The 137676-nt window shown below is 51.6% G+C and overlaps 1 protein-coding gene across 8 annotated transcripts; it reads right to left on the reverse strand.

The window, feature by feature from the left end:
* Window positions 1-11341: 11341 nt before the first annotated feature.
* On the reverse strand, window positions 11342-113873 carry LOC106985630 (kelch-like protein 36). Of its 8 annotated transcripts, XM_027076319.2 has the most exons (15): window positions 113716-113873; window positions 111344-111422; window positions 50268-50336; window positions 43008-43068; window positions 37643-38683; window positions 27792-27883; window positions 27154-27263; window positions 26685-26740; window positions 26324-26427; window positions 23608-23707; window positions 22647-22824; window positions 19707-19872; window positions 16593-16737; window positions 15404-15469; window positions 11342-12375 (listed from the first exon to the last, which is right to left on the reverse strand). In XM_027076319.2, exons 2-15 carry the CDS (start codon window positions 111404-111406, stop codon window positions 12188-12190), a joined length of 2439 nt encoding a protein of 812 aa, XP_026932120.1. In that variant the 5' UTR covers window positions 111407-111422; window positions 113716-113873; the 3' UTR covers window positions 11342-12187. The 8 variants fall into 8 exon arrangements, with proteins under 8 accessions (XP_026932120.1, XP_026932121.2, XP_026932123.2 ...); XM_027076320.2 differs by lacking the exons at window positions 111344-111422; window positions 113716-113873 and adding an exon at window positions 79384-79956; XM_027076322.2 differs by lacking the exons at window positions 50268-50336; window positions 111344-111422; window positions 113716-113873 and adding an exon at window positions 79384-79956.
* Between the last annotated feature and the right edge of the window lie 23803 nt (window positions 113874-137676).

Genomic DNA, 137676 nt, shown 5'->3' on the forward strand with positions numbered 1-137676 from the left:
AGAAAATAAAAGAGAAAGAAATCCTCGTCAATTGATGTTGTGAGACCAGTATTATTCTGACGCCCAAACCATACGAAAACAGGACAATGTACAGACCAGTGTGTATCATGAACACAGACACAAAACTCTTCAACACATATTAGCAAACTGAATCCAGCATTACATAAAAAATAGTATCTACCGTGACCAAATGGTGTTTATCCCAGGAGTGCAAGGCTGGCAACGTATTAGAAAAGGAAAAATAAATCGACATACTCCATCGTATTAACAGACTAAAGAAGAAAACACACGATCATATCAAAATTGGGGCAGAACAAAAAAAAAGAAAAAAAAATTGGTGCAGAACAGCATTTGACAAAACTCAACACCCGTTCATGATAAAAACGCGCAGAAAGCAGAGAGAAGGGAACTTCCTTAATGTGACTAAGGACGTCTACAAAAATTCCTTAGTTAGCATATACCTGATTATACCTGATGGAGAGAGACCAAGTGACCTCCCGTAGATTCGGAAACAAAATACACACACACACACACACACACACACACACTCTTACCATTCCTAAGCTACATTTTACTGGAAGGCCCAGCCAGCGAGATATTGCAAGAAAAAGAAACAGACTAGAACAGAAGAAACAGAACTGTCCCCGTTTGCATACATCACTGTCCACGTAGAGAATTTTAAGGAACGTGTAAAAGCAGCTGATTGAAATGAGTTGAGCCAAGTCTCAGGATACAAGGCCAACAAAGTTCAATCCTATTTCTATACACTCGCAATAAGCAAGTGATAACAGACATCTCAAAAATAACGCCATTTACGATTGCTCCTCCAAAATGAAACACTTAGGTATAAATCTAAATTTAAACATGATTGGTAGGTTTCCTGAAAGCACCCATGGAAGAAATCAAAGGCCTAAATAAAGGGAGAGGTACGGTGCTTACGGACCGGAAGATTCTACGTCACTAAGTTGCAAATTCTCCCCAGATTGATCTCTAGGTCTTGACACATTACCAAAGAAAATTCCAGCACAGTTTTTGTAGACAGAGGCAAGCTGAAAGTAAAGCCAATGGGGAAAGCAAAGGACCCAGAAGAGAGAAAATACTTGTGAGAAAGAGGAAGGTCGAACTTGCTCTGCACCTGTGCAGTCTGCCCTCCCTCTGGGCTCTCCCCCCCCCCCCCCCCCCCGGCTCTTATGCACAGTCTGCCCTCCCTCTGGGCTCTCCCACCCCTCCTCTTGTGCTGGGACCAGAGCGCACGCCGCTGCTTCCCTCCCAGTCCCGGGCCCCGGGCCCAGCGTCCTCCCACAGACTGTGACTTCATCAAAATGGGCGAAATTCTCACCTCCTTTCACTTCTGATCTCCCCGCAACTACAAGCCAATCATGGCCCTGAGCTGGTGCTCAGTAACGGTTTGAAGAATGAATAAATCCAACTGAAGCTGCCCCAAGACCTGATTCTGGTGATGGTTAACAGTGGACTCAGGGCGAGTATTTCTGGGCAGGGGGCGGGAGGCGGGTGGGGAAGGCTGTTTTGTGATGGCGGAGGTTTGCTAGATCAGCGACCCCCAGACCCCATCTGCACCAGCACAAATCCCCAGGAGAGGTCTCCTTAGCCGTTTACAACCGTTTACAGCCCTCCGAGCGGACTGGCAAAGCCCCTATAGACCTAGTTATTAAGTATCAACTGGGATTCAGGCTGGAACCATCCCGGGTTTGGAAAATGTTTTTCAGATCTATTTTCCAAGTGTTTCATGAAACCCCAAAGAGATTTTTCCCAGGCCTATTTTCCCCAGACGCTGGAAACCCATAAGTATTTGAAGGAGAACTTAATCCTTAGGTTTACCCTTTTGTTTGTGCTGAGCTCACCCCAACGGAAGGGCACACGACGCCCGGGGGCTCGCACACCCCGCGTCTGAAACGTGCAATTAGACACTTGCCCTCCGGGCGCCCGCCGGGAGCCTCACGGCCCTTCTCAGACCAGCACTGAAGTCCAAGCAGGCACACGCTTGGCAGACGTGTCCCCGAATACCGGACGCAAAAGAAGTCCCCCGGGTCGCAACGAAACCAAACTGCACGTCCTGGGGAACCGGGACCCTCGGTCTTCGGGAAGGGGACAGGAGGGGCTCCGGCTGGCCTGGCCTGCCAACTCCGGCTGGAAGACACAGAGAGAGCGTCAAAGCATTTTTAAGCTTCCAAAAGTAAAAAAACACCCATCGTAGAAACCTCGGGATACACGTACAGATAGGTTCTAGCCAGCAACCTACAAAGACAAGCACTGGGGATGCTTTTAGACGAGACTATTTGCTCTCGGGGCTCCGCCCTGGCCTTCGGGGACGGGCTCCGAAGGTGGCAAACGTGTCACGGGAAGGTGCGGTGGGGCTGCATGGACGTCGGCCCTTGGCCCCCTGGGAAAGCTTCAGGCCGGACACGGGCGGGGCTGTCCTCCCGGTGGCCAGCCTCGTCCCTCCCACCGACTCCATCCAGAAAAACGGGAAACCGCTCTCTGCCCGTCCCACAGAGGCCGTGACATCGGGGTGGGAGCAAGCCGGAGGAGACGGGGTGTGCCACGACGGGCCGAACGGGGCGGCTCTGCCTAGCCCCGCGGGCTCACCTTCATTTTCCTTGTTTTCACCTGGGACTCGCGCGTTCCCCCTCTGCTCCAAGAGTCTGGGAGCATCAGGAGGACCCCGGGGGAGGACTCAACGGGACCTGTTTCGCCTGGCGTTTGACTACGCGGCGCGCCTTCGATCGATGCTTTCAGGGCATTTTCAACCATGAGAGTTGATCACTTCGAGGGTAACGTGGCAGTCGATGCGGCATTACTAAAATACTGGCAGGCTCCGGCCCTATTTCCGTGACCTTAAACCTCCCTACTGTGAATTCTAACACGAGGGGACTCTGAGCCCGCCGACAGGACTGCGCTAACCCCGCAGCGCGTTTACGGCCGTGACGGGAGCGCCTCGACCGGCGTCCTCTCTCCCGGAAGACTGGGTGACAGTGTCCGCTGACCTGCACTGTAGGGTCACCCCAGAACCTTGCACTTGCCCTCCTGAGCCCCCCACCCCCCCGCCCCAGAGAAACAGACACGCACGTGCACCAGAAGAGGACTGTCTTATTAGCTTCATGCGGCCCCTCCATCAGCAACAGAGTCACCAACACACTGTGGTCCTCCCAGTGGCTCATTTCGGAGAACTAAGCCTGAGTAAAAGAAAACATTCAGAGTGCGTGGTATAGAATAGCATTTACGTGAAGGCCCAAACGGTCAAAGCTGTCCACCGCGGCAGTCCCCAACCGGGGGTGACTTGGGCCATGCAGGGAGGTATGCTGGGCTGTCACGACCCGAAGGGCTGGAAGCCAGAACGCTAAGCCCCCTAGGACGCAAGGGAGGCCACCCCTCGCCACACACAGAGAATGACCGGCTCCAGATGCCCACGGCGCCGAGCGGAGTAACGCGGGGACCCCAGGGAGCTGCGAGGGCTCCCTACGTGTCCGTGGGTGTGTCGGTACCCAGCCACCCGTGGAGCGGCACACCCCCCCATCCCTGCGCTCTGTCCGCTGGGTGCAAGCTGCCCCCCCACCCAACCCCGCCAGCCCAGCACGGCGCAGCCTGGCCATCGCCCCCACTTAAGTAGGACAGGGCGTCTCGGTCGATGAATTACTTTTACTCAAGTGAAATTAAAGGGTTGGGTTGCCGGGTCTCCCAAGTCAAACACAAACCATATGAACACGCAGACTCGCGGCAGCCGCTCCGTGCTCTTTCTCAATATTTTCCAAACCACCACCGTCGCAACATGTAAAAGCACAGAAGCCTCTAGAGTTTACGCTCCGCCTCCCCCCCCCCTACTCCGCGCCCAGCCCCGCCCCAAGGTTTTATTGCTTTGGCACCATCACTTCGGAGAGCTCATCATTTCCGTGAAAGGGGGGCAGGGTCGGGCCCACCCCTTCCTGCTCCACACCAGCCACAAACCTACACGGGGCCGTCAGCGCTGGTGGCTGTGCAAAGACGCAGTGTGGGTCATCTGCCCGGCGGCCTCCAGGGGTGGGGGTGGGGGGGTCACTTCAGAAGAGCCGGCTTGCAGCTCAAGTCCTGAGCCATGACTTACTCCTGTCCCGTCCGGGGCAAGAGCGGGCCGGCGACCCCACGAGGAGGTCCCGCTGTGGCCACGGCTCCAGGAAGAGCGCACCGAGACCCAGACCCAGGACGCAGAGAAGCCATCGGCCCCGCTCACTCTGATTTTCTTCGGGGGATTTTATTTTCCCTGTGATTCATTATTACCCCCGTCACCAGGACCGACCCCAACACACTGACAGAGATTCAGTTCGGAGAGAAAAACGCTCCGAAGGCACAGTAAAAAACGTGGGTTCTTCGGGCGCTGGTGACATAAACAGCCCAATGCCCCAAGAGAAAGGAGGCCACCGCGCGCTTGTAAACGACGGATGGGCTCTGGGGCCAACTGGACGGACACCTCCAGTCTCTAAAACGAGTCTCTAAGATGCAAACCATGCTCGGGTACTGAGACCTGCAGAATTCGAGCGAGCTCCGTCTCCAGGAGAAATGAGGCTCCTTCCTGCAGAGATGAGGGGGTTAGCGTTAACGAGGCTGGATTCGGCAGCTGGTGGCGAACACGGCAGCCTGGCACGGAGACCCGCAGACTCGTCAGCACCCCAAGGTGCCCCCGGGCCCACGCCCCCCCCGGCCTCCTCACTCGCACCCTCTCTCCTCCCCCTGCGCCTCCGCTCCCCTCCCGCAGCCTCACCCCTTCTGTGCCCTTAACTGGTCCCAGGACAGAATTAAAGCACATTTTTTTTTTTTTTTTAAAGCACATTTTAAAGTGTGTGCTGTGGTTACTGAATGAGAGGTGTGCCTTCTTGTTGTGAGCGTTGAGTTGAGGATCTTTATTTATTTGAAAACACATCTTCGGTTGTTCCCAATCTTAGGTCGGACTCATCTTTGGTTTATTTTTCCTGTGTTCTGGTGACTTTGATTTTTTTTTTTCTTTTTTTTAAGCCCCATTAGAGCTGTAAAGAACAGTAGACATTAAAAAGACACAAGGCGAGGGGCGCCTGGGTGGCTCAGTCAGTTAAGCAGCCGATTTCAGCTCAGGTCATGATCTCGCGGTCCGTGAGTTCGAGCCCCGTGTCGGGCTCTGTGCTGACAGCTCGGAGCCTGGAGCCTGCTTCCGATCCTGTGTCTCCCTCTCTCTCTCTCTGCCCCTCTCCCACTTGTGCTCTGCCTCCCTCTCAAAAGTAAATGAACATTTAAGAAAAAACAACACAAAACAACACAAGGTGTGTGTGCAGCCAGGCCCTGACTGTGCATCTGAACCAAAGCGAGGCAGGGGTGCAGTAAACTTTCTACGGAGCTGTTCAGGAGGACTCCCCTGGGGCAGTCTGTGTGGGGTTGCCCACTCCCCACTCACGCTATATTGTAGTGGAAATGTGGCCGCAGCAAATGTGTCTCTGCCGCGGTGGGCCCAGACCAGGCAGGAGACCCCATCCAGCTGTCAGGGTAGAACAGACGCATCCGGAATTGACAAGACGGCAGAATTCGAATGAGGGAACGGGAAGCAGAGTCAAAGCTAGAGGCGGGCCAAAGACGGAAGTCCAAAGGTGAGGCGTGAGCAGTGAGGCCCTGGCCTCGAGCCCTGCGATGATACCAGAAGGGCCACCAGCGCCCAGGGCTCACTGACCCCAGGGCCGTGCCGGGAGGTCACATCTACTAACTTGCCTGGTCCTGCTCCTGACGCGATATGGCAGCTACCCTGGCCATTTGATGGACCAGACACGGGGCCACCTCCCCAAGGTCACACGGGGCGAGTTTGCACTGCAGGCTGCCTCGTGTCCATAAGCCCGTTTTTTAAATCCTTTTGTTACTTTGTTGCTTTTATTTCACTGCTACAAGCATCCGGGAGCTCATGCGCATGTTCTCTTCCATTTGGCTGCAACACCTACCGGCCTCTGCCATTCCAATTTACTCCCGAGGGCTGAGCTCAGTAAAGCAGGGCAGGGACGAGGCTGGCGGGGGCACACCTGCACACAGGACAGGCTCCTGAGCTGACCCAGCTGGTGTAGATACGAAAGTACTGGGGCGCCTGGGTGGCTCAGTCGGTTGGGCGTCCGATTTTGGCTCAGGTCATGATCTCGTGGTCCGTGAGTTCGAGCCCCGCGTCGGGCTCTGGGCTGACAGCCCGGAGCCTGGAGCCTGTTTCGGATTCTGTGTCTCCCTCTCTCTCTCTGACCCTCCCCTGCTCATGCTCTGTCTCTCTCTGTCTCAAAAACAAATAAATGTTAAAAAAAAAAAAGACTTTTTTAAAATGAGTAAATATTAAAAAAAAAAAAAGTACTCAAGGGGTCACCAGAGGACCAAACGTCTTTACAGAAGTAGGCCTGGTCCCCACGAAGCCCTGTCTTAGCCACCAGCAACATCTTCAAAAGGAAAGGATCCAAGCCATAAGCCAAAGGAGAGTCAATGTCCCAAAGAGGGCAGAGGCAGGCAGGGCAGCTGGAGAAGGGAGCCTAGGGGCAGCAAGCGGGAGCACCCAAGGGTGACCGCAAAGGATGCCACGGTGCCCTGCTGGTCCCGGCCCCCAGGGGTCACCGTCAGCAGTGCAGGTGGCAGCTCCGTCTGAATCCGCTGCCCGCACTGGGAAGTGTGACCCCAGGTGGCGGTGTGCGTCTGAAGCCATGGGAAATGGGGAGTCATCCTAGAAAGCACGTGTCACTCACTGCCAAGTTAATTCGCACTTTTCTGAAAGCGCAACAGACACTCTGTCACTGCGTCACCCGCCAGGGGGACCCACTCGCTGGCCTCGGACGTGAGGGCGGGTGTGTGCTGTTCCCAGCTGAGGCACCAACTTACTCGTCCCGGGCCTGAAGCTGCATGTGACAAGAACAAGCAGCACAGCGAATCCAGTCCTGCGGCTGTCAGAAGCCATCGGTACGTGGTCACCCGGGCAAAGAATGACCTGCAGATCGGCAGTGTGGAGGCGCAGCGCGGGGCCCCACCGACGTCAACAAGCACTGAGGGAGAACAGGGTCAATTCGCATATCAGCAAGTAAATCCACATCGTACACAAGAGGTTTTCAATCTTTTTTTTTTTTCTTTTGAGGCAGTGTGCGTGTGCAAGTGTGAGCAGGGGAGGGGCAGAGGGAGAGGGAGAGAGTCCCAAGCAGGCTCCATGCCGAGCATGGAACCCGACACAGGGATCGATCTCACGGTTGTGAGATCACGCCCGGAGCTAAAATCGAGAGTCGGACGCTTAACCAACTGAGCCACGCAGGCGCCCATCACTCTTTTTTTAAAAGCAGAAGAGTAACTTTTTCTTACATCACATAAAGAATCCCCAAATTCTCTAAAAATACATGAAGAGGTTTGCTTTCTTTGAAGGACAGGTGGGAAACCCAAGGGCAGTTCACCAGACCCAACCTCGGAATCCCTGGGTGATGCCGAACCCAGAAAACCACACAGACGGCTGCACAACACAGACCAAAACTCACTCTGGAGGCGCTGAAATACTTAAAGAGGAAGAAAAAAAAAAAAAAGCCTGTATTAAAAAAAAAAAAAACCAAAAGGCAAAACAAAAACACAGCGTTGAGGTTTATCCGGTTCCCAAGGATATCTCGGTTGTGCCGAGAACAACGTGAACGCTCCCCAAGGTCCGTCCGGGAACTCTGCAAATGCACACACACAGGCTTGCGTTTCGTTGGTTTCATGCGGAATAAACAAAGCCACCCTAATATTTTACTTGTTAGAAAACACACAAGAAACTTTGCCAACAAATAAACGGCAAGCGCTTCAAGAGTCAACCATGAGAAAGCGGGGCTCGTAGACAGAACATCAACACAATCACTCGGCGTGGAGTCCTAAGGTCAAAAGCGTCAGGACCTTGAATGAGGTTCTCTCCCCCCACCCTGCCCCTCCGCCCGCTTGTGCAGGTGCGCGTGCACTCTCCCTCTCTCTCAAAATAAAGATACAAACTCAAAAAAAAATAAAATAAAAAATACATAAAAAGCTTCAGCTCATTACTTGCTGGTTGTCTCCAAGGCAAGGTCACCTGATAAAACCCTCTTGTGTTCAGCAAATCAGGGCTTGTTAGCAAGTGATCTCAGCCACAATCAGGGTGCAGGAGACACAACCTGGTCTGAGGAACAAGACGTGTGTAACGGGGAGACATGGGCAGTACGCGCTGTCTGGGGGAAGCCCCTGCTCAACGCACAGCGACGCGCCCTTCCCGTGGGAGCGGGGGCGCCAGACCAGAGACCGAGCGACTGCCTGACGGGGCCCAATGCGTGTTGGCTGGTTCATCGTTTGCTCCTTAAAAGAACAAACGTCACCGTGTGGGTGACGGGCTGTGAAGCGAATGTCCTTTTTCCAGGGAAATACATTTTTCTCCAAAAGATATAAATAAGACGGGAATGGTTAGTTCAGAAGAGGAATACCAACACTTACGCAAACAATAAACGAATCCTTGGAAGCCTGCTGAAGAAAAGGCAAGCCTGCTTTGGCGATGTACTTGACTGGATTTCAATGAAAATCACCTCGGGGCGCCTGGGGGGCTGAGTCGGTTGAGCGTCCGACTTTGGCTCAGCTCACGATCTCGCGGTCTGTGAGTTCGAGCCCCGCGTCAGGCTTTGTGCTGACGGCTCGGAGCCTGGAGCTGCTTCGGATTCTGTGTCTCCCTCTCTCTCTGCCCCTCCCTCACTCGTGTTCTGTCTCTGTCAAAAATAAATTAAAAAAAAAAAAAACATTAAAAAAATACATTAATAAGTAATAAATGAAAATCACCTCACATGTACAGCTGGCTGTGAACAGGTGGTTCTCCTGGACAGTTTTAGGGGCATGGTCTCCCTGGGGACAGTCACCGAGCCAGCGCAGTGACAGAAAAGGTCCATCTCTTCCATCTGTCCTGATGGACCAAACAGACCATTAGACGGACGTGTCCGCAGCGGCACAACTTACTAACGGTGCAAGCTGGTCTGGAGGCTGTGCGGTGCAAAACCCGCGGGCTGACTGCGTTCATCCAAAGCGTCTGACTTTGACTGCAATCTCGGCCTCGTAACCAGGCATCCTGGCCAAGTGCAAACAGCCCGAGAGAGCGATAAACAGGAATTTCCGCTCAGAGAAAGGCGTAAGAGGGCGCGTGTGTTGATCACAAAGTTTCTGCTCATGGTGCCCACGAGTGAGACCATGAGGATGCGACTGGTGATGCTGAGAAATGAGCGGGACGTTGCCATGAGCCACTCAGGCCGCTGGCCCGTGTACCACGCGGGACAACGACAGGACCACCACCTCCGTTCTGAACGGGACCCGCTTTCTTGGCTGCTGGGCACACATTCCAAGCAGGTGAGTTTCGTGACATCGTTCCCTGTAGGAGAATGTCCGTGTCTTGTTAGTGACCATTCACACATCAAAGACACACCTCCCTGTGATACGCTTCCCGCGAGCCCCCCCCCCCCCCGCCAGTACGCACAGAGGCTTAAGAGCCCCCTAGAAAGACGTGTCACATGCTGACAAAGGAAAATCACAGAATCGACGCCCCTCACACCAAGGTTAACGGGCCAAGTTCGAAGTGTAAATGACCTAAAACCAGGGAAACGGTCTACAAAACTTACGAGAACACTAACGTGGCAGCACTAAATACTGAAACCAGAGTTCAAAATCTGAAGAACACAGACCCCACGGCTAACAATCCACTTGGGACCCTGGAAAACGTTGGATTTGCTAGAACGACCTTGTTCTCTAACCAGGGACAACATGAGAACTCTTGATTCCGGGCTGACTTCTTACTCTGCATACTCTCCCTTGGTGAGTTTACCCCTCTTTCGCTGGGTGTGCGGGTCCGTTTTTAAGCAAAGGAAACTGGGAAGCTCCATCTGTCTCTCTCTCTCTCTCTCTCTCACACACACACACACACACACACACAATCAGGGAAGGCAGGTGTTCTCTCTTTCCTACAGAGCTGGAGTCCATCTTCCAAACAAATGACATACGGACCCAAAGGCCAGGAGGAGCCCTTTGCTGGCCGTCAAACGGCTGTACCGGGAAGTCCAGTGTCCCCCGGGGAACAGCAACGTCAAGAACCCATCCTACACTGACTAAGACACCCAAGGCCCCGCGGGACCAACTCACTTCCACCGCGCTTGAGAGAGAGACTGGAGACCTTCCAAACAAAGTTCCGTGATACCTCGCAGCCACCTCCCAAAGATGTTGGGCTTGACGAAATCCGTACCTTAGCAGCGTAAAGATCATACAGGAACCCCCGAACGCTATTTGGGGGGGCGTGGTCTCATCTAAACACACAGGAAAACAGGTCCCAGCAAGGCACTGTTTCACCTCCAGAGGCCTATGAAAAGGCATTCTCAGACCAGAGGGCCTCGTCCTTGAGAGGGCACTCAGTCTGACTCACAGGGGTCAGGGACAGTCCGGCGACAGAGACCCTCACCCAGCTGGGGGGAACGGGCAGCACTGGTCGGAAGTTGGTGTGCGTCAGGACGGAGAAGCCATTCGCGAGCGAGGACATGACCCGGGTCACGGTATCACAGCACAGAGCTCGATGACAAGCTCTACGACACAGCTCCAGTTGGTCCCCGGCTGGGGCAGTGTTGGGGGGGGAGGGGGGTGGGTCGCCTCCCCAGAGGGAATGTGGACTCCAAACACCATATGCTCCTGAGAAAGGTCTGTTTCAATGAAAACCGAACCATAACTTGTAGGTCGGCCAAGCAAATCCGGATAGGGTGATGACAGGTGAGTGGGCTCCGTGAAAACTAAGCTCGGAGCCCGAGCGGCACACGGCTAGGCTCAGGACCACCGGCTGCCACAAGGAAGAGCTCGGGGGCGAGGCCGTGACCATGTAAGCTGGCTGGCTTGTCCGGGGATCCCAGTTCATTACCATGAATGGTCTGCACGGGCTGAGAGTGGGACACCACAGGCACGAGAGCCACTGCGGGTGGCCTGACCCCCACGTGAACCCTCCTCCGTCTCTTCTGCCCGGGAAGGGCTTCCTGTCCCCAACCCAAGGGCGGTGTCCGAAGTGCTGCTAAGATGCCCCAGCAGCACGGTGTTCAGCCGTGCGTGACGTAAGCCCACTGCTCTGGGGATGCTGACTGCGCTGGGGACAGGAACAAGGAACAGAGGAGAGTCACCTCCCTTTTCTGCTATCGGAAGATTCAAAAACTCCATCCCCCCAAATCGCTAGTTAGTGGCGTTGGCGACACTAAGCGGGCACGACCCGAGCCTTGGTTCGGCTGGCTGGAGGGCCCGCCGTGATTCTGGGGGAGCCCGCGGGCCCACGGGAGCGCCGGCGACCGGAAGTGGCGAGAGCAGTCAAAGAAACACCGTGCACAGCTTTAAACCAACTTTGTGATTTTTATTGGTGGGGGACAACTTCTGTAGTCCTAGAGATCACTAAACTGTGTACAATTAGAGACGCAGCATCACAGAAGAGCAGACGGCAGAATTAAACAGAGCGACTGAAGGAAAGATCCGTCGTCATGATTTTGCCCATTTTTCATTATGTGTACACAGAAGCATGAATGCAACGTGAAATCTTTTAATGGCAATAAAGTTTACAACCACCCACCTACGTGGGCTAACGTCTTAACTCCGGGTATCTGATCTGCAATGCATACGTAAGCAGCTTTTCATCGCACGATTACTAACACGTATCTTTCCGGTGAGGAACCAGCAACTTATTTTTCGTATTTATGTTTCTTTTCGTATTTATGTTTCTTATGTCTCCTCTGATAACTGGCTCGTTTTTATCGTTTATCAAAAACTAGAGGGTGGGGAAGGAAAGTGTGACGGATTAAAAAATTTACTCCTTAAGGAAAGATAAAATTCATTTTCACAAATTTACAAGTGTCGCTGGTGCAGGATTTATTCTACTAAGCAATTAGACTGCGAATCGAATGCAAGTTCCCCCTTCTCACTCAGGAATCGGCATTATTTCAGAAACACGGGTTCTGTGTATTTTCTCAAATCGAGTGACGGTCTGTTTCAACCAAATGATTCGGATCTGGAAGGCAGGCGGCAACGTGAACTGTTGCGCACAAGCCCCGAGGCGTCTGCTCTCCGTTCTAGCCCGTTCTGCCAAGGACGAAGAGGCTCCCCCTAGAGAGCCACTAAAGACGGGAAGGAAGTCAGAGGGAGTCGGCGTCTGCAAGCGGGCGGCGGGCACACGGCGCGCAGGCGGCTACAGCAGGTCCACGCGGCGGTAATACAGGAGGTAGGCTGTGCGTTCGGCAGTGGGCTTCACCACCTGGTACTGGTTCACCACCTTGACCGTCTGGTCATCGATGCGCAGCCAGCCGTTCAGACCGATCTGGAAGACGTCCGTGGTGTAGTGGCCGCCCGTTGCGCTGCTGCCGTGATGGTAGACCACTGCAAGAGAGGCCGGGCGCCCGGTGAGACGGGCGGGGCGGGGCGGGGCACGGCAGCGCGCCACGCCCCCCACGCCCGCCACGCCCCCCACGCGCGCCTGACCCCCCCCCCACGGAGCCGCCTCGCGGGACACACCTTTCCGAGGCGCGTGGGGCAGAGATGCCACCACACAAAGCAACGTCATGTAATCCAAAACCCTCAGCGACGCGCGAGAAAGTCACACACGGACACCTTAACGACACACTCCGGACGTTCAAGGCCTCGCGGAGGAGTCGCCGGCCCGGTGGGGCTGTCCCACAAGCCAGCCCTCCGGGCGAGGACGGCCCACCGCTGAAGCGAGCACGCGGGGACGTAGCGCCAAAGACCCCGCCCCCTCCCCGCCCCCACGGAACCGCTAGCACTGACGGACCTCCAGAAATGCCACCCAGACCCCCAAACGCTCATGCTCTCGATCCAGCCCATCCCCTTCTAGACCGTTCTAAAGAGATCATGTGAACCTCCGACAAAGATTTGGTAACAGGGAAAAAGCAAGGAAACGTCAAGAGGCGTGCACAGTAAGAGGAAAAGGCTGAGCGCACGGCGATGTAGGAATATGGCGGCGTTACGTGGAAAGTGGACAGTTCTCGGTTTTCTGTGACTGTCATCACAACGAGTGACCGCGCCGGCCCCAAGAGGGACCGACAGCAGGACTGTCATGTGGGCGGAGCGGGTGGCGTCCCCACCGAAATGGCACCTAGTCGTTACGCTTTCTTCTTTTATGCTTAAACGAAGCTTTTCACTTAAAAAAATTCTGTAATCCAATCAAGAAGCCTTTGGTCAAAGGCCTAAAACAAAGACAACCAACCACTGGAAGACGCAGTGAAGTTCCCTGAAGACACCAAGGGCCCCCGTCTTCCCCCCATGGGGGGGAGGAGGGCCAGGCCGCAGGCAGGAGCCCGGGGGACGGAGACGCCTCCCGAGGACAGGGGGCTGGCAAGGCGGCCGGGCGAGCTCGTGCCACCACCAGTGCAGAGGAACAAGAACTCGGCTGGTGGCAAGGTGGCTGGGCCCTGGCGGCAGCGGTCACTCCAGCGGAGGGACGACCCTGTCCGGACCCCGTGGCCGAGGTCGTGGCTGGTGGGATGACAGTCCCCCGGCAAAGGAGCCTCCGTGCTGGAGGCGCAGGGGACGCCCTTGCCAGCCACGTGACAAACACGGCTGGTGCCCTGGAGACAGAAGACTGCAGGAGGCCCCGGCAGGACACCAGCGGTGGGATCGGCACACACGGCAGGTCGCACCCATCAAAAGGCCATCGAGGACGTGGAAGAGGCTTGACATGGCCCGTCCCCCAGACCCCAAACCCACTTTGGGCTTTCGTCCTGGATTTTCACCTCCAAGCCACGTCTCGGGCAAGAGTTTTGATCGAGTGACCAAGTCAGTGGGATTTAAGGAGCTGTGGGTTTGTGTTTCCTGCAGGCCCCTCCCGTTCTAACACTTCAAGAGAAAGCACTCCACACGCGTTGTGGTTCCCTCAGCAGCACCCGGGGGCTGACACGGCACATCAGGGCTCCAGGCGAGTCCCCCTGACTGAATGGGACCGGCCAGCACTTCTCGAACGTGCTCTCCGGGTCCCGCAGTCAGAACCATTTGTGCGAAGTGCTTCCTAACATTCCTGGCAGACCGGGAAAAGTCCAACTGATCCAATCCGTGCCCTTATTTCTGAAGTGAGAAGCCATGAGAGGATTTGGGAACGCAGGGGAGCCCCGGGCAGACACTGGGCCACAGCCGGCAGGCAGAGCGGGACCACACCGGGGCTCCCCGAGCAGGAGAGACAGGGACTCCCGTCCTTGCCCCAGGTCGGCGGCCTCCCCCTGCAGCGGCCCCAGGCAGGGAGGGCAGCAGGGAGATGGCAGGGCTGACCTTCATCTCCCCCTGGGGCCTCGGGGCCCAGCTCCGGACTTGGGCCGGCCCCTAGGGCCTCTCTGGTCCCAGAGGCAGGTGGCAGAGTTTCCATGACAAGGCAGGGCTGGAAAGGGCTGGGGACACCGCACGAGCGCAGGGCCCCCCTGCCTGGGGAGGGGCTGTGATCGGCTGACGTGGGGGAGAAGAGAAAGTCAAAGGCACAGCCTGGCAGGAAGAGCAAGGTGACCGGGCCCAAGCCCTCCTGGTGTCGCAGGGGGACCTGACCCGCTCATCGGGGGCCAACCAACTTTCTAAACAGGCAGGGCGGAGGGTAGGAGGGTGAAGACCGGCCACGCCACTGCGGGCCAGAGCGGGGCGTGTGTCCCAAACAAGAATTTGGGTTTCTTGTTTTATAAAATGGGGACACCACCACCTGCCTCGCAGGACAGCTGTGAGGAATAAATGAGATACCACGAAAAAGGCACCGAGTAGAAAGGTTCACTAAACACGTGTCAGTAAACGGGAACTTAGTTTAAATTACACGCAGACTGAGCGAGGCCAACACAAAAGGAAGGATAACGAAGAAGCTAGGAAATTCTGGTAAAAACGGCCAGAAAGCACACGCAGCTGTTGCAAACAGCAACCAGCACAAGTACAGGGCCTCAAAGGCCCAGAAGACTCTGGCTACAAGAGGAAGGAGGAGCGGAAGGACGGACAGACAGTATTAGACAAACTGGGGCCGCAGAAAGCTCTGGGCCGAGAGAACAGGGGTCTCGGGGACCCGGCCCCCAGGGCGCCACTGTCCCCGCGCAGGGGCCACAACCGCAGCAGGAAAGGTCCCGTCTGCAAACCGCTAGCCCAGCAGGCGGCCTCCAACCCGATCCTCTGACTCACAGACAGAACTCATGTTAAACAAGGTCTTAAGACGAATTCAGCTTAGAGCCAAAAGGATATTCTGTCAAATCCAAGCACCAACGTCAGGTCAAACGCACATTTTCAAAAGAAAACAGAGTCCCCTTGTAAGGTCCAGGGGTTACCAGCAGAGGCACTCTTCTCTATGCGAAGTGGTATTGTGGCAAAATTGGGCCTGGGTATTAAACGTCTTTATCAGTGCTTTAATAAGTAAATAACGTACAGATTTACTTACCTGCAAATAGCCTATAGGTTCTGTGGCATTTAAAATTCTTATTTTTAACCCCTGGAGAAAGCAGTTCTGAAAAACAAAATATCGACAGCTGCAATCTGTAAAAAAGCACTTATAGAGAGGCTCAGGGTGACAGACGAAGAGGTGCCGACAGCCCCGCTCACATGCGCCCCCTGGCAGACCAGGAAAACAAAACAAACTCCAGGCCTCCCTGGGCCCAAGCGCTGCCCAGGAGGGAAACCGGCTGTGCGACGCGGGAGCGCCCGGACCCGGCAGCCAGTCCGTTAAGAAACAGGGGAAATACACTGAGCCTGTTAAGCTCATGCCAGAAACCCCTTAAAAGCAGACATGCTAAAAAACGGAAAAGAAAGCCGCCCACTTAGAAACAAAATGGCCCGGGGAAACTAAGAGTTGAAACGTTTTACAGGCGAGGGAGGCCGCAAAAGTTCCATTATGTAAGAGTAAGACGGTCCCCCCAAAGAGGCACTGTCCCCCTGCGGGAACGGCTCCCCGCAGATGGACCCTTCCGGGAGCCGCTCGCCACCGGCTTCTCCCCTACCCCCACCCTCGACCCAAGCCAGGGCCTCTGGTCCTGGCTTATCTCGTTTCTCTTTCTGGAAAGCACTTCAGGTGGCAGCTGACACGAAGACACGCGTGACAAGCAAGACAACACGAGCTTGCTTTCATCAAAACGCGTCGAAGCTGAGGGGGGCCCGGTTACCTGACGGAGACTCAGGGCGGACAGGGTGCCACAAACCTGACACGTGTCATTGCAACCGGAGGTCGGAGGAACGCCCAGGGGCCTATGGGAAACGTCCCTTCACTTCACTAAAAAAGTCCATTTAACAGGCCGGTACGTGCGATTCTTAACGTTTATGAAGAAAACCGTTTTGGACCACTGATCCACAAGGTATTTCCAGAAAGACGATGCTCATCTTAATGGACAAAATCTCCTCCGGTTTTACAATCTAGTAAGATCATACGGTTTATTCACTTTTTGCCTTTATCTTTCAAGAGCTACCCTGGTGCCAATTTGAGCATCAAAATCCGTTACTAATCGAGAAATCTAAAACCAAACCGTCACGAGAGAGAACCTCCTGACTCCGGCATCTCGCAGAAACGCCGGGCGCCAAGCGCCCGGCCTCCCGGGAGAGCAGGCACCACGCACGCGGTCTCCGTCCGCGGCCGTTACCTTTGCTGATCTCCAGGTCCACAGGGTACTCGACGCTCTTGACGAGCTTCTGACACCCGCCGGTCTTCTCGTAAACAAACCGCTTCAGGTGCAGCACGAGCACGGGAGGGAGCTTCTCCAGAGTCACTCTTCGACTGATCTCCACCTAGGGCACAGAGCAGAGCAGGACGCGCGTCCCTCACTCCACGCGGCAGACGCCACGTCCGTCCCCCAAGAACCCCCTCCGGGAGCCGACGGCCTGCGGCTCCGCGGCCCCGTTCCCCTCTCGGCCGGGTCAGGGGAGCGTCTGAGGATCTAACATCCCGCCAAGAGGTCTCGCGAGAGCCACCCACACTCCCCGCGGGAAAGCGCACACGTGCCTGCAGACACGGCAGCACGGGACGCCCCGGCTCCGCGGGCCTAAGCGTGAACTCTCCGGCAGGAAGCCCTGCTCTGGGGTCGGTTAAGCATCAGACTTCCGGTCGGGTCACGCTCTCACGGTTTGTGAGATCGAGCCCGCATCGGGTGAGCCCCGCTTCTCTCTCTCTCCACCTCTGTCCCCCATGAGATTCTCTCTGCCCCTTGCTCGCTCGTCCTCGCGCTCTCAAAAAAAACAAAACAAAAACCTGTTCTGTGACATTAATGGCAAATTGGCACAAAAATTAACAGCTAACTCGGCAGTGGCACCTCGCATTATGTACGTATTAACGTGCTTTTTAGTAACTCAAACCGAAGCCAAAGTGTTTCTCAAATTAGGTGTTCTACGTAACCCAAAAGCTATCTCTTGCAACCATTAGCTTCGCAGGTTTGTTTTATCAATTTACACGTCTCTCATCTGCTTCCACACGTCCAATGAATGCTGCGCTTCATTAAAAATGCATCCTTGCCAACAATGCCTATTACCTTTATTTGCCGTTCTTTAGAATTATAAACTCTTGGGTGCTCCCTGTATTTAGATGAAGAATCCTTTTGGTAGAAATGCCCGTTCGGGTGACCGTCGGAAAGAGAACAGCGGAAGCGAAGTGTATGGCAACGTTCAGAAGACCGTATGTGCATCTGGGTAGAGGTGTCCTAATGGGCGCCCGGCTTCCCACTCAGGCTCAGATCCTAGGCGGGGAACCACCCGACCCGCCTCTGGATGCTCATCACGGGTCTGGAGCCCGGTGTCTCCGTACCCGAGGAGGATGTGCAAGCGATCGGAATGCGTGGCTACGGCCCAACGGCAAGAGACCGAGATTGTGGCAAGGGGACTCCAGCGTCCCCGCGCGTGAATCGAGGGCTGGGCAAATGCATCTCTGGGATGCTCTCCGAGCCAGGGACCTAGGACTCTGACCTCAGACTTTCGGGCAGTTCACTAAGTGGCTAATCGGAAATTCTTCCGTGTGTTTTGGGTTTCCACACAAACTTGACACACTTTTCTTCACGCAACAAAACCAGACCAGTTCCGTACAGCAAGTATTTTCTATAGTCCTATTTTCCCACGGGCCTTCGTCAAGTGGTCCCACAGCAAAATAAATCTCGTGACCTTAAAACACAGTAACGTCAAACTCGGTATTTTAAAAAGTCCGTTCAAAGAAAACACATTCCAGAAAATGTGATACTTGCTCTTTCCGGATATCCCCGCCCCATACGAACCGTCCAAGATCTCCCTTTCTCAAACGTCTGCTTTTCGGAGAGTTTTCGCTCTTCTCGGTAACATGCCACCACCATCACCGAGCCGGGACACGCAGCGTGTTGCTTCTTCCTCTTCGAGGCTCTGCCAAAGGGCCTCTTTTTTCCTGCGTCCTTCTCCCCGCTCCCCCCAGCCATCTGCAATAAACCACCTTCTTTCTCCTCACACCCTCTACCTCGATCTCATCTGCACCCTCCCGACGTGCACGCGTCGCCGCAGCAGGAACAAGAGAGGAAAAGACGCGTGAGGGGGCGGGGGCGAGGTCTGCAGGATGAGTGGCCACCAACCCCTGCAGGTGGCCGCGGGAGAGCGAGCGAGCGAGAGAGGCGTTGGGGGGCGGGGGCGGGCAGGACGGCGACTCCACCTCTGGAGCCGCGGCTGCCACACAACGAGCCAAGTACACGGCTCAGCCACACCAACCGACCTCCTGAAAACAAATACCCACTTTCTCTCTCATTAAGTTCCACCGCCAGACTCGGCTGATTCACGTAAGCCAAGCGCCGAGATTCTGTCTCTTGCTCCTACCGCCTTTCTTTTTTCAACAAAATCGCCCGTGGGAAGCAAGTCAGAAAACACGGTGGAGGATCAGGCCAAACTACGTGCCCATCTCCCAAGAGGAGGCTTGACCGGCCCAGGCGGGAGGCCCCAGGGGAACCGCAGGCGCCCAGGTGCTCCTCTGCTCTGCTCCCCGTGCGCCTTCAGCCACCACAGCCTTGTTGGGTCACGCTCCCCAGGGATACTACGAGCCGTCCAGACAGGTGCCGCCCGTAACTAGCCTGCGTCCATCTGTCACGTTTCTCTGAATTCACCAACCCCGAGATCACCAGCACGATCTCGGCAGCGGAGACGACACCCTCCTCAACCCCGGAGAGGAAACAGCTGCCGCTGGCACATCTGGATCCCAGGCACCAGGAAGCGCTCCGGGACCAAACACTCCAGCTCTCTCCTGACTCGGCTGACAGGTACCCCACACGAAGCCATCTGCCTCTCTGACTCCCGAACACTGAAGACTCAAAGACTTTCCTCCTGTCCACATCCGATTAAAGACTAACACGCAGGAAAACAGCTACTTTCTAATTGTTTTTGATCTCCTGGAAGACCTACAACCAAATGCTATTGGAACCTCTTTTCTGGCCTACCTAAGCTCATGAAATTATGCTTTGTGACGTCAGAAGCTGCTCGGCCTCTGTTCGACGTGGTGCTGACTTTATCGTACCGCGATCGCACTAGCAAAGTTACACAGCTCAGGACAGACGCTCCCGACGACCGTCACCCTGGGCTACGTGAAGTGGTGTCAGGACCAGCCGTTTCAGCCGTCCCATTGTAAACACGTGGAAACTTTCAGTGCGAAACAGTGAAGCAAGGGGCCCGAGAGGCAGAGCGCGGACCCGCTTGCGCCGCGCGCTCTTTCCACCAGACCGGGGCGCCTCGGCACACACGTTCAAGACCAACTATGGCTGTACCTCTTGTTTGGTCTTTGTGGTATAACCCTGGACAGATTCTCTCGCCACCAGGCTCTCCAATGCGTCCTGGACCGTACGTATCTTGTCAGACTGGATGTCCAGCTGCAGCGTGAAGAAGGGCTGCAAAGTGGCGGATTCTCTGGAACTCTGCTGGTAGACCACAGACCTGCGGGTTGGAAGACACGACCAGACAACTGTGAGACAACGCCCCTTCCCGCCTTCCCTCAAGATCACCCAGCAGCAGAAGAGGGATTAACGCGGGGAACGAGGTTTCTCAGGACCACTCTCAGAAGGCCAGAGAGGGAAAAGAGCCACCAATGTACCGAAGTTGAAAATAATCAGGCGGGAAAAATAAATACATAAAATAAAATAATGACACCAACTATTGATGGGAAAAAAAAAATTAGGCTGGAAAAAAAAATAATGACACCAACTATTGGTGGGAAAAAATAATCAGGCGGGAAAAATAAATACACAAAATAAAATAAAATAATGACACCAACTATTGGCGGAAAAAGAAAAATCATCATCAGGCTGAATACCACCTCCTGAGTATTTCTAAGCAAAAGCCCACCAGTCCAGCGGATCGCGTTCCCGGCGCAAGCACACTGGAAGAAAACCTACTTCATCTTCCAAATTCCTTCCCTTCCGCTCCACACTTCATTTAATGCACCAGTTAGTAACTGCCCTTATCCTGCCGTGGCCTCAAAGCGCTGACACTTCTCATCTTCGTCAAGTGTCAGAGCCGTTCTGATAAAAGAGAGGAAACCCCAAGGGAAACAATATTTTTAACGGCATTTTTCCCCTATAAAAATGACTTACAAAAGAGAAGCAGGGTGTGTCTAACAAAAACTAAGCTAACATTCCAGGAAACAAGGCTACCTACCCCCCTCAAGAAGAAGGGTGCCAGTTCGACCTTGTTTTCTTAGCTGGTTTTTCATTTCATTTTTCTCTGAGTTTCTCTGAGTAAAACTTGTGTGCTCAGCCCATCTCCCATTTAGCCCCGGCAGGGAAACATTCCAGGCGCGCAACGAGAATTCTGCTTCTGCAGCCTGAGTGACCCAGTTTACGAAAGGAATCAGATGGGTGCCTGGGGATTCAGACTTTGCAGAGCAGGTACCCCCAAGAGCGAACTAAACGCTCCTCTGCCTCGGGCTTCACGTCCACACGCGCTCCCCTGCCACATGGACCAGGAAGCATCTTTGTGCTCCCTCCGAGGGCACAGACTCGAGAGCCACGGCCGTTCCCCTGGTTCCAAGAGCAACGGGGGAGGGCGGTCATTAAAACTGGTGGCGGAATCAAGAAGCGGTCCTCCGGACTCCAACGGCCTCGATTTTATTCAAGGCTCCGAACGGGCGGGGGGAAAAGGGTGAAGAAAGGTGATGGTTTCTCCAGGGGGAGTGAAAACCCACCCAAGGAAGGTGGATTTGCAAAGAAAACCACACTTCATGATGGCTACCACACACACAGAAGTTCCTAAGTTTTAAGAAATCATTCCAACCTTTGCTTTGTTAGTTCTCCAAAGTATCAACAAGCCGTTTCAACATTTAAAAAGCCCGCCAAGGCCAGGGCCAGAGGTCCTGCACGGCAGGGCCGTGCACGCCGAGCTAGAATTTCCTCCAAATCGGATGCTGGTTATTCTCAAACAAACGTTGAGATCTCGGGGTACGCCGGCCTCAGGAGCCTTGCACGTTCCACCTATGCGCGCACACGCGGTGCTGTCACACCCACTGGGCTGGCCCAAGAGCACGGACATCAGGCTGCCGGTCTCACGCAGAGCCAAAGGCACAAGACGGCCTTCTCTCAGTGCCGTGCCTGACCTGGATCCCGGCTTCCCTTCCCGAAACAGCCCAGCCCAAGGAATCGTATCCGCAACAGCAAGTCACAGGGGCGGCAGTCCCCAGGGCACACCTGACCACAAGGCTGACGTGGAGACGTCACAACGGAAGGGGGCCCGGCGGCTCTAGTGCACAGTGGGGAGCCCAGAAAGGACTCGTTCAAGGGGACAAGGCGGCACGACTGGCTTCTGGATCCGGCGCGGCACAGCAGCACCGCCCGGGGCCGTGAAGGAGCCAGTGGACGTGCGGGGGTTGTATCAGCCTCGCTGAAAGGCACTCGGCCTAAGCTGTAGGGCAGGGCGAGCCCGAACTGACTCTGCCTGCCTCTGCCTCGGAAAGGGTGTCACTTCTTCTGGATACACGGCATTCGGGACAAGCAAAGGCTGCGTCTCACTACGAAACCCCCCTCGTAGGTTCCAACGCCAGGCCGTCCGCGAGGACACCTAGCTCCGGGGGCGCTTCGGGACTCTGGACGCTTGGGCCTCCCTGGAGCCGGCCCCAGCGCTCCTGAGTTCCACATCGAAGCGGCAACGAATGTCTGTCTCTAATGCACTCAGACAGAACTCTTCTAGAAGGAGGTCATTAAAGAGCAACGAGCATCTGGTTTATGGGAACTGGGCCAGAGGAGGGAACCCAGCCCTCCAGGTAGCCCCGCGTCCCCCTCTGTGTGAAAGTATCTCCCTCCACACTCCCTCACCTTTCTAGCTCACTCGGTTCCAGAGCCTAAAATTCCTCCAGCCAGACACAGAATTTCTTCTCTTAACAGAACCTGCCTGCCAACTTAACAAGTCTTTCTCTTTCTACCTAGCTGCGAGCGGCTGGAGTGCTGACGGAGGGAGGAGTCAGGAGGGCAGGAGGGCAGCAGGGCCTGGGGGACGGCGGCAGGGCCCGGGGCCGAAGGGCCTTGGTGCCGGGCGAGAGCAGTGGAAAGCACCAGGCAGCAGAGGCGCAGGGACGGCGGGGGACGGAGCAGGCACAGGGGCGTCGAGGCAAAGCGTCGAGCCCAGAATTCCTCAGACACGTCTTACACCCTCCCCCTTCGGCCAGATGGCAAAACCCTGAGAGAGGCCAACACTACGGTATATTCCAGAAGAGCACAAACCTGATGTGTCCGCCAAAAATGCCAGTGATCGGGGTCTGAACAAACTCAGCCTGGCGCGTGACTGAAGTCTTGCTCCTGGGGCCCACTTGCTCCCACTCGTCCTCACTGCCTTCGCCCGGCTCGTCCTGCTCGTCTTCGTGCACCGACGGGCTCCTGGGTCCGTTGGAAACGGTGAGTTCTGAAAAGGAGACAGTCCGCTTAGGCCACTCACAGCAACAATGACAGCGAAACAGCTTCCTTAAAAAAAGGTTCTCCGTAAGCCGCCTGCACGGAGTGAGCCTTAAAGGCGAAACCAAGGCGCGCTCTGCACAAAGAACAAAGGCGACAGGGACGGACGCCCACCTGAATGCTGCTGGCATAAACCACCAAGGACGGCGCTCCTGGGACAGCCGGAGAGCCGTGAAGACAGACCGGAAGCCAGGCAGCACGGCGGGAGCGCGGCCCGTCTTCCTCACGTGCTAAGGGGCTTTGGTCACACGGGAGAGCACTCTCAGTCTCCGGACACGTGTGCTTTGGCCATTTTAGGGGCGAACTAAACTGCTACTTCCCACTTAATGTGTGTCACTCAGGAAATGCGTGCACACACCGTGCGTGGGGACAGGGACACAGAGAGAGAAAGCACGGCAGGACGTCAACGGGTGCAGAATCCAGCGGCTGCACAGGTATTCACCAAACCATTCCCCCAGCTTTTCCGTATGTTTGATCGTTTTCCTCATTAAAAGCTGAACGAACAAAAGCAGAGGTGCTGGATGTACTCTGATTTACCCAGAGGGAGCATTCTCGGAGGTATAAAAAATAAGCAGTGTAGAGATAACCAGAGTCGCCCTGGTGAGAAAGTGACTCAAAGGGCCAACGATCTGGGGAGGAAGCGGCTCCGTGTACGAACACGCGACATCTGTTCAGAATTAATTCTTGGGGAAATGTTCTCGTGCAATTTTGGGGCCAACAGACCACGACCTACTTTGGTTATTGGGTGACAGAAGTTTCTTCAGGTTCAGCATTTCCTCATGAAGTCCGTTTAGAATGAAGCCTAAATATTCCTCCGCGTCTTCTTGTCGACCCTGAAAAGGCCAGATAGGAACACGTTAATTTTAACTGATCACCACGCAAGGCCTGCAGGGAATACTGAGCCTGCATATTCAGACCAGGTCTCCTCTTCAATTTTTAACAAGACTTAATGTAAAGTGTTTCCAGAAATCATGTGACTTTTCTTTTTTTTTTTTTTTAATTTCTTTTTATGTTTTTATTTTGAGACAGAGCACAAGTGGGGGAGGGGCAGAGAGAGAGAGAGAGAGAGACAGACAGACAGACAGACAGACAGACACAGAATCGGAAGCAGGCCCCAGGCTCCAAGCTGTCGGCACAGAGCCCGACGCGGGGCTCGAACCCACGGACCGTGAGATCATGACCTGAGCCGAAGCCGGACGCTTAACGGACGGATCCCCCCCAGGCGCCCTTCGCGTGACTTCTTTGTAGGCTGAAACAGGTGGAGTGAGGGGGGCACGGGTGGGGGTGGGGGTGCAAAGTAAACCTTTATGTCTAAGTGTAGGATGAGGAGGAACTTCCATCTGTTATGTTTTTTCCGGCTTTTTGAAATTTTCTACAATAAAGACATGTTACCCTTAGAACAAAACACTTAATGAAACGTTGCTCTTCTGTGGACACGAAAGGGACGAACAAGCACCAGACACGAGGGCCCCCTCGTCTCACAACCCCAGGGGCCAAAGGTCACACTGTGGCTGTGAAGGGGAGCCCGGGTGGTCCTCCCGTTCGCAACGATGGGCAACTACAGGGGAAAGGACCCAAATCACACGTGAAAATCTCTCCTGATTCAAAGGCTCCGCTGACGGTTTTTTTTACGCACACACTTCAGCAAATTCATCTCCAGACGAGTCACGCGACAGCCAGGTATCTGTTCTATGATCTCAGGATGAGTTCGTATTTCCTTCTTTGGAGAAGGAGCGCAGGGACCGAGGATTTCCGAACCCTTCTTTCAGCCTCTGGTGTACCCGCTCCAAACAGGACTCCAAACGGACGGCAGCCGTTGGGCGTGGAGCACGCTGTGTGTGTGCGGCAAAGGGCGGAAACCGGCACGGCTCAGAGGCACAAGGGTCAACGCGGCAGGCCTGACGTTCTCGGGAAGGGCCGCTTGCCGGGTCGGGTCGCTCCCTGGTTGGCATCTGGGAAGTGGGATTTGGGGAGGGTCCCCCCCGCTCCAAGAACTGACAAGGGAATGTGCCTGAATCGTACAACATGGTTTACGCTGAACACCCGCTTTCCTTGTGCAGGTGTGGAATTCTGGTCTGCGCTGGGCAGAGGACGCCTGGGGACCCCGGGCACGGAGTCTCCAATGTGCTTCCCTAGCAGACGGCATCTTTCCACGCGCTGTCGCACTCTGACGCCGAGGAACGAAGCGCGTTCTCTGTGACGCACCAGGACACGAGTCTCCAGGTTTCCCGCACACCGGACGTCTCGTCTTGCCTTGTGTCCTCGTGCTGTCCTAACCCGATTGTGAGGATAACGGCTGTGACTCACAGCCCTTCCGTCGGACCACCAAGCCTGAGGGTGGCATGGGGGACCCGACACAGCCAGGATGCACCTAACTTCAAAAGACACTTCCGTCCACGAACATAACCTCGGAGCCGGATGTCAGTGGGGCTTGGCCACGGGACGCCCCCGGAACTTCACTGCTTTTCCTGGGCCGCCACCTGAACCGGGTGGCCCGCCTTGGCTTCTCAAGCATCTGCATTTGCATCTATCTTAGGACTTCTTTGCTCTTTCCTTAAATATCTAATTTAATTTAAATATCTAATTTAATATGCCAGAGCTGTCGGCAGGCAGAGGGTGCAGCGTAATCCGCTTCTGCATTCCCAACATTCCGTACATTCCCGCCACCCCGGAAACGTCAATCTCCAACTGAACGTGGAGAGGCACGGTTCGCGCCTACGCCACCCTGGCCACTCACCCTCCGCAAAACAATGGCGCTTCAACACACTTTACTTAGCTTTAATGGAATTTGGGGGGGGATGGTTTTTCTCTCTAAATAATTCCCATAAGTATCATTTCAATTGCTCGTATGGACTCATCACAGACTGTCAGGGAGGAAAGAAAGGCTCCAGTTAACTTTGCAGAAAGGGTATGTAATTCACTCTCGACAGCTGTCGGCGCCCTACGCGAGACGCCCCTGGCCCCTGGTCCCACGCCTTTAGTAGCAAAGTGTGTGACAAAAGATGCAGCTAAGAGAGTCAAGGGGCCGTGTGAGTGTGACGGAGACACAGCTCTCCCGAATGCCGCCACGGTTCCGGGCCCAAGGACCACGCTCCACGTGAAAGGCCGTGCGGCGGTCAAGGAGCTGGCCGTGATGCCCGGCGCTGCATTTACGAGCTACGTGGCCTTGGAAAAGGATCGCCCTTTTCTCAAATGTAACAACGAGAGGACCGCAGGGGGCGGGGTCGGCTAAGGTACGGAAAAAACGTACAAGGGTGCTCAGTGCCCAGTAAGTGATGCACGCCCTGCCTCTGGTTACCAGGACAATCGTCGTATTTTTAAATTTCATTCAAGCAACTGACTCCACAACAAGCCTAAATCTACCGAACACCCACCAAATGGCAGCAATGCAAGCGCAGGGCGAGCACTGAACAAGCAGGGACCAGAGCTACGCGCGAGCAGGGCCAAACCTTTTCAGACAGGCTCGACTTGATCACCGTCAGGAGTCTGTAAATGTACGTAGGTTCAAAAGCAGCTCCAGGGCGGATATCCCTCACGATTTTATCCCCAAGAGCTGCAACGGAACAGGACACAGATTCTCGTCACTGAAACAGAGTCTTAACACGATGAAAGGCAACTTCACCGGGGCGCCCCGCCCCCCGCACAGCCCCGCCCCCGCCCCGCCCCCCGCGACGCTGAGAACAGCACAGGTGTAGCGCCGGTTATTTCAAAAACCGTTTCTTTGCGACAAGACCGAATGTATGAAATTTGGCCACCTGCCTCCCCAGCCGTCCGTACACAATGGCATCAGGAGGCCTCACCGCTACTCACCTTGTCTGGGTTTTGGAGGTACTGGCATATTAGTAAACTCATTCATTAGCCGAACACTAAACACGGGGGAGAAAAAGTTTAGTACATTTTTGTAAAAGACATCCTTTCACTAGAGACTCTCGATGGCTACTCAGAATATCAGTCAGCATGAAGGTTGGCAAGTTTTTGGCAACCGATGCCAGAGCGGTGAGTGGTTCTTCCACCTTTTCTACGTAACTTCCGGAAGATCTTCAGGGACACACACTGGCAAGCACTAAACTGACATGAACAAATCTGAGGAACACAGGCAGTGCTCCAATTCCATTTCTGGTTAGCTTCCACATAAAAACACAAACAGTGAATTTTAAAAAATTAAAAAATTAAAGGACTCATCTGCAAGAAAGTAAGAACGTTGCTAAACTATTTGAATTTGAATTAGCAGAGGCGAAACGACCCAGCCCCTGGACACATCTGGAGGCACCTTACTTACAAGCTATCTATCATGGGTGTCGATGTACAAGGCCTTTGCACTTTCGAATACAGAGGGATGAACTTCATCAGGTGATACATTGGAGGGCAGGCGACCAGTGCCTGCAGCGTCTAAGGAGTGGCGGTAAGGAAGCGTAAAGGAAATGAAACAGACACTCCAAACTTCTGAAAGCACATTAAACGCAAAGCATGTAAAACTAAGCCAAGGACACTGAAAGACTTACGTATGTAAACCTTCAAGGAATCAACCAAATAACCGTAAGGACAACTGCCTTGCGATTTCCATGTAAGGCCTTACCGGGCAGTCAGCAGTTTACATACAAAACCTTGATTCGACCAAGATGTAGCAATTACAACAACGTTTCCAGCTGTCAGTGGACACGCTACCCTATTACTCGAGGCCATGCTAATGAAAATAAAATTGGCCTCATTCTGTCACTCACCGGTCAACAAATCACCTTTTAGGGGGGCAGGAAGAACTCTATCTTTTAAGCAAGGTAGGCACACTAAGTAAGGAACCAAGTTTTCGGACTCAAAGTTTAAGGCAGAAGCCCCATGGCAGCTGAACTAAGTCAAATGCACCGGAGGAAGACAACGCCGTGGTCCGCTGGCCTTGGAGACAGCATGTGAGAAGGATACAGCATTAATGTAGCACCAGTTTCCTTTATTGATCAGCCCCCGGGGTTGCAATGACACTGGTTTATGTATTAGGGTCACATTCTCCAGTAACTCTGAAAGAGTGAAGAAGCATATTTAAGAAGTTAACGACATCCAGTAAATAACAGTGAGCGAAATTCCTACACTCTGGAGGAGCGTTAAAATCCCCCTCGAGAAAGCACATATCCAAGGAAAAGGCACACTGTGTTGAAGCTTCATGGGGCCCAATATCGTGTGCAGTAACCAACGACTTAAAATTTTTAAAAAATACTCTCCCCCCAAACACTAGGTTTGTTTCTCTTTCCGTGGGGATCCAACCAGGGAGCAGAGAACTATTTTAACAAGAAACAGAAACGGCTGAACTACATGGGTTAGAGCGAACAGACCTGAGACACACAGGCTCCTCCCCGCACGCTGACAGCGAGGCAGGCCCCGCCAACAGCACAGTCCCTCGAACGCCAGCTACGGAGGAGTTCGAGTGCAGACGGGAGCCTCGTCCGGGGGAAGCCCCAGCAACTGCCACGGCACCCCACGCACCCCAACAGCGGGCGACCCATCACCGTCCAGGGAGGGGCGACACTCCTTTCTGAGACAGCGGTCTCACGTAGCGCACTCCTACTCCTCACACAAGGCGTGTGCTCAAACGCCCTCGCTCCAGGCAGAAACACACCTCTCGGCAGATTCACCCTGACGTCACTCTTCTCTACGGTCGGTCGGCAGACAGACGGGATTGCCATCTTCGCAGAACGCTCGAGTGGTGCAATTAAACGCCTTAAGTAATTTTTTTCAGTAAAGTTTTAAAACAAGACAAAGCCTCCCCATGTCCCGTTACGAATCTTGTAGTGAAGCCACACAAGTCAAGGACACCTTTTACCCGGGCAAGCGCTCGATGACGTACAAGCGCTAAGGGGCTGCACTGAATCCTCAGCAATCCAGAGGAGCGGCACCATCCCCCTTTCACCAGGAAGGAGACGGAGTCTCTAAACCCCCGCCGGCCGGCCTGTGTCACTCGGGAGCTACGGGGCACAGCCGGTGCCTAAAAGCCACGATCTGCAGCCACGCCGCTTCCTTTTAAATCGTGTCCCAGAAAAGAAAAAGGGAGTGAGCGTACGTGTGATGTCAGCACCCATCCAAGGCATCCAACAAAAGCAAGCTTCTTAATTCTACACCGCAGCTGGACTGGCAGGTCTCAGACTCGAGCTTTAAATGAGGAAATTAATTTGCACAGCTCTAACATCCGCACACACCTATCCCCTCCGTCCTGGGACAGTAAGTGTCCTCTTGCCTCTAACTGACGAAGCACAGTGAATGATTTTCCCATTTACAAAAAGTAAAGCATCACAGGCTCCAGAAGACCCGCTGGGACCTGTTCAACTAGTCTGGGCTGGCACAGCTCTCCACTCTCTCCCCTACGGCGGGCACAGCGCTGGGCGTCCGTGAGGACCGCGCCAGGTACAGAGCTGGGCCTCGCGCGACATGTGACGCCTCCCGGCAGAGACGGGACAGGGCGTGTGACAAGACAGTGTGCCGCGGGGCTCAGCTGTACCGTTTGTTACTGTGCTCACACCCCTGTCAGGGGGCCACCGCTATCCTGCTCACGTCACAGGCGAGAGAACAGAGGCCCAGAGGGTTAGGGAGCCGGCACGTCTGTGGCCTGAGCTGACGCGTCACCCGCATCCACACTGCCCCTCAGCGAGTACCGGGCTCCACGCCACGACCCTTTCTCACAAAGGTTTCAGGGCTCACTTTCCCCGCAGGCTTAAGATCTCCTCCTTAAAACAGAGCTGTGTGTTGTGTTTGTGGCGTATTATCACGACGGTCCATACTTGTCAACGTGTGCCCCAGAACGGCAATTATTTAACATAATTATTCCATTAAAAAATCTGTGCACTTCCAAATGGGCATCCGTCCCAGATGAACACTCCAGCAGAGGCACGACCCCTGTGAATCTCTGCCACAGCAGCTTTACATCTACGAACAATAATGCTGTTTCTGCCAAACCAGAAGACTCGGAATCCACCGCCTTCTCACCACCAGGACCTCTGCTAACTGACACGCTGCCGCTCGCTGAGCCCCGCCCGGGCACCGGGTCCTGGAAGCACAGAGGTGGCTGAGAGGTGGCCCTGCTGCAGGAGAGCTTGTAGACCAGCGAAAAGGGGACAACGGGGCAGGCTGAACCGAAGGTGGGTCGGCGGACGGGATGCTCAGCCAGATCCACAGACTGGACAACCCGTCAGGCGGCAGGGGGCCGAGGACGGCAAATGGCAGCTGGCATGGCAAGGTCTCCGGCCGGGGCGATGGGGCCTCCCACCCAGAGCAGGCTTCTTGTTGTTGCATACAGTGATGAGGTCACAAGCTCAGTTTCAGAGGTGTGGAAACGAGGTACCCAGATTACACCAGTCGGCAGTGCACTCACACCCACAGAGCGGCAAGTACCACATCTACACACACACACACACACACACACACACACACACAGGCCCACAGCTTGCAGCTGGCACCAGACATCCTCAGCAGGAGTGATGTGTCAGGAGCGGAGCCCTAAGCACCACCCACATGTAAGAGGCAGCCCAAGAAGAACCTAGAAGGACGCGGGGGATTGAATTAACAGTGGAGGCGGAAGCAGGCTCTAGGCCCCCAGGAAGGAGAGCCAGAGCGGAGCAGCCTGAAGCCTGCCTGAGGAGTGAGACAGGACTGGGGTGCCGAGGGGCTCACAGGACTGTGGAGGGAGGGAGCCAGGGAAGGACCGACTCACCGCTGGGGAAAGAAAGGAAACAGCAACCTCAATTTCTTTTGAGGACTGCAAGGAAGGAGCGGCTTCTAGGGTGGGGGAGGGGCAAAGACAGAAGAGGGAGGTGGCTTGGTGACAGTAATTCTTGTTCAGCAAGACACGGAAGGAAAATGCAAAGAAAAGGACCAGAAGATCTGAAATCTCCCTCCCGTGTTAACTGCCTTAACAGACTCAAAAACATGTTTGCAGACGGTCAAAAGTACTTTGAGTTAATATCTTCTTAAATACAAAAAAAAAAAAAAATCAACTCCACGCTCAACAGGAAACAGGTGTGGGGCGCCTGGGTGGCTCAGTCCGTGAACCGTCAGGTCACTTCGGCTCAGGTCATGATCTCAAGGTTCATGAGTTCGAGCCCCACGTCGGGCTCTGTGCTGACAGCTCGGATTCTGTGCCTCCCTCACTCTCTGCTCCTCCCCTGCTTATGTTTGCAACCGAGCCACGTGCCCAGAATAATCTGCATACCTGCAGGCTGAAACACTCCAGCCCTGTGGAGTCAGAGAATATACCCAATTTAAAGTTGACTATCAGCTGACTTCTTTCCAACACTGATCTGGGAAGCAGCAGGTACTGGCTGGACAGAAACCTTTAGTTTCTACATCGACCCTTCCCGTTGGAACCAACGCCAGCTTCGGGCCACTGCTCTCAGTTCACTTATTTTTTAAGGGAGGGGAAAAAAAAAAAAAAAAAGCAGTTTCACTGTTCGGCATCTACAATCTCAAATTCAAGTCTCTCAGCATCACCTAGTGGTTTGCTCAATGACTGCAAGTAACAGAACATTCCAAACAGCCATGTAGCCACAAAATGAACAGGGCAAAAACTCAAAGCACGTAATCTGGAACAAAAAGACACTCAGTACATTTACTAGAGGATGTACTGAACTAGCTTCAAGTCTTCAACATTCTTTACAAGAGCCTCTGGTACAATATTCAAACATTTGTAGATTAAGGTCTTTATGGTAGAACATACAGAGAAGAAACCATTCCAAACATTCCAGATTTTCCTGAATCATGACACTGCTATTCTAGAACGTTCTCTACAGTGGCAAGTCTTACCCAAGCTAAAATAAAGTTACCATTCTGTCGTTAGCATCTTCCAGTGAGCCTAAACACTACTCTCGAAGGCGGGCTGACTGGAAGCAGTCTTCCCTGAAGGCGCACTGCGTATCTCCATGGCAGGAGGCGCCATCACCCCCACCTAGTATCAGACAACCCCGTCACGCCGCTAACTGCTCTGCTGAGTCCTTCCCGTGTGCGTACCAGAGCTTCCTGGCCTCCTCGGTCCCGGCCTGATCTTGCCATCCCCACTGATTCCAGCACATCTCCTACTGGCCTCAGGCCCCACACCTCTCTGCAGATGATTGCTGTCTTTCTGCTAATAAGAGCGGACATCTGTTCCTTTCGTATCTTATTCTTCAGACAATGCTCAAGACAAGGCCAATCATCACTCACTGACCTAGAGAGTAGGTGGCATACAGAAAGTAACTATTAAGGGTAATGTGGGGGTGAATTAAACATCTGGAGACTAAAGTTGTTGGTTCCACTCAAGTTTGTTAGAAACGACCTGGTGGAGTTTGAGGGTCATCCTATCACACTGTTCAGAAAGCCTCCAGGCGCCCCTGCAAAGGAGACTCAAGGCACGAGTCCAGGAAGACAACCAGCAGACAACCAGAGTTCAAACCCTGACTCTGCCACTCCATTCACTTCGCAGCCTGGAACAGAAGACTCCAGCCTCCCTTGTGGCAGAGTCGACAGGCTGCACCGTGCAAGGCCATGAGAGGTGCAGACACGAGAGCACAACGGGTCTACAGAGGCACCTAGCAGGATGGCAGGCACTGATAATCCTTATTAGAATAGAAAGAACGGAGGGGCTCCTGGGTGGCTAGTGGGTTAAGCGTCCGACTTCGGCTCGGGTCATGTTCTCACTGTTCGTGGGTTCGAGCCCCACGTCGGGCTCTGTGCTGACAGCTTGGAGCTTGGAGCCTGGAGCCTGCTCCCGATTCTGGGTCTCCCTCTCTCTCTGCCCCTCCCCTGCTCGTGCTCGGTCTCTCTCTCTCTCTCAAAAATTAACAAACATTAAAAAACATATTTTTTTTAAAAAAGAAAAGAAACAACTGATGTAGGCAGGAAGACACGGAAAAAGGAAATTAATTTATGGAAAACTTTGAGCAAACCAACAAGTTTCAGTACTCCAAGAAGTTAAATTACTTAAAATTAAGTTTTGGACATTCTGTGAATATACATCAAGGTCCATTTAAAAAGAAATGAAAGTTTGTAAAAAAAATTAAATTAAATATCTCCTCGGGGCGCCTGGGCGGCTAGGTGGGCTAAATGTCCAACTCTTGGTCTCGGCTCAGGTTGTGGTTTCACGTTTTGTGGGTTCGAGCCCCGCATCAGGCTGTGAGCCGACAGCACGGGGCCTGCTTGGGATTCTTTCTCTCCTCCTCTCTCTGCCCCTCCCCCACTCACTCTCTTTCTCTCTCAAAATGAATACACTTAAAAAAAAAAAAAAAAAGATGAAATTTCTTCTCATCTGGAACTTCTCTTAAGAAACACACATCCAAACGATGTAAAGGTTTGGTTCTGCAGCACCTGACACTGGGCCCGCCCCCCTCAACAGCTGCGAAGACCACAACCGGGCGGAACACAGACAGACACCTGTGATGCGCTCCTCCTCTCCCTCCCGGCGACACACACGTGCAAAGATCCTAATTCCTATCAAGGGTCATCTGTCACTATTGCTGAATCCTGCCACTTGTAACTCAAGTCAATTCTTCTTGACTTGCAGACAAGCCAGTAGGAATCTGGCTTTGGCCTAACTCTCGGCTGCATTTAGTTCAGTTTCTTTTATAACATCACCAATTGCATTCGCTATTGTATTCCTATCCTGAAGTCCAATAAGCACTCTAACAATTTCTGAGGTCAAAAGAATTAAAACGAGGAAGGGCGGAGCCAAAGGACAAAAGGCAGGGTACTTCCTGAGGCTGAAACTTGAAGTGGGACCTGTGAACCCAAAGTCATCACTGTTGGTTCTCTATTTCACCTTTTAAGGCAAATAATCACAAGTTAACTGGAACAACAAACCTCCCCCAGAGGCCTTCCTTCCAGTTCATTACTGTCAGTGTAATTTACCCAGACAGCGGCTGTAGGAAGCTGGCCTCCTCAACCCACCCTTCGCACCGGGCTGGGGGGGGACTGCCCCACGCAACGTTGACCAGAATGGCACAGAATGCCAGAATGATCCATACCACATACAAGGTCCGAAGTGCCTTCGCTTCTGTACCAGCTTAAACATTAAATGGCTGAATTAAAATTAACTTTCTTATGAAATCTGCTGACACGCGGAAAAACTGAGTGGTTAACAGCCTTTCTTGTATTTCTTGTATTTGAAGACATACACAGTGGCTGAGTGGTTAACTGAGTGGTTAACAGCCTTTCTTGTATTTCAAGACATACACAGTGGCTCACTTAAACTGCCACAAATCATTCCAATGAAATGATTTACAAACCCGGAGGCAACACTTGCACTGTAAACTTTTAAGTCAATATAAAGCAGAATTATTTTTGTATGTATTTTAGGCATCAAATTTTGTTTTCCTACAATTAGGATTTAGAGGTCACGGTACCTTTTAAAATCCGTGAAAATGCAGGGCAGAGAACTTTCCTGGATTCTTAAGGCCCAGTAACTGGCCTGTAATCAACATTCTGATGCTGACCTGCTTTTTCTGTCACCTTCCTAAACTGTCCAGAGCATCCTATAAGTGTTTCCCTTTCCCTCATCGCATCACTTTGGAAGGACACAAGCTCTCTTGGGTTACCAAATCAGGAGCAGGACAGCAAAGTGACCAAAACGTACCACTATCCGTTGGCTGCACAGACCAACACACGCTCTGTAAGTAAGTGGAGGGGGGTCTCGATTTAGTTCTGTGAGAGAGAGAGACGCGGCCCAAATACCAGCAGGACCATAAACACAGTGAATCAGACAGGGACCGAACGCTCCATCCACAAGCATGACTCCTACAAACCGGTGCTGGTACCTTTTCAGCTACATTATGCTACATTATCACTACCTCCGCTGCTCTGGAAAAGCTGAAGAGGAAATACAAACTATTTAAGAAATCATTCCCCTAGGAAAAGGGAAGTATAAATAAATATGGCTTATAAGCCACCAAAATGATCGATCACAAGGTATGTACTTGTTTACGTATTTGAAATAAATACGGACACAGGAATTCATTTTTCTAAGCAGATCCAACTTGTAATGATTCTGCTGCTGTCTCCAGGAACAAATTTTAGGTATAAAACCACTGTGCGATTCCATACATTAATAGGTTTTGACTAAAACTCATAATAAACGGTAGCGTTAGGGACTTCAATTTCTTCACCAGACAGGTGTATTTTTAGAGCTGTCAAGGACCTCAGTTTACTTTGCTCTTTCCCCCTGGAATTTTAATTCATTTTATTTGGGTTTCAGCCTAGTCCCTCTCCTTGCCCACCATTATTTACACTCCTCTGACACAAGATACACCGATGCACGATTTTAAAAGCCGAACATAAAATACAAAACAGCTCTATTTGTGACTCGAAAGCATCGGATATGATAAATGTTTCTTAGCAAAAGCCCAGAGAAGTTAAACATTCGTCACAACACACAGGGAACCCCTGTACTACCTGTGTGTCCCCCACACTTACTCTTAAACGTGGACAGGTCTACGGCTTGGTAACCACTTTCAGATACAAGCTACGATTTTCAAGTTTCTTTTCCTCACCTCCTGGTTCAGCTGTTACTACTGAAAAGTGGCAAATGTCCCCTCTCAGACTGCAACGAGCAGGCACTGCCACAGAACCCACCCCCACCCCCAAGCCCATGCAGGCCCCTGCTCCCTGCAGGCTGCAGGAAAGCACTCTGGGGGTCAGCCCAAGGGCTCCTCCCTTCCAACTCCTGGAGTAAGAGTTTCTACTTGAGTTCCCACCAATGCACCAAAACGTGGACAACCTACACCAAGAAGGTGAGAGCAGAAGCCACTAACGTAACGGATCAACACGTACAGGTAGTCGAGAGCTGGCTGTATTTTGGGTCAAAATGCCTTAGGTGGTGTTCTTATTGTTTACAGTTGGTTTATCTTCCTAATTTGTATCTCACTGGCGGTTACACAAAAATTAGTTGGCATTTATTAACCACAGACTTAATGACAGGGCAGAGGATCCAGAAATGTGGGCATCCAAACGAAATGAACTTGGGATTTAAAAAAAAAAAAAAAAAAAAAAAAAAAAAAATCAAGTGTGGATACTGATATTATTCTAAGAATTCAAAGCAGAAAAAACTTCATATCTGAACTATTTCCCTCTCCCTGTTGACCAAAAGTTAATAAATACAATAATCAACATAAAAATTACTCTCTTAGTAGAACCAGTTAGATGCTAATGCTAATTCTGGGATAACCATCATCAACAGATCTTTTAATGGAACTACAGTCTCTCTCAGTTAAATGCTGCTTAAAATAAGTGGGCCTACGCTTAAAAACCTGCCCATTCGAGCGAAGTCTGTGGCAGTGATCTTACCCGTAACAAACTGAATTTATTTCACCGTCTTACAAAGTAAACGTCTACACAGGAGCCTGTAACAAAGAGGAAGAAATTGCAAACAATACCACTTTGCCTAAGCTGTGTGTGGTCCCAGGAGTTTAGTGTCGCTGCCACCGCTGCTCTGTTTTACAGGAAGCAGTACTCAAAACTACTTTCTCTATTTCTAAGCAGCAATTTCTAAGTCTCTATTTCTAAGACTCAATAAAAAGTCTCAAAATAATAAAGTATCTTTATTTTTTTAAGTTTATTCATTTTTGAGAGACAGAGAGAGACAGAGCGCAAGTGGGAGAGAAGCAGAGACAGAGGGAGACACAGAATCCGAAGCAGGCTCCAGGCTCCAAGCTGTCACCAGAGCCCGACGCGGGACTCGAACTCACAAACCGCGAGATCATGACCTGAGCCGAAGTCCGATGCTCAACTGACTGGGCCACCCAGGCGCCCCGAGACAGCCTTTTTTAACTCCGCTAGCGGGACGAGAACCTGAAGAGCTGGCGACTGAACTTCTCAGGACAGAGAAACCTGAAGGAATACGTTGGCTTCTTAGCTATGTATAAACATAGACAGCCCCTGCATTTCCGATTCTTAGTAAATTCGCCCTTTGAGCCTGAACCCTCAAAAAAAAAAATCATCAACTTTGTCCCAAATTACTGCAGTCTTTCTTTTCCTGTCAAGAGCTCACCCTCATGTGCTACAACGAACTAAAATCCATGTCCTCAATCCAAAACAGACGACAAAAGAAAACCACCCCCGCCAGGGTGCCTGGGCGGCTCAGGCAGTTGAGCAGCCGACTTTGGCTCAGGTCGTGATCTCACAGTTCGTTCGTGGGTTCAACCCCCATGTCAGGCTCTGTGCTGACAGCTCAGAGCCTGGAGCCTGCTTTGGATTCTATGTCTGTCTGTCTCTCTCTGCCCCCCCACCCCCCTCGCGCTCTGTCTCTCTCCCTCTCTCAAAAATAATAAACATTAAAAAAATTTAAAGAAAGAAAAAACCCCAAATGCTTTCTAACATCCTAAGAAAGAACGGAACAGAAACAGTGCAAAGTTCAGTCCACATCAAGGATTCCACAGCACAGGTGTGCAAGAGCTGTGACACACGTACACGTCCATTCACTCACACGATGGAGAAGTACTGGATCAAAAGGCAAGAAAGTGGAAATGTAACCCCTCAGCAGAAAAGGACTGGTAACAGACACGGACTGTTCACTTAACACAAAGGTATGAGCACACCCCCGCCCCGCCCCCCCCCCCCTCCCCCGCCCCTGGCACTGTGCTCAGCTATCCTTTTACGTCTAGACAGGTAACAATTAAGGCATGGCCATTCTCGAGAAATTCCTAGTAACACACAGGTCAGGGCCTGCTGCCGCGGGTAACCGTCAGCCCAGACAGCCTCAAAGTTCCTCACCCGGAGCGAAGGAGCCCTGCTCCCATCTCCACTCTCCACCTGTGTCTTTTGAACTATACCTGCAATCTTTATGGCTACGGGATCCTCTGAAACTGGAACAAGCCCTTCTTTGACTTCGACCTGCTTTTCAGAGACCAGGGGGGACGTGGCGGGAGGGGAATACTTAGTTTCCACAGAAGCCACGGGCGAGGAGGAAGAGGGCTTAGAATCATGAAAAAGACTGGCCCACGACTTAGGCTGGCTGGCGGGAGCGGTGCCCGCCACAGAGGCCGGGGCATCGGCAGCAGGGGCAGCGCTCTCGGCTTTAGCAGCGTCCGAGTCCGGGCTTTCCACAGTGTGCAACTCGACCCCATTGGCAGCTGAGCCCTCGCCCGAGGATTCAAGTATTTGTCCATTAGCAACGGCAAGGTTTTCAGTAGTGTGAGTCCCCGTGTAAGGCTGAGCCACCGCTGTCCTCAACAGGCTGTCCCTGCCGGCCTCTGCGGGGAGGCAGGACTGTTCCAAGTCAGCCCCGTGGCAGCTCCCGGGCTGCCCTGCAGTCCTCGCATCGCCGTCGAGGGCTCCAGGGAAAGGCCCGCCGGACACAGCATCGCTGACGAAGTCCGTGGAACCCTGAGGGCTGCCGCAAGTCCTGGGTGTCCCCGATGGGGGCGCCGCGCCCGCTAACTCCACATCCTCTGAGCCTACGCTGTTCGGGACCGCTGGGTTGGCGTGGCCATTGACCAGGGCGTCTGTGGGAATACTCCCCTCACCGCCATCTTTCAAGTAACTGTAATATCCTGGTGGACGTTTTTTCTTCTTTTTACGCTCCCTCTGTCCGAGACCACCCGCGACACCGTCGTTTTCTAGAACTTCCACCTCCACGCTAGAGCTGCCGTCCAGAGCAAGGGCAGAGCCTGGGTACTGGCAGTCCACGGAGCCGTAGGCCGCTTCTTTATCTACGTCATCAGGGATCTTTTTGGAAGTTGTGCAACTGAGGATAAATTCAGGGGCCTGAGGATTCAATGTGCTTGAAATACTGTAGTTGGGAGTTCTCGGCAAAGTGTCGTTAGGTTCAATTACTTCATTAACACCAAACTCAATTCTCTGATATTCTTGTCCTGTTTAGAAAGACAAGGATCAGCGAATATCCCATTAGTTGAGAACACGGCTTATAGACGTCTCAAAAATTATTTTCTTTTTGAAACTGAACCCTTAAAGTCTTCTTCTAATTAACAAAGCTGTGACATTTTATTTCTGTGCAAAAAATCTGCTGAAAATAGATAACTATGAAATTTTATTTAATTTAGAGATATGAAAAACAGAAGCCTGTATTTATTTTCCACTTTCAGGGTAGCCACGGGAGACTTCCAGAAGGCAGAAATTTAAATGAGATTATAATAGAAAGCAAGTAATATTTTGCCTGTCTAAAAACACCCCTCAGTGAAATATGACTTTACTGGCTTGCTTTCTGGGGTATATGTATTTTGGACAACTTAATTAAAAAAAAAAAAAAAAACCATGACAACTAACTTACGGACTTGAAGTCATTGCTGTATTTATGACTTCTCTAACTGGTGTAATTTAATAATTCAGGAAATATAAACTACACCAGAATTAATCCTCTACATAAAAGCGCACTTCAGAGGTGCTCCTTACAATTACCCATCTCCTCGGGGCGCCTGGGTGGCTCAGTCGGTTAAGCATGTTGACTTCGGCTCAGGTCATGATCTCGCAGTTTGTGAGTTCAAGCCCCACACTGGGCTCCGTGCTGACAGCTCAGAGCCTGGAGCCTGCTTCGGATTCTGTGTCTCCCTCTCTCTCTGCCCCTTCCCTGCTCATGCTCTGTCTCTCTCTCTCTCAAAAAATGAATAAACATTAAAAAAATAACAAAACAATCACCCATCTCCTGATCTCCTCCACTGACAACCTTAACTGAAGTCTGAAAATGGCTTTGCGTGAATGCATGTAAATGTGCACTAAATGAATTCATAATGGATGAACTCCACGGGTGAAGAAGATACTTCCAAAAATACCCAAAGACAGTTAGGACTGCACACTTTTAGAAACCTCTTTGGGACCTTTCACTACTTCCTGCCAACGGACAACAATCTACACGTGCCACCATTCCGAAAGGTACATTTTTTTCATAGTTTACATTTCTGAAATTACGTTAAGTTTTAGAATCAACTGCAGCTTTCAACAGACATCAAGCATCAGTGTCATCTTCTATCTGACGCAACAGTTCTAAATTTTGAAGTTAAGGAAAGGCCACATGCCTTCTAACTCATCTTTAACGCCTAACTGAGGATTTCTCCGAGTCTAGCCTAAGAAGCCAACTTCTCAAAACATGTATTTCAAAAAAAACCCACCCTATAGGCCAGAAGAACTGGGCTCTATTAGAAATATCCTATGTTTCACCTCGGAAGTCTTTTAAAAAGCAGCCCCCAGGAGGCGGCAATTACGTGCAAGTTACTGGAGGGCAGGGGTGTCAACAGTCTAATTCTTCATCCGTTTAGTGATCACACCTGGGGGGCGGGAGGGGGCGAACACCTGCCCAACACCAGAAAGTTCCTGAAAAAGGAATACTAGTGATGGTTACAGCTAACAGCACATTTCCACATAAAGCCACCACCATGACCACTTGAATCCTTTGGTCCTTGAACACTGATTTTTTGTTGCCTTATTTTGAAAAGAATCACTAAAGACAAGTGAACTTCTCCACCATCATACCTAGAAGTAGACCGTCCACTCTGCTTCCAGGCATCCCCTACTCCGCGGTGCTGCGAGGGTGCAATGCCACTGCATGGACTGACACGGATGTATTTGAGGAAATGAAGAGCACGCCACACAGGGAGGCTACCCTGGGGACACTGGTGCGTATTGTGACATCTGATTATAAATTAGTATGCGCTGTGTCAGGCAGTCTGTGCAAGATTTTAACTCCAACAGACACAGTGCCTTCCACATCTCAATCCTTGATCTTATCGTGTCCCAGAATATTCTAGAACACGATATATTTCCTTAATCTTATATCACAGGATGTTCTAGAACATGATATGGCATTTCCTTAATCTTATCGTATCACAGAATATTCTAGAACATGATGTGACATTAATGGAATCATCTCACTACGCTACGGCCATTGTGAAAACATGATCCTGTCTAGGGTCTGACTGCATCACTGGAAGGCAGAGTCCTACCCAGAACAGCTCCTCCTCTTCGCCAGAACACACACCACGGACATGCGTGCGCACTGCCCCACACGGCAGAGGAGTCAGGGGAAGCCAGTCGGTGCGGGCTGACGGACCGGTGGAAGCCCGCGAAGCCAGGCTTTACACAACACAGTCGAAGCAGTGGGTGACTGGGGACCGCTCAGCGCTCAGGCTGTAGAGGCAGTGGGTGGTTGGGGGAGGGAAGCAGCTCAAGTAAAACAATGACATCCTAGCAGCGTTTTGCCAAGCGTGCTCCCTGCAGCTCCCTGGGTTCCTGAACGTGCCCCGCGGTCTGCAATGCTCAGGGGCCCCTACAGGCTGTCGTGCCCGCCACTGTCCAAGAACTGCTGCTTAAGTGGCTTGCTCAGCTCATTTGTCCAATTAATAGAGCAGCCAGCCACGTGCAAAGTGCTTACTATTATCACAGAGGGTTGAGTGAGGAGTAAGGCAGAGTCCCTGCCCCAGGGAGTGACATTTACCTGCAGACAAACACCTCGGACTGAAGCTGACAGTACGGAGGGAGGGCAAGACAAGGCCTCAACGGTCTACAGAGAGAATGCTTCCAGATGCAGGAAAGAGCGCCAATTTCCACGAGAAGCTACAGAGGCAGGACAGCTGGCTGGGAGCGGGGGGAGAGGGGGGAGCACACTATTTCCAGCTGTGGGAAGTGACTGAAGGAAAGGAGAGACAGGAAAGGCACGCCGTGATGAGCCCCTGCAAAGAGCCCGCTGCAGCTGCCTACGGTGAGAGGCAGAGGACGTCATCCTACATCATTCATCCAAAACCACACTGGGGGTTGACAACATTCCAGATACGACACCGTGCAGCTGCTGAGCACACAGACGTGGACGACCACGATCCCTGCCGCCACGGCTGCACTCAGCCCGGAAAGGGGGGCGGACTCATCACTGGACGGTGGGACAAGCACTGTAAGAAAACAGACGTCATGGAAACGCGAGAGAACAGAAAAGGCCTCGGAGAAAAAGGGGCCTTTAAGCTGGCCGGTCTCTACCAGCATGAGCAGGTGGCAAGGTCCCAGCTGTGTTTTCAGCAGATTAAAAGGTGGACTTGAGACAATGGAGAACAGGGGACAAGAAGCAGTAACTGAACAGAGAACAGCCTGGAAGGCGGGTACGGCGCGAGAAAGGGAAGGAGAGAGCTGGACGCTGGGAAGAGCTGGCGGGGCCTCCCGTCTCCAGCCTGCGCCCCTTGGGCGGGTGGTGAGGCCGTTAACTGGACAAGAATAAAAGGAGTAACATGAAAGGGAAAAGAACGAGACATTTTAAAGCACTGAGGAGACACCTGCAGCATGCTTACGACGTGCAGAATACAGGGAGACAGACTGCAATCCAGCGGACTCGGGCAACAGCCGCCCTGGAGGCTGGGCAGCAGGCAGGGGGGCCGGCTCCCTCCAGCTCACTTCACTCCGTCCCATCCTGAGCCGCCACCAGAACTGCCCTTCCCCTTGCCATCTCCGAGACGCCGGCTTCTCAGCTGCTAACGTGAGACACAGGCTCTCTCTGATTTTACCGTGCACAAAGTCCAGACAGTCTCTTCAAAGCGCACGTCTAGACTATAATTAAGAGCCCATGCTAACGAAGCACGGAACCGGATCCCTGGCTCTCCAAGGAAAGGGTCAGCGTTCGCTTCTCCGAGGCCAGCGAGGGACCTTAATGATCCAGACTGAACACGGTCCACACGGACCCGACCCGCGCGGTGACGGCAGCCCGCGGTAACCGAACCACCCGCCACTCCTTAAACCCCGCGGCCTTCGACAACACAAGATCACTGCATCTCAGCGGGCACCGTCTCCGGGAATCGGCTCTGCGCCCGCTCTCGGGGAGGCGGCAGCTGCGGCCCGGCAGCCTCCCCAACCAGGAGGAAGCCCGCGGAGAAGTTTCTCAGAAAGCTCTGGCCGTGAAAAACCTACCTGTGCAGCTGAGAACGGTGAAGAGAAAAACAGACTCGAACAAGCAACTCCTTCGCTAAACCTGGAACATCTGATACTCTGAAGCCCAGGAGACACTTAACTCCTCAGTCAAAACGGTGCAGTGATCAAATATGCTATAGCTTACAGCGAAAACACTGAGCAGTAAGGCAATGTTTACTGGAAAAGTAGGAACGAGCAGGAAATGTGGCTTCCAGGCCTCCTGCCCGTCCCCCCCCCCACCCCCCCCCAGCACACAGGGCCAGCACGCACGTCCGGGGGGTAGAGGAGAGACCAGCTTACCATCGGGTAGTTCATCGGGAGCTTGTGTGCCACACAGAACCGTTCCATTGTAGGGAGGAAGCTGCACAGGGAAGTGGAAAACAAATTTTAATTCAACAACATGTTAACACCCAACACATGTTTCTTCGTTAAGGCAACACTTCGTTAGAACTCTTTATCCGTTCAACTTCTCGTGACATTTGTTTACCACAATAACATACCCTGACGGTAAAATTAAATCACCTTCATTTAAGAAACAAATACCACAGGAATGCTTTTAAATATTGCCATTAAGATCCAAAAATGAGGCAAAATAATAAAAACAGACTCCAACGGACACGTGAATCAACTACGATACAATGCTACGACCAACACCCCCGTCTCACAGGACGTCAGGCGGCCCACAGGTACCGCGGCCGCTTGTCCCGGGCCCCCGACAAAGATGACCCGTACTGCCCGTCGGCGTTTCAGGTTCACCTCACACGCGCCAGCACGGCCAGTGGAGGCCAGGACCAGGCCCACGGGCAGAGTGCCGAGAGCCCACAGAGAAGCCTGAGAATCACGGCTCCTTTTTGACGCAGTGCCTTAAATCGCTGAATGAAAGGCTGGAAAAAGCATTCCTTGTTTAGGAGAGAGAAAGCAAAACAGCAAGTGTCTGACCTCTTTGTAAAAAGCAGGAAGGTAGTGTTATGAATATCCCAAATGTTTCTTCTTCCTAGCTACGCCGTCGCATTTAAGACTTGGAAATGTTTCAAACGGACACATTCGGGGTAAGGATGCTTAGGACGGAAGGGCTAAGGCAAGTGGACCTGAAGAACGAACAGAAGAGCAAAGCAACGACACCCTAACACAGCCCTTCTCCAAGCGTGTCCCCCGCAGCGCCCGGGCTTCCTGGACGGGCCCCGGGGACGGTCACGCCCGCCACTGTCCGAGAACTGCTGCGTCAGTGGCTTCCTCGGCTGATTTCTCCAATTAACTCTCAGCACGTCGACTCAATAATCACGGAGACAAACTCTTACCACTCCAAGTCACCAAGTTCTCTCCCCCAAGAGAACCTAAGGAAACAAAGAGCAGTTCAAAAGGAACTGAACAGGGGCGCCTGGGTGGCTCCGTCGGTGGAGCGTCCAACTTCGGCTCAGGTCATGATCTCACGGTCGTGAGTTCGAGCCCCGTGTCGGGCTCTGTGCTGACAGCTCAGAGCCTGGAGCCTGTTTTGGATTCTGTGTCTCCCTGTCTCTCTGAACCTCCCCCGTTCATGCTCTCTCTCTCTCTCTCTCTCTCAAAAATCAATAAAGGTTAAAAAAAATTTTTTAAAAACAAAGCAAAAAAAACAAAAGGAAGCGAACACTTTCAGGACCGGAGAGCTATGCGTGTTTCCACCACGTATTCCCACTAGGGGGCGCACGGTTCCCATCCGCTGACACACCAGGAGAACCCATTCCGGGTGCGGCCAGGGGCTACCCTGCGACTCGCACCTCGCACGGGGTGCTGCAGCGTTGACCTCTGGCACAGACACACGGAGCAAAAAGGGCGCACGTGAGGACCAGTCACTTCCCGTTCCTCTGCAGCCACAAGGGAAGTTTATCAAGCTCCCGGATGCAGAGGGCCTTCTCTTTCTCTACCAGTGACAGCAGGGTGCCCCCTGGTGACAGAAATCTATACAACCGTAAGGCACCGAAAGTGCTTAGTTTTTTAATCACGCTGTATTTACACACACTGTGGTAAGGGGTAGAGGCAGGTCCCGAAAACAGACCTCCCACCCCAGCAGACTCCAGGGCAACAATGACAACCTGTTGGTGTTTAAAACACTCTGAGTTACTAATCTGGTAAGAGTGCAAATGTGGGAATTAGTGATGCTGGAATGAGTTCTGGCACAGAAGTATGTGTGTGTGTGTGTGTGTGTGTGTATTTTTTTCCTCTGTAAGCACGTGGCACCTTTAATTCAACAAACCTCCACCATTCATAAGATGCCCCTTAGTCTGTGGTAAATGTGGATTTATTATAGACAGCGGAATGAAATTGTAAGAGTTGTTCAAAGTTCCCTCTTTAACCGTGCAGCTATTTACGAGCATACAGACTTTCAAACTGAAGCAAAACCATAAAGCTCTCACACACGAATGCACGGTGAGCAACGCAAGACGCTGACATCTCGTGACATCAGGTACAAAGTGAGATCAACTTAGGCTGAGAATAGCGCCACCGTCTGGAGAAGTCACTGCTTGGGCCCTTTGATGAAGAAGGTCATGTTTTCAACAAATACTGTATGACATCCCTTACCTCTGGAATCTCAAAAACGAAAACACCTCAAATCCAAAACCCAAAGAGCGGAATGGTGGGTAGTTCCCAAGGCTGCGGACTGGCGGAACGGGAGAGACGCTGCTGAGGGGTAAGTACCTGCAACTCGCAGGTTAAGCCCTGGACAGGTGACACACTACACGGATTACAGGCAGCAAACCTGGCTGTGAACCTGAAGCCTGAGAGACCAGAGTTTAACCGTTGTCACAACTAAAGGAAACGGCAACTCTGTGACGAGACACAGCTAACTCTACGACAGCAATCTTGCAATATAAATGTATCAGATGTGGCGCCCACCTTATTAAGCTTACACAATTTTGTGTCGATCACATTTCATGAACTAACGTTTCAAAACCTTTTGGCACGGCCCCCATTTGTTCCGCCGTCTAAAAGCCCCTCGTGAACCTCAAGTCTCTCCTTTGAAGCCCCACAAGGACACCAGACCCCTGAGAGGAACAGTCTTAACTCTCCATAGCCAGACCCACACCCACGCACCCACGCACGCACAGACACACACAACCCTCAGCGTCTGCAGCGTGGCCCATCCCGCTCTGGTCTTGTTTTTCCCGTAACTGCACTAAGCATGTGTGCGTGTTGCCCCCAATACTGAAGTTCCAGAAGTCCCAAGAACAAGGAGCATTCATTCACCCCTTATTTGTGAACACTACTGACATGATGATGACTGGGGTTCGAAGCATGCTTATTCAGTAAATTGACTGTATTTCTTCCAGCTGGAGAAATTCATTTTTAAATCACGCTGCCTTACAAACTAGAGCACAGCTTTATAAAAAAAGGTACGCGGTATGTTACCTTTAAATTTCTACTAATATTTAAGATCACATACAGAAACCAGCTGAGAGGGTTTCTTCGGACTCTGTTCAACTACTGACCATCCTGTCTGGCCAGGGGCAAGCTTTCAAACAGGGAAAGTAAAACGGAGTCCAACACTCAGCTGAGAGAACAGGAGAAAAGCAGAATGTTCCTACAGTTTAACACTTTATGTTACTCAAACTTTGTTTTTTCAGTTCTTGGCCCCAGGGAGAGGAAAAAAATGCTTCTCAAATTCCTAACAGCCAAAGAAGTACATGATGAACAGGGCTGGTGCGAGTTCCCACGACGGCCACACGGAAGGCACAGCGCGGGCAGGAGCCACCGCCGTTCTCAGCGCGAGGCAAAAGGCCCGAGCCACGAGGCCACAGCACCAGGAGACAACAGCACCCACACACCCACCCAAGCAACCACACGGCACGCCACAAAACAGTCTGTGCCCCACGTGATGATGCTACTAGTATGCTCCAGACTCCTGAATTACAACAATTACGACAGAGAGAGAGCTTGGCCCAATCGCATTAATTAGCCTGTGTTTCCCCTCTGCGGGTCACTGGACCATATGTGATTCTGGCAGACGACATCTGTCATACCTGCCCCCAAACGCAACGCATATTCAAAAGCGAAAACACAGAAGACCCAGAAATGAGCCAGGCTTACGAAGATCTCTGGCTATAAACTCATTCTGTTAAGACACAGCCATTATTGCTACAGTAAAAAGCCTGACACGACTTTACCATCAAATCCTTATGTGCGAAGGTCTTCCACAGTAACTAATGACTGCCCAACATTCTGAGAGGTAAACAAACACCCCCGTTTCCCTGTAAGGAAGCACGATGAGTGGGAGGAAACTGCCAGAGCCACCAGGCCTACTTGAGTAGCAGAGTGACCAAGGAGCGCAGCTCTCCAGACTCTGAAATATGGTACATTCTCTACCTTCACATCACAGGAAAACCCACGTTTTTACTCTGACACTTACCTGCAAACTGGCTCTCACAAACCCACACAAATGCACACACTTGCGAAAAGCTTTTGTAAAATACACGAGTGGGGCTTTCTCATCTTTTGAAACCTTAATTGCCAAGCGCACAGGCTGTCCTGTCCCTGGCAGGTGCCTCTGTACTCTACTGTGATTCAAAGACAGAAATGACTTAAAACTCGAACCATTAGTACACAGAGTAGAACCTCAATTACACTAACACTTGGGGAATACGGGACGATCATGTTTTTCCTAATTGTTATTTTTTCTGTCAGGACACACTCAACTCCAAGCCTCATTCTACAAAATCTAACATGCACAGATGCATTTTATTACCTTAGGAAATACACTCTATAACGCAGCATTCACGGATTCCTGGCTCCTATCCTTAGATTCCTTAAAACGCCCTTACCATCAATGAACACAAAACAGATGGAGATGGGCACTGAAGGGATTTATTCACCTTGTCAACTGTAACCTGACCAAGCTTTGCTTTCGGTGATTTCTTCCTTTTTCCTGAAGTCAAAGAGGAGAAACCAATAAATCGCTCTCCAGTCTGTGCAGCTGAAGTAACGCTTTCAACACGCTGTCATTTAATCCTTCCTCTCCAGCTCCAGAGTCTAGAGTTCAAGAAGCCAAGGTGAAATGGGCAGGACTGGCCAAGGCCACATGCAACGCGGGCCGTGTGGCTCCAATCCTAAGGAGTCAGTATCTTCTGCTCCATCTTGCCAAGTAAAAAGAACTCCACACAAAAACACTCAAGTGGCTGGTTAGGTCTCATCAACGTCCTTATCCTTATCCTTACTCGTACCTCCCTTTGTTCTTTTCGATACAATTTCAACAGTTTTCATATTTAAAATACGAATATGAAAAAATATTCCAGATCAGTTTTATTAAACTAAAACAGAAATCATTAATTACATGTAAAAGACCTGAATGGTGAAATGTACCAAAATCGTGTTTAGGAAAACTCTCATAAAATTGTGAATTCTCCTACAAATGAGCCCATAATTTACACAATTCTAACTGAAATCTCAATGGGATTTTTCATGGAACGTGGCATGCTGATCACAGATTCTTAAGGAACAGTTAAGGAAGAAGGAGAACCAAAACACTTGGGGTGAGCACAAGAGGGTGAGGGCCCTCCCAGAAGACAGCCTACAATTAAAATGAGTGGCACCGTTGCAGAGATCAAGCACAAGGGCCAGAGCAAAGGGGCACTGCAACTGAGGGCCCAGTGCTGGGACAGCTCCCTGCAGCCAGGGCAGAGGACGAGGTCAAGCCCCACCGCACATGCACAGCGAAGTCCATTCGGCTGCACTGCATACTACAGTGAACACAAAAACCTTAAAACTTTCAGAAAAAAAAAATGGTGTCTTTGCTACGTCAGGGCAGGGAAGAATTTCTTAAAGACATTTATAAACCGGAAGTAAAAAAAAACAAGACGTTTGGCATGAAAGTTAAAAGTTAAAAAGTTACTTCCCATACCCAGCAAGCAAGCAAGCAAGCAAGCAAGCAAGAAAGCAAGAAAGAAAAGAAATGTGCATCTCACATGAAGTTTTTAAAAAGCCCCCGTGCTAGGGGCACCTGGATGGCTCACTCAGTTACATGTGCGGCTTCAGCTCAGGTCATGATTTCAGTCTGTGAGTCCGAGCCCCGCGTCTGGCTCTGTGCTGACAGCTCAGAGCCTGCTTCAGATTCTGGGTTGCCCCCTCTCTCTGCCCTTCCCCCCACTCACACTCTGTCTCTCAAAATAAAATAAAGACACACACACACACAAATTTTTTAAAGCCCTCGTGCCAGAAAAGATACTTGTAATATGCAAAACCAAAGACTATGAGTCCTGTAAGCAGTAAGAAAAAGACAAGCCACTTAATAAAAAATGCGGACAAGGGAGACAGGTAATTCACAGGAGGGCTGGGCATACGAAAGTAACCAAGCGGTTCTCAACTTTGCACCCTGGGAATATTGTAAATTAAAACAGTGAGAACCCATTCATAACCAGCCCGGCAGACTCACAAAAATTTTGAGCACCCCTGTAGTGAGAATAAGCGAGAAGCTTTTCTTTAACCGAGATGGTGACGGCGCTCACACACAGCTGGTGGCCATGCAGACGGTGAAACCCTTAGAAAGCGGATGAGCAGAGTAGCCAGTGAAACTAAACACTTACTCCTGGTGGCCCCAGCAATCCCACCCCTAGGAACAGATCTTGGAGAAACCCACAGAGCATGAGGACACACAGTAAAATATGTTTACCGCAACGTTTCTGTAGCACAGGAACCAAAGATCTAAACGGTCCTCAACAGGAAACAAGGCAAACGAGCTGTGGTACGTTCTACTGACGGTATCGAGAAATTGAAATCAAAGAACACGAATGTAGAACATGAATGTACGTTCATCAAAGCATGAATGTAAAGAATGTTACCTTAAAAGAAACAAACCTCAAAAGGATGAATCTACAGCTGACCCTTGGACAACACGGGTGTGAACGGTGCAGGCCCACGTCAGGCGGATTTTTTTCCAAAAACACAGAACAGTACTGTAAATGTATTTTCTCTTATTATTTTAACCTTTCCTTTTCTCTAGCTTACTTGGTTCTGAGAACACAGTATATAATACTTACAAAACCCAAAATATGGTAATCAACTGTTACCATTGTCATCGGTAAGGCTTCCGGTCAACAACGGGCTACGGGTAGTTAAGTTGCGAGGAATCAAAAGTTATTGCGGATTTGCAACTGTGCTGGGGTCGGCACTCCCAATCCCCGTGCCGTTCAAGAGCCAACCGCAGTATGACTCGGTTTACCATTTAAACCACAGGAAACAATATGGTGCTACAGTCTGTTGACAACCACGTATGTAGTGAAAGGCGAAGACGACAGTCCGAAAACAATACCAATCCGGCAGAGTTGTTACTTCTGGGGAGGGAAGGCAGGAGGTGGGAACGGGTACAAGGGAGGCCACGACGCTATCTGTGACGTTTTGCTGTTTAATAAATACAGCAAAATATTAACAGTAGTCAAATCCGCTCGGTGGGTTTGGGCATTTCTTGTATTAGTCTCTGCGCTTTTCTGTACGTTGGATTTCCTTATCAACAAGCAAAATTAAAAACTCACAACTAAAACGTAACCATTAGTTATATCTATACACATATTCAAACAAAACACTGTTTTGTCTTACCTCAACTGAAGAGCGAGGAGTCACAAAGAACTGATTGAATTCATCAGGGCTAAAGTCTCCAAAAATATACTGGAAAAAAAAAAAGCCACCGATCACATAAAATATACAATTTATATTTTCAGGCAAGATGCTACAGACTATACCAATCCTATGAAATACGTAGGCCAGAACACCCAAGACCCTTTCTCAATTAAACGGATCAAGGGTCGGCAGAAAAGATTCCGAGGTGTGATTTTCCGATCACAAACAAGAAAATGCTCAGCCGTTTCCGCAAACTGTCAAAGAACACTCTGAAATTGATAAAGCCTATTCTGAAACAGGTCAACTGTGTGCACCACACTTATCCTGAAGGAAAACCTTCGGGATCACAAACCCTTCCAGGTGTTCTGTTTACCTGTCTGTCGACTCATGTCACTATCTCCATTTCAGCCCTCTCCGCCGCACATACTAACGAAAAGCAGAAAACGTGGTTCAAAAGGCAAGACAGGGAAATCCAAAACAAGAAAAATGCTAATGATCCTGATGAATGATATTTAAGATATATATGTGATTTTTTTATCCTGAAGTTTCATTTAAATATGATGCACAGACAAACGTATTTTTTAAAGTTTATTCATTTATTGTTTCTGTGAGAGAGAGAGAGCGAGCGAGCGAGCAAGAATGTGTGCTCACAAGTGGGGGAGGGGCAAAGACAGAGGGAGACACAGAGTCCAAAGCAGGCTCCAGGCTCTGGGCTGTCAGCATAGAGCCCAACACGGGCCTCGAACTCCTTACAAACTGTGAGATCATGACCTTAGCCGAAGTTGGATGCTTAACTGAATGAGCCACCCAGGTGCCCCAAAGTATTTTTTAATTTTTTATATTATTTTTATTATTGTAAACTTATTCATTTATCCTGAGAAACAGAGACGGTGAGAGTGGGGGAGGGGCAGAGACAGAGGGGGAGAGAATCCCAAGCAGGCTCCAAGCTACCAGCGCAGAGCACGACCAGGGTCCAAACTCACAAAACCACGAGATCGTGACCTGAGCCGAAAGCAAGAGGGAGACACTTCACCAACTAAGCCACCCAGGTGCCCCCAGATAAACATATTATTGAACAGGTACAAGCCTATTTGTGAACTCCTGCTTCACAGAGTTCGGAATGTGACTTTCTGAAATAACAACTGGTTTACCTGCATGGAGGCAAGTTGGGCAAGTACCTAGCAGTTCATATTCTCCCCGAAGCTTCTAAAAATAAGTCACTGAAAAGAATCAGTATGACCAGATTTCTACAACAGAGAACACTCACTGCATTATTCATTCATATAATCAACAATTATTTAGAGCCTACTAACTGCCAAGCACGATGATCGGTTGCTGGGGATAAAAATGGTAAGCAGAGGGGCACCCGGGTGGCTCAGTCACCTGAGCGTGCAACTCTTGACTTCGCCTTGGATCACGATCCCAGGGTGGGGGGATTGAGCCCTACCTGGGCTCCACACTGAGTATGGAGCCCTGCCTGAGGTTCTCCCTCCCTCCCTCCCTCTCTCTCTCTCTTTCCCCCCACCCCCCCGCCCCTCCCCACTGCTTGTGCTCTCACACTCTCTAAAATAAAGGAAAAAAAAAAAAGAAAATGGTAAGCAGAGTTAGGGCTCCTCTGCTCTAATGGAGCTCAATAACCTACAGGGAAATTTACAAGCATGTAATCAAAAGTAACCAGTAACTACATATTACAGATGTGGATAATGCCCAGTCTTATTGTAAATGTAGATAAATGCCAATTAACTCTCACAGCCTGTTAGTAAGAATGCACCAATACTTTTCAGGAAAATATTTCTGGAGGGCTCTCTGGCAATAGCTACCAAAACTGTAAATATATATAAAAAAAACAAGAACAGCTTCACACAATACTTCCATATACTTGCAAAAATCCACAAAGAAATTGTGTGTTGACGCTAATGGTGAAAATAAGCAGTCTCGAAACAATTTAAAAATAATCACCTGCGATACTTTCATTCTGAACTTAGACCTTCTTATCATTTCCCACACTGAGGAAAAGCCTGTATTAACTTCAGTCTGGTGTAATACCACGCAATGGAAGGAAAAGGTATCTTTCAGTGAAAAGGAAGCGGGAGAAACGGTGGGGAGGGGAAGCAGGGTGTAATGAAATGACAGCGCTGGCTGGTATTCCCACTACAGACAGAGATCGTAAAGTCTAGATATAAATAAACCTCAAAATGTGCTCAGGAGGGAATGAAAAGACAAGCCAAACTAAGAGAAAACATTTCCAACAATACCAAATGCTGACAAGGATTTGGAACGACTGGGACTTTCTACATGGCCGACACAAATGAAGAATGGCACAGCCACTCTGGAAAAGAGCCAGGCAGTTTCTTATAAAATTACTTACCATCAGACCCAGCAATCCCATGCCTCCTCACTCACCCAAGAGAAATGGAAACCTATGTCCACAAAAACAAAAAACAAACAAACAAACAAACAAAACCCTGTAGGCTGACGTTTATAGCAGCCCTATTCAAAACTGGAAACAACCCAGGGGCGCCTGGGTGGCTCAGTTGGTTGAGTGACTGACTCAGGTCATGATCTCGCAGTTTGGGAGTTCGAGCCCCGCATCTGGTTCTGTACTGACAGCTCGGAGCCTGGAGCCTGCTTCAGATTCTGTGTCTCCCCCTCTCTCTACCCCTCCCCTGCTCACGCTCTGTGTCTCTCTGTCTCTCAATAATAAATAAACATTAAAAAAAAATTTTTTTTTTAAAAACTGGAAACAACCCAAACGTCCATCAAGAGGCGAACGTGGTACGTCTATAAAATGAAACGCTACTCAATGGCCCTCAAAAGCATCATGCTAAGCAAAAGAAGTCTGACTTAAAAAGCTACATGTGGTATGATTACACTTGTGTAACATTCTAGGGCAAAACTGTAAGGAGAGAAAAAAGCTCAGTGGCCGTGTCAAGGGCTGGGGAAGGACTGATTACAAAGAAGCACAAGGGAACTTTTGGGAGTGATGAAATATTCGCGGCGGAAGCCTGTTGGAAAAACAGTAACCCTCCTAATTGCCAAGGAAACACACAACCCACTAAAACACTAATGACTTCAGGGGCACCTGGGTGGCTCAGTGGGTCGAGCGTCTGACTTCAGCTCGGGTCATGATCCTGCGATTCATGTGTTCAAGCCCCGCTTCGGATTCTGTGTCACCCTCTCTCTCTGCCCCTCCTCAGCTTGTGCTCGCGCGCGCTCTCTCGCTCTCTCTCTCTCTCAAAAACATGTAAAAAGATTTAAAAAAACAACACTAATGACTTCAGTCCCCATACAAGGAATGGACAACAAATATTCACAGGACATGTGAGGACAAAAATGAAGAGAATTACTTTTAAAAATGAGTCAGTCGGTACAGGGGCACCTGCCTGGCTCAGTCACGATCTCATGGTGTGTGGGATCAAGCCCCGCATCGGGCCTTGCACTGACAGTGCAGAGCTTGCTTGGGATTCCTCTCTCTGCCCACCCTGCCTCTCGGGCGCTCTCTCTCACCATAAATAAACTTAGAAAAGAAAAACCTCTGAGTCACACTTTCTAAGCACCCATTCTTATTGTCGTTCACATACAATGTGAAGTGTTCACAAGAGAGATACGGGTAGTGCAGGAGGAGAATTAAATCTCCAGATGATTTCATAATATCGTGTCAATAAAGGGGGTGGGGGGGGGCGGGCACGTAATTCCTGGTGGCACCTGCAGGTACCACATCCCCACAGCCGGTGGCTGGAAGTAGCCTCACCATCAACCTAGGCAATGCTCAGAAAGATGCCAAGGAAAACTTTTCTCTTGTGTCATTTTCAATTTTACCATTTTTACTGCTTTCTTCATTTTTAAAGTATGATCTGAAAAACTTTCCAACAGATTTTAAATGCGTTTTTATTACCATTTCATGCCCATAGTTTCTCCAAAGATATGTGCCTTCAATCTCATCACAAGACTAATGGGAAAAATGAGGAAAAGCTTGATGTGCAGGTGGGGAGGAGTCTCCAGGATACTGTTAAATGAACAAAACGCTCTTTGGGCACAAAAAGGAAGAAAAGCTGGAGCTACGTAGTACAGTGGCACCAGATTCCTAGCTTGTCTCTTGCAAGAATTCTTAGTTCTGAACCATAGAAATACCTAATTTACTTAAAAAATTACTTGCAAAAAGTCAATGTAAACAACCGAAATCACTGCCCAACTATTCAAAGACACCCACTCTGCACAACAGTTACAAGCCCTGTGCTCCTCTCAAGGTCTCAATGACAACAGATTAGGACTTGAAACGCTTAATCCAAAAAAGCCATCCTAAGCAACTGCTAACTATCAACTACACAAGGCCAAAGTATCACTTACCGCTCAACAGACGGCTAGCGGGAGCTGTGGTCAACTCCAACGTGATTCCCTCAACACTGGCACACGTGTATCCGAAAACAACTCGGTCCACTCGCTCCTCTTGCCACAATCAGGCCAGACCGATCTTCAATCTTTCAAACGCATGAGTTTCCAAACACGAGCAGTTACACCCCACTAATACAAGAAATAGTCGTTTCAATTCTGCGACTGAGATGACGGAGGGATTGCTAAGAGGCTGGCACCAAGAAGAGTGAGCGTTTCTGCAAGGTGCTCACCACCCCGAGGAGTCTGGTTAGGATTTCTATTTCCTACAGAATGAGTATTCCCCATATGTTCATGGCAGATAAACCGCCTGAGTCTTCTTCCTATGTGTCTGTACACACACGGCTTATATTTAACCAGAAATCCAAATATAAGGAAGTAACCGCAGATGTAGGAAGGCCTGAGAGTTGGGGGATTCATTCTCACAGGGCGGCCAAGGTCAAGCCCCTGAGGTGTCAGGCAAGGGAAGGCTTAATAAAGGCAATTTCCCACCTTCACGGTGCATGCAAGAAAAAGGACAACTCCTTTCTAGGCAAAATAACTAACTACCGCCTCTTTGGGAACCCTCTTTGGGAACCACGCAAACAATCATTTGGAATGATGTAAGAAAATACCCCCCATAAACTCTGAGGCTGTGACATCATTTCAGGGTTTAACAAAATCAACTGTATCACCCAAAACTGACTACAGGAAGCATTACCACGAATAAGCATTTTATTATCCACATTGTTCCAAAAAGGCAAATAAGAGTGTTGCTTATAAAATAAAATTTAGCTTAAATAAATTTATTAGGAGCAAAAAAAGGAATTTTTTAATGTCCTGATAAAAAACTACAAAAGCAAAGGCCAAGTATCTATTCAAACCCCGGTGAGTGGACATAAATCACACGGCCCTGCATTTTACTGACAACATTATTGAACTAAAATTATACCTAAGGGCTCAGGCAACAGTGTTGGGACACTGAGGAGGGGAACCAAACTGCCATTAAGTGTTCAGGTTCTACCATCTGCTTCTCCAAAAGCCTTCTTAATTTTCCATCACAAAATATTTCAGGTGTTTGGCAAAATGAAGAACGTGACCAAAAAGAGAGGGGCGGGACTGTGTTCTTCAAAAATTCAATGTTACGAAGGCTGTAGAAAAAAGCTCCAGATTACAGAAGCTACAGACACCCGCCAACTACAGGCAACACCCGGCCCCAGACAGGATCCTGTCCCGGACGGGAGACGCTCTAAAGGAGATTCTTAGGTCAACTGACAAAATTAGAATACGGACGGCAGGTTACAAAAAGTATTGTCTCAATGTAAATTTATGAACGCGGGAACTGTCCAGCTGTGGTTATGTAAGGGAATATTCCCATTCTTAGGAAATACCTTCAAGCATATGCAAGGTAAAAGATCGTGGCGTGTGTAATCTCTCAAATCTCAGAGGGTGGATGACAAAATGTCTATCTGCACATGCACATGTTAAGTGAGTGAGTTTGGGAATATGTCTGTGGAGAGAGAACTCGGGCACACACATAAATGACTATGCAAAGGGGGTTAAAGCTTTTATTTTTTTTTAAGTGAGAGAGAGAGAAAGACAGAGACGGCAGCGGGGGGTGGGGAAGGGAAGGGCAGAGGGAGACAGAATCTTAAGCAGGCTCCACATAGGGCTCAATCCCATGACCCTGGGATCATGACCTGAGTCGAAATCAAGGGTTAATGCTCAAGTGATGAGCCACGCAGGCGCCCCCAAAGGGTCGATCTGGGTAAAGGAGTAAATGGGGGTTCTTTGTACCGTTCTTATTTTTGCAACTTCTGTAAATATGAAATTATTCCCAAATAAAGAGATTTAATTTAAAAGTCAAAGCTGAAAACACTCATTTGTGAGACTAACCTTTAACCCCTCTCTTTATGTGAGTATGAAACATTCTCCTTCCTCTGGAGAAGTATTAATAAATACATTCTAAAGTCTTTTTAGGGAAAAAATATTGTAGGAGTCTGGGTTAAAAAAAAAAAAAGGGAAATATGGAGCTCCTGGGTGGTTCAGGCAGTTGAGCACCCGACTTCAGCTGAGGTCATGAACTTGCGGTTCATGAGTTCGAGCCCCACGTCGGGCTCTGTGCTGACAGCTCAGAGCCTGGAGCCTGCTTCGGATTCTGTGTCTCCCTCTCCCTCTATTCCTCCCCGGCTCACACTCTGTCTCTCTCTGTCTCTTTCTCTCTCTCAAAAATAAAGATTAAAAAAAATTATAAAAAAGAAATAGGACTCTGCCTGATTTCATAGGATTTATAAGTTAGTGGGGAAGAAAAAGCCACTGACCGCATGAATTAGTTCTGTCCTGTAAGAAAGAGCAGAAAAAAATACAACAGGACAATTGAGTCTGCATGAAGAAGAAACAGTAGGAGTAAGTGCATTCTTTCTTGCATTTCCAAAGCCGGGCACAGGGCCCAGCACAGACAGATGCTCAGTCAATGGATTCAGTGAGGACAGAACAAAAGAAGGTGCCTGAAGGCCCTCTGTTGGCCCACCTGCACTACAGAAATGTTTACATTGCCATTAATAATTTTACTCTCTCAGCAGCTGTAGCAGACTCTATAAAGCAAAGTTGGAAACTCCCTCTAGGTTTTCAGCAACCCCCACCCAAGGTGGATGAATAATGGGAGTCGCGAGAAGGAACAGGAAAGCAACCATCGAAGGCTCCCTTCCCAGCTGCCATGATGCCCACGGGAAAGGCCCGCGGTCAGGGGCATGCCCCAGGGGCTTCTGGGCTCCCCAAGCCCCTTCTCCAGGAAGTAAGCCTGTCAGGTGCAGAGGCTCTCGCCCACGACCAGGGACGCAGCTGACTTCTCCTCATTTCCAACTAATTCCAGCTCAGGCTTTCAGAACTCCCACTGTTCACATGTTTGATTATTTTCTGATCCTTTCTAGAAAGGACATGATAACAACAACAAGAACAACAACAACAACAACAAAGACGTAGGAAGTGCTTCCGGAAAACAGGGCAAACCCACAACACAGGACGGAGACCCGGCCCCTGGCTGAAGCACAGCCCCTGGGCTCGGCTGCTCTGGGTTTCACCTTCTGGAGACCCGATCTGGCCCCTGCAGGGAGGGCCTGGCTCTGTGAACGCTGAAGAAGGGGCCAGGCAAACCTGGAAACACCACGTTCACACTAAAGGAAAAAACAAAGACGCGATGTCACCCCAGGAAGGTGAGAAGGAAAGATGCTGGTCGTCTCCTGCACCGCGTCCGCGACCTGCACAGACCGCGGGAAGCCACACACCGGAGGCACGGGGACTCCCACCCCAGCGCGGCACTAGGGGGCGCTGGAGCACCGCGTGCTGCGCCTTCAGTCCCGTTTTCAAAATCTCATCTCTAAAAGCACGAATACAGAGGGTGTCACCAAAGCAACGTTCCGCCTTCAGAAGGAAATAGAAGATCAGCCTCTGAGAGAAAAAATAAAGCTACGAGGCAGCGATCGATGAGCACCCTGCCGCGTGTGCACGGTACTCGGTTTCCCAAGGCAGTGAGACACCGGCGAGCGAGCTCCCAGAACCACCGCCAGCCGACGGGCATCAAGCCAAGCCTCGCCGGGTGAGAGGACAGAACCAGGCACAGCTACCAAGAGGCCGAGAGACACAACGTCTTCTCCTCCCTCAGCATCCAACCCAGCAAGGCTGAATTTGGGAGAGAGGAGGAAAGACGAAGGACTAACAAACTCGTTCGTTTCGAGAGTGACGAAGTCTGAATGTCCTCTCTAGTGGACGTGAGGGGGTGCTGGACTGGGCAAGTGGGAGCGTTCTGCCAGCTCCGAAGGCATCTCCTGGATGTAACAAGGACAAAGCGGCAGGGGTGTGGAAATGTCCCCAGGCTAACCCATGCGACCACATGGATGAACCCTGAAAACCATGCTGAGTAGAAGTCAGGCACGAAGGGCCAACGTGCTGTATGATTCCACTCCTGTGAAACGTCTCGAAGAGGCAAATCTCTAGAGACAGAAAGCAGACTGTGATCGCCAAGGGTTCAGGGGAACGGGAAATGAGAAGTCGCTGCTAATGGATCCGGGCTTTCCTTCTGGAGTGGTGAAATGCTCTGACATGGCCTGTGCTGATGGTTGCACAACTCCAGGAACACACCAAAAACCGCTGAAATGTACTCGTATTGAAATGGGTGAATTCTATGGGATGTGAATTAGATCTGAACAAAGTAAAAAAGAACGTCAGTGCCTGCCTAAAAAAGTCTAATTTCTTCACTAAACTCTACTGATCAGGCCTGCTAGGTGACGGATGCTCAGTGACAGCTACCGAACAGTCACAGCGCACTTTCAACTCTACAGAGTGGTGTGCAGAGAGGACACTGTTCAGGCAGTCGAGGCACAACGGGAATTTCGCTGACTTAACTATAAGCGCTGAGCACCAACTATCTACACAGAGCTGTGTCAGATCAGAATACACTGAGTAAGACAGACACAGGGTTCAGGACAGCACCACATTTACAGTTCTGTCACAGCACAAGTGAACTGCAAGCTGCACTGAGAGCTACAGAGGGCAAAAGCAGACAAAGAGGGAGGCAGAGAAGGGCTTGCTGCCCAAAGCACTGGGCTGGAGCAGAACCCTGCTTTACCTTCTTGGGGCCGAGGGATCCCGAGAAGGGGACAAAAGGACAAACTGTTACAAAGCCACTCCCATGGGCGGTGCCCTCTTCTTAGGATTCTAGCATCCAAATGCTGCAATATCGTGTCAGTTTCCCAGGGTTTGTGTGTTTCACGTGACTACTGAAGTCCATGAGAAGATCACCGCGCACCTTCCAAAGCAGGATCTGTGACGGGCTGGCTGCGTGTTCCTTCAGAGCTTTCCTGGAGATTCTGAGCTAAAACTTGTTCCCACCAAATCTGTTTCCAAAATTAGAAAATATGATTCATCTAACAGAAATCCATTTCGTACCAACTTCCCAGTCCTACATCTGCATTAGGTACTTTACACAATGGCAGTTAAATTTTAACTTACTTTGCTCTAAACTAATACTAAACAGCAAGATAAAAGAGCCCTCATTACACAATAACTTCTATCTAGAATTTTTATCGCATGGAAGAAAGCTGATAAATTATTAGGGAGTGAATTTAGCTCCAGTAGAAAAATTCAAGATTCCACCATTTTCATTTTCATTGCCATCACCTAGCTGCTAATCTAGGGAGGAAGGAACAGGGTTGGTGGGGAGACACAACACAGGGAGGAAGACAGAACAGAGAAGAAAAGGGAAACCAAGCAAAACACCAACAAACACGACACCATAACAGCGGTGCTCCCTCTGCTGGGGCCAAGGGTGAGTGCGGACAGGCTGCAGGGAGGGGAGGTCCGGGGAGCCACTGCAACGGTAGAGAGTGCCTTAACTGTTGACGTGATCACATAAGTGGGCACATTTGTTGAGACTCAGCATGTATACTTTAAATGGGTGACATTCCCTGCACATAAATTATGCCCCCATAAAGGTTTTTTTTTTTTTTAATGAACAGGAGCCAAGTTAAATTCATCTGCGTATTGCCGGCAGTCAATGCAGTACTTGGCATACAGTAGGTGCTCAAAAAAGCTTTGCTGAACAAATCATTTCAAGAAGAGGAAGAAGAGATCCCCACTCTCCCACCCCAATTATAAGTTCTTGGGATAAGGAATGACACCCTCTCCAACCTCCACAACAACAGGAAACTTCCCACATGTCAGTGCCACCAAATCACCCCATTTGCGCTGACTGGTTTTTATTCTTCGGTTTTTAAGATCACAAGAGATGTTCCAGCCAGAAGCACAATTTTCACGTTTAAATATAATCTTTAGGGGGGCGGCGTCTGGGTGACTCAGGCGGTTGAGCATCCAACTTTTGATTTCAGCTCAGGTCATGATCTCACGGTTTCTGGGTTCAAGCCCCATGTCAGGCTCTGCACTGACAGCACAGAGCCTGCTTGGGATCCCCCCACACACATACAAAAGAAATACACACACACACACACTTTAAATGTAATCTTTAGGGATACCTAGATGGTTTAGTCAGTTGAGCAGACTCTTGGTTTCAGCTCAGGACATGATCTCACAGTTCACGGGATCAAGTCCCACGGTGGGCCCTGCACTGTCAGCAAGGAGCCTGCTTGGGATTCCCTCTCCCCCTCTATCTCTGCCCCTCGCCAGCTCACTCGCCCTCTCTCTTTCAAAATAAATAAACCTTAAAAACTAAATAAACACAATCTTTAAATATAACCAAGATATAACCTTTCATTTTTAAATATATATTTAAACATAATCAAGACAATCTGAATTAAGCTTTACAGAAAACTTATTAAGAGCATACTTGTTTTGGCCTAGAGGAAAATCATTCACAATCACCACATGGTCGCCCAGACTAAAGAAAAATCGACTTTCACATTTTAAATCTAGAAGGGAAAAAGGGGGTAGAAAAAACCATGCGTGTGATTACAAAGTATCGGGGCAGGTCAACCTTTCAAAAATCCGTTTTCATTCCCTACCACCCCCCTACTATCCTCGCCTACCAAGAAAGTCACTTGTGTCCAGTGTGGAGAGGGCACTCTCCTAGTCTTTACTGTCCCCCTCTATTTTTGGCTTAAACTTTTTTTTTTTTTTTAAACATATTTTACTAAGAACCACCTATTTGCAGTCAGATCCACTTCTCGGTCATAAATATGACTCATGTTCTTGTGGATAAAAAATTCTTTCCTTTTAAACTGATGCACAAGAAAGTTAACGTAACTGAGAATACCAAGTGCTGGTGAGGCTGCGGAAGAAGGGGGATCCTCACGGTTGCTGGTGGAGATAGAAAATGACACAGCTACTTTGGAGAAGCTGGCAGTTTTCTACAAAACAAAACACACCGCTGACCACATGACCCAACAATCCCACTTCTAGGTATTTTACTCACAAAAGTGAAAATCTACGTCCACCAAAGACTTGCAGGTAAACGCAAATCTTCGTTTAGCTTCGTTCCTAACAAACACTGGAACAAAACCGTGCACCAAAAGGTGAAGAGACAGGGGCGCCTGGGGGGCTCAGTCGGTTAAGCGTCCGACTCTTGATCTCAGCTCAGGTCATGATGCCAGGGTCGTGGGATGGAGCCCCACATCGGGCTCCACCCTGAGCTGAGCGACGAGCCTGCTGTGGGTTCTTTCTCTCTCCCTCTCTCTGCCCTTCCCCTGCTCGCTCACTCTCTCTCTCAAAATAAACAAATAATTACATTAAAAAAAAAAAAAGAGGTAAAGAGAGGAACTGTGTTACTTCCATAATGAAATACTACTCAGCACTGAAAAGGAGAGGACTCTTACCCACAGTAAGGATGAATCTGAAAGTGCTGTGTAGAACGAAAGAAGCCAGAGAGAGGAGTACACTCCGTATAATTCCACAGAAACAAAATCCTACAAAAGGGGATATGCCCAGAGTGACAGAAAGCAGATCAGCAGTCACCCACTGTGGGGCAGAGACTCATGGCAAAGGGGCATGAGGGAACTTTTTGGACAACAGATTGATTGTGGTAACAGTTACCCTGGCATAGACGTGTCAAACCTCAATCTGAAAATTTAAAATCGGTACATTTATTCTATTAAATTATACCTCAAAATGGTTAATGTTTTAAAATTGGTGCAGAATTAACCAATGCACGTCTACAAATAAGGTGGATGAGGCAGCTGCACTACAGAAGCAACGCTGGGAGTGCCCGGGGGGGGGGGGGCGAGGGGGGGCTCGGTCGCTTGAGCGTCTGAGTCCTGATTTCGGCTCAGGTCATGGTCTCACAGTTCGTGAGTTCAAGCCCTGCACTAGGCTCTACCCTGCTTGGGATTCTCTCTCTCTGCCCCCACCTCTTGCTCGTGCGTGCTCTCTCCTTCCCTCTCTCTCTCAAAATAAACTTTTAAAACATTAAACCAGAATCAAATAAGTAAAAGCAGCTCTTGAAGACCAAGGACCACAGTATTAATCCTTCACTTACATTAAGCAGATTCTTAAATACTCTGCTAACACCACACGCTGAGACGTGTTTTAAGATTTCGTGTTCCCGGGTCCCAAGACTCTTACTAGTAGTACCCAGCACCACCTACGATCCTGGGCATGACACCTGTAACCTGCTGCCTGGTATCACCATCAGGGTGCCCACTCCCGTAGTTGCCCAAGCACTAGACCAGAGACTGTTCCAGCCCGGCACGGCCTCTCTAACTGCCTAGATCCCCCAACCGCCTACTCAAACCCCACACCACACACAGACAGTTGCTGCCAGTAACACTGAATCAGACCTCGGGTGTTTCATTAAACAGAGTGCTACGCGGGCAGAAACTTGCACATGCATCTGTTCTACAGGGTTTTTCACTTAATGGAACATGCTGGAACCAAACCAACAGAAGCTCAGCTACCAAAGGCCACCTGCCAAAAAGGAGCGTGCATCACTAAACCAGAACTTTAAGTTAAAACACATTTGGAAAAAAGCAGTGTGACTACATAAACAATTTCCTTCTAATCTGCTGCCCACTGCCAACGGTTTCCTAAATACCTTGCAAGATCCAGAGCTGCCTGACTTACGCCCCGCAGCCCACACACCCAGAGGGAGCCAGTTTAGAACGTTCCCCTTCAGGAGTCGCTCTGCTTGTTAATGAAAACCAAAGTTACTTAGAAGAGTCGGTCCAAGCAGTAAAAGCTGCAAAATTACGATCTGCTGAAAACAAGAGAAAGCGAAACCGGGTGCTGACAGCTAAGGCCGGGCCGAGCCCACGGAGGAAGCAGCCCGCGCTGCTCGCTTTTTCGGCTTTGCTTTCACCTAATGATCTGCCGAAAACAAAGACCGCAGCTATGCAGAAACAGCTTCCTTTACCGGCCAAGATAGCAAGATTGCGCTCCATTCCTGAATTACGTTTGTAAGTTGGCTGTTAGGGTTAAAAATCTTTTATTAGAAAAAAACGAAACCTGAGACTTCGGGAAGTCTGCCCTATAGTAAAGATGTGGAGCTCGAAACTTGAATCTCCTGGAAAAGTATTTCACCCACCTGGCTCACAATGCTGTTTTCCGTATAGAACACCAACCACTGGTGGGGCTCACCTGGCAGGGGAGCGGGGTCAGCTGTGCAGGACGAAGGCCTTGTGGCAGTGGTTCTCAGCCCCAAGCTACCCCTGGCATCGTCGGAGGATCCTCGGGCCTTCCCTGCAGAACTCCAGGGTTCAGCGGGGGCAAGCAGGGAGCCCAGGCTTCACTCAACACGCTAAACACTTTGTGTCCTCGTGACGTGCAGTTAGGGTTCCGGCCCACCGCGGAGGGCGCTCCCACGGCCACTCCAGGCAGCTGAGGAGTTGGGGAAACTAAGACAGCACGAGGGAAGGCCAGGCGAGCACAGCTACCTCGCCACTCAGTTATGGCCCCAAACCAGACAGAAGCAACCGGGAAACCAGGTGAAGCGATCACTTTGTGAAAGGACCCTCTGCTTGATGAACAACACGCAGAGCATGTTTTTAAAACGGGAACTCTTTTAGTGCTTTCAAGGGTTTACTGATCACTAACAACTTACCGGCAAACCACAAACCTAAATGTCAACCAGAAGAGAAACTATCGTGCAAGCAAACTGGAAACAATTTGATAAAAAAATTCCATTCCCAGGTAACGTTTCGACCCGTCTTTTCCACAAAGACCATTCTTTTATAACTGAGCTCATTTCCCACTTGCTCTTAACTGAAATCTAACACTCACCTCCAACACTCTGCTTTTTCAGAAACAACCTCCCATCCTAGCATCCTTTCACACCCTCCAGCTAGTGTGTCTCTCCATCACGCACCCGATCTGTCCACACTGGGAGCTCTCTCTCACGCACACACTCTTCCCGTGGGTGGCTCCCGCCCCCTGCAGGTCCGGCCTCTGCTCCAGCCACCCCTCCTCCCCACCCCCGGCCTGTCCACGCCTGTCTCCGTCCCGCAGGCAGCTCTGTTCCCCGCCTCAAACCGTGCTGGTGAAGCCCAGACTCCCATCCTCTCTCCCGGCCGCTCGGTCAAGTTCCAGGCCCACTTCTCAGGCTGCCAGCCCCACGGCACTCCTACTTCCAAGCTCTGGTTTCGCCTTCAATTCCAAAGGCCCGTTATTTTCTCAAAACCAGCTCCTACACGAACGCCAACGGCAGACTTCATGGTTCTGCCAACCTCCCAGACGAGAAACCTTGAAGATTATCTTAAATCATGTACCTTTCCATCCCAAATTTCTGGGACAATCTCAACAAAGTACCAAAATGTTCAGAAAGCTTTATCTGGCAAGAACAAGGGCAACTACATGAAGAGAAAGAAGTATTCTGATTAACTGACCCCTATCGACGTCCCACGACTGAGACCCAGAGAACAGTATCTCCATGAATCAAAGGCAGGAGGAGCACCTTTCTGAACATACACCGCACCTCAATAATAAGATTATGGGGCACCTGGGGGGCTCAGTCGGTTGAGCATCCGACCTCGGCTCGGGTCATGATCTCGCGGTCCCTGAGTTCGAGCCCCGCATCGGGCTCTGTGCTTCCAGCTTGCAGCCTGGAACCGGCTTCGGATTCTGTGTCTCTCTGTCTGCCCCTCCCCCGCTTGTACTCTGTCTCTCTCTCGAAAGTGAACGTTAAAAATGATTGATACACAGATGTCATTTTATCATTACATTCTTTCTTAAAGACAGGGATTTCTAACTGTTATTTGGGGGGAGGAGACCCCCCCCCCCCGAGAGCACCGTCCACTGCCTGAAGAATGCACACACGAAGGAAGTGACAGACCTGGAAAAGGAGCGGGGGAAGGAGTGGTGCTCCCGGATGGGACTGTAACGGACTTTGCAGCCATCCTCCAAATGTCCATTTTCCTCCTCCCCTGCTGCTTAGTGGTCGCCCAGTCCAGAAGGCTGATACACACCCACTCCCAGCTCTAGATGGGAGCAGCTCTAGACGGGAGCCCGACCTGGCTTGCCACCCACCCTCCCTGCCCACAGCACCCGGTTCAAGGGTGACCCAGAAGGCACAAACCCCAAGACACAGCCAAGAATTCTGGATCACACGTCCACTCTCTTGTTCTGGTTGATGTGGAACAGGCTGGACATACACAGGAAGCCTACAACCGCTGTGACTATTTTCTCATTCGGAGGAAAACTAGTCTTGGGAAAATGCTGACACAACAGAAGTGAAAAGAAACCAGGTCCTCAAAGATATCACCGAATTGATTAATCACACCAACCTTGAAGCGTGACCTACCTCTGGGATTTCTGGTTCCATGAGCCAATAAATCTCTAGTTTATGCTGTAAGCCAATAAGAGCTGGCCTTTCTTTCACTTGTTCTCAAAAGCATCCTACCTAAGACAGGAACGAAGCGCACAATAAAGGACATAAAAAGGCTTGTTCCAGGTTCAGTGGCAGCAACCAAGGGACTCAGAGAAAGTAAGGTCACTCCAAAAGCCAAAATCAGGTTGATCAGAAACGCAGGCCCTACTGTCTGCCCACAGGATGCCCTCCGCCTGCCTCCCCACTTGCCAAAATCCTATTTCACTGTCAAGGCTGTTCATCCCTCCCTTCCTTCACCCTCTGAATTACTGCTGCAGAGCCTCGCACGTGCACCTCCCAAGCACTGAGCACGTAACTACACGGCTCAGGACGTGCCCGGCAGCTTCCTACACCTCAGTTACAGGCTTAGTCACCCACTACCTACACAGGGTAAGAGCACCAGTTATCTTCCTGAACATCTGTAGCAACAGCTAAAATAGTTGGCCTTCACCAAACATTAATCAGCTTATTGACAAACACTTTATGAAAAGATCTTTCTCAATCTTTTCCAAGTAGTTCACACACAGAACTGGCTTCTGATCCAACTGGTACAAAGTTTTAAAATCCACACATGAAAAAACGTCATGTTTGGGGCGCCTAGGTGGTTCAGTCAACTGAGTGTCCAACTCCGGATTTCATGATCATGGAATAGAGCCCCACACTGGGCTCCACGCAGAGTGTGAAGGCTGCTTGGGATTTTCTCTCTCTCTCTCCCTCTGCCCCTCTCCCCCTGCTCGCACACACGTGTGCTCTCTCTCTCTCTCTCTCGAATAAAAATAAAAATATAATAAAAAACTTATTTTGGGGGCACCTGGCTGGCGCAGTCAGTAGAGCATGAGATTCTTGATCTCAGGGTTGTGAGTTTGAGCCCCAATGTTGGGTGTAGAGATCACTTAAAAATAAAATTTTGAAAAAAAAGCCCTTCATGTTTTAAATTACCACTAATTACTTAATATTACTTAGCAAAATATATCTTCTCCTCTACCCCCCAAATAACAATGAATTAAATGTATCTTTCAGTTTACTTTAATGCTTTAATTAGTTCTGGGAAATAAGGTAATTCACAACCAGAAACAGCTAAAAAATGTATCCAAAAAATGTCCATCACTGTTTTTAGTATGTGTAAAATATAATTTGTGAACACACCACAGTCCTTAAAAATCACATTGAGGAAAAAGTTTAATAATGGAGAATACTCACAAGTGGGGGAGAGAAAAAAAAAACCTTCACTCAACAACATATAGTATAACCCTATTTCATTAAAGAAGAAAGTGCAGTATTATTATTACATCTGTTACAACAAAGCTGCCTGGTTCCCTCTGCATCCCATTTCAACTGGTCACCCAAAGCCTTATTCGGCCCCCACGGCCTTTTGTGCTGCTCAGCTGGTCATGGGAGCACCCAACTGCCCCTTCCTGCCTCCAGGCGCAGCCTCCACCCTCCAGACCACATGTGGCCACCACGGCACTTTCTCCAAAATGGAAATCGATTTTGGTCCCTAGGAGCAGCCTACCACAACCGTTCAGGACAAAAAGCCCCAGCGGAGCACATGAGAGCTCAGCGCCTGGCACTCATCTGCCTCCCCAGACTCACGGGCCGAGGCTCCCCACAGCCCAGCATGGCAGTTCTCTCCGTGCACGCGGCTGGGCATGCTGGGCCTCTCGCATCCGGGGCCTTCTCTGGCCTGGATGACCTCTGACATCATAGAACACAGTTCCAGAGTCTCAGCTTTACCAACTATTTTCCCAAAAAACCTGCGGAGTTACACACTCTTGATTGTAACGGCTGATTAGCCTCTATCTTACATGCAACTGTGAACTTCCTCAGTATATGGACTGGGCTACATCTCTCATTAATTTGTACATCAATATATACTCACTGAGCACAAATCATGTTCTAAGCCCTGGAGATGTATCAATGAACAAAACAAACAAATCTCTGCCCTCATGAAACTTATGCTCAGCTCTGACATACAATTAGGCTCTCCACCTGGGAAGCTGTTGGCTCTGTGGCTCTCGAATTGGGAGAGTTAACAGCACTGGCCCTGACGGGATCAGAGGATCACTGCCACGGCCTACTAACAGGGCATGGGAAAGCTGTGCTAAAAGCACTGTATTTGCATCAGTAAGTAACTGCCTTTTGATCTATCTCAGGACTACATTTACTGAGAAACAACCCAGAGAATTAAACAAAATACTTTATGATCTGATATACAGATCAGTCGCCTGGATTCAAGGAACTACACAAGAGAGATAAAGAAAGCCATGAAGACCCTTAAAAGAAGCTCAGGTCGCCTGTGCGTTTTTTTTTTTTTTTTTTTTTTTAAGCAAAGTCTACACCCAACGAGGGGCTTGAACTCACACCCGAAGACCAAGAGTCACGTGTTCACTGATGGAGCCAGCCAGGCACCCCGCCCACTCGTTCTTAATGCAAAAATTACAACCAATCAGAACACTTCATGAGCAGCTCATCCTTCTTATTCAGGACTGGCACTAAAAGGTATTTCCACCAAGGACGAATTTGTCCCTCGCCGTTCTGCACGCTGCGGTGCTAATCTTCATGCCCAGAACGAGAAACCCCACAACAAACCCATATGCAGTCCTGAATGTACTGGTCATTTCCTCCAAGTGGCCCCTCTGTCAAGTAACTTACCCACTGCACACACCACAAAGGCGAGACCCTGTACTGGCAGCGGAGGTGCTGGAGGACAACCAGACCTCAAGAAAGCCTTCCCGTGCCACCAGGTCACTCCCGGGACCCTTACTCTTACTTCAGAGCACCTGAGAGAGCGCGAGTTAGACAACCGACCCGTGCTGTTCTCTGCCAGGCAGGGCCCCGTCTGGGCACAGGGCCCACACAGGGCCCAGAAGGCTACAGGCCTCCACGAACAGCTGACTGACCCTCGGAGGAAAGACAGGGCATCTACAGAACCAAAGTCCACGGGGGCCTCAAAGCTCACCACGCACACTGCATGCAAGGCACTCCTTTCCTTTTTCATAGGAAGGTGAAGGACTGACAAAGCTAACTCAAACCTATGTTCCCACCCGAAAAGAAATCAACATCCAAGAAACAAAATGATAATGTACTTTACTTTCTGTCCACCTTAAAAAGAAAAGAAGTCCATCTGTTCAACTTGTGCCACAGGATAAGAGGCAAACTCCAAACTCAGCTGTGATAATTGTTTCCAAAACTAGTCAATGCTAGGATATTGCTACAGTGTCACCGTGTGTAGTCAGCTAAGTTTCCAGCCAAAACTACTGCAGAGACTACTGCGAATTATATATATATACATACGTATATACATACATACATATATGTATACATATACACGTATACGTATATATATACACACATATATATGTACATATATGTGTGTGTGTGTATATATAGAAATATAAAAGCTATCTCCTACCTCTTATCTCCTTCTCATTTACCTCTAGTCCCAGAAAAGTAAATGTACGTTCCTGACCCTCAACTCATACCATAGAGCCGCGGCACGTAAAAGGCAGGAGTTCGATAAGGAGAGGGAAGGAGCAGTAATTATGCTCGCACGTCTGTGGAAAAGTGGAGGCAAGAATTTCCTCAACGGACAAATCCATGACCAGCAGCAAAATAAGATGGCAAGAATTTCTGATGGCAGACTGGCTTAATGCCGTACACACAACCTCCGACAAATTTTGACTACGACCAGACCTGAGAACAAATTAGAAAGTTCATCCCAATTCACTGGGACATCAGATGGTCACGGCTGAAATGAGCCGTGGTGGAGTCTGGGCCGCTTCCACCCCGTCCCCTACATCCCATCCACGACGCAGAGCACAGGGGTCAGCAGCGGTGTGCCTCTCTGGCTTTGGAGAGTGTATTTGTACTCAGATTACTTCTCTGTAACTGTGTTTTGCAACTAACACACCCCATCCAGGTCCTGGCACACAGCAAGAGCGGGATAAATGCTGAAAAGGAATGAATCAGGAATCTCCTTCTGAAGACCCAATGGGACAGATCTTCAAAGTGGCAAAATTTTCAGGCGTCTCGTGCTGGTTCTGTCCCCACAATCCATTCTACTCGGTGCTAAAATTAGATCTTATCACCACCTCTCACAGTGGTACATACATGTATTTTGGTTGTTGTTCACACTCAACCTAGACTGGATAAATTATTTTATCCAAAATATGATTTAGCTAATCCTATTCATGGCAACGTGTTCAATGGGTTACGTGAAACAAACTGGAAACAAAGCCATGTGGAGGCTCTGACACCTGAGCCGAGCTGCGATACCCTGGGGGGAGCTGTCCTAAACCCAGATTTAGAGGCCTGCCCACAAGGAGCCCCAGCAAGAAGGTCTGGATGGCCATCAGGTGATTCTGACGGAAGACTAGGACCAAGGGTCCCAACCTAAGAAATACTATCATATAGGGGCGCCTGGGTGGCTCAGTTAGGCATCTGACTTCTGCTCGGGTCATGATCTTGGGGTTCTTGAGTTTGAGCCCCACGTCGTGCTCTGTGCTGACAGCTCGGAGCCTGGAGCCTGCTTCGGATTCTGTGACTCCCTCTCTCTGCCCCTCCTTTGCCTACACTCTGTCTCTCTCTCTCTCTCAAATATAAGTAAATGTTAACACGAAAGAAAAAAATACTATCATATAAAATGATTCCAAATTTCTAAAATCTCCTATAAAAAAGACTGAAGAGGGGCACCTGGGCAGCTCAGTCGGTTGGGTGTCCAACTTCAGCTGCGGTCATGACCTCACAGTCGGTGAGTGTCAGACTCGCTGCTGTCAGCACGGAGCCACCTTGGGATCCTCTGTCCTTTCTCTGCCCCTCCCCACTCGCACGCGCACGCTCCTTCTCAAGAATAAAAGCATTAAAAAAAAAAAAAAAAGGACTGAAGAAAAGCATTTCAAAGTATTAACCTCAGAAGTCACCTCTGGGTCATGGGATATTATGAGGGACATGTTCTTCTTATGTTTTATTTCCTAAGACCATAATGAAGAAACAAATGTTTGTTTTTAAAGGTGCCCCCCCAAAACTAAAGGGCATAATGTCCCCACATGGCCTTCCTAACACTCTATCCAATCAGCACTGAGGACACCCAAAAGCTATTCGCCTTGCATTAATCCGCCTCAGATGTCCCCAAAAGAATGCCCTGCTTTTCCCCCTCCAAGTTCTGGGGTTCAAGATGCTCGGGGTGCTGACGTGAGCACAGAGTACGCTCCCAGATCTGGGCGACGGCCGGAAGAGGGACACCTCTGACAGCCGGGAAGGACCACACCTGGCCCCCCGAGGCCGTCGCCACGGGCAAGGCTGGCACAGAGCGGTGCCACCACTTACTAAAACCCGTGGTTTTGTTCCGAAATCCTGTGGGTTCTCACAGACCCGCATCTGCTCACAAGACCCACGGTGTCTGTGGCTTGGCCTCTCTCAGGGTCCCTCACCTCGCCTCTGACTCCGGCCCCACCCGTTCCCCCCACACAGCACTTCAGCCACAAACCTCTTCCGGGTCCCCACACGTGCCTCAGGTTTTGGGACTCTGCTCCTCTGCCCGCCGTCTCCCAGATGCCCTTGTCCTCGTGCTCCTCTGCCCGAATGTCACCTTTTCAGAAGAGACATCCTCCCAGCCTCCCCTGACGCTCAGTCTCGCTCTCTCTCCTCCTGTTCAATCCGTCTTACACCTAAATACCTTCTAAATCATGCCCCTGCTCTACCCTGCACTCTCCCTGAACAAGAATCCAAAAGCCCTCCGGCCTCATCTTGTGGCCCCCGTGATCTCGTTACCACGCGTCTACTCCGCACAGGGCGGTCACAGCGTGAGCCCACGAGGCAACTCGATCACGTGCTTCCACGGTCAAACGCCAAACGGCCCCCTCCTTCCACATTTTTCTCAGCGTAAAGACGGTAACATTCAGGAAACCCTACAAGGTTGGGCAGACCCCTGGAGGCCTCTCCTCTCCGGCACGGAGCTCTACACCTACGTGGGCTTTCTCCGAGTCCTCTTAACTGCCCTCAACTCGCTCCAGCCACGGGGCCGGTACACCCGCAGCTTGCACGGTCCCCAGCTGTGCATCTCGGCTAAGGCACCCCTTCCAGGGAAAACTCTTCCCCAACCCTCCCGGGCCACACCGACACGCTGCGTTCCCTTCCTCTGGGACACACTTCTCAGTCTGGAAAGACACAGCCATTGCTGTGATTATCTGACCAGCGACCGTCTCCCTCACCAGACAGTAAGCTCCCTGGTAGGAGGGACAATGCCCGCTTTTGCCCATCACCCCATCCTCAGTGCCTGGTACACGGTAGCCACTCAATAACTACTTGCTGAGTGAACGAACGAAAGTTCTTGGCAATGTTCTCCACACTTCTGTTGCAGGAATTACCACCGCAAATCAGGGTTCGCCAACGAGCCTGTTTCTCTCCCCCCTCCCACTCCGTGAACTTCTAAAGCACAGCAACTCGCTCTTCAGCTCTGCGTTCCTAATGCCCAGGCGCCAAAAATTTTGCTTTGAACAATCACAAAAGATACAAAGTCCTTTATACGTGGTTCTGAATAAAAGTGTCTGATAGCCTACAAATTAATTCCAGCTGAAGCAGAACGCTACCCGTGGAAGACCTGATCTTGCGTTTTATTAGAGTCAGAAGTGGTGGAATGCCGTCGTCTCCAGGGAGAGGGACCCGAGGTGGGCAAGGGGAGAGTGCTTCATCTTCTGCCATTGCAGCATGTTGATTGTAAGACAAGGGGGGGGGGGGGAGGAGAAAACCCGATTTCTGGAGAAGGCAGGAAAATCCAAGTTAATTACCGGCGCCCCCACTATTCACTCAGGCTGATGACCACTGTCTCCAAATAAGGAAAGCTTCATCCTCTCAATAACCTTCTCTAGTGAAGAGGGGACCAAGAGACAAGAATCCGAGTTTGAGTCAGACCTCTTTTCACCGTATAAAAACTGGATGGCACGGCTGCTATAACTAAGGGGTTGAATTCTTCAAAAAGCCATGTCTTTAAAAAAAAAAAAAAAAAAGTCTTTGGACATTTTATTACTCAGAAATCTCTAGAGCATTTCCACAGTTCTCAGTATACTTTAACCTCTAGAGTATCTGCTCCGTTCCCTGGCTAAAACAGGTAAAACGAAGAAAACTTACTATGCTTGAATAGATGCCTTCATAAATTTTAGAAACGAGGTTTGCTCCAAAAAGTTCAGCTCAGTGGCCGTGTGGTTCGAGCAGACTGTATTACGTACAGTGAACAACAGGATCGCAGAAACGCCCCGCGGGAAAAGGGGCGGAAGACGTATATCAAACTGAGCATTAAAGGCCAGAGAGAAAGAGCATGACTTCAACTTTTCACGTTAAATACTTCTGGGTCGTTGGCATGTTTTAGAAAGAGCACATCTGTACCATGTGTTTCAAAATAAAATCAATAAGGACACACCCCACACAAAATTTAGCAACTGGTAACATACTAGCAACTCTTAGTGAGATCACAGTCCTGAATCATTTCCATTTTTATTTTACTCATTCATCCATTCTATCAACTTTCACTTAGGAGCTGCTCCGGCGGGGTCACTATGTGAAGCATTACACCTTGATCAGTCTCTTGCAGGAAAGCAGTTTGGCAAAGCAGAAAAAACAAAGGATTCAGAAGTCCAACGACCTGCTGGCAAGCCCCCAGTGATGCACGTAGCAGCCACGTGACTACAAGTCCCACGCTGCGTGGGTCTCACTTTTTCATCTGTGAAACGGTGATGACAAGACACCGCAGAATGGCTGTAAGGCTCAAACAAGCCATGCACTTTACAAACCATGGCACTTACACACTGCACAACACTCAAGTGCTGATCACTGCAATTTCAATGTGTTGTAATTAATAAGTTCCTCCGCGTCCAATTATCAGATCTACCCAGAAGGTCTACTTCCGGCCTCAAATAAATATACACATACTGACAGCCATCTAAGTGGAATTACTACTTAAAATTTCAAGGGACATATTTGACAACACTGGGCAAGAATCTCAAAAAACTCTGGAATTAAATTTCACTGTCAAATTCTCTTCCATTTCCCCGAAAGCTTCAACAGGTCCTGTCGAAAGGAAAAAGATTATGACGTTCAGAAAGAACAGGGAGGGCACACATTTTAACGACGCAAGACGAAAGTCTCTCGACAGAGGCACTGCTTCACTCCGCTAGTTATAAAACGTCTACAGTGGAAGAAAGCCCCCCCAAAAACCACTAGAAATCCTCTTGACAATTATTAGAATACCAAATACATTCACAAGTTAATTGGTCCTAACTAAATTTAAATGAATGCAATAAAATTTAAAAGGCACCCCTTGTAACCAGAGCAAAGGAAGGGCATCACCATGTTTACATGCAGACTGCAAGCCATCCGGCCAAATGGCAACTCAAAATGTTCTATGGAGTCATCTGCAATGTTCCTGAACAGTTCCTATGTCACAAGGGCCATGGCTTGCAAATATAACGTATACAGACGTCTAACTTTACTTAATGCATTTTACAACATGAGTACTTATGACATGTACTCGCAGTAATGGTAAACGACTGTTTTTGTGGACAGTGAGCAGAACTCAATTGAGACACTGGTCTGAAAAGCCACCCCCACCACTTCCAGCACAACCAGCAGGTCCCCTCTTAGAATGACAGCTCCAGGGGGTGCACTGCTCATGGCACTCTGCACTCCCCACCCTGCCAGCAATTTGCATACAGTACACAGAGATGAAAAAAATTTCTTCCTCATAAAATAAGGACAAGGAAAACAAAATCTGCCACTGTCATATATGATAAGTAAGGGTGAAAGAAAGAGGCAACTAGATGCAAAAATCAAATGCCCAAGGTGCAAGAGTGGGGAGCCCAGACTTTCCACCAGGAGGCGCCTCCACTTGTAAGGCACCAGTGGTGAGAAGGAGGGTTAGATGTCCCACCAGCCGACACCAAAAACATAAACTGAGAGTTGATCTGAAGACTGGCAACCACTAAAGCCGCAGACAAAGCCCACAACAGAGGGGCCTGAGGATCACCAGAGCAGACGGCATCGGCGCGTGGACACTTGGCAGCAGGCGCTGGGCGAAGGCTACGCGCATGCTGTCGTCTAACAAACCTCCAGGAGGCCAGAAAAGGAAACTGCAGGAACATGTAATGGGCACTAATCCCCTTTGCATCACCTGTGTCAAGACAGAGGGCAGAATGGAGTTACTGGCCCAGAGCTTCTGGCTTCTCAGGTCTTCTGCTGGAACGGGGTCACGGCTGAGGAGCTTTCAGACAGACAGAAACAGCCAGCTCGCAAAAAGCATACATTCCGAAGACGCCACATCTAGGGTTATGACAGATTCTACAATGTCTAATCCTTGACACAAATACTATGAGCATAACCCACGGGCCACCTTTATGTTGCCCACACTAGTCCTTAATCCAGCCTGCAGTGACAGAGACGGTCACAAAAAGACCTTTGGGGAGATCACTTCAACAAACGGGCAAACTGCAATCCAAGCACATGTAAGTCTTTGGAAACGAACATCAACACTGCTGAAGTGGCACTAAAGTGACAAACGACAGTAATCCAATGGCCCCAGGCCAATTAATTCCACTGCAAACAGATTTATCTGTTTTGTGCCCGGTGGTTCTCGCACGGGAAGCAGTAAATAGAAATGCAGCCGCCTAATTACAAATCCAAAAGCGAGCTCTTCCTACAATTTCTCGAGTTCTTCCTACAATTTCTCATACTTCAGTGTGCGAGCAGCAAAGTAACAAGTGTCCTTGACAACCACCTTTAATGATTCTCTTGAAAAACCAGATCTATTAACAGCAAAAACTCACATGACAAATCAGTACAAACACAAAAATGAACAAAAAATTAGCCTGGATGTGGCTGACAATTCAAACACAGACGACACAACTTTTCCCAAGTTCCTGAATATCCTACACGGGCAGAGAAAACGTGCAACAGGCTTGGCATGAGACAATCGCTACACTTTGTAACCCTTTCCTCCTGTAAGTTTTCCCATGTCGAGCACTATTCGATCACGCCAGCTCCACATAAAAGTGCACTGGAATGCAGGTCCTAACTTTTGCTCTAGAGAGGAATTGAAAACGAGGCAGGTTGGCTTAGCGCTCACTGCAATTTCGGTAAACTGTGGTCCCACCAAGACGGACCCAAGTGCACGACGCACCTCGTCTGCACTGCCGCTCGGTACGTCACTGAGGCGACCGTCATTTCACCAACTTGAAACCCATCTAGTCGCAGAACAGGTTTGAGTTTCTGCTGTCGCTGTGCAAAGGAAAATCAGCATCTCCAAATATCCTGTATTTCAAATAATTGTATTTGCTTCAGCTGCCTCACTACGAGGTTCCAGTAAAAATGTATCTTTTGAGAAATACTAATACAGCGGTCAGTTACAAACAGATAGATATTCCACCACACGGGGACACTCCGCCATATGCTGTAAACTGGATCCAAGAGATTCCATAACGTAAAATGTGGGGCCCCATCACTGCCAGGTAATGCAAAGACTGCAGTGAGCCTGCTTCAGGGCACCAGGACAGGAAGCCACGTGATATCCAAATAAAGTGTAGAAGGCATTACCAGGGGAGATTTCACTACAACGACCACAAACCCACAAACGATTCCTGGTTTAAGGAAGGACTGGTCAGTTCACACTAATTACCCCAAATCATTTCATCAGACAACAAATAATCACAAATTAAGAGATGTACTCACACTTCCATTGTCAAAGTTCATCCTTTATATCTGTTAAAATGTTGAAAACTACTGGCATTAGAAATGTTTCCAAGTTTTCCACTGGTTCACTTCAATCCAGGGAACAGGGTTCAACAATCACATGGAAATAGAATATAATCTATAGAAATTTTCAAAATTGTACGCATAACAATCCAATTTTGTTTTATTTTTTAAAGTTTATTTATTTATTTTGAGAGAGACAGAATGAGGAGAGAGGCAGAGAGGGGGGACAGAGGACAGCAGAGAGGACAATGTGGGACCCGAGCCCACAAACTGCGAGATCATGACCTGAGCCGAAGTCCGACACTTAACCGACTGAGCCACCCAGGCGCCCCAACAACCCAATTTTAATACAAAACCCTTACTGTTAATTTGTGGTTGTCATTCCCAATTGTACACAAGTAACATGCATCTCATGATGCTTAACACATGGTAAGTGATCGGTAACTGTTGAATTAATGAGTGAATGACCAGTGTCTCTGCAGGGCTCTTAGGACAGAAGGTCTAATAAAACAAATTTATTAAGATGCTCAGCCTGGGGTGCCTGGGAGGCTCAGTGGGTTAAACGTCCGACTCTTGATTTTGGCTCAGGTCATGATCTCACGGTTTCGTGGGACTGAGCTCCAAGGCGGGCTCTGTGCAGACAGCACCAGCCTGACTGGGATTCTCTCTCCCTCTCTTGTCTGGCCCTCCCCTGCTTGTGCACGTGCTCTCACTCCTGCTTTCGCTCTGTCTCTTCCAAAATAAATAAAATTAAAAAAAAAAAAAAATGTTCAGCCTGATACAAGCAGGATACAATTACCAAATCTTGTCACATTATTTCATTACTTGTGTTCATTACTATTCTTTGAAAAAGACTATGAGAAATCAAACTCTTCTTTTGCTACGTTCTCCATGCTAGAACTTAAAAGCACTCAAATTATACTTAAAAATAAACGTATTAAAAGAAAAACCTCAAAGAGTTGCTAACATTTATGTTCAACTGACTTTCGCCACTGCGGTTTTCTAAAAATATCAAAATATCAAATATCGTCTGAAACGTGAATACTAGGACGATGAATGTAGATGAAATTACAGTTAAGTTTATATATTGTCACGGCTAGTTATCACTTAAATCAGGTTTGCACTGTCACTGGTGCTTATGATAATGGACTGAATCAGGGGTGCCTGTAGCGCACGCAACTCTTGACCTCAAGGTTGTGAGTTTGAGCCCCACAGTTAAGCATAGAAATTACTTAAAAAAATAAAGTCTTGAAAAAAAAATAATAGAATGAATTATGGCTAAACATGCCTTCACTTCAAAATCTCTATGAATACATTACACGTTCGTTCACAACGAATCTCGTACCTGTTCATACCAATTTTAACAATGAGCTATACACGTTTATATTTGAGAAAAAGGCAAATATCAAACCTCTTAAGAAAACAAAAATCTTTCAATTACACATTTGTAAAAAATTACTCAAATGCTAAGTCCCCTTTTTTGTGCAAAGAACCATACGAAATGCTCACAAAGTAGATGAACAAGTGAACAAGAAGTTAAAGGGAGAAACTTCTGCAAACTAAAGTATCAAAAATTTGACAACATTCCAGCCTCCTGTAAGATCTCATTTAAGAAAAAAAAAAAAGTTTTCGCGTTTTAAATTTCAGGATAGGCATTAATCTCAACAGCTATTAAAATCGACCTCATTTCCAAAAGGCGAGAAACACCCAACAGTTCGCAGAGGCGATCTACCGGCCACCAGTTTTCCCAGTAGCTACTTTGTTTCACTTTCCCACATTTCTATACCAAAGCACACTGGGACGGTATAAAGTGCAGAAATTTCTAGGGATTAGATGTCAAAAAACCAGCGGTCGAAAGCAAGCCTGAAAGATAATACCATAGGAGCAACTGTAATACCCAGAGTCATTGAAAATTGGGGGGGGGGGGTCAACTCTACACGTACACCTCCCCAGAAGAGAAAAAGGTGCGTCTCACTCTTTCCCTCCACTATGGGATCATTGTAAATGGTCCCTAAACTTCGGCTGGTGCTGTGACACGGCGCGTTAGCGTCAGCCAGGCTGCGATGGGTTCATGCAAAAGATGTCACTCAGATGCAACTCAAAGTACGGTCCTGGGGACTTGATTTCCACTTTCCTTTGCAACAGTAACCGAAGGCTGTTCCCCAGTGACTCGCGTCCACAAACCAGAGAACCAGCAAGCCCCCCGCGGTCAATCAAGCTGAGGAAGCGACCTTTGGGGGCACGGGGGCAGCGGGGCACCCCCACGCCTTGGGGTCCCGCTCCGCGCCCAGAGGTGACCCGAGTGCCTGGAGAGCCCCGCCGCGGCGGGGCCTCTCGAAGCCCCCCGGCTGCCTCTCCCGGGGCGCCCAGGGCGCCCCCCCCCCCACCTCCGCACCCCCGGCTCCCCCGCGGTCCGCCCGGAGGTTAACCCCTTCGCGACCCCCGCAGGCGGCCCGGCGCCCCTCCCCGCTGCTCCCCGAAGGCGGGCCCCTGCTGGCTCCGCGCGGGGCGGCGGCGGGCGGCCGGGGCGCGGCGGCGGCGGGAGGCCGGGGCCTAGTCCGGGGCAGCGTGTCCCGGCGCCCTCCCCCACTCCCACACGCTCGCTCCGGGCAGGGCGCGCCCGCCCGCCCCGGGGCCGCCCGCCGCGGCTCGGGGCCGCTCCCGCCCAGGGCGCGGGCCGGCAGCTACCTGCGGGTTGCGGAGGGCCATGGCGGCCCGTTTCAATGAGCCTCGGCGCTCGTCCGACTCCTCACGCTGCTTCCCCCGCCGCCGCCATCTTCTCGCCCGCACATACACACTCGCATCGGCCGCCGCGCCTGCGCACTGGCCGCGCGCCGCGGGGCGCGGGGCGGCCGGGCGCGCCGGGCGCCTGGTGCGCATGCGCGGCCGACAGGTGGGCGTGCGCGGCGGGAGTGGGCCTGGTGGACTCCGAGCCCGCGCCCCTTCGCGGTGCGGGCCGCGGGGCCGCGCGCTGGGGGCCCCGGCCGCGGTCCCGGAAGGAGAAAGGGCGGGGGGCGGAGGTAATGATGCCCAAGCGCCCGGCCGGCCCGGGCCTCTCACCTGCTGGCGGGCCTCCGGGGTGCTGGGCGTGACTCGGGACGTCCGGAGCCCGGAGCCGCGACCGGAGGCCGGCCCCGGGCGCCGAACCCCAAGGTCTCCCTGGGCCGGGGTCTCCCAAATGAGCGCCGAGGGCCCGGGAGGAGCCTCCCCTGCTCGTGGTGATAACAGTTCCGTGCATTCATTCATTTACTCACTGTTCATCCCACAAACGTTGCCTGAGCGCCCACTCTGGGCCACGCCTATTGCCAGGCAGTGGCGAAGACTCAAACGCACACACGTAAAGCGCTTAGCATCGGGGCCTGGCGCCTGGTGAGCGCTCAGTCCGTGTTGCCCGTTACACACGTGCAGGCACGTACGCAGACAAATCGACTTTGGGGGCACGGATTCCAGACACAGTGAGCCCCCTACCAGGCCACGCACTTAACCATCTGGTTGGGCCTCCCTTTCTAGGTGAGTGATTTCAGACCTGTTACTTCCCTTTCTAAACCCTTCTGTTTTCCTCACCTGTAAAGGAGACCCATACAATTTCTGAACTCACAGGATTTCTGGGAAGTTCCTATTAGATGAGTGTGAACAACTTGGCCAACTCTCAAAAGCAAAAAAAAAAAAAAAAAAAAAAAAGTAGCTTCTGTGATTCTTATTCACAACCCTTATCCCTGGTCTCGCTTGTTCCACAAACGTGCACGGAGAGAGCTTGCTATTGCCAGACCCCGTGCCAAGCAGCAGAGGTCAACAGTATGATCCATGGTTACATTTCAAGACCGAGGGCCTCGCCTTCTCAAAAATGGGATGCCATGAAAAATAGATCAGGGAGAGGGAGGAAACTGTTCTAAAATGAAAGAGCTAAAAATATAACCAAATACAGTGGGTGAATCTTGATGGGATCCTGATGTGTTTTTTAAGCCAGTGAATATCTTTTGACAGAGAAATTGGAGTATGGCCCGGAGATACAGAGGCGTTCAGTGAATTATTATTGGTAATTGTCGTGGCATACTAATGATATGCTCACGTGAGAGAATGTTCTTATTGTTAGAATATGCCTCTGAAGAATTTAGGGGTCAATGTCATAATGCCTGTGAGTTATTTTTTAATGGTTCAACAAAAAACAGCGTATAAAGACGCACAACTGTACATGGAAGGCAAATGAGGCGTATGTTCACAATCGGATCAAAGGGGTACCATCAACTTTTCTGTGCGTTTGAAAAATTATGTAACAGAAAGCTGGGGAAGCAATATAATACTGTATCCATGCTATCCAGAAAAATAATATATGCGCATGGATAAAGACAAAGGTATGTGAAAACCCACTGGTGTCTTGGGGTGGTTGATGTCTGATTTGTATCGTAACGGTGCTTGAACAAAAAATAAAAATTATAATAAATAAGACCTAATTCTAATCTTCAAATCACTCATAGAGATAATAACACACGGTTTCTCGATACATAGGGGTAAATAGTAAAGAGAAAGGATCAACAATCATCATGGGCCCTATAGTGCTGAGCAGGCCCTGGTCTTTGCAATGCATTTAGGGACATTGGAGGAACCCAGAGTCAAGATAAGCCTGAATTAAAATCCTGACTCCCCCAACTCACTGGTTGTGTGGACTTCAGCAGGTTACTTCACCTTTCCGTGAATCTTTTGTAAAAAGGGGTACAGTAGGCAAAATAACGCCAGCCCCCCTCCCATCCCCAAAGTACCCACGTCCTAATTCCTGGAATCTGTGACTACGTGACCTCACGTGACAAAAAGGATGGGATTAAGTTGAGGACCTTGAGAATTAAGGACCTTGAGAGGAAGAGAGCTTTCTGGATTATCTGGGTGGGCCCCTTGTAAGCACAAGGGTCCTTACAAGGAAAAAAGGGAGGCGGCACCAGAAGCAGAGTGGGGAGGGAGAGGGAGATTGCTTTGAAGATGTTACGCTGCTGGCTTTGAAGATGGAGGAAAGGGCCATGAGCCCAGGAATGCGCGCAGTCTCTAGAAGCTAGAAAACGAAAAGAAACAGAATTTCTCCTACTTCTCCCAGAAGGAACAGAGCCTTGACCACACCTCGATTTTCGTAAATCTTCTGACCTGCAGAATTGTCAAATAGTCGTATGTAAACCAGTAGATTTGTGGTGCCTTTTTACGGCAACAACAGGACGTTAGTTAACACAGGGGATAAAACCACCACTTTGCAAGTATGTTGCCACGAGGACATGAAATAATGGTCCAGCACATGGGATATCGTGCCTGGCGCTTGTTAACGATCGTTAACATTTGGAAGATGTGCATAACTCAGTGAATCGATATTTTCCATATGACCCATGTGAGATGTTATAAAATCATGCACGAGTAAAAGATCCGTGTAGAGCACAAGATAGACTGATGGATTTCAACCTGAGTACAATAAAGTTCATTGATATGATTTCACATGCCAATTTGAATTTTCCCTTGAGAAATCTGTCAGCTTTGGGCAGAGCAACGAAGAAAGATAGCCACAATTCTCTGCAAACCTCACTTCTTAAAAAAATGAATAGGGGCGCCTGGGTGGCTCAGTCGGTTCAGCATCCACCCTCAACTCAGGTCACGATCTCGCGGTCTGTGAGTTCGAGCCCCGCGTCGGGCTCTGGGCTGACGGCTTGGAGCCCGCCTCGGATTCTGCGTCTCCCTCTCTCTCTGCCCCTCCCCCGCTCATGCTCTGTCTCTCTCTGTCTCAGAAATAAACAAACACTTAAAAAAAATTTTTTTTAATGAATCAAGTTAAAAAATAAAACCATCACTCCTTTTGAGGAATGGACAATACCCCTCCCTCCCTGCCCCCACCACATTCCCTGTGCGAGGCTGGATTTTCTCCATACGCTTCAGTCAAAGCAACGTATCGCAACAGACTGAATTCGGCAGCAGATACAAGAACCCAGCTATTATCTTATTAAGCGAGACGTTAAAGAGCTTTACAGAAATCCACCATACCGCCACTCTCCTCGCCCAAATTATTTGCCTTGGAAAAGAGTTATTTTCCACTTTAAAAAAAATACGTTATTTTTATGTTGATATACAATGAGTTTATGATTACTACATTATTATACTTATTTTTAAATGTCTCAGCTTTCATCCCCCCCCCTTTTTTTTTTAGAGACAGAGAGAGAGGATCCCAAGCAGGCTGACACGGAGCGAGAGCCCGCAAACCATGCGATCATGACCTGAGCTGAAGTCAAGAATTGGACGCTGAGGGGCGCCTGGGTGGCGCCGTCGGTTGAGCGTCCGACTTCAGCCAGGTCACGATCTCGCGGTCCGTGAGTTCGAGCCCCGCGTCGGGCTCTGGGCTGATGGCTCGGAGCCTGGAGCCTGTTTCCGATTCTGTGTCTCCATCTCTCTCTCTGCCCCTCCCCCGTTCATGCTCTGTCTCTCTCTGTCCCAAAAATAAATAAACGTTGAAAAAAAAATTTAAAAAAAAAGAATTGGACGCTGAACTGACTGAGCCCCCCAGCGACACCTTGGTTTTCATCCCTAAATAAATAACAACAGACATAACTTATAAAAACAAAGGCTTTCTGGAGTCCCGAAGTAAAGCAGTTTGAGAATGACAGCCCCAAGGTACCAGGCTGCCCAGAACTTTCTTTCCCCTCACCCACTCAGGTCTCTGAGAAGAGGTCACGGCCACTCTGGCCCTCATGGCCACCTTCCGTCCTTCCCTCCTGTTAGCCTGCTTTGTTTTTCTCTACGGAACTTCCCACTCGCTGACAGTCTGGAAGGGCTGCTATAACAAAGCACAAACCAGAGACTTAAGACCCTGGGAATCTGTCCTCTTACAGTTCTGGGGGCCGGGAGTCTGGGATGAAGGTGTGGACAGGCTGGGCTCCTTCTGGACGCTCCGGGGACCGTCTGCTCCAGGCCCCTCTCCAGCTTCTGGCGTTGGCAAGCCTCGGCTTGTGGCCACGTGGCTCCCCTCTCTGCCTCCGTCGTCACGTGGCCCTTCTGCTGTGGGGCTCCTCTGGGCCCCTTAATAAAACCAACACAGAGGACTTTTCATCCAGAGCCGATTGGAACCCGAGGTTGCCCACTTGAGCCCCCAGCTGCGGCTCACGGCGCAGGACGCGTTACGTGAAACCTGCTTAATGCTACCCATCAAGGCCGCACTCCGGCCCGGCCGGCTGCCCTGGGAGCGCTCGGGGACCCAGACTGCCACCTCCCAGCCCGTGCCCTTGCAGTGGTGCCCATATCTCCTCTTGTTGTCCTGCCGTCGCTCTCGTTTTGGGTTGGCAGTCGTGATCGAGTTGATGTATCCGTGCAAAGCAGCAGCACACCCGCCCACTGTCCCTGTCTCCCCCACGCCTGGCACCACCCCAGGCGGGGACGTCCCCGTCGCCAGGGGAGACACCGGTAAGGAAAGCGGAGACAAGGGGAGAGGCACCAGTGGTCTGGATGGCACTCCCCATTCTGAGCCTGCCTGAGAAGGCACTGAGCGCTCACTCACAGAAGGCTCACTGCCATTCTGATTTTCCACTGATTTTCCGGAACGTCCAGCGTATCCTGCCGGCCTCAGAGGACCGGGCCCGGGATCGGCCCAGAGACGGATGTGCCGGCGACTTCAGTCTCACGAAACGAGCCATTAACCACGGCACCTTCGCATTAGCGAGGAGTTCAGGCGGCAACGTTGCCATTTAACGCCCTTCATTTGTCTCCGTCCCGTTGCCCCTGCGAGCCCTTCCTTCCCCACTCGGCCAAGCACAGCTTCGTTTTTCATGGGCTTTCGTCGAACTTCGGTTTTTCTCTTCCGCCAGACAGGCAGCTCGGAGGGGAAAAGAAATAATCTTCAATCTCCTGCAGCCTACAAAAATAAGTATCTTTTCTAGTCTAAAGGCAAGATTAATTATTATGACAAAACCAAGAGATTTTGAGAAAAAAAAAAATAATCCGTGACCCCAGCACTCCAGCACAAATACTATGACTTCTCAATTTTTTTTTTTTCTTCCGAAGGCTGTTAACATGGATGGGACTGGGGGCACCTGGTTGGCTGAGTCGGTTAAGCATCTGACTCTTGGTTTTGACTCAGGCCACGATCTCACAGTTCGTGGGTTCGAGCCCCACACTGGGCTCTACTCTGACAGTGCAGAGCCTGCTTGGGATTCTGTCTCTCTCCCTCTCTGTCTGCCCCTCCCCTGCTCACACTCTGTCTCTCTCTCTCTCTCAAAAATAAATAAGTGAACATGAAAAAAGAAATTAATAAAAATAAAAATAAATTATGGGGGGGCCTGGGCGGCTCAGTTGGTTAAGTGTCCGACTTCGGCTCAGGTCATGATCTCACGGTTCATGGGTTCGAGCCCCACGTCGGGCTCTGGGCTGACAGCTCGGAGCCTGGAGCCTGCTTCGGATTCTGTCTCCCTCTTTCTCTCTGCCCCTCCCCCGCTCACACTGTCTCTCTCTCTCAAAAATAAATAAACATTAAAAAAAATTTTAATGAAATAAATAAATAATAAAAATAAAAATCAATTAAAAAAAAAAACATGGACGGGACAGGAATCTCCAGAGTGGACTTTGGGGTCCGATGGGTCTGAGCTCAGCTCCTAGCTGTCCGTCTGCTCAGCCGCAGGGGATCCGTGGGCAAGCCCCCTGCCGGAAGTCTCCGTTTCTCTTCTCACAGGGTCGGCAGGGTTAAACAAAAATCCTATCTGTCTGCTAGAGTGGGGTGAGCTGAGGACCGCAAAGAGGCGTCAACCAAGGCGTCCCAAGCAGCCCATACCCACCGACCCCGCGAGGGTTGCGGTGGGGCCTAAGCAGGTGGAGAGCAGCTCGGTCCAGGAAACGCTGGAGGAATCCACGTAGTACCTGGAAAGCCGGGCTGGACCGGCCGTGACGCTTGGCAGAGAGGATGCTGGAGAGACAGCCAGGGGACTGGAGGCAGGTCGTATAATGACGTCTACCGTGTACTGAGGGCTGTGTGCTGGGCACTTGGATTACATTGTGTATTTGCATCAGCCCACTATTTATTCATTTGGCAAAAGTTCATGGAGCTGCTAGCATTCGCAAGTATTAATTTAGAAGCTGGAGACGGATGGGAGGGAAAGTGACGCGAAATGTATCCATTTACTGACTGCACGTACAGATACACGCAGGTTCTTAGCTCATGCTGTCGGTGTAGTTTGTTTCCAGAATGTCACCGACGCTGAGGACACTGCCATGAAAGGACTGTCTCTTAACGCGTCTCCATCTGACTTTATTTTTGATTATTAATTGAATAAGCAATAACTGGGTGGCCGGCGAGCACAGTTCAGCTGGGGGATCGCCCAGGGGTTTCCTGACAGGTGTGACTTCCCATAGAGGAGGCCACGTGGCGCTGAGGACACAGAGCAGGAGACTGATCATGTTTTGTCCCGTCGCATGCTGCTTAGCCAAAGCCGCGAGGTTCCCCCATTCTGCCCCGATAATTATGAGGCTGCCCTGGGGAGGTGAGGTCCACACACGCCTTGCTTTCTATGAGAGCCTCAACTCTAGCATGATCCCTGACCTGTGGTGAGTGTCCCACTAATACCTAATGAATGAATGAACAGTTGGAGCCCCAAGAATATTAGAACCATAAGCTAGAGTCTCCAGACAGGGAGGCAACAGCTGTGAGCCTTCCGAGGGTCGCGCTTTCTCCGGAGCAGAGATTCTCTTTCTTCCGAGCCACGACCGATTGGATCTCCCAGACGTGATGAGGTGACCCAGCTAGTTAGCAACGGAAAAGTTAGCCCCTTGCACCTTGGCTGGGTGATAGCAATACCCTATAATGCAATATCCCACCACTCCAACCTGCCGCTTCCATCTAACCCCGAGGCAGCGGCCAGAGAGCCTGGCAAAACTCACACTTGATCCTGTCCCTCCTCTGCCCGGGACTTTCCACGGGCCCCCATCGCTCTGAGTAGAAGGCCACACAGTGACCTACGAGGCCCTCCACGGTCTGGTCCTGACCCCCAAATCCTGTCCTCCTTCCCCGACACCCTCTCTTCTCTAGCACACCAGCCTCCCTGCTGTTCCTCCTGCCCCAGGACATTAGCACTTGCTCGGCCATCCACCTGGAATGTCCTCTCCACCTGTCTGTTCTCGCTTACGAGGACCTCCCTGGTTGCCCTTGATAAAGTGGACCCTACCCCCAACACTGTTTATCCTCTTTTTTGTTTCTTTTGTCTCCTTAGAACAAATCCCTGACATGCCATATACTTATTTTCCTTAACACATGTCTTTCTCCCCAAAACAGAAGCTCCATGAAAGCAGAGATGGTTAGGGTGTGTTCATTCTAATATCCTTAGAGCCTACAACAGCGCCTGTCCCATAAGTGTTCAGACACCAAGTTTATGATCAATGTGCTGATTTAATGAAGCGCTTGGCTAATGAATGCAGATGGGGGTCTCCTGAGGGCCAGGACAAGTCACTTTCTTTGAGGACTTCTCTGGAGACATAGGGAGGATGTCCCCAAATCTCTAAGATCTCTTACCCCCGATGACTTTACCTCCAAACATCAAGATTTTGACTACGCATCCGATGGTTCCAAAACATGGTTTTGCTGGGTTTTTTTTTTTTCCCCGTTTGAAATGTGCTCTAAAGCAGGCTGGCCTTTACTGCCACCACACTCCAAGTCACCCTGGGGATTTCTTCCTGCGTTAACTCCCCCCAGAGCCATCTGTGTGGAAGATTACAGACGGCTGCCAGCTCTTTGACACTGTGCCCTGAGAGACGGAGCCGGCGTCCCTCCCCTTAAATTGCTGGCCCCGTGACTTGCTTGACCAACAGAGCGCGGTACCAGCCCCACTTTGTAAATTCCAAGGCTGAGCCTTTCTCTCAAGTACTTGGAGTGTTTCCTCATGGAAACCGTGACTCCACAATATCATGACAGATGATTGTCTTAAGCCACTATATTTCAGGCGATCTGTTACGCAGTCATAAATAATCAAATGCCCCCGGTCTGTTGGGGCTGCGATGACAGAATACCGTAAACTGGACGGCTTATAAACAGTGGAAATGCATTTCCCGCAGTTCTGGAGTCTGAGACGTCCGAGATGAAGACACTCGCGGATTCAGGGCCGCCTGGGGAGCTCAGTCGGTTAAGGGTCTGACTCTTCATTTCAGCTCAGGTCATGATCTCACGGTTCGTGGGTTCAAGCCCCATGTCGGGCTCTGTGCTGACAGCTTGGAGCCTGAAACCTGCTTCAGATTCTGTGTCTGCCTTTCCCTCTGCCCCCCCTTCTCGTTTTCTCTCTCTCTCTCTCTCTCTCTCTCTCTCTCTCTCTCTCACACACACACACACACACACACACACACAAAATAAATAAACATTAAACAAATAAATAGTAAAAAAATTGGAAAAAAAAAACTTCCGAGGGAAAAAATAATAATAAATAAATAAAACCTCCTGAGGTGTTTTTGCCTCTTGTTTTTACTTATATTTTTATTTTTTAAGTATTACAAAATTTTTTTTTAATTTCTAAACTTTAAAATTTTTAGTTTTTTTTTTAAATCAGAAGCAGGCCCCAGTCCCTGAACTGTCAGCACGGAGCCCGACATGGGGCTTGAACTCACGAACCGTGAGATCATGACCTGAGCCGAAATCCACAATCAGTCAGGCGCCCTGACCCTACGTGACTGAGCTACCCAGGCGCCCCTACTTGTGTGTTTAAAACAATGATGCCAGATCCCATCCTAGACCGAGTCGGTCAAAGTCTCCAGGCATGGGCTTGGGCACAGGTGTTTCATGAAACTCCCCCCGTCCCACGCTGTTCTAGCAGGCACAGCCTGGGATGAAACCCACTGCGTGGGCTCTCCGGCCTTGGCCATGGCCTCACTGGCTGGCCAGCCGCTAGAGGCCACACGATCTCTCACAGCTCCATAGCTTAGCAGTGCCCTTCCCTCTGTCTAAAACACCCTTCCCTGTCCCTCCAGGCTAACAAAGTCCTATTGACCCGCTGTGGGCATCCCAGTACCAGCATTATTGGAAACCACACAAGCTTGGGATTCAGGTAGATGTGGGTCTGACGCCACAACAAGCGATTTACTCTTTTTGGAAGCGAGGGAGACAGAGACAGAGGAAGAGAGAGGCCTGATAACTAGAGACAACGCACGTTTCCACGTGAACTGAGACCCCCCCCCCCGCCATCTTTAAACGTTCGCTACTTTGTGAGGTCTGTTTCGTTTTCGTTTTTTGAGAGAGAGAATCCTAAGCATGCACCGCACTCAGCACAGGGCCCAACACGGGGCTCGATCCCACTACCCCGGGATCGTGACCTGAGCCGAAATCAAGAGTCAGACGCTCAACTGAGTGAGCCACCCGGGCGCCCCTAGACTTGGGCTACTTTGGACTGGGACCGTGTCCCTTGCCACCAAAGGAGCGCCATGAATACACTGTTGCTATTGTTGTGCACCTATCATTTCAGGAAGTTAAAACCACGACCTCATGTGAATACACCGCGAGCCATGTCAGAGGTTTACTCAGCTCACAAGTGAGGGAGGCGGCAGGATGGGAATTGGGTTCCGGGAAGGACAAGAGGGACTGACGTCGATGAGGTTCATGAAAGAAAGAAAAAGCCATCGGTAACTTGCTGATACTCGACAAGCCCTAAGAGTAAACAGTAAGTCAAACACGACGACCTTTCCCTAGAGCAGCAAACCACCGTGGCCCACATGGGTGACCAGATTTTCATTCTAGAAAGATACCTCAGGCATCGACAGGTCAACCATCAGGGGTAGGGGTGGGAAGGCGGTGAGGTTAGAGAAACACAAAAAGATGGGAGGACTTGTAGCTAGTTTAGAGCCTGTAACTGAATCCCAAGCTGGAGCCACTTTGTGAACTCCTGGATGCAGCCGTACCTGAAGCTGGAAAGAATTCACAGACTTCCCAATGAAGCCATCCTGAAAAGGATACTGGAGAGAAGGTAGGTAAGGGGACAGAATTGGAAGATATTGAGCTGATGGAGTCCAGCAACTGATGTGCCAGGTGACAGGCAGCCAATGTTCTCCTGTAGCCAATGTCACCATATCTTTGATTTGTTGGACTGGTTATATGGGGCAGCCCAGGAGGAGATGTTTAACTGCACGTATAGAACCTCTCTGATTGCTTCCAGTATACTGGGAGAGAGAAACATCGGCCAAGGGAACGACAGTGCTCTTCAAACACAGTATACACATCTCGTCTTTCTCTTCACTTCCATCCACACGCTTCGCGAACACCACAGCCGAAGTTAAGAACACACTTCTACTGGCAACAGCACGGCGGCTGAGAGCGCCTCGCTTCCGAGTTAAATGCTCCCAGGCTTAAACCACGCTAGCCCTGCCCCCCGACAAGAATTTTACTCACGGCGATGAGGAATACGTCTGAGACATCGAATGCAAAGTGCTTTGCACGGTGCCTGGTATGTGTTAAGGGCCTCCTCAGAGGTGGGGGTTTTGATGATCCTTCTGGGGACGCCAAGCAGACATTTTTTGACTAACTGGCTTGTGACATGGATTACTTCTTTCCAATTTGAGATGCTTTTTTTTTTTTTTTTTTAATGGGCGTTGAAAGAAAATAAGGCGTAATTTCCATTTCATAGGTAATTTCTATGCGGTGCTTGCTCTAGGATTAAATAAAGGGATTTGCATGTAAGATAATATTGCTCCTGTTAGCACTACTGATATATCAGCTATATGATAATACTGACTTTAACTTCATGGGTAGATTCTGGGGATGGTAGTCTTCCAGGCGGGGGAAAGGGGCGCCCCACCACCCTCCATCGCTGGCCCCACTAGTGCTGTGACCTCAGAAAAATGGGAAGGAGAATCAGAGGTAGGAGACTGAGGCTCCAATCCTACTCTTAAAAATCCAGTTTCTCGGGGCACCGGGGTGGCTCCGTCGGTTGGGCGTCCGATTTCGGCTCAGGTCACGATCTCGCGGTCCTCGAGTTCGAGCCCCGCGTCGGGCTCCGTGCTGACAGCTCGGAGCCCGGAGCCTGTTTCGGATTCTGTGTCTCCCTCTCTCTGACCCTCCCCCGTTCATGCTGTCTCTCCCTGTGTCAAAAATAAATAAACGTTAAAAAAAAAAAATAAAAAAAAAAAAACCATCCAATACCATGCCTGGCATGTAGCTACTACGTGGGAAATAAGAGTTACAGTGATTTTCATTGGATATTGGATTTGTGTGCTGGCATCTCCCATGCAACTAGTTGTCCATTTTTTTAAAAAGAAAAAAAAGCTCCTCAACATTATTATTATTATTTTTTAATCTTTATTTATTTTTGAGAGAGAGACAGAGTGCAAGAGTGGGGAGGGGCAGAGAGAGAGGGAGACACAGAATCGGAAGCGGGCTCCAGGCTCCGAGCCGTCAGCACACAGCCCGACGCGGGGCTTGAACCCACGCACCGTGAGATCATGACCTGAGCCGAAGTCGGACACTCAGCCGACGGAGCCCCCCAGGTGCCCCTACATACGTATTATTTCTAATTGTTCACTCTTAGGAACAGTAATGAACATCTCCAAGCTTAACGTCCCTTCTACGTTTCGCGTTGTCGCGTTGTATTATTGGTCAGGGTTTTCCAGAGAAAGAGAAGCCAAAGGGTTCTCTCGATTGGAAGGAATTGGTTCGTGCCATTACGGAGGCTGGCCAGTCCAGAATCCGCAGGACAGGCTGGTGGGCTGGAGACCTGGGGGAGGGGCTGATGTTGCATTTCAAGCCTGAGGACAGTCTACTGGAGAATTACCTCTTGCTCTAGGAAGGTTAGTCTTTGTTCTCTTAAGGCCTTCACCTGATTGGATGAAGCCCACCCACACAGTGGAGGGCGATCTGCTTTCCTCACTGTCCACCAATTTAAATGTTAATCACACCCCGGGCGCCTGGGTGGCTCTGACTTTGGCTAGGGTCATGATTTCACGGGTTCATGGGTTCCAGCCCCGCGTCCGCTCTGTGCTGACAGCTCAGAGCCTGGAGCCCGCTTCGGGTTCTGTGTCTCCCTCTCTCTCTCTCTCTCTCTCTCTCTCTGCCCCTCCCCTGCTCAATCTCTCTCTCTCAAAAATAAACAAACATTAACAATTTTTTTAAAAAAACCCAGTAACCACATCAAGCCACTAGCCTCCGTGGGGAATATATCTTACAAAGGCAGCTGACCGTCTCCCCTGGTATCTCTGTGGCACCTCTCTATGTGGCTGATGAAAGGGTCGCCTGATCTTAGACTGTCAGAGGGGATGGGACACAGAAATCGTCCAACTGCCCATTTCCCAGAGGGGGACGTGCTGGCACACGGCCTCTGGAGTCGTTGTCACTACTAACAGAGTAGCGAAGGGGGGTCAGGAGCAAATGAGCTTGGGGGATCCTGGTTTAAGCAAAGGTAGATGGGTGTCCTTGGTGGGACTTTTGGAGGCTGTAATACGCACCCGTGTACCCTGCCGTGACTCCCCAAGAGGCGGATCCTGTCTCGGGCATTTCCCAGGCCCCTCCTGACCAGAACTCCCTTAGGTGGCTGTGTAGGGGACGAGGGCTGTCTGCGGGGCGCCCCGCCCGACCCGAATCGTCTCCATCCGTCTAGTGTCACAGCCCAAGAAACGGAGACTTACGAGATGGGGTGCCTCGCCCCGGAGGCACGTGACACAGCCAACGCGAGAATCCGCGTTCCTGCCCGGGGACATCACGGAGACGTGGTCTAGGCCCCCGTTCTACCAACAGGAGCCGCTGAGCGAAGCCACCCCCTTGCTGGAGGCTCACTCGTGACGAACGCTGCGTGGGAATCCAGATCTTTCGAACCTCAGCCTGGCACCAAAAAAGGCCCAGGGCATTGGCACACTTGGAAGTTGGGAGCCGCGTGCGGGGGGTTATGTATTTTTAGCGCCTTCAGACGACAGAGGCGGTGGTACCGTGGCCCCCGGGAAAGAGGAGTCACTAACGTGGTGTGCCTGCTCAAATGATTCCCTTGGGCCGAGGAGGCTGGTCATCGCTCAGAGGGTTGGGCCACGCCGGAGCTTCCGGAGCTTCCAGGCCCCGTCGGCAGGAAGTCCACAGGCGACGTTCACTTTCTCTGGGGCACAGGCAGGTGTGTGGCCCCGTGCGAGTTTGCTCTGAGACCCTAAGCTGCAGCCCCCCCTGGACTGGGCTGTGCTTCGCCAGAGAGGAGCCCCACGGTTCGGGTTGGGGCCACGGTCACCCGATTTGTCGGAGACTCGCGGCCCAGAAAGGTCTGTGGCTGGAGATAGGACACAGACACCTCCAGAGGGCGGTGGTCCCCGACGGAGCACGGGCTACACTCACCGGGAGGGCTTGTGACAATACACGTGGCTAGGCCTGATCCGGCAGGCCTGGGGTGGGGCCTGAGAATCTGCGTGCCCGGCGAGTTCCCTGTAATGGTGACGTTGCTGGTCCAGGGGACTATGGTTTGAGGACCAGTGCCCTGGGGCCCCCCCACACACAGAGGTGCTGCCCCACAGGCCTAGAATGAACGCTGCCTCTGTTCTCATCGTTTATGTAATTACTTTCAGAGCACGCGCTCGAGAGAGACAGACAGACAGTGTGAGTGGGGGAGGGGCAGAGAGAGTGGGAGAGAGAGAATCCCAAGCAGGCTCCACACTGTCCGCGCAGAGCCCGATGCGTGGCTTGAACTCACGACACCGTGAGATCGTGACCTGAGCTGAAGTCACTTAACTGACTGAGCCACCCAGCTGCCCCGTCTCCAGTTTTAAAACCCAGGTAGGGAGCTTTGTCTCCTGGCTCTCAACCTGTGGCTATCTGGGGGACCAAACTCGGAACTCGGAGAGTGGGCTGGATTATTTCTCTGACGCCTTAACCAACTCAATATATTGAGATGTAACTCACACAACTTGCAATTCACCCCGCTGAAGTGGATTCGACTTTTCGCGGTCACGGGAATGTGCAACCGTAACCACGATCGGTTTGCGGGCATTTTTATCGCCACCAAGAAGAAACATTGCCCCCCTCTCCCCTTCACCCCCACCCCAGCCCTAAGCAATGCTTCATCCACTTGCTGGCTCCGTAAATTTGCGCGTCCTGGCTGTTGGCATGTTAAGTGGGATCCTGCAGCACAAGCCCCCTGGGTCCCGCCTCTGTGACTCGCCACGGTGTTCACCAGGTTTACCCATGACGCAGCCTGGATCACAGCTTCACTCCCGTTCAAGGCCATGTAATATTTCGTCGACCAGTTAGAGTCCGTTTAGTTTGTCCGTTCGTCCGTGGTTGGGCTTTAGTTTCTGCAGAAAATGATTGCTTATCTGTTAAAATTCATGGAACTGTGCACACAGGGTACGTCTTACCGTCTGCTGATTTTTGGAAAAGGGACCCCGGCGGCTTCCACTTCCTGTCTCAGAACGGGGTTGGGCTGAGCCCAACAGTTCGGGCGTCTCCACTCAGACTACCTTGCGGGAAAGGCTGGGCCGGCCCAGCTGAGGCCAGCCTCCCCCTCTGGAGCGGCTGTGGAGTGAGGCCGGGCCACCAAGAGGACCCCCCCCCCCCCCCCGCCCAGGGAGCTGTGAGGAACAGTACAACCTCCCAGGTGCCCCCCCCCTCCCCTCGGAGCTGTAAGATACAAGTGGTTATTGTGAAACGCCAGGAATACGTGTGGTTTGTTTCAGGGCCTTAGGTACCGGGGCAGCCGTGGCGCCTCCCTGGGGGGGGGGGGGGGGGGGTCTGTCAGGGACACCTCCCTGGCCAGCAGCCAGCCCTGTCCACCCGCAGACGGCCGTCTCCCTCCTCCTACCTTCCCCACCCCCCCATGTCCCTCCGTTCCACTGCGGCCAAGGCTTTGCTCTGAAGACAGGGGATCAAGTCGCTTCCCTCCTGAGTCCGAGCCCCAGCTCCCGACCCTCACCTCGTCCCACCTCACTCAGAGCTTTCGCTCTTCCTCGCCCGCCATGCAGGAGACACGGGGACATAATCCACGCACGTAAAAATCGACCCCTCTGAAGGGTGCAGTTCAATGGGTTCCCGTACGTCCGTTCATGTGTCGCTAGCTGACCTGCATTTACTGGTCTGTGACTCCCCACTAGGGCTGGCACCTCGGGGGTGTGATCAGCACCGTGTCCCCAGCCACCCCCCTCCCCCCCCCCCCCCCCGCGGTGCCTGGCTGGCACAGTGCAGAAGCCTGGTGAACGCGTGTCACCCTCGTGAGCACAGAGTTGTCTGGGTCCACGGAGAAGGTGACCTCCAGGATTGAGGGCAAGTCCTTGAGACGATGGCACGGCCTCTGCTGACATGTGGTGAGGACCAGGCCTGTGCGGGGCTCTGAAGTGATAAGCGTGCGTCCCCCACTCTGCCTTCCGCCCAGCCCGTCACAGACTTACCTGTGTTGTGCCTCCTGCCACCTGTGAGTCAGGACGCATCTCAGAGCCTCCCTGGTTATCCCCTCAGGTCACATACCTGCATGCTAGGGGGACCTTTGGGAGACACGATACCTCACATGGAGGCTTTGAGTGGCGGTGGTCATTTAAACCAATTTTTTTCAATGTTTACTTTTGAGAGAGAGAGAGGGAGAGAGAGACAGAGACAGAGCATGAGCGGGGGAGGGGCCGAGACAGAGGGAGACACAGAATCGGAAGCAGGTTCCAAGCTCCGAGCTGTCAGCGCAGAGACGGACGCGGGGCTTGAACCCGTAGCTGAAAAGAGCCGGGTCTGTGTTAGAAGCTGTGCAGCTGCTAACTTGGGACGTGGGGTCTGGGAGCCTTTGGTGGCCATGTGAGAAATCTGGATGCGGCCACCATGTGGAGAAACCAGAGAGAGCAAGGGGCCTGGACGGGTAGGGAGGCAAGAGGAGGAGGAGAGATCGAGAGCGGGGTGCTGGAGGAGCCCCATCTCACCGCGAGCCTCGGGGAATGGATACCTGACCCTGACCCTGACCCTGAGTGAGATCTCCTGGGGGTGGGGGGGAGAGGGCTGCCTAGTGGAGCCCAGTCGACTCTTGGGTTTGTCCCCAAAGTAAATGCTTATTACCATTTATAATTTTTTTTTAATGTTTATTTGTTTTTGAGAGACAGAACGTGAGCAGGGGAGGGACAGAGAGAGAGGGAGGCACAGAATCCAAAGCAGGCTCCAGGCTCTGAGCTGTCAGCACAGAGCGCGATGCGGGGCTCGAACTCACGGACCGCAAGATCGTGACCTGAGCCGAAGCCGGACGCTCAACCGATGGAGCCCCCCAGGCGCCCCGATGCTTCTTATCATTTAAAGCCACTACCTGGGAGTGGTTTCTTACTCCGCTGCAGATAAAACTCCTTGTCATCCGCCTTTCTTCCCCGCCCCCCGGGCTCACGCCGGCCCGCTTCTTGCGGACCACCTCCCCAGATAAATCACCTGCCTCGTGTCAAGTTCTGGGTTCCAGAGAACCCAGGGCAAGACAAGCACCGAGCAGCTGGGCGGGTAAGGTAATTCACCTTCGGGAAGATGATGCGGCCCAAGCCTTGGGTTCCTCATCCGGGAGATGGGAAGAGCGTCATTTCTAACCCAAGATTCTTCTCAGGCTGAAGGAAGGGGTCCTGGTGAGCTTGGCATCTGCTGGCCTGGGGCCTGCCTGGGGCAGCTCATTGGCTCAGGGGCAAATTCTAGGCCAGGTTCCAGGTGTGATGGGCACGCGGGTACCTCCCACCGTCCTCCCGATGCCAAACTGCTAAAGGTACAGGGAAAAGGTGTTCCCAAGCGTGACTGGGCTTGTCTGCTGGCGGCCTCGTGAAACCCCGGCGGGGCAGAGGGGCGACAGTCTTCTTCTCGGGCCCGTGGGACATACAGCAAACTCGGTTCTCACAGAAACGTTCTGCTCTTTTTCTGATAAAGACAACAAACTGCGAGGCGCCTGGGGGGCTCCGTCGGTTGAGCGTCCGAGTTTGCTCAGGTCATGATCTCGCGGTCTGTGAGTTCGAGCCCCGCGTCGGGCTCTGTGCTGACCGCTCGGAGCCTGGAGCCTGCTTCATGTTCTGGGTCTCCCTCTCCCTCTCTCTGTCTCTCAAAAATAAATAAACATTAAAAAAAAAAAAGATAATAAATTGCTTGCCATAAGCTATGCTTCTTTCCCCTGGTTTCTGTTTTTCTTCTCTAATCAAATTACCCCCACTGACACAAATTTAAGCAAATAGCTTCATTTCAGGTCACAGGACTTCGCGGTGCAATCAAGGATCTGAATGAAATTCCTGGGAAAATATAGTAATTAGAAGCACAATGAGAGCAGCCTCAAAACGTCCCAGCCCCCCACCGTCCTAAAGGGCAGTCTGGTTAATTTCCAAACTATATTTGGGCTCAACATGCAAGGGGTTCTTTTTCACCCGGGCAGAGAAAACAGGCCTGAAGATCATTACAATAACCACACAAGACTGGGACTATAATTACAAAATAAACCATACCCTAGCAGGCAAGCCATTTTAATGCGTTTTGGGAAGTGAATATTCTGGACGGAATCAAAAACAGAGGGGGGAAGAAAATCAATGCGCAGGAAAGGAGTTAAAAAGAGGTAAGACGCAGAAAACCTCCGAGTGTCATAAAATCACAAATACAAAAGCAACGAATCAAAACACACACTCACACACACACATACAGTTACAGATTTTGATAACATCAGTAGCCAGAATATACCAGGGAATTACTTAACGGTCAAATATCTTACTGCTTTTCCAAGGGGGGGGCTGGTGGTGATGACAAACTTCAGTCGACCCCAAAGGATTTGGGTCTCCCTTCCAATCAATGCCAAGCGAACCTGCGACGATGACATCGGGTCACTGGGTTCCTTTTCTCCAAGAAAATGGACACGGAAGGTTTATCCCCTCGGCCCCACTCTACCGCCGAACCTGTACGTTCATTCACCTCTTTTAACCAAGGCAACCAAGACTTCTTGAGACCTTGACGCACCGTCAGAAGCCACGGATTCTATTCGTGTTAAAAAAGAGAGGAACGGACCTCCGAGCTGAGGGCAGTAATTCTGTCAAGCACAGGACGGTTCGCTGTTACAGACTTCGCGTTGAAGTGTCTTTAAAAGAAGGGATGGACGGGAGTGGATGAGGGCCCCGGCGAGCAGTGACCCGTGTGAGACAGGTGACAGACGGACTGGACCGGTCCTCGGGGATGGTTTCACCTCTGTGCACGCCGCTGAGGTAGGAGCAGCTTCAGAAGAAATACAAGGGTATCTTAAGGGAGTGAGGATGTCTTCTTGGCCAATCAGTGCCCTCTAGCTCAGCGGGGGGGTGGGGGGGGAAGCTAAGGTGGTCACAGCCATGGGTATCAAAAAGTATCAAAATGTTTCAAACAACTTGAAAAGCTGCCAGGCTGGGTGGCTGTGCAGGGCCGGACCTCCCAGTACCCTTGGAGCTGCCCTGCGCTCCAGGGGTTTATGCCGGAGGCAGGACACCGCCCCCTCCCCTCCCCTCCCCTCCCCTCCCCTCCCCTCCGGAGACACTCAGAATTCGTGGAGAGGCCAAGGATGAAGGGGCCCCTCCCGGGGGGGGGGGGGGGGCAGCGGTCTGAGATTCTAGCCGAAAGCTCAGAGACACAGAAGGCCCGTGAGCTGCTCCTCAGGCAGGTGGTGGCCAAGCCACGCGCCACGAGGACCAGGGTAATGGTGGAAGGTTGACAACTCTACAAGGGGGTGGGGGCGGGCGTCCCTCACTTCCCACGGTGCTGCAAGCCCCTGAAAGGTCGCCCTGGCTCAGGGGCCAGGGACTTTGAACCGCAGGTTAACTCGCTCGAGCAGAGTGGGGACCCCGGACCTCAGAGGACAGACTCCACTCCCTTTGGCATTTGGGTTTGCACCCCGAACTGAACACCCCTTAGGGCTGGCTTCCGGGGTTTCTACTATGTCGCCAAGAGGTCACCTTATCAGTAAGCAGCAAGGGGAGGGGCATTCACGATACAGATACACACGCACCGAGGTTTTCTGCCCAGATGGAGACCTACAAAGCCCCACCCGGGCGCCTTTCTAAAATGGGAAAATGTTAACGCCTCACATCTAACGTGAGAAACCCTGAGAGCCGCACGCACAGAACAAGTTGCTGAGACGACCTCCGTATGTTCCGACGGCAGGAAGAACACGGTAAGTCGCAGCGCTTTCCACGTTCCTTCCAATTCTGGTGTTACATTTAGGTCTTCGGCAAACAGGGTTCTGACGTCGGGGAAGGGGCAAACTCGAGACGTACGACTGGGAACCTAAAACTGTAGTTCTTTCAAAGTGAGAAAAAAACCCCAAAAAGCCAAAAAAATACCAACCCCAAACCTGCACGGAAGCCCACCACGCTCATTTCGAACCATCGCCGGAAATGACCCGGGTGCCCCCAGAGACCGAAAGCGGTGCCGCTGTGTCTCAGGGGGGCCGCCCGCCGGAAACCCAGTCTCTGTCGCTGCGGTGGGAAACCACACTCCCATGATTCTGCAGGAGGACCTCCCCAAGCTCTGCCCATGGGGGGGGGGGGGGGGAAGCGTTTCCTCCCGCGACTTCTGTCTTAACACCTCGGACAGCTGCCATGGGTCCCATCGCTGCGCGGGCTGGTGCCCAGACGCCGCTCCTCGGTCCCGAGGCTCTTTTCCACTGACCCCTGAGAAAGGCTCCAAAACCTTTCGTGGCACAGGGAGACCACCCCCGATTAGGTGACGTTAGTTTACGAGAAGGAACTTCTCAACCTCACCTTTAAGACAACGCTCCCAACGCTAGTGATGTTAGATTCTAAGCCACGTAAATAACAAAGTGCCTTCAGAGCGGCAAGAGGGACGTCACGAAGCGTGAGGTGCGGGACACTGGACGTAATCCACAAGGCGCAAGAAAATCAGAAGAGTGACCAGCGCTGCGCCCTTACCCCGGGACATGACCTGGTGGTCAAAAATAAGAGAGCTGGCTTCAGCGAAAAACTGAGGGTTCGCCTCTTCCCAAGGTCAAAGCCATCCTGCTGCCCAAAGCACACGTGGAATCTAGGTTGATTCCCCTGGAGTCTGGTTGAACCACCAACCACCTCTCTGTTCACGAGTTAGGCTGAGCTGGGGAGAAAAGACCACGGGTTCCATGCCTTCTCAAGGGTCTTCACGGAATGAAATCTTTCCTGGAATAGGAAGGGGGTAGGCTATCCCAAAGTTGGGCAGAAGTTCTGCAAAACAAATGTTGTGGAGGGCTGTACGAGATAGAAGACACACACACACACACAAAAAGGGTTTCAGGCTCAGTGAAGTTCGGAAACGCAGGGTTGATGGAATGCTAAGTTAATGCAGGACTTCTCAGAGCCTTTAATACAGCAAAGTATTGTGGAGCTCCAAGAAGAGTATAGAGTTTTTGGTTTGATTGTTTGCATGCCTTGCAGAACCTCTCAACAAGCCTCTAGGGACTTCCACGTGCACAGAACTAGCTAAGTCAGCAGACCCCTCACCCCACTAACAACAGAGGGCCACGATTCGGGTACTGAAGCTTTCGACGCCCAAGCTGCTCAAAATCACAGTAATCCTTTCTGGGAAAGGAGAAGAAGTACAAAGGAGATAATTTTTCGTTTTAAAGGAAGTTAACTGAGAGTCATATTCTAATGTCAAGGTTAACAATAAATCTTGAGGTGTTCTCGTCTCTGCAATCTGATCTTTGTCAAGGCATAGATCACGAACGCTTCCCTTGGCTCTTGGCACGCTCTTATCTTCCCAACGTCCTTGTGTCCACAGCAGCTTGGGCAAGAGTCCCCAGCTCGCCTTCGAGGGCACAAACCGTTGGTGACACCTGCAGGAAATCTGCACAGGACGGTCACACATCTCAAGAGGAGGGGTTGAACACGCGTTGCTAGCTTAAACAGACTGAAGCAGCCGGGCCCTCGGATTCTGACCTGCCGCTTGCATGAGGGATCAGCCAGGGCCTGTTAAAACTTGCCCAGCAGCACAAAACGGCTGAGCAGCGGACTGCTGAGCTGGGGGGGGGGGGCAGAGGGGGGTAGCTGACAGCCTCCTTTGGGAGCAACGTGTACTCGGCCGGCTCCCGGAGGGGCTCCCGAGGGCTTCTTGGTGCCGAGCCACAGAAAACAATGGCAAGTTCTAGGATGCCCACTCTTTCTTTCCTGAGAAAGGAACACAGATTTTGGGGGCTCAGTACATCAGTAATGTAAGTTAACAGCGGGTTCAGGAAAAATAAAGCAAAAAGCACAAATTACAGAAAAATGTTTATAAAAGAGCTTCATGCCTTTTTTTTTTTTTTTTTTTTTTTTAGTTTTTGGATTACCTAGACCCTTTCAGAATTCGGGAAGAGCTATCCGTCAGGAAAATGGGATTACTCAGAAACAAGAGTCACCTGATCCGGAAATCCCGGTGGGAACACCTCCCTGGTGAGAAGTCCCAGGTCCTGTCTGTCTAGTGAGCGTCACTCAGTCACCCACTCACCCTGTCGGGGTCTCTGTGTCCCCACTCACGACACGAGTGCACTTGGCCTTGCCCGCGATTTGCCAGACGTGGCCAGTGCTCAGTCATTCCGGGAACTGGTTGAAATACAGTTTCCAGGCACGCCCTCCGCCCTCACTCCTGGTACGTTTACAACGGATACTTCTCAAGTGGGGCCCCGGAACCTGAATTTTGCACAAGCTAAGCCAAGTGGAGGGAGGTGCGGACTGGGGGGGGGGGGGATCCCCGGGGATTCATCGCGAGGGAGGAAGGGGCCCTGCACAGAGAGGAGGGTTGTGTCTCCTGCCTGGGCCCAGGTTCAATGACTCGAGGCAGAGGATACGTAAAATGATATAGAATATTTAATCGGTTACTGTGATATCATAGAAACACCAAGCATCATCAAAGTAAAAAAGGCTGCTAGGAGGTACATGATGGGTCCGGACGCTACGGGGTCGTGGCTGGTCTACGGCCTCCGGCGGGGGGCGGCGGGGCCCGGGGCCCCTCGAGGCCCAGCGCGGGGGGCGGGGGGCGGGGTCGCTGGCCCGGGTCCTGGTGCCTCTTGCCCTTGCCCTTGCCCTTCTTCTTGTCCTCCAGCCGCGGCTTCAGGGCGCACACGCAGGCGGACACGCCGGCGATGGCCTTGGGCAGGTCGGTGCCCCTGCTCCACGTGTCCTTGTCGCGGTCGTAGACCTGCACGGTCTTGGAGAAGGCCGTGCTCTCCCAGCTGTAGCCGCCCAGGACGTAGATGCGGCCCTGCCACACGGCCACGCCCGACTCGCTGTTGGCGTGCAGCAGGGGCGCCACGCGGGTCCACTGGTTGCACTGCGGGCTGTAGGCCTCCACGCCCAGCACGTCGAAGCGCTCCATGGACTCGATGCTGTCGTCGCTGCCGCCGATGGAGTAGATGCTGTCGCCCAGGCTGCACATGCTGTGCCAGCCGCGCGCCGTGGTCATGGGCCGCCGCTCCTCCCACACGTCCGTCCGGTGGTCGTAGCACAGCAGGTTCTTGCGGTAGGGGCCGATCTGGTAGTCGTGCCCCCCCGAGATGTACACGAAGTCCTTGTAGATGGCGCCCGCGTGGCCGTAGGTGAACCTGCGGAGACGGACGGACGGACGGACGGAGACACAGAGGGGGCTCAGTGCCGCGCCGGGGCCCCGCGCTTTCCCTCTTCGCCGGGGGGGGGGGGGGGGGGGGGGGGGGAGGGAGGGGGCCGCGGGGCCCCGAGGGGACCACGGAGGGAGCGGGCAGCCCCCGCACGCTTTGCAGATGGCAGCTGTCACCGGACAGAAAGCGGCGGAGCCGGGCGGGCAAGTGCGCACGTGGCTCGGCAGCCGGACCGCCCGGCCTGTGCCAGGAGCCCGTTTCCCCGTGTCAGGACGGGGATAGTGACACGGCAGATCCCTCGAGTAAGAGCTAAACACAATGGGACCGTGTGACTGAGGCACTCGTAGGTTCCCTTCAAATTATACAGCAAACGGGAACGAAACAAAGCACAGCCTCAACTCTGCGACATTCCAGAAAAGACTACAGGGGCAGTGAAAAAAACCCTTGGGCCGTCGGGGCCCGGAGCTTGGGTGGGATGAATGTGTGGAGCACAGGAGGCTCACAGGACAGTGAAAACACTGTGTGACACGCGTGGCTGGAGGCGCGCCCCTGACATTTGTCCAAACCTACAGCACAGGCGACACAGCGAGCCTTCGCTTAGCGCGGACCTCGGTGAGCGTCTTGTAGCCACCTGGGTGCGTCAGTTGTAACAAACGTAGCGCAGAGGGAATGAGCTCAGGGGAGAGAGTCTATGGGAACGATCTGTACCTTCTGCTCGATTTTCCGTACACCTAAAACTGCTCTAAAAAGTGCCGTGTGGGGGCGCCTTGGTGGACCCGTCGGTTAAGCGTCCAACCTCGGCTCGGAATGTGATCTCAGTTGGTGGGTTCGAGCCCTGCGTCGGGCTCTGTGCTGACAGCTCAGCACACGCACTAACGATTACGGCATCATGGACTATGTTTACTCCAACCTCGGACCCCTAAGGCCCATTTAGAAAGAAAAAAATCAGGTTTGTTTTAGCGTTTAGGTACGTGAATCACTCCAGCTGGCCCACCGCGATGGCCGCAGAGGCTCTTACCACTATCGTTGAGCCTCACTCCTCCATCTGTAAAATGGGATGATTAAAAAAAAAAAACCTAAGGAGATCACAGGTCTCGGTCTGCCTGTGACGGGGTCGGTATTTACAGTTAACGTTCACTGCCATCCTGGTTTGGATGACAGATTATATGGGCGCCTACCCCCACCCCACCAGGTCCCTGGGTATCAAGGGACTCTTCATATCAAGCACTTGGCCCAGAGGTGACACACGGTCCTCCCAAGTGCCAAAGGCACTGCTCCACCAGCTTCTTAGAACCTCCACACGAAGGTGGTAGTAACTGGGGACTGGAGAACAGTGGGATTCACCACCAAATGCTCACACCGCTCACCCGTCTAGCTCCTGGGGACGCACCCAAGACCACCGGACGCGTTCCACAGCAAGACTGGTTCGGAACGCGTGCCTGCACGCTCAGCCACGGGGAACTGCTGACGTTAAGTGGCAGGCACCTTCTGCTAAACCCGTCAGGGTGACAGGGGCTCCCTGAGTGCACACCGGCACGCAGGGCAACCGAGGAGGAGGAGCTCTGAGCCCTGGGACACCCCGGGGAGCCCCCCGGCGCTGGATGCCGTGGAGCGGCGGCGGGGGGGGGGGGGGGGGAGGCTCCTTGGGAACATCTCGCTCCCAACAGCCCTATTCTGTCACCTCGAGGACCAACCCAGGTCCACGCTCAGGGATGTTTCTCGGGAAAGCCCTCGCTATCTGAACCTAACACTCTCTCCCTGAAGCTCCAGGAGTGAACAGACTTGGAAACTGAGGGATGTCTGTCTTGGCGGCAGAGGTGACATTGCACTTGGATGGTCTGTCCCCTGACCTGTTACCACCACGCCCTCTGCCCCCACAGTCTACCCAGAGTTATCTACAAGCCAGGAGATTTTTCCTGAAATTAGAGGCCAAGACATCTAGAAGACGAGGTGGACAACCAGAGCCCCAGAGTAGAGCCCGCCTGAGGACTCTGCCCGCCCGCCCCCCAGTCACCTCGGCAAGCCAGCCACGTAGGACCAGGAGTCGGTCTTGGGGCTGTAAGTCTCCACTGAAGAAAGAGCTCCGTTCTCGTTCCGGCCACCGACGGCCACCAGCATGTCTTCAATGGAGGCCAGGTAGAAGTCCACGCGGCGCTGATTCATGGAGGCCACCTGCGGAGGCGGGACACCTGTACCTTCCCTTCCCCACGCTCGGGACAACGTCAGCATCGAGCACTTGGCTCCCAAATGCGTGCTGTGGGACGCACAGCCCAGGAAGGTCAGGCAGTGGCCAAGCGCGTCTGGGGAAGGGAGTCACCCTTGACGAAAGAGGGGCTCTTCGGACAGGACTTCTCAAGAGCTCCCAGAACCCTTGAGACCTTGTCCCCCGGGAAGGGGACAGAGAACACAGTCCCCCAACCGGCCTGGGCAGTGGCTGACCTTGTGGACTCGGATTCCACAGAACATACGGTTCAGAATGACCGGTTTAGTGGTTTCCTGGAACAAAAACTCATCTCTCTCCTCTTGCTCCTCCCACACCAGACACTTTTAGAATTAATGCTGATTGCTATCGTGTTGACAGACAGAAAGGGGCAATCAGCGGGAAATTAAAAAGCAAAAGACTCAATTTTTTTCTTTTTTTTTAAATAATCCAAGCAGAACGCAGAAACGAACACAGTCCCAAAGGAGACGGCGCCTGCAGGCCGCCCCTGCTACGGAGCTCTCGGGGACGGGCTCCAAACAGGGGGCCTCTTTCGAGGGGCAGGACCTACACGCTGGAGGGTGGTTTGCAGACTTTCGAGAATAAAACAGAAAGGTCACCGGAGCCCATTCCGAGTTTCGCGCTCAGATAAAATCACCAAGTAAAAGCGCAGAGGCACGGGCAGAAAGGCAGACCGGTTTCTGAGGGTCATGGTCTGGGGAGGTGTTTGTGGGAGGAGAGGACTGCCTTCTCTGTGCCGGGGCCTTGCCAACCCCCACCAGCCCCAGCCCCTGACCTCGGGATGTCCACGGCCCCCCTACCAACCCCGTTTCCGGAGGCGGAAGCTGGACATCTGGAGGGCGAGGAAGCAGTCTGAAATCCCCAGCAGCGACTCAGCGCAGCTGGGGTGTGAACTCGGGCCTGACACCGAGACCCAGCCTTGGCCACAATTCGCCACACCTGCTGGGCCACGGCTGCCACCAGGCGGGAGCCTCCGTGGCCTCCTTAAACGAGCTCCAAACCCTTCCCGAAGGGGGAGCTCTGGGGTGACTCTGGGGGAACACCGTCCGAACCCTGGGTCCAACCTGTAGGCCAGCACCATCCAGCATGGCAGCCACCAGCCTCGTGCGGCCATTTACGCTCAGACAGACGTCAGTTAGTTCAAGTGAAATACAACCCCAAATTCAGTCCTTGGGTCCCACTGGCCGCATTCTGAGCGCTCAGTCACCACACGTGGCTGGTGGCCGGGGTATCGGACAGCACAGGCGCAGAACGTCTGTGTCGCCCGCAGAAAGTTCTACTGGAGGGCCCCGCGCCGCGGGACGACTGCGCCTGCGCCTGCGTGGCGGCCGCTCGCCCCTCCCTCGCCCCTCCCCCGCCCCCGGCAGGGCGCGGGCTCCGGGGGCCGGGCACGCCCCTGTGTCCTCACGCCGCCTCGGTCAGAACAGAGGCCGGACGGGGGCCGAGGCCCGAGAGCAAGGGGGCAGCCAAGGCTAGGTTAAGAGAGCAAAAGTCCTCAAGAGTAAAGAAATAATCTGGCTTTAATCTCACCTTGATCCACTGTTTACAGCGGGGGTCATACCTATAAAGAAGATTGGACGCCGCATCCCCTCCGTTGTCCCGGGAGAAGCTGCCGCCGGCAATGAAGATGAACCCCCCCAGCACGGCGACGCAGTGGTGGCTCCGCCGGGCCGGCAGGGGCGTCTCCTTGACCCACTGCTCGCTCTTGGCGTCCAGGTAGCAGGTGTCATCGCTGAGCTCCAGACACCGCTCGGAGACCTCGCCGCCCACGAACAGGAGGCGCTCCTCGTTGGTGCGGAGCGCCGTGCGCTTGGTCTGCATGACAGGCTGGGCCGCCAGGCTGTTGTGGTAGCGCACCGCCTCCTCGATGAAGCCCTCGCAGTTGGCCTCGCGGGGCAGCAGCGAGCACACGGCCGGCTTGACGCGGTGCAGCAGGTCGTTCTTGGGGATGAGCGGGAAGTGGATGTTCTCCAGCACCTGGTAGGCGTGGGCCTCGCGCTCCGGCTGCTGCGTCAGCCACTGCAGGGCGGCCTGCAGCAGGTCGTGCTCGCACTCCCGCTGCACCTGGCTGCTGCTCAGGTAGACGCACAGCTTCTGCATGGAGACGTTCTGCAGGAAGTCGGGCGTGAAGGACAGCGTGCCGAAGTGGCTCAGGATGAAGCCGTCGATGAAGGCGTCGAGCCGCTTGAGGCTGTAGATGGAGGCCAGCTCCTGCAGGTACAGGTAGTTGTCCTCGCTCACCTCCTGCTCCAGGTACTCGCAGCAGAAGTCCACCACCGTCCAGATCTGCAGCAGGTGCGCCGTCTCCAGGATGTAGTCGATGTTGCCGCCGTCCAGCGCCAGCTCCCCGCCGTACAGGAAGTCCACCACGGCCTTGAGCCCGATGTAGGAGGCGCCCACGAGCTCCACCTCCTTCTGGAAGGCCTCGCGCATGCCGATGGTGAACATGGAGTTGAAGTAGTCGCTGCACACGGCCAGCAGGTTGCGGTGGGCCGGCACGCGCTGCTCGTCCGCCACCAGGACGATGTCGCAGAAGAGGCCGCGGAGGCGCTGCTCGTTCAGCCGCTGCAGCACCGTGGTCGAGTGGTCCGCCCAGTGGTACACCTGCGGCCGAGAGCGCGCGTGCGTCAGGGCTCGGCCGGCAGCCCCGCCCCCGGCCCCGCCCCCCCCCCCCCCCCCCCCCCCCCCGCACTTAAGGAAACGAGAGCGCGCGGGCGGGCAGAGCCCGCGGGAAACGAGGGCGATTCGGTGCACACCCTGTGGCGGTCCTTCTTTCTTTTCAAATGCCAGCTCCTACAGGGGCGCCCGGCTGGCTCAGTCGCCGGAGCAGCACACTCTTGACCTCGGGGTGTGGCTTTGAGCCCTACAGCGGGGGCAGAGATCACTTACCAAACAATGTGGCCTAGCAAAGGCAACTTCTAAAAACTTACCATTCTCCTTTCCTTCCTACCTACCGTCTTTCTTTATGAATAAAATCCCTAAAAACGCAATCTCTCTTCCTCGTTCGTCTTTCCTGCCTCTTTTTCTTTCTAAATACAGTTCCTCAACGTTTGATTTTTTTCTCTCCCTGCCCCCTTTCTTTCTTCCTGTGGGTCCGGAGCAGATAGGTTTAAAAATGGCCGTCCCGTAGGGGCAGCCCAGTTGCTCAGGCATAGCCTGTAAACGCGGACAGAAGCTGGGTTTGAATCCCAGGTCTGCCACATACTAGCTGAGTGATCTTGAGACAGCCCTGAGAAGCCTCTGAGCCCCCTTTTCCCGGTCTCACAAGTGCGGACGAGGGCGGCCACCACTCGGGATGGGACGTTAAGAGGACGGGGCGCCGTTCCAGGAGACCCAGAGTTCCCACCGAGGCCTCCCACCCAGGAAGACTGCTCGCTCCGTGTTTTTAGAAAATGCTTAGCGCCCAGCCATGCGAGGGGCTCCCACTTCTACTGATGGGTCCAGGGATGGGGCGGGTCCCAGAGACTCCGCGATGCATCCCGACTAAAGTGCTCTGGGGGGTCCTACTTTCAGAAAAGCGAGAAATCAGGAAAAGTGCAGGAGCGTGGCCTCTTCCCCAGGGCAGGGCTTATACGAATCTCGCACTGTGCGCTGGGTATGTGCTCTCATTCGCGGGTCACAATGACCCTCCTCCAAGGGAAGGTCTGTAATCATGCCCATTTCCCAGATGAGGAGAAACTGAGGTTCAGAGACTAGGAAACTTGCCCAAAGTCCCACAGTGGCTGAGAGGCAGGGCTGGGATTTGCGGCTAGGTCTGATTCCGGAGCCCGAACTTTTAATCACCACACGGCACCGGAATCAACAAATCAGTTCACGTGAACAACGAAAATGGGTCAATTCAAGCAACCCAGGTCGGGAGACGTTTGCGGAGTGCTGTCTGCCTGCCACGTGCTTTGGAGGGCACGAGGCCACGTCAGACCCAGGCAGCAGCGTCTCCATCCCTGGAAGACCAATCAGGCTCCGGGGGCCTCGGGATCCACACACCGCCCGGTTTGTTTACGTCAGAAACACCACGAAATTCAGTACAGGGAGGCCGTCCAGGCACATCGGTGACGTAGCTGGTCTATTTGAGGGTGTCGGCAGACAGGGCTGGCCGGGCACCGAGCCTCAAAGGGGAAGTGGTGCGGGTGAGGGGAGGTGGGCTGAGGGCTCAGCAGGTGTGAGCAGCTGTGGGGGGGACCGCCAGGTCCCCGCAGGCCACTTTGCAGCCTGTGTCCTGCCGTGTGTCATCGCCTTCTTCCCTTCCTCCCAACACACCCGTGACGGGGGTAATAACTGTTTCCCCGCGGTCCCTCCTCATCCGGCCACTCCCAACACCCACCGCTCCCTCTAGGTTACAGGTGCGGGAACGTTCTCGGACTTGTGACGTGGACGCCTAACAGGTACTGCCCGAAGCTGCCTTCCCTTCCAAGTGCGGAGAGCCAGGCTGTGTTGTTCTCACATCACAGGACGGTGTCTCGGAGGTTCCATACGTGGATCTCTCCGCCTACTCTGGTTACCGGCAGAGAGAGCCCGGCTGGCCCGGTCTGGGCTGCAACACACCCCGGCTTGGGGCCCCTCTCGGGCGCGGACTCGAGGAAGGAAGCGTCAAAGCACCACACCGGCAGGCCCTCTCGTGACCGCGAGGGCTCAAAGCCCCCAGAAGCGAGGGGCGTCAGGTGGGCTGTGTGCCCCCGCCCCAGGCCCCCGGTTGTCTGTAAGCTGGTGGGGATGCGGGGCCAGCACACTTCAATGGGTGCACACAGGACCCCCAGCTGCGGCGTAAAAAGAAAAACCAGCCCCCTGGAGGGGGTGGGGGATGGGGACAGCCCCAGATGACAGCTGCGGAGAGGACCATCTGCTCCAGTGAGCCAGGGCAGCGAAAAGGGCAGCCACTGTTTCTAAAACTGGGTCTCCATGCTAAGTAGGCACGCTCATTCTTCACCTGGGTCTCAGTGACAACCCGTTTCTGGATATTTTACTGCAGCGGCAGAGATGAAGACTTTCAAGAGAAAAAAAAAAACCCCAAAACCGAAAAACACCAAACACGACCTCCCGGTTTCAAAGGGACCTCAGCAACAGAGTCGCAGCGCTTCCTAAAACCTAGAAGCTTCGACCCCCACACTCTTCGATGGTGCTAACTCTTACTCGTTCATTTATTCCCTATTTGAGTGCCTCCACCAGCGGCAAGGCGACGTGAGAGAAGAAACACAGGCCCTCAGCAGCCAACCCTAGCCAGAATGCAGCACGTCCGGAGTGTTTTACATGCAAACCGGATTCATCATCAGAACGGATCAACACATTTCAGAGCAGATGAACCAGCAGCGGCCGTCACACAATGGAAGACGCCATCGCGCCCGGAAGGTGAACAGCCTACCGCTTACAGGCAGCCACAGGGCCAGACCTCAGAGGCGTAGTAACCGGCGAAAGGAGCCTGACTCGCATTGAGTTCAAGGGCAGACAACACTCCAGTCGCGGAAGCTGGCGACTGGGACTGGAGGGTCCGGTAATCTCTGCTGTAATCCGGGGGCTGGCTACCTGGGTGTGTTTGACGTCTAGAAAATCCAGGCTACACTTCCCCTCCGGGCCCTCTTTAAGTACAGTAAGTCAGAAACACGGATACCACGTAACCACGGGATAGATTCCGACAGAAACGAACCCGGAACGCGCCTTTCGGGGACAAAGATTTCCAGCACTATCACCACGCTCAGAAAGCCGTACTGTCTCTGCAGCCAGACTCTGAAACAAAGCCTCTTTGAGACAGCCGCGAGACCTTTCTGGGTTTTCGCGGCAGATAAAGCCGGGCTTGGCAAGAGCCTTCTCGGTAACTCAGATGGAAATAAGAGCCCATTTCTCCGGAGAACCCACCTCTCCTGAAAATTCTACCCCGTTTTCCTTCTATGCACCTCTGCAGAACCTCTGTTTTGCCCTCAAATCTACACGCTGCTCACAGGTCCCTTTATCTAAAGTGGTTACCTCCGTCTTTTTTCAGTCTTCTTTTGACATATTTTTTCCTAACGGCGCCCATGAGATTCTAACGCCACCCATGAGATTCTAACGCCACACGTATCCTGTGTATTTGTACGTGAACTGTACGTATAGCTGCGCTCTCTGATCGCAAAAAAGAGAATTCTTTTTAAACCCTCCCCTCTCCCAAGAACCAATTTTGGGGGCAATATTAGCCCCAGTGAAAATGCACGATCTGAGGTAACCAGAACATTTAAATCTGCAAAAGGGCCACTTTTAAAGAAAAGTGGTGATAAAAAAATTAAAAAAAAATAATAATATTTTTTTTTTAAAGAAATAAAGAGGTGTTACTGATATTTATAGAGGAACAGGTGTGAACGGAGACTGGCCTGAAAACTTGTCCCCCAATCCTTATTTATAGTAGCCTCGAATCTGCTGAAGGTATAGATTCCCAGGTCCTGCTCTCAGATTGTAATTTAGTAGGTCTGGGGTGGGGCCCGGCATATGCATTCCGCATTGGATACGTTCCCCCCCTGCCAGGGTGATCCTGATGTGGCCAGCATGACACAGGTTGGTAGGCTGGCCATAGGGAACCCACCCTCACTCGCTCCTAGGGTCCCAGAAAGGCAGACTGGGGGAAAGAGTCCGGGCCCTTAATATCCAGGTACGCAACACGTGACCCTGACTGCTAGGTCAGGTGCTGGCTTGTCAATGGACATGTCCTTGGGAGTTTTGGGGCCCCCAAGTGGGGACACACATCCCATGGCTTTTTCCTTCTGTCCCATCCACGTCTTTGAGTTGCGGCAAAGAACAAGTGAGTCAAGGTGTATCTCTAACGACCCTCACGCTCCTGCTCTGAGTTTCGGATGTTTTCTACCCAGTGCCCGAGCTACCTGTGTACTCATTGTTAAGGAGGCTAACACCACCACCAGGAACAGAAAATCCGTCTGGCCTTTAGGACTGATCTCATCAGAAAAATACCACACTTCGTAGGCAACTTGCACAGGGTGGCGAGCGGCCATTCACAGACCTTTGAAGATTCGCTGATCTTGTACGGCCGTGACACTCGCGTCTGCCGGCTTCCCTCCATCATAGAAGAGATCCCAGCCCTAGGACAAGAACAGGGATTTTTGAGTGTGCGGTAAAAAGAACCCCAGGTCACTCAGTAATCGCAGGCTGCTGGCAGATATCGAGGACGACGAGGGTGAAACGAGTCACACGGAGGAAAGACGGAGAGGAGACAGTACAGAAATGAGAACTCTTTTACGCTGAGTTGAAAAACTCAGGCGATTAGAATCCGACAGTGCACTTAACGTCGTTCCTTTATTAACTAAAATCTGACAGTATCCTGTCTTTTACAGCCCACCTCCTACAAATACCTGCCTTCTGATGCTTGATCTCAACTAGGCCTTCGGCTAGATCAAGATATAATGACGGCAGACGCCGGCTAAGGGATTTACCTGAGCTGTCTCGTGTAAGCCCCGCAACTACTCGGCCAGGCTAATGTCACATCCCATTTTACAGCTGAGGACGTTGAGCTCCAGTCACCACGCTCGTAAACGGCTGGGAATCAAACCCGGGTCCGTCCGGCCCCCAAACGTGGCCAGACATGGGCCCTTCACCGCGAAGCTCTGCTGAACGTGGCCCAGTCTGTGAGAACAGCTTAACTTCTGAAAGATCGTGACGAAGGCAGGGCTGTGACCCAGTGATGAGTACCACGTATAAAACACGTTCACGGTCTCGACACAGGTACTTTTCCTTTAAGTGCCTTCCTATGTCTTCACGGATTTAATCCCCAGAAAAACCCCGTGAGTCCAAGGCTACTGCCCAGCATCACCCAGCCAGGAAGGAGCTGTGGAGTTGGGCCTCCCACCCAGGGGGGGCCTCCTTGCTCTCAACCCCAAGCTACCCTGCCTGGCCACTCAAAACAGAAAAAAAAAAAAAAAAAAAAAATTGCCCACAGGCAGGAAACCTCTACTGAGGCCTAGGCCCTGCCTGGACCACCCAGTATAAAACCAAACGCTCACGTTCACCTCCAGACGTCGTAATCACGTCTCCGGGACGGGCGGGTGAATCAGACACCTTAAAGTTTCTTCCAGCCAAATAACTCACTAACAATAGCACAGAGGTGGGCTTTAGGGGATCTGGAGGGCATGGGGGCACCGAGAAAGGACTTAAGCAACTCACACCCTGGGCTTAACGAGGAATTTCTTCCCCTTGCTAAGTTGCTACCTACTGAACCAACAGCCTAGGCTAATAAGGAAAAATGTCACAAAACGTTAAGCACAGTGTCAAGATAATGGGGGACACACATTCGGGCACAATCCATCCTGTCCAGCTCCCTGGGGAAGGAAAGGACAGCTAGATTTCACCTGACAAACTAGCAACTTTGTGACAAAGGCCAGCTGTACCCACCCCCCCCACCCCCCCCCACCCCCGTCCCTTTTGACTGCCCCTGGGCTGCTGGGGGGGGTCATGAGGGAAAGGAAGGAAATCAATATTCGGCCGGGCCTGCTGGATGTTTTCCCTTCACCCTCTGAGACTGTGACGCTCAGGTGGTGGAGGGGGCCGTCCAAGGTCACACCCCAGAAATCAGCAGGTCCCTCTCTCTCCACAACCCTCCCCCGCACCCCCCCCCCCCCCCCGCAACCAGCCAGAGCTCAGGTTTGCTCTCAGCGCTCAAAGCGTTCTTTTCTAGGCCAAGATTTCTTAAGAGAGTTCCCCTTGGTGGAGGCTCCCTTTTGTCTCGGGGCAAGCGGTTTGGGGCCAATGTGTACAGGAGCGCTGCGTGTCAGCCGCCTCGCGTGCTTTAAGGGGTCAAGGCCATCCGCACGGGCAGCGGCGATCCCCAGTTCCGCGTTACAAGATCTCTTAGTAAACATGGGACCAGAGGCCACGTCCGGACGGAGGGTCCCCAGGGAGCCTGCTCTCCGAGCTGCCTCCGGGTTTCTACCCTGAACCTGCCGGACCTCGGCGATCGGGACATGGCCTCGGACACCCGCCGCTACTCACCAGCCCCGGGTCTCGAGGACAGGGTCTCGGGGCCGCCGCGGTCGCTGGGTCGCACCCACACCCCCCCCACACCCCCGCCGGCGGAACTGGCGGCCCAACGGCCGCCGGGCCAGCTCGAGCGGGCGGCGAGCAGGCGGAGTCGGGACGCGGCCGGGCCGGCGCCCGCGGCGGGACGCGGGGACACTCACCTGGGCCGCGCAGGCCGCACCTGTCTCACCTGCGGCGGCGGCCGCTGCCCCTCCGTGTTCCCCTTCCCGCCGCGCCCCCCCCCCCCCCGAGCACCGCGGGACGCCGGGAGGGGGAGGGGGCGGCGCGGCCGGGGGTCGCCGCTCGCGGGGCGGGGTCCCTCCCCACTCCCCGGATCCCCCGACGGCGCGCGCGGAGGCCCACCTGGAGGGCGCGCTACGGGAGCGGCGCGGGGACCCCCGGCGGCGGCGGGACCGGACGGGCGCGGCGGCGGGGCCGGGTCGCCGGAGCCCCGGGACCGGCCGGCTGCGCAGCCATGGCTCCGCCAGGAAGTGCGAGGCCGAGGGCGGAGGCGGCGCGCGCGGCCAATGGCGGCGGCCACGAGGAGGTGGGCTCAGGCAGCGCCGAGGCGGGGCCTGCGCCGGGGAGGAAGGAGGGCGCGCGCGGCCGGGGGAGGGAGGGAGGCGCGCGAGCCGGTGGTGGGGGGCGGGCGGGGGGAGGCGCGCGCGGCAGGAGAGGGAGGCGGTGGTGCGCGCGGCCGGGGGAAGAGGGGGCGGTGCGCGCGGCCGGGGGAGAGAGGCCGTGGTGCGCGCGGCCGGAGGAGGGGGAGCGGTGAGCGCGGCCGCGGGAGGGGGCGGGGCCGGAGCGCCCACCCTCGGCCGCAGCCCCACCCCCGCCACCGGACTCGCCCCCGCGCGCGCAGCCCCCAGGTTGGTCCTGCGAAGCGCCCGCTAGGGTCCGCCAGAGTCCCTGGCGCGGCCCCTAGGGACCGACCTGAGCGCTGCAAGGGGTCCTCAGCCCGCTGCGCTCACCCTAAAGTGAGGCGTCCGTTGGCCCCTCTAGGTATGGTCACCTTCCCCCTCTGTCGCCGCTTGCAGCTTTGCGCTTCACCTGGCTCTTGGCGCCGTTGAATGTGCCAAATCCCTTTCTTACTCATTGGGTTTAGGGTCTCTCTCCCCCACTAGAAACCCTCCGGGACAGAGTTTACGGTCGGTTTTATTCCTGGCCGGGCCCTCAGGACTGGCACGCAGTAGGCGCTCCGTAATCTGGTTAACACTGTGGGATGAGTGAATTTAACTATCCCCCACCCGTCTATCAGTTGTCCAGCTTACCTCCTGCTACAGCTTGGTTGAACCTGGACACCATTACGCTGAGTGAAGGAAGTCAGACACCAGAAGGACACATAGGGTATGATTTTAGTTACATGAAGCGTCCGGAACAGGGGAACCCATGGAGACAAAGTAGGTTGGTGGTTGCCTGGGTCTGGGGGGGCTGGGAGGAAACGGGGGTGGCCGTACAAGGGATTTCTCCTTGGGGGTGATAAAAATGTTCTGGAATTGGGTAATAGTGATGATTGCACAACTCTGAATATACCAAAAGCCATTGAATTGTACCATTTAAAAAGGCAAATTTATGGTATGCGAATTACCTCTCAGTAAAGCTGTTACAAAAAGAAAATCAAACAAAAGCCTCTCTCTCCTTGTTTTTCTACTCCCTGTCTTCTCTGGGAAGGATTCAGCGCGTCTTTCGGGGCCCCGTAAAGCAGGGGCTGGTTGCAGCCCTGAAGATGGGCCAGAAAAGAATAGAAAATAGGGATGGGGAGTCAGCATGGCCGGGGAAATCCTCGAGGCTGGTCTTTGCCCTTTCCGTGCTAGACACAACACTCATGGGCCTTTTTGAAAGATGACTTGGGACGATTGGGATTTGTATTAAAGATCTTTAATTGGTGGAGAAACAAAAGTATAGAAAGTATCTTTTTAATTTAAAGGGACTTAGGGTAGGGGGCGCCTGGGTGGCTCAGTCGGTTGAGCCTCTGACTTCGGCTCAGGTCGTGATCTGAGGGTTTGTGAGTTCGAGCCCCGCATCGGGCTCTGCGCTGACAGCTCGGAGCCTGGAGCCTGCTTCCGATTCTGCGTCTCCCTCTCTCTCTCTGCCCCTCCCCTACTCTCGCACTCTCTCTCTCTCAAAATTAACGTTAAAAAAACTAACATAAAATAAAATAAAGGGACTTACGGTAAAACTAACGTTGGAACCACCTTCAGGCCTTCAGTCAGGCATCATCTTTACTCGGAAGCCTTCCTTGCTCATCTTTGACCCTCCCTCGATCTATGTCTAACCCCCCGAAAAAAGCTAATCCCACATCTTGTTCTACCTCTGTATCTTGCCATGTGAATGTCTGCTATTCCTTGAACTCACGCCCGCCTTCATTCATTAGTTCATTCAACAGACTTGGAGGGAGTTTCTTTTTTTTTTTTTTAACGTTTATTTATTTTCGAGACAGAGAGAGACAGAGCATGAACGGGGGAGGGGCCGAGAGAGGGAGACACAGAATCGGAAGCAGGCTCCAGGCTCTGAGCCATCAGCCCAGAGCCCGACGCAGGGCTCGAACTCATGGACCGCGAGATCGTGACCTGAGCTGAAGTCAGACGCCCAACCGACTGAGCCACCCAGGCGCCCCGGGAGTTTCTACAATGCTCCAGGCACTGTGGTACGTGCCTGGGATAGAAGACATTTTCAGGAATTTTAGGCAGGGAGGCAAGCAAGTGAGTGAGCAATTACCATATCATGGTCAGTCTCCTGTTAGGGTTCTTTTTTGGCGCTGTGGGTGGGAGTATTCTTTTTTATAGTTGTAGTTAACGATTCCTTCTCTGTATATATACATATTATATATATAGTAGATAGATGGATGGATATAGTATAGTAAATGATATATGTATGAGTCTATGTGTATATGGATATATATCTATTGGAAAGATTTAGCTATAGATACTTGATCGCGAGAGCCTCTAATTCAGCACTGGCATCTGTCCACCAGATGTTGGATCCTTTATGAAGGAGAACTCGGACCACAACCGGATGAGGAGGCCTAGAATAAGGGCCTGGGACAAGCTCAAGAATCCACTGGTGACCTTGATCGGAAAAGCATGCAGACTTCATGCTGTTTTCCTGTGGAACCTGACTTCATCCTGTTTTCCCCGACACTTTCACTTTTATTTCCCCTTTAATTACTATTTTCTTTCCAATTCTAAAAGGAGTGTGTGCTTCAAGGGAAATGCAGAGAAGTCCAAAAGGAAAAGTAAACCACTCGCTTCTGCACCATCCAGAAATAACGATTGCTAATATTGTTGCGTCTTTGGGTTTTTCTCTTATATAATTTCTTTACAAGAATAACATCAATGCTATACGCAGCTTGCTATGAGCTAGCCATTGGTCTAAGCCCCTTGCACCTCTGAACTCATTTCATCTCCGTGCCTCTTTGAGGGAGGTGGTATTACTCGCCCGGCTCACAGACGGGGAGACTGAGGCCCAGAGAAGTTCAATCACTTGCCCAAGGTCACAGAGCTTGGCCAGAGCAGAACCGAGCTTTGAACCTGGGCAGTCAAGCCTCACAGTCTGCAGGTCTGAACTAAGCTCGCCCCCTGCACCGTCGCTCCTCTCTGCAATGGCAAAAGTGATGTGCGCCCCGTGTGTGGAAGTTGAAAACACGCACCCACAAAAGGGGGAAAAAATCGCCCACCTAAGGAGAGCAGCTGTCAGTACTTAAGTGTAAGTCAGCCCAGTATATGTTGCCCACACAGCTATGCAAATGAAGTCACGTGGTACAGGCCCTCTGCTGACTGCCTTTTTTCCTCTTTTGCAAATATCATGAGTTTTTCTCACGCCCTAAGTTCCCCTCTACGACCTGCTTCTCCAGGGGCATCTGATCCCCGCCCCCCCCCCCCCCCCGCCCCGCATCTTGATTGTATGCTTGACCCCCTCTCCCCCATTGTTGGGCCGCTTTCCCTGTTATAAATAACGCTGGCCCAGAGGAGTGCATATTTGTGAGGCTCTAAATAACCCCCCAAAGGCTGTTCTGGTGGGAACCCCTGGCCGTGGCTCAGTGCCCTGACACTTCTGAGATTCGGGCACCAGACGGAACCACGGCCAGCTACGTAATTTGCAGGGTCCGGGGCAAAATGAAAATGTGGGGCCCCTAAAGCTAGAAGAACGTGATTTCCTTTCTTCGGCAATCTCTCTCGATCTGTCGTGGTGCCGTCTTGTGCCGGGTGCCTTGAGCATGGGGATACTTGTGGGACACATGCAGACCCTCACGGCACCCCAGGCCGTGGAATTTGGTGGGCAGCGCCCAGAGGCTTGGCCCTAAGCCTCCCTGCACCCGTCTGTGCCCAAGCCCCCACGGAGCGACAGTGACGTAAACCTGTGAGCCACGCCCACCAACCCACTCATACAAATCCAACAAATGGAATTATTAAGAATTCCAAGACAACAATCTCAGAGCGTTAAATCCCAAGCCTGAGTGTCGAGCTCTGTGAGGCTGCCGGCCCTAGATGGGGCAGGTGGAACTGTCACCAGAGAGGGACACGCGAGGCTGTCATTTCTATGCTCGATACTTCAGGAACACGCACAGCTGACTCTCCCTCGTAAAGAACACGTCATCTGGATACACAGAATGGCAAAAAATAAAAATAGGGAAAAAAAAAAGGAAAGAAAAAGGCACGGGGCGGGGAGGAGGAAGGTGTAGGCAAGTGAGGCCTAGTTAATGGCAGGTAATACACAGGCCCTCACGGTAGCCTTCGGGGCCCATGCTACCGTCACCCCACTTTACAGATGAGGAAACAGAGGCTCTAGGAGTGGAGGACGCATCCCGTACCACACAGATGGGCGAGCGCAGAAACCAGCATGAGGAACCCACGCCACCGTGCGCCAGCGCCCAAAGTTAACCAGCGTGCTAGAAGCTTCTCTGAAAGGGCTGCAAGCTGCTTTTCTTTCAGGCTACTGAGTTGGCCCTGACCTCCCTGTGCCCAGGAGGTTGCAGCCGGCAGGAAGGGGAGGCAGAGAAAGGTGTCCCCGCAAGCGTGAGTGTGAAAGGCCAGCCAGACTTCCAGAGAGCAGCTGGGCTTGGCAGGGGCGGGCCCTGAGAACTTGCACTTGGAGCTGGCCCCGCCCCCCCTGCGGGGAGTTTGCAGGCTCCCCTGTCTCCTGGAGGAGGAGGGAGGGAGAAGGAGGTGGGCCTGTTCTCTAAACAGTCTGTTCTTCTCACCAAGTGTTTGTCCTTGGCCCAGCTTCCCTCCCAAAAGCTGAGTAATCTAGAAAAATTGCAGCCGGGCACCGAGGGGCAGGCCCAGGGGCCGACCTGGATCACGGCCCCAAGCGCAGTTCTTGGCAGGCTCACTCTTGTAAGTTTGTAACTGTTTAGACCCGAGGACAGGAAGCACCAGATGCCCTCTAGAGGATCAGGCCAGCCAATGGGCAGAGCCACACTGGGCGTCTGTCTGGGCGGCTCAGTCGGTTGAGCCTCTGACTTCCGCTCAAGTCACGCTCTTGCGGTTCCTGGGTTCCAGCCCCGCGTCGGGCTCTGTGCTGACAGCTCGGAGCCTGGAGCCTGCTTTGGAACCTGTGTCTCCCTCTCTCTCTGCCCCTCCCCCGCTCACGTTCTATCTCTCTCTATCTCAAAAATAAATAAACATTAAAAAAATAAGAAGAAATCACTGATTTACCCTATGACCAGCACTCCCGGCGGCACCTGCCACGGACAGCTGAATATGTGTGAGCTTTTGCTAATGATGCCTGACGCTCGGCCAGCCGAAGAGCGGTTCCCAGCTGAAGCCCCTTCTTCCTGTCAAAAGAGAAATTGTCGGGCAGTGGACGCGCTGCCTCCCGGTCGTTTATACCTTAGCGTTTCCATCAGCTTCTGGCACTTTCTCAGGAGGATGCCGTGACTGGAAGGAAGGAAAGACGGCCGCCCCCGGCCAGAGGTAGGGACAAGGTGACCGGGGAAGCAGGTGCCACGTGTAAGACGTACAAGAGGCTCCCTGCCCGTCACGGTTTCACCTGCCGCTGACTCTGTCTTGGGTCCTGCCGCTTACACCGAGGCCCCTAGCTAAGCTCGCATCGCCCGCGGACTGACTCCGCCGTGGCACGCTAGGCGGACCACACGTTTCTCTTTTCGTCAACTGTTAAAACGAAACACTTGGGAGGGACTTCAGGGTCTGGGTCCAAGGCCAGCAGGTAACCCCGAGTGGGCCATATCCTCCTCTGGAGTCTTCCGACGTCTCGTGTAAAGTTAGACAACGCGGAAAAAAGCCTTCCCAGAACTGTTGCAGCCGGCAGAACACAAACCCAGTTGTTCGTGGTAAGTCCACTCCTTGGTTACACCCCTGCCCTCCCCGACGGAACTGCAACCGGGCACGTCTCAGGGTATCCGTGCGCATCGGTGGAGACCGGGAACGTCTCAGGGTACCCGTGCGCATCAGAACCACATTCTGAATCTGGAGTCTGGTATCGGTCTAGGGGGGGAGTCAAGCCCCCCAGGCTCTAGAGCGATGCTGTGCAAAGTGGTCACCAACGGCCCCAGGTGGCCATTTCAATGTCAATTAGCTAAGACCACCTACGACTCAAAATTCGTCGCTGGAGCCTCATGTCGAGCATTCACAGCCACACGCACTAGGGACTGTTGCCCTGGACGGCAGAGGTTACAGGACGATGCCATCATCACAAAGTTGTACAAGAGACGCTGTCCCACAGCGGTGCTTCCTGCTAGCTGCAGGCCTGGGAGCAAGTCGCTTACCCCTCTGGGCCTCAGTGTCGTCATCTGCAAAATGAGAGTTAATCTAGTCAACAGCAGATGCTTCGCGGAGGCCCGGCCAGGTACTCTTCGAGGGGCTGGGGATACAGCAGTAAGCAACACAGGGAGATAAAATCATGGCCCTCGTGGAACGGACCTTCTAAAGGAGGGGCCGCCCTTATCTCCCGGAGCTGGTTTGAGAATGAAATGAAATAGGGCAGGAAAAGCACATTTTGTGGTTTCTGGCAAGTTCCAAGAGCTCAGTAGATGGTAGCTGCTAGTGTTACTAGTTATCAGCTCCCTTCTCCCACGCCCCGCTAACTGGGATGGTAAACACGTAACCGTCCTGCCCATACTTCTCATCCTATACCCGTGGCAGACATTGCTAATCGATCACAGCACACTCTCCACTGAGCCCAGAAGTGGTGCCTGAAGGATTCTAGGAATAGAGCGTCAGGCAGCACTCTCAGACAAATCCCCTCGGAACTCCCATCACCCTGTTCGACATCACCTCTGCATTCCTCTACAAGCTGCCTGTCCCCCCCCCCCCCCCCCCCCCCGCCCAATCCTGGATGCTGGACCCCCGTGGTCCTCCGGAAGGTCAGACTCCAGGCCCAAGCCTGCCCCCACTTGGGAGAAAGTATTTTTTTTCAAATACTGAAGTGTCTGGTCAGTACCTGGTCAGCTGAGCAGCTGGTCTGCTCTGACCTGCCAGGGACTGGCTTCTGAGTCACCGCCTCCCGGAGTGGGTTCTGGCTTTGTTCCCACCAGAGCTCCTGGGGTCTCGAATCCTGTCCATCTTTTTTGTTCCAGAAAAGTGGATTGTTTCCAGGCAGGGCAAATAAGTCCTGGCCAAAAAGGTCTGAGTGAAACCCAGCGCGCGTCCCCCGTGAACACACAGTTGGAACACGGAGAAGATAAGGGATGGGCGGAGGAGGCCCCGTGCCCCGGGGACCCAAGGGAGGCTGGGACACTGGGTCCCTGGGAGTCGGCTTCACAGACGAGATGCATGTCCTGCACTGCAGCCTCCAGCCAGAACCCTTGCACTGCCTGCCCGAGCCTCTCTGTCCTCCACTGCGGGGACTCACCCGGAGGGCTGTCCTCTCTCCGGATCCTGTGTCATTTCCTGTATGCCGGTCCCTCCAATCATTCCTTCGGCACGGCAGGTAGTAACGACACCCAGTGTCATTGTCGGGAGTTCAGCTCTCCCATCTACCATTTACCAGCTGTGTGACCTCTGGCAAGTTACCGAGACTCTCTGTGCCTTGCTTTTCTCCTCTGTGAAACGGGGTTTACAACCGAGCCTACAGGGAGCGTCTGGGTCACAGGGAGAATTTAGTGAGCCATTGCAGAGGGCTTAGCAGGGTGCCTGGGGTGCTGTACTCAGTCCACAACACAGGTTCACTGCCGCGGTCAGTGTTTTCTTTTTTTACTCTGTTGGCGTGGTAAATTTCATGAACTAATTTTTTTTTTTCAAATACTGAAGTTTTCTGGCACCCCTGGGATAAAGCTTACCCGCTTTTGACATAGAGCGATCGGAGACTGACATCTGAGCTATTCACAGGGGTACGTGGGGGATCAGTAGGCAGGTGAAGGAGGAAAGGGCATGAAAGGCAGAGGGAACAGTGGGTACGAAGGCCGGGGTAAGAGGCAGCAGGTGAGTCCAGGGAGGGCCCAACCTGGCTTCAACCAGGGGAGCTTGCGGGGAACAGCGGGAAATGCGGACTCCAGGAACATAGAAACCCGTCAGCACCGAGCTGCGCGTCTGCCACTGGGTGATTGAGCACCTTTATTTAAAATTTTTGTTTTTGATGTTTATTTTTGAGAGAGACAGAGACAGAGTGTGAGCAGGGGAGGAGCAGAGAGAGAGAAGGAGACACAGAATCCGAAGCGGGCTCCAGGCTCCGAGCGGTCAGCCAAGAGCCCGACGCGGGGCTCGAACCCACCAACCGTGAGATCGTGACCTGAGCCGAAGTCAGCTGCTTAACCCATTGAGTCACCCAGGTGCCCCAAGGCAGCTTTATTTTAACTTCTACAAGTGCACCATAAACTTGGAGAACGCAAAGCACCTGTATCCTTTTTTTTTTTTTTTGCCACATTCAGTTTATAGTTGTTGTCTGTGTCGAGTTTTAGCAGCTTTGAGGCTCCTTTTCCTACAAGCTGAAATCCACAAGTAGAAGATGCGGCCCGGCCTCCCCCAGATCCCATCCGTTGTGAATAGTTGTGAATATCCGAGTTGTGAATACCCAGAATATTCCGCCTAGAGGCTTTCAACCTCCTCCCCTTGAGGGCAGCCTGCAGCCTCTGGTTGACCAGTATCAGAGTACAAAGCCGTGGCCCCCTTGCCTCAAGGTGGAGGGGATAATTTTGTGTTTCTAGTCAAGCTCCAGAGCTCTTTCTGGTAATGAGCTGAGATCCCCCTTGGCTGGGCTTCCTCCTGCCCTGTCCTACTTCCTCCGTTCCTTACAGGTTTCTCCTGAGGGCTCTCTCGTCGCAAACCAGGGCAGAGAATCCGGGTCTCGAGATCTGCTTCTTAGACGCCTGACCTAAAGCTCTGTAGATGGACAGGTAAATGAGAAAGGAGGGCTGTGGGTGCCCACGGTTATTTTGCCCTTCTTGCGCAGGGACAGCCCTGCCCCCTACCCGATCGCGGGGGTTCCCCAGGTGCAGGCCTTGAGGCTAAGATTCAAGTCCAAGTAGCTGATTTGGAAAGTGCAGAAACGCTGACTGGGAGGAAGGAGCAAGAGAGCAAAAGGGAAGGGGTCCTCGCGCCACGAATGAAGCCAGCCCCACCTCCGAAGGTGGCCGGAGCTTTACGCACAGGGAACTCTCGGAAATAGTGGAGAACACACCCTTTGGAGCTTTCCCACCCCAGGGGTGGGGCGGACCAGGTACTTACACAACACTCCTGGCGCGTATTGGCTGACAGCTGCTCGCAGGGCTAACCGGCCTGTGTTTCCAACCTGCCTGGCCAGGGGACAGAATCGAAGGCCTCAGATCCAGGCCTGCAGGTACTGGCAGCTGCAGAAGGGAGGCTGGAGGAATACGGACGGAACACCAACAGCATGGGCTGCATCGTCCTTTAGGAAACGATTCCTCCCCAAAGTCCCTTCCGGGAGCTTCTCTTGAAGTTGCCGATCTGAGAAGCCCACCCACGGGCCTGGGCGCATAACCCATATTTAGCCAATCACAGCAGCCCACTTCCTTGGCGACGAGTGATTGGCTCAAAGGGTAGACACGTCCTCCAGGCTGGGCCAATCAGAATCGTTCCCTGGCATTTTTATACAGTTGTCCGGAGAGAGCGAGAAGTCCTCTTTTCTTTATCGCTGAGGGCGGATGTAAGCTGGAAATTCTCTGCATGGAAGGAAGTGAATTACACTGCAAGAGAAGTGAATTACATCCCCCCTCTTTTTTCTCTCCCCAAACTATTGGCTTATGTCAGTACGGTTTCTGTTTCTCTCACTTGCAACGACTGAGTCCGAACTCATATGGGGTCTATCCTTCTCGTACTCCCTCAGACTCACGAGTGGCAGCATTCTGGAGAGGAAGACCTATTTGTTGACTGAGAATCTTGGATTATGAGTCTGTGTACTCAAGGCCAGGCCATTCCCATGTGGTTTGTTCCCGGAAGGCTGAGCTCAACTGGAAAGCTTCGTATTTTTCTCTTCCAAGTTGCATAACACATGTGATTCCAGGAAGTAGGAATGCGGGTTGGGGTGCGGAACAGGGGATCAGAGGGATATACCATGGAGTTGTCCAATGCCCTGCCCCCATGCAGGGGCGACTGCATGGTGGAGCTCATGGGACCTCTGGGGAGCCTGTGTAATCCAGCTCAGAACTGTCCTTCCAGGAGACAAAACGGGGACACATTTGTGTGTGAGTTCCTGGGCCCCACTGCTCAAGGGGAGGCCGTGGGAGTTAACCCCATGGCCAAATTCTGGGTTGTGCATGTGTGAGTCCCCATAGGGCTCTGCAATATTGCATGCCATGGTGTCTGAGAAGTCTGAGGGCCAAAGGCAAGATGTACCTGGCCTTGGCTGGGTCTCCCCGTCACTTTGCTTTTGACAAAGCAGCTCTGTGCATCGGACAGGCCCATGCAGTGACGTGGGTCGGGTAGGGAGAGGGGGTGGGAAGGGTGTGTACCTCTCCAAGTGACCGTTTCTCATCCAGCAGATTGGGGGCCAAAGTCCACCCGTGCTGGGATTTTTTGGGTTAGGATGATTACTGTGGAGTCATGTCTGTCTGCCACACCTCGTCTCTGCCTTGTTGACCTCCAATCTCGTGCAAAGTCCTTTTTCTGGTCACCTCCCAGGCCTCCAAAGACTTGGCTGGCCTGGTCTGTGTGTCGATCCCCTGTCCCCTGCCTGCTTCCCCTGACACCATTGATGGGCTGGCACCAATCCTTCCCTGGCTGCCATGTTCTCCTCCTGGCCCTGCCCCTTCTTCTTGTGTTCATCTCACCGACTTCTGGACATTGTAAAGGAAAAAGGAATTCTGATCCCATCAATGAGGCCTCCCATTGGCAAGCAGGGTGGGCTGATTGTTCCCCATTGGCTCGCCCCCCACCCCTCTCCCCAATCCATTCTCCAGGCTCTCCAGATCCTAGAAGTTTGACATTGACGGACATCACCTGGGCCCCCTCCCTGTGGACGTCCTGTTGGCTTCAGCCAATGGAAGGCACGAGGAGATTGGAGGGCGGGAAGGGAGAGGTTGGGACATTTCTTTTCCTGCACACTCCCTGCTCTAGGTTGATGTTCTGTCAGTGGCTGCTCCCTTCCATGACCCTGGCTCCTGTCAGGCCATCCTATTAAAAAAGAAATTATTCTGACAGTCGTTAAAGATGCAAATAGACTTGTTTTAAGACCATGGCAATAGGAGAGAGGCTCTGAGCTCACCTCTGAATACAGCAGAGACAGCTGGGGGTTTACAGCTGGATGGGGGGGGGGGTGGCGAGCCCTGGATGGAACCTTACAGGGAGGAGTCATGGTGGGGGGCACAGTTCTTGCTGAAGACAGGCCAAAGGTGGGAGATGAGGAATTTGATCAGATACCAAGGGTCAGGGGATTCTCCCTGAACTGACTTTGCAGGATTCTTTGCCCAATCTGGGCTTGGCAGGTCCAAGAGGATGGGACAAAGGTCAAGGCCTCATCAAGGAGAGGGCTCAGAGGAGCCTGACTAACATCCGGTCAAGGAAGGAGGAGCTTTAGCAATCCCCATCCAGGCTCCCGCCCCCCAGGCTGCGGGAACACTCCTTCCTGTCTCCCCATCCCCAGGCTCAGGGGACTGACAGCTTAGCTTCATTCTTGCTGGCTCGGGGTGCCTCAGTAGCCCTTGTCGGTTCTAACTCAGAAATTCTCTTCAGCATTCTATCAGACGTGCCTTGGGTCCGCGGTCCTCACTGTGGCTCTCTCCCCTGGGAAAATGTGCCTTTCTGTCCATTTCTCTGTCATTTTCCAAAGTGGCTTTTAGAGTTGTCTCCTTTCTGTCTCACTGTCACCACGGAGGATCTGAACTTTGGTCCCGGGGGAAGATGAATCGGAACCCACAGCATTGCAAAGAGGAAGCACCCAAGGGTCTGGGTTCCAGGCTGGCCACTTTTTACTTGCCATGTGTGTGCCGATGGACAGGTGGCTGAGCCCCAGACTCCCCTTCAATAAAAAAGGACATAGTAACAGTGACCCTGCCAATTAGCCTGCCGTAAGCACCGCGTCGAGTATTATCAGGTCACGGAAGGAATCTTTATTGAACGAAAAAGTAAATGGATGACCAAACAAAATGAGCTAATGCATAAAGTCATCCCTAACTTCTAATGTCTAATCAAACTTTAATTTTTTTTTTTTTGAGAGAGAGAGAGAGAGAGAGAGAGAGAGAGCCAGCCTGTGGGGAAGGAGCAGAGGGAGAGAAAGAATCCCAACCAGACTCTTCCCTGTTAGCACAGAGCCCGATGTGGGGCTCGATTCCACAAACCATGAGACCATGACCTGAGCTAAAATCAAGAGTCAGACACTTGACTGACCGAGCCACCCAGGCGCCCCCAAATTTTAATTTATAAACATTTATCTTTTAAGATGACTCTCTTAGCCAACTTCCACCTGATTTTTTTTTCAACCTGGTTTTCTTTTGTTAATAATCAATTCATAAATTAGTGGGTTAAAATTTCCTCTGCAATTAACTCCATTTACAAATTTCGTTCTTTAAAAAATTTTTTTCAACGTTTATACATCTAGGAGAGACAGAGAGACAGAGCAGGAGCGGGGAAGGGGCGGAGAGAGGGAGACACAGAATCTGAAACAGGCTCCAAGCTCTGAGCTGTCAGCACAGAACCTGACGTGGGGCCCGAACTCACGAACCACCGTGAGATCATGACCTGAGCCGAAGTGACTGAGCCACCCAGGTGCCCCAAATTTAGTTATTTTAAGTTCCCTTAAGTGTTCCAAACTACATTCAAAATTTTTAAATTTCTCAATCTTAGACACCTTAAAAAACAACTAAATGTGCTTTTTTTTATAATGGTAAAAAATACATAACATAAAGCTTAGCATTTTTACCATTAAATTTTTAAAAATTAATTAGTTAATTTCTTAATTTACATCCAAGTTAGCATATAGTGCAACAATGATTTCAGGAGTAGATTCCTTAAGCCCCTTCCCCATTTAGCCCATCCCCCTCCCACCACGCCTCCAGCAGCCCTCTGTTCTCTATATTTAAGAGTCTCTTATGTTTTGCACCCCTCCCTGTTTTTAGATTATTTTTGTTTCCCTTCCCTTATGTTCGTCTGTTTTGCGTCTTAAAGTCCTCATGTGAGTGAAGTCATGATTTTTGTCTTTCTCTGACTAATTTCACTTAGCATAATAACCTCCAGTTCCATCCACGTAGTTGCAAATGGCAAGATTTCATTCTTTTTGATCGCCGAGTAATACTCCATCGTCTATATATACCACGTCTTCTTTGTGCATTCGTCCATCGAGGGACATTTGGGCTCTTTCCATACTTTGGCTATTGTCGATGATCCTGCTATAAACATGGGGGTGCACGTGTCCCTTCGAAACAGCACTCCTGTATCCCTGGGGTAAATACCTTAGTAGTGCAATTGCTGGGCCGTAGGGTAGTTCTACCCTAGTTCAATTTTTGGGGGAACCTCCACACTGTTTTCCAGAGTGGCTGCGCCAGCTTGCATTCCCACCAACAATGCAAAAGAGATCCTCTTTCGCCGCATCCTCGCCAACATCTGTTGTTGCCTGAGTTGTTGATGTCAGCCATTCTGACCGGGGGGGAGGGTGTATCTCATTGCGGTTTTGATTTGTATATCCCTGATGAGGAGTGACGTGGAGCATTTTCTCATGTGTCGGTTGGTCATCTGGGTGTCTTCTTTGGAGAAATGTCTGTTCATGTCTTTGGCCCATTCCTTCACTGCATTATGTGTTTTTTGGGTGTTGAGTTTGAGAAGTTCTTTATAGATTGTTGGATACTAACCCTTTATCTGATAGGTCGTTTGCAAATATCTTCTCCCATTCTGTCAGTTGCCTTTTAGTTTCGCCGATTGTTTCCTTCACTGTGCAGAAGCTTTTTATTTTCATGAGGTCCCAGTAGTTCATTCTTGCTTTTGTTTCCCTTGCCTCCGGAGATGTGTTGAGTAAGAAGTTGCTGCGGCCAAGATCAAAGAGGTTTTTGCCTGCTTTCTCCTCGAGGATTTTGATGGCTTCCTGTCTTACAGTGAGGTCTTTCGTCCGTTTTGAGTTTATTTTTGTGTCTGGTGTAAGAAAGTGGTCCAGGTTCATTCTTCTGCCTGTCGCTGTCCAGTTTTCCCAGCACCATTTGCTGAAGAGACTGTCTTTATTCCATGGATGTTCTTTCCTGCTTTGTCAAAGATTAGTTGGCCATGCATTGGTGGGTCCATTTCTGGGTTCTCTATTCTGTTCTGTTGGTCTGACTGTCTTTTTGTGCCAGTACCATACTGTCTTGATGATGACAGCTCTGTACTACGGCTTGAAGTCTGGGATTGGGATGCCTCCTGTTTTGGTTTTCTTTTTCAAGATTGCTTTGGCTATGAGGGATCTTTTCTGGTTCCATACAAATTTCAGGATTGTTTGTTCTAGCTCTGTGAAGAATGCTGGTGTTATTTTGATAGGGACTGCCCAACTGACTCCCTCGGTTAGCAGACGGGTCCTGTTTCTTCTGTGAAACACGGTAGCACACTCAACACTGCACCTGTGGACTCCTTCCCCTACCAATTGGTCTCAATGCTTATCTGGGGTTGGGTGCGTTTGTGCCCAAACTTGTTCCTGGCAGTTGTGTTTGTCATTGTCATTAACTGATTTAATTAAGCATTGCATACACCGTGGGAATCTGAGGGTGACAAGAACGAGCCAACGTTGTCTCTAGGAAATCTAGGAAGGGGTGGATTCCAGGCTAAGGGAACTGATATCGACTTTGCTGATTGACCAGAGTCCTGATTTCTAGAATAAGAAAGCCTCCTTGTCTTTCCGAACTTCTCTGTCTTCTCTTTTTCCTGCTCTTCCGGTTTTTTCTGCTAGTTTGTCTTCCCTTTTTCTCTGCCTATTAAATGTCCAAACAGGGAACTGGTTTTTAAATGGATTTCATTTTAATTCTATTGAATATTTGATTTCTGATGTATTGCATTCCTTGAACCACATGGAATATTCCCCGTTAATTAACTCGAACAGTCTGTCTTTACTCTCGGCATGTCACTGCTATGGTTGCTTCAAGCCAAAGGGATGCTCACTTTCACTGTGTCCTGTAGACAGTTGTGGCTTCTGATTTGCATATTGTCCACATGAATTTCTTCCTCCCCGTGGGGCCTCCCCATTGTAATGGTTTCCCTTCTCCGGCGTGAAATAAATGGTTCCGAAAACATCTCCTGTGAACCTGAAAGTATTCAACGTTCAAATTACTGTTGGAAAAACTTTTGCGTCAGATGTGCAGGCTTGTCTGTTTTCAGCAAAACCGGAAAACCCAGGTTTTCATATACTGTGTTTGCCTAAAGTCAGGCAGCTCTACAGACACATTCCTGACTCTGAGGAATTTATACCCTGTTCAGGGGAGAGAAGACAGAAAATGTGAAAATTTAGCTGATAATACAAGAGTCGCTGCGTCACTTAAACTTTTCTTTTCTTGTCTTTTTTTTTTTTAGAAGATATATATATATATATATATATATATTTTTAGAGGTAGAGCGTGAGTGGGGGAGAGGGGCAGAGGGAGGGAGAGAGAGAGAATCTTTTTTTATTAAAAAAATTTTTAATGTTTATTTATTTTTGAGAGAGAGAGAGACAGAGACAGAGACAGAGCGCGAGCGGGGGAAGGGCAGAGAGAGAGGGAGACACAGAATCCGAAGCAGCTCCAGGCTCCCAGCTGTCAGCACAGAGCCCGACGCGGGGCTCGAACCCAGGAGGTGCGAGATCATGACCTGAGCCGAAGTCGGACGCCCGACTGAGCCACCCAGGCGCCCTCAAAGAGAGAGAGAGAGAGAGAGAGAGAGAGAGAATCTTAACCAGGCTCCATGCTCAGTGTGGAGGCCGACGTGGGGCTCAATCCCAGGACCCTGGGATCATGATCTGGGGTGAAATCAAGAGTCAGATGCTAGACCGACTGAGCCACCCAGGTGCCCCTGAAACTTCTCTGACATGGCAAAAGTAAAAACTAGTTCAGAATAGCAACAATCACTAGACCAAGAGTTAACTTTCGTGTTTCTTCTCCCGCGACGGGGAACTCGCTACCTCACAGAGGAGCCCATTCCGTCTGCATCAGAAAGAGCTTCTTTATCCCCACTCCAGTCTGTCTTCCGGTAACTGTTTTTCATCTGCTTTCCGGAGGTTCATGCCCGAAGACGGCCAGTTGCCAAATGGAGAGGCAGTTTTCCTGTCCTCCGTGAGGACTGCCCTCCTGAAGGATATACTGCATCTGAGGCCTCTCTCCCCGCTCTGCCCTGAGCACTGCCCTGGGTCAGCCGGGCTCCTCCTCTAAGCGTGGTCCCCCCATCAGCACGCCATTCTCAAACTGTGGTCTGACCGCTCACCGTAAAGCACGATCCCCTCTTCCCGTGTTCGGGGCAGGAGTGCTCCTTCAGAGCCAGTTAGGTCTGCGCCTCCCCCTTGCTCTGCGTCACTGTGGGGGTGGGAGAAGGGCCTCCCCCACCCCGGCTGTATTTCCCAGGCTCCCTGGTCAGTGGCTTCCTGCTGGGTCTGGCCAATGGGGGACACTGGTAGAGACTGGACGGCAGGAGGGGGAAAAAGGCCGGGGTATTTCTACTCCTTTTTGGAGCAAATCTCTAGCAGCCGTACCTCCTCCACGCTTCAGCTTTCCCTGGGTGACCCCAGCCCCAGGGCTCTCTGTCCCTCCAGCCCAGGGCTGGTTGCCAGTCTCCGTGCTGTGCTTACTCTCTGGGGGCACTTCGCCAACTTGCGTGGCTTCTCAGATCTCCCAGCCCTGGTGCGGTCAATACCCTGCATTCAATTCTTCCTGCTTATATACTTGATACATATATGGAGAGAGAGAGAGAGTGTATATATATATATATATATATATATATATGCACTTGACCCTTGACCAATGAGGGGTTGGGGCAGCTGAACCCCTGCACAGTTGAAGACCTGCATATAACTTGTGACTCCCCCAGATCTTCACTAGTAATAGCTGACTGTTGACTGGAAGCCTTACCGATAAGGTCAACAGCCAATTCACACATATTTTGTATATGTAGTAGGTACTGTGTGCTTACAATACATGAAGCTGGAGGAAACAAGATATTAAGAAAATCGCAAGGAGGAGAAAATACGTTTATAGTGCTGTACTGTAAAACACCCACGTGGACTTGCGCAGTTCAAAGCCACGTTGTTCAAAGGTCAGCTGTGTGTATGTATATATAGTTTATGCTTCCCTGTGGACTCTAGTGCAACGTGTGACTTCTACTAAGTAGTTTAAGGTTGCAAACAGATGTGGGGGCTGGCACGTAAAATACCAGCCGCTGTTATATCTTTCACACGCATTTTCCACATGTGACGCTCAAAGAATTCCTCGGTGGGAGATACCCATTTTGTGGAAGAGGAAACTAAGGCTGGGGAAAGGTATGGCAGAGCCCAGATTTGGGTGAGTGGCTGCCCAAACCCTTAACTATTAGACCACTTTCCTACTCACCAGCAGCTAAGACCCCAGGTCACGTTGCCTTTCCAGTGTCTTCCAGCTGGATGTCTGGAACCTGACATCTGAGCGACTCTGATCAGACCTTGGCTCTGAGCGACTCAGTTCCTGAAAAAGACCATTCAAGAGCCCTGTTTTACACTCCCTCAGTCACTGGCCCAGCATCTTCATTTTGCAAACGTTCCTGGGAACCTCTTTTCAGAGATTTGACAATGGGTGAGCTCAGCACCGATTCTATAAATATCATTTGCTATAAATATCTGTTCTGTGTAAGGCACCTGCTTCAGAATGACGACCACCTTGCTGAGAACAGCAAGTTTCAGGGTTATGTTTTATTCCCATCTCTAATTACAGCTGAGGTGGGATTTCTTTCTTCTTTCTTTCTTTCTTTCTTTCTTTCTTTCTTTCTTTCTTTCTTTCTTTATTTCTTTCAATTGGTAGCTCCAAGGAAAATGTGGGAACCAGGACGCCGACCTTACAAAGTCTGTAAGGTTTTTGCAGTGAAAGAAATAAAACCCATGCACGAAGTGAATGGTCTTGAAAGGCCAGCACAGATTTTTCTGGTTGTCTCAGGGCATGTATAGCTGAGCTACCTCGGATCGATGTCAAGGTCTCCAAACTCTGCTTCTTGGTGGGGAGGCTCAGATCCCTGAGGGCAGACCGCCTGGGTTCAATTCGTATCTGTGCAATGTTCTAGCTGTGCAACCTTGGGGGATGAATTCAGCTCCCTCATCTATGTCTGGGTGTTAGTGACAGGGTCGCCCCAGTGGATGCGAGAATTAGTTGAGAAGGTAGTTGCAAAGCACTTAACACGGCGCCTGGCACACACTCATTAGGAAGACGTTACTATGGCTAATATTGCATAATATAATCACCATATAATGTATGCGCCATATAATTACTATTACTAATACTCCCTACTGTCATCACGCATTTGTATATATTGTATAACTCGTCCATCTGGCATGGCGGTTGGGCCCGAAAGAGGCAATGCTGTGAAATACGCACTGTGGGGCTCACACACACTAGTTTCTGTCCGTTGTCTGTTCCTGGGTCAATAACAGATTAAAAACTTTGTGTTCTGTCTTACATCCCGCCCCCCCCCCCCGGCTGAACCCCTATCTCTCCCCTGCTTAATATCACAGGGATGGGTCCCAGCTTGTCCAATGCTGGTCACTCCCCTCTTCCTGAAATGCCCCCTCTCCTGCTGGAAAATCCTTCTCAGTCTGCTTCACTGGCTCCTTTTCCCTTAGGAAAAGGATCCTAAGGGGCTGGGGATCCTTGGGGCTTCTGGGCTCTGCCCTAGACCTTCTTCTTCTACCTCGAACATCCCAGGCCATCTCACACATCCCTGGCCTGATCGCCCCCACCGTACACACCCATAGCTTCCAGATCTGCATGTCTGACCCACTCTCTGTCCCGTTGCAGCCCTGTGGTTCTGCTGGAGGTCCCCACTTTGATGTCCCACGGGCAGCTCAAATGCCACTTGTCCCAAACTGGACTCATTCCCTCCGCCTACCCAGATATTCAGGCCCAAGCTCGAGAACGTTCCTTCATTCTTTTTTTTTTTTTTTGAGAGAGAGAGAGAGAGAGAGTGAGCACATGCAAGGCGGGGGGAGGGGGAGGCAGAGAAAGAGAGAGAGAGAGAGACTATTTTTATTAATTTTTAAAAAAAGTTTATTTTGAGAGAGATTGACAGCATGCATGGGAGAGGAGCAGAGAGAGAGAGAGAGAGAATCCCAAGCAGGCTCCACGCTGTCAGCACAGACCCCGATGTGGGTCTTGAACTGACGAACCTCGAGATCACAATGTGGGTTGAGACCAAGAGTCAGACGCTCAACCAACGGAGCCTCCCTGGCACCCCCTCCTTGACTCTTTTAAAAAACTTCATTCAACCTTTTGTTAAGTGTACAATTCAGTGATTTTTCATATATTCACAAATTGTGCACCCAAGAAGCAGAAACCTAAATGTCCAGCAACTAATTAATGGACGCCCGAAATATGGTCTCTGCATACAATGAAATATTTATTCAGCCATAGAAAGGAAAGAGGTACAGATTTGTCCTACAACCTGGAGGAACCTCGAAAACATTACACGACATGGGAGGAGCTTGCCACACAAGATCACATGGCGGGAATCCATCCGTACGAGGCATCAGGAAGAGGCAAATCCATGAGAGGCAGAAGGTAGGCTCATGACTGCCAGGGGCTGGGCCAGGAGCGGGGGGCCAGGAGAGTGACTGCCGATGACTGCGGAGTTTCTTTTGGGGGAGACGAAAATTCTGGAACGTTGGCCATTGTGAACAACACTGCTGTGGACACTCACACGCTAGTTTTTATGTAGATGTATGTTTTCATTTCTCTTGGGTGTATTCTTGGGGCTGGAATTGGTGGGTCATGTGCCAACTCCACGTTTAACATTTTGATGAACTGCCAAGCTCTTTTCCAAAGTAGACACAGCATTTCACATGCCCACCAGCGGGGTGTGAGGGGGTCCTATCCCGCCACTGTGAGATCATGCCCTGAGCTGAAATCAAGAGTGGGACGCTTAACTGACTGAGCCACCCAAGTGCCCCTCTTTTCCTCTATTTAAATGGGGCTACTTGTCTTTCTTTGAGTCGTAAGTGTTCTTTATCTATCCTGGATACAAGAGCCCTATCAGATATATGATTTGCACGTACTTTCTCCCATTCTCTGCATTCTTTTCGCTTTCTTGACCGTGCCTCTGAATCACAGTTTTGTTTTGTTTTAATTTTGCGAGTCCAATGCATCTAATGTTTTCTGTTGCTGCTTCTGCTTTTTGCGTCATAGCTGAGAAGTTCTTGCCTAATCCGAGATCCATCCGTCCAGTGACGACGAACCGTGTGTCTGTCTGGGATTGGGGATGTGCTTGGACATGGGCGTACAATGGTAAAGGAGACGGACAGTGTCCCTGCCCTCACAGACCCGACATTCTTCTGGGAGTGGAGGGCAATAGGCAAGTCAAGGGATAAACAAAGAAGACTATTTCCGATAGAGGTTAGTGCCGTGGAAAACAAAAGGAGGTTACGTGATAGAGAGGATGTTCTAGAAGGGGCTCTTTCTATTGGGATGCTGGGGAAGTCCTCTCCGAGGGGAACGCTTGACATCTGCATGAGGGGTCCGCTGCCGTAAGTTGACACACCTGAAGCCCCCTTAGCCCTGGGCTTTCCTGTCATCGAGCCATTACTTGCCCTCCACTGTGGAAGTCTGTTCGAGTAGAACCTTCTGTGGTCAGCAGCCAACAGCGTTCACCCCGAAATAACTGCTTGCTCCCCTGCTAGACTGTAAGCCCCACGAGGCCACGAGAGTATTTGTCTAGCTCAGATTTGCACCCAGGCAACTCTTTTTTTCTTTTTTTAATTTTTTCATTTATTTATTGTCGAGAGACAGAGAGACCACAATTGTGGAGGGGCAGAGAGAGGAGGAGACAGAACCTAAGGTAGGCTCCAGGCTCCGAGCTGTCGGCACAGAGCCCGACGCGGGGCACGAACGCCCAAACCGCGAGATCACGACCTGAGCCCAAGTCGGACGCTTGACCGACTGAGCGCCCCGGCACCCAGGCAACTCTTAAATGGAACATGTTTGCCAAAGTTTAAGGATCAAGAGATTTCACAGAGAGGTCCGGGTATTCTGCTCTGCTTTCCCTAGACAATTGGGCTTGGCACCCGCCATGCCAAGGTTCCTGCAGTGGGAATGCCGGTGAGGGCAAAGCGGAGAACCAGTGGTTCCCTATGGATGTCAGCTCTGAAGCTGAAAGTGACAGCCAGGGGAGGGCGCAACAGAGAGGATCACCTTTCGCAGAAACCCTTTTCTTGCAGATTGCAGGAAGATCTTAGCTCATTTATATTCCGTGCCTGCCCCCTGCAGGCGAGTGAGTTTGCGATCCCTTTGGAACCATAATGCGCCCAGGGCCAGGAATGCATGCATGCGTGCATGCAAGCATGCATGCATGCAAGCATGCATGCATGCAAGCATGCATGCAAGCATGCATGCATGCATGCATGCATGCATGCAAGCATGCATGCATGCAAGCATGCATTTATACCACTCCCTCAATTTTTGACGCAGTACGTTAAACAAGGTGTCAAATATTGTCATTTGATTTCTAAAGAAACATGAATTAGCTTGCTGGGTATAGGGTGCGGATTTCAGTTTAAACAAATATTGTCACAGTATTTAGTTCCGGCGTCCCGTTTTCCTTTGCCGCCTTTGCTGGGCCGAGTTGACCTCGCGGTGCTCAGAACGGCGGTTCCCTTGAAAACCAGCCCTTTACGCTTTCCGTCCAATAGGGGGCGACAGCAACAACGAATAGAAGGAGAACAATAGTTAAAGGCGAAATACAGTCAAGGTGCTTCCTACAGGGATGCTGAGCCCGTGGAGTCATATTCTGGATGGGAGCCACTTTTGCGGCGGGAGGAGGGGGAGATTACTTAATATATAATGCATTCAGATGGTTCAATCCCCATCCGCTGGTATCTGGCCTCCCACTCATTTCCATCACAGGTATGACGTCTTTGACCCTTGTGCGCTCTCCCAAAGGCTTTTAAGCGTGTCCGAACAAATAGAAATATCTATTTACACCCCCAACTTTACCCCAAAAGGGAGCAACACCGTTCTGGACCTTGCTTTGTGTGCTCATGACGTATCGGGTTAGAATGTTCCATATCAGTCCATAGAGAAGGTCTCTCCCCACCCCACCCAGACTCCCCTCCCTCACCTCTTTCACGGCTGCATTCGTTCTCCTTGGCAGACCTGTGTCATACTCTATTCACCCAGGCCCCTACCGATGGGCATGTTAGGTCCCTCCTAACCTTTTGCGGCTGGAAATAAAGTTCAGTGAATAAACTTGAACAGATTTACACACACGTGAGCCTGGCTATAGCAGCGGCTGTAGCCCCACCTGCACAGGAGAATCACCCAGGGGGACTTTAAGCATCCCAGCCCCCTGGCTGGACCTGAGATCAATTGCATCGGCACCTCCGAGTGTGGGGTCAGGGCACCACGCTAACTCCAGGGTCCAGCCAGCCCTGGGCACCACTGACCTCTAGGGGAACTTGACTGGTCAAGAGCACGTAGGCTTGTAAATCTGCTAGACATTGCCAAGTGGCCTCTGTTGGGGGTTATGCCCACGTGCACCCCCACCAGTGTGGACAGGGGCTGGGTCTCCCTAGCCTCACCACAGAGCAGGCTTGTCCAACTTTGGTCTTTGCTGACCTGCTAGTTTATTTTGAAGGGATCTCTGTCCTGCCTTAATTTGGGCTGAAAGGGAGCATATGTTTGAGAGCCATTTAATCTATCTGGTTGTGGCCTGGGCCGGTTTTTGCTTTCGTTTTTTGCTTAGATTGGCTTCTGTATACATCAGCCAGATGAATTCTTTGTGATTTGAGTTGCAAATACTGTTCCCTGCTTTGTCTTTTGTTTTCACACTTTGCACGAGGCACTATGTGTCGCTTATGTTGTTTCTCCTTGAAGAGCACTCTTTATCCATATAAATGTGTCCTTGTTTTGTTCTAGGTTTGGATTTTGAGTCAAGCCTGAAAGACCTTTCTCATTTCAGCCTTCTTCCCGGGTTTGCTTCGGAAACTTCTGCGGTCTCCTTTATTTACATTCAAAGCCGTGATGCTTTCGGATTGCCCCTGATCAGTGGTGCGAGGTACGAATCCAGTTTTTTGTTTCTTTCCAACGGTCAATTGTATCATTACCTTTATCAAGGAGTAAGATAGGAACTGCTTTGGGCTGCCTCAAACTGAAATTTGTTTTTGACTTTTTATTTATAGCAACACCTGCTCCTCCTTTTCTTTTTTACCTGCCTTGACACTGTTACTAGTCTTTGTGGTCTGGCAGGATAAGGAATGAATGAGTGAGTCAGCCAGGGAGGGAGGAAGACCGAATGAGTCAGCTTCTGCACTCAGAGGAACCCAAAGGGGGAGATAACCAGAATACAAATAACCAGAATACAAAGTAAACAGTGATCCCACCAGCGTTCTGGAAGCAATCCACTTGCTATCCCCTCCTATTTGAAATGCTTCCTTCTTTCCAGTCCCTCCGCACCTAGAACCCAGAGTCAAACACGGGGTGGGGTCAGTTCCTTTGGTCTGCTGCATTAAGTCACCCGCTTGGAGGTCCCCTTTGGAGGCTAGGAGGTCTGCAGCTCTGCAGCCTGGGCGGGGGTGGGGGGTGGGGAGGAGGAATAAGGAAGAGGGAGAGGCAAGGAGTGGGAGGGAAGAGGAGGGCAGAAGACAAGGGAGGAGGGGGAAGGGAGGAGGAGGACAGAATAGGGAGAAAGGAGAAGGGGTAAGTGGTGGAGATAACGGGGAGAGTTAAAAAGGAAGAGAGAAGGGGGAAGAAAGGAAGGGAGGGGAGGTAAGAGAAGAGGCGGAGGAGGGGTTGGGAAGTGGGAGGAGCAAGGAGGGGGAGGGGAG

The sequence above is a fragment of the Acinonyx jubatus genome, chromosome E2 (assembly GCF_027475565.1).
Source record: "Acinonyx jubatus isolate Ajub_Pintada_27869175 chromosome E2, VMU_Ajub_asm_v1.0, whole genome shotgun sequence".
Lineage (NCBI taxonomy): Eukaryota > Metazoa > Chordata > Mammalia > Carnivora > Felidae > Acinonyx > Acinonyx jubatus.

Bases quoted from the DNA above. Each gene is read 5' to 3' on its own strand.
- LOC106985630 (XM_027076320.2), bottom strand. From the start codon at position 79,941: ATGAATGAATGCACGGAACTGTTATCACCACGAGCAGGGGAGGCTCCT. The intron at 26,428-26,684 runs GTGAGTAGCGGT...GTTCCGTTGCAG, and splicing joins ACCTCCAAAACCCAGACAAG to CTCTTGGGGATAAAATCGTG. The intron at 22,825-23,607 runs GTAGGTCGTGGT...TCTCCTTTTCAG, and splicing joins TCTGTCACCCAATAACCAAA to AACTCACCGTTTCCAACGGA.